At 44.7% G+C, this 129052-nt stretch overlaps 2 protein-coding genes across 7 annotated transcripts; both read right to left on the minus strand.

Moving 5' to 3' along the window:
* Positions 1–12514: 12514 nt before the first annotated feature.
* On the minus strand, positions 12515–63321 carry LOC142487968 (UDP-glucuronosyltransferase 3A1-like). Of its 5 annotated transcripts, none has more exons than XM_075588212.1 (8): positions 63186–63314; positions 50016–50064; positions 36699–36800; positions 35072–35186; positions 30416–30950; positions 21778–22009; positions 16641–16860; positions 12515–14008 (listed from the first exon to the last, which is right to left on the minus strand). In XM_075588212.1, the coding sequence occupies exons 3-8, from the start codon at positions 36778–36780 to the stop codon at positions 13732–13734; spliced, it is 1461 nt and encodes a 486-aa protein (XP_075444327.1). In that variant the 5' UTR covers positions 36781–36800; positions 50016–50064; positions 63186–63314; the 3' UTR covers positions 12515–13731. The 5 variants fall into 5 exon arrangements, with proteins under 5 accessions (XP_075444327.1, XP_075444317.1, XP_075444336.1 ...); XM_075588202.1 differs by lacking the exon at positions 63186–63314 and adding an exon at positions 48461–48537 and having other exon boundaries at positions 50016–50127; XM_075588221.1 differs by lacking the exon at positions 50016–50064 and having other exon boundaries at positions 63186–63321.
* Positions 61902–99833, minus strand: LMBRD2 (LMBR1 domain containing 2). Of its 2 annotated transcripts, XM_075588176.1 has the most exons (20): positions 99663–99833; positions 98860–98925; positions 98017–98069; positions 93121–93352; positions 89004–89128; positions 88231–88344; positions 87173–87340; positions 85232–85442; positions 83260–83334; positions 81796–81909; positions 77868–78051; positions 75912–76093; positions 75081–75214; positions 74437–74542; positions 74210–74307; positions 72237–72340; positions 71754–71800; positions 68990–69095; positions 67701–67830; positions 61902–65820 (listed from the first exon to the last, which is right to left on the minus strand). In XM_075588176.1, exons 4-20 carry the CDS (start codon positions 93292–93294, stop codon positions 65754–65756), a joined length of 2139 nt encoding a protein of 712 aa, XP_075444291.1. In that variant the 5' UTR covers positions 93295–93352; positions 98017–98069; positions 98860–98925; positions 99663–99833; the 3' UTR covers positions 61902–65753. The 2 variants fall into 2 exon arrangements, with proteins under 2 accessions (XP_075444291.1, XP_075444280.1); XM_075588165.1 differs by lacking the exon at positions 98860–98925.
* Between the last annotated feature and the right edge of the window lie 29219 nt (positions 99834–129052).

The following is a 129052-nucleotide window of genomic DNA, read 5'->3' on the forward strand; positions in this document are numbered from 1 at the left end:
TTCATCTCCATTGCCCGTTTAACCTGGAATCTTGTGAGTAGGGTCCCAATTTTACTCCATCTGCATCTGGCGATCTTATAGTCTTCATTTTATGTTGTTTATTAAACTAGCTTTTATTCATATTAGCCTTGCTATTGTTTGTCTTGTTTGTTTGTCTTGTTTTGTTCGTTTTGTCATCATTCGTTTTGGGCTCATATGTCAACTTACATGTTTTGGCATACTGCCCCATAATTTTGTTTGTTCTTTCTCCACATATTCCACGTATGCACGGTGGGAGCTGCACATCAATTCCTTCACTACCCTTATCAAAGAGGACATTGTTGGGACCCTTCACGTATCATTTGGACATTCCATTTATTCATTTGGACTTGTAAGGCGCCGGTTTTTCTTTTTTCTTGTGACATTATGGTACTTTGATTCTTCTTAACCTTGCACATAGCTTATTGGACAATTTATCTTTAGTGCATTGTTAACTATGTGGATGACTAGTCAGATGTGTGCACATCTTCATCATTTGAAAACCTCGAACTTGAAGTAATTTACAGGCAGTAGTGGATTTAAAATTACCTTGGGGCCACCTCCTTCTTCGTGCCACCCTCCTTCTTCTTCAGCAATTTGATGTTGCAGGGTCATTTGAGAGATGTGAGGTGTGACTCATTTAAATATACTTAGTATATACAGTACATTAGCATATCTCCCAGGGTATCTCAGGCATGTTACTTTTCTCAGCATAGACATCTCTCCCTAATTTATTTTAAGGGAGGTTTGACAGGACTTATATACAACTGGAGATACTATAAAGTTTGGAAGTTGTCCTCATCCTACACCATGCAAAAGCCCTATTTCAGACCTTGGGGAGAAATTGCCATTTCTATCTTCCCTGGTTGGAGGTAGTGAAAAACCTATGTGAGTTTTTTAAAAGCGATTTAGCTTTTGCACTTTTGGAAGCTACTAGAATACAACTTTGCAAAAAAATGCGAGTTCAGTCATTCCGCCCGGATTTGCACAGCCAGAATAAAAACGCTTCTAAAAATGCCTTTTTCACACCGTTTGCACATGTGAAAAGGGCTTAGAGAATAGCAAAACATGCAAATTTGCTTCTAAAATGCACTTTAGAAACAATTTGTCACAATTTGGAGCTACTAAAATAGGCCCCCTAGACTTCAATGAAAAACAAAAAAACAGTGTTTTCAATCGAAAATACATTGCTTTGATCTAGGATTCTCAAATCTCAACAATTGTGACTGTACTTTGAGGTTGACAACTCATTAACTAATTATCTATTCTTCTGTAAAGTAGACTAGTTACATACAGAATAGCTGCAAACAAGTGGCTGGGCAAATCAAGCAGTGTACAATATTTAGCAATATTGCAATAGCTTGCACGTTTTATTGTTTCATATATTATGATCTACTAAAACATACCAAAGGAAGGGAAGTGTAATTCTGGAGTATTCATATGATACACATACAAATGTAATATAATAACATAGCATTATCAGCCACTGAGGAAAGCAGCATTATTTCCTGCTGTAGTATAAAAATGATTTATGTCAATATAAAGTGGTAAGAGGACTCGTCATGTACAGTATGCATATTTATTTTATATTGTGAAGCAGAGATAGGCTGTTCTATCCTTAGCTTGGGAGCAGCGGATATGCCAACTCTCACTGATTTGGAGTACATTTTACTGATTTGTAGTATCCAAAGGAGTTTCACTGATGAATATCAGTAAGTTTTCATTCATATGTACTTTTCGGTCCCTTGAAGATGACATCTCCGCTCAGCCCCTCTCATTTCCAAAGATATTTTTTCATGAAAGCTTTCTTACTTTTCTGGGAAATCAATATGGCAGCCAGGCCAGCCTAACTCTACAGAGCCAGCAGCACGCCCCATCACTGGAGCCATGGCACCAACACTTTCTATTGGTTGACCTCTTATGTCCATTGACTCAAAATAGCATGGTTGAGCCCTGCTTCTCCATTACAGAGAGAGGATAGAGAGGAGAGAGTTAAAGAAAAATATATTTATAAAGAAACGCCGCTTAGAATACCTAGGCCTCTCAATATGATGCAAAGCCTTTTGCCAGTGCTGAAAAACAGTTAACTACATTTTTATGTAAAGCTTATACAATATTCCATGTCTTGAACATTAACAGTCATCTCACAATATGTTCCTGTAGATATTTGCTAAGTATTTGTATGATTGACTTGACTTACACATGTTATGCCTTTGCCAAAGTGCTCTTTGATTTCTGTTATTACAAAGAAAATTTGAAAAACCTTAGGGGTGAAAAATGTATAGACTCGTGTTTTAGATACATTTCTATTTATTTTGGGAACAGTGGAGAATACAACATTTCAGGTCCAACATGCACCTACCATCACCTGATGAAAGGTCCATGTTGGACCTGAAACGTTGTATTCTCTACTGTTCCCTAAAGAAATGGAAATTTATATAAAAGACTGGTGGAAATAGATCTCTACTTTATAAAAAATAAAATTGGGGAGGGGGGGAAGGGGTTCCCTGTTTTCTTCTTTGTATTTTAACTTATACTTTTGGCATGTGAATTTAAAAAATGTATTTTGTTTCCGTGACTGTGCTAACATCCCAGCACACAAGGTGGCAATGTGGTGGTTTTCTTGACACACGAGCAAAGGTAGAGTTTGCTTGCTTTATATATTCCATAACTTGATACAGTTTATATATTTGACTCTGAAGATTAAAAATTAGTATCCTGGGGTGCAAAAAATCTCAGTGAATTATTTTGGGTCCATACATACAAAACATATGCTTTGTTTATAGCCATTTACTTAAACGAGTGATAGAGCATTATACAGTAACTACTATTACACCTTGTGGGCTAATATTTTGTACTGTATTGATCTAGTTGTGCATTACAGATGCAGCCACCAATATCCGCTGCCTTGCCTGGGAAAATACTGTAGCTATCTCACAGTAAATGCTGCAACATTTCTGTGAGATTCTGCAGCCACACTAATGGCCCATCGGATTAACACAGTGGGGGTCCCTGCAGTCCCATTCAGTTGTAATGGGACCTTCAGGGACCCTCACTGTGTTAATCCGATGGGCCATTAGTCTGGGTGCAGAAATCTTACAAAAATGTTGCAGTTTACTGGGAGTTTGCCCCAGATTTTCCAGGGCAAGTAATCGGATACTGGTGGCGCCATCTCTATATCTCTGAAGCCCTATGTCTTTACTCTATGTATTTCTACTTTCAATGCAGATAAAATAAAGACCAATTTCACAGAAAAAAATACTAAAGGGGTGAGATCCATAATGGGTTACTATAGTGGTTATAGAAAATCATAAGATAAATATTTTTAAACCCCAGCCTACTCTCTGATTGGTTAAAATTATACGTTGTGATAAACAAAAAGGACTGAGAAGAGCTCTACTACCAATTAATAAAATTAACCCTTAAACCATATATATAAATGTAGCCCATGTGTCCCCCCCCCCCAGACACAGATTGTGCCTCTAAGGTGTATTGAGGGCTGGCTACATGTGTATGGTGGTGCATACCTGCTTGGAACAGGAGGGCCTGAGTCTCCCACGTTGGTGTGGGGGATAACAGGGCCAGGCTTCTGGGGTATATGCCTCCATCTTCTTTAGCAATGATGCAGCGCCTCCATCTTCTGACGAGACCTATAGGGATAGGTTAAGATCCTCCCAGAAGAAGCCCTGGTCCCAGGGCGAGTGATCTTAGACTCACACACAGTCTCTTTAATAAAATAGCAGCAATGTCTTTATTGTCCTTTAGCTATGATACAATGCACTTATGCACAGTGGCACACAGCAGTTCATATAGCAGCAGTGCCCTTCAACTGTATATAGGGGTCTTCCCTCCTCTCCTCTCCTCCAAGTTGTACCCTAGCAGGATGGGCTGTAGGAGGCGTCAAGACCCCCCCCTTGCATCCACCCCAAGAGTACAGCCTCTGGGTGATGCTAGATGTCTTTCCCCTCACCCCCTGAACAGAGTGAGGGGCATTGGTCCACCTCTATAGTTCTGTCCACTCTACTCAGATGGGCTCTGAGTATCTCTTCCAAGCACCTTTCTCACTCTAAGCATGGCTTCTCCAGTCAGACATTTCGCTCTGCTAGGTCTTACTCCAATTCAGACCAGCACTTCACTCCTCAGCTCTCAGGACATAACTCCACACTGACTCCCTCCAGACTTTCCACAGACTGACAAGCTGAACGCTCAGCTCTCACAGGATCATCTCTCTCTCTCTCTGCTCCAACCGAACTCTCAGGCTGACTTCTTCTCTCACATACAGAACTGACTAGCTCCACGGACACTCCAGACTCTGACTCTGACACAGACACAAGACAGCCCACTAAATAGACACAGCCCTGCCCCTTATGATGTCAGCAGGACCTCCCCTCTGTCTCAGGCCTGCCACAGAGTCAGGGGCCTACCTCTATCATTCAAGGCAGGGCTTGGTGAGGGGGGAAACCCCATGATTACTACTGGTGCCTGCCCTTACCAGGGCTTACTCCAGTAGGAGAAGGATAAGTAGCCCGCTATTTCTTACAGGGGCTACATAAATATAATTAGGTGGTGCACGCATGAGCAAAAATAGATGCAAAAAACAAAGAAATACAGCACCAAAAGACGGATGCTATGGAAGCTCAAAGAAGAGGCACTCAACGGGTAAATGACTTGACTGATAATGGTTTATTGTGTGGTCAAATAATCAGGAAGTGAACAAACACTTAAATCAATTAAAATACATATAATACTTCTGCATAGGATCGGTGTAAGTATTAAACTAATGTACTTGAGCAAGTGTGTAGGAAACCGTAAGTGAATATGTCCATGAACGCCAGAATTTATATACACCTTTTAGCAGATGGCAACCTGGACCAAGGTATAATGATCACAGCAATCCCTGAACACAAAACGAGGGGTTAAGAATAAACCATTTGCAAGTGCAGGGATGGCTGTCCAGCTGGGAATAAGTGAACAATTACTCTGAGTGTAACATGATGGACAAAAACACAAATAATTAACCTACCAAAGAAAGAAAAGAACAGCCATAACAAGAGTAAATTACATGTAGATCAAAATATATCTGAGTCATGGAATACATTAGTAGATACACTTTTTATTAATTACCAAATTCAACCCAAATATAATGGATGGAATACCACAGATGAATATAGCTGCCAATAGTTCAGTATATACACAAATTCTTGATGAGTAGAGCAAAGAATAAGTGATTATATGTCCAGCCAGGAGATGCAATATTTCAAATAGAAGCTGTATGCACAGTATCACTAGCACACTTGATATCTCCAGGCAGCTGCTGTCACAAGCCCTGTATGGGCAAAGGAAAAAGCAACTCATAGTGCAGCCTTTAATCTAAGGGCTACAGACAAACTACACACGGTTGGTCTGCAAATACATAGACCTGTGATACTTACGTTGCGTTACTGGTAGCATGGTGAACCATGCAACACAATTGGCCTATTTCTTTGTGGTAATCCAGCCACAGTGGTGACAGTGATGTCAGCGCCTCACATCAGCTTAGCTTGCTCACTACTCCCTGTTAGACGTAAGCGGCAGAGAGGCACACCGGGTCCCACACAGCAAATCACAGCTCCTCACATCCGCTCGGCTTGTTCGCAGACTAACACCTCCACAGCAGACATAAGCAGCAGAGGGAGGCACACCGGGTCCCACACAGCAAGTCATGATCAGCACAGCAGACGCAGGAAAACCCAATGTGGCATTTCGCTAGGAGCTTCGTCAGGGGCGTGCCTATACTTCACACCGGGGAGGACTTTAATACCCTGAATTGATGATGCAGCACATCTCCAAGTAGCAAATTCAGCTGAACACTGATGCTCGCGTCATCAATCCAGAGTATTAAAGCTATGATTTTATATATATATATATATATATATATATATATATATATATATATATATATATATAGTGATACCATCACTGTCCTGTAGGGGCTGGAACATTGTAGTAAGTGAGCTTTCCAGTTCACATAGAGTTAATTCCTCAAAGAGAAGACAGCAGCAGCTGCTAACTAATGGAGTTAATCAGCCTGTCTAAGTGAACAAGGAAGTGGTTTAAAAGGCAGATTGAATGCTGCTATGCTGAGAGACTGTTTTCCCCAGAGAAGGGGGAGATATGAAGTGCTCCCCAACCGTGGATGCTGGGATAGAGGACCCACAGAGGAGTTTCTCTGGGCTCAATGTGGGGCTGAGTTCCCCTAGAAAGGAAGAACGACAAGGTCGTGCTAAAGGAGGGACATCTGCTCCAAAGGACTTAAAAGCAGATAAGCAAAAACCCTTTATTATTGCCATGTGCAAAGACTGTGTAGATTGTTGCATATGCCAGGGCGTGCTTTAGGGATGGGAACAAGCTTAGCTGGCCATCCAACTAGTGAGGGCGAAAGGGAATAGGTGTTTATTTTATTATTTGTTTTTTTTAAAGTGACGGTGGGCCTGTTGTATGATTGAATCCCTGTAAATAAAATCCCTGCAGTTAAACTTTATACAGTGTTTCCGGCCTTAAATTGGAACAAAAGAGACTGCAACGTGGTTTGGGCATCACAATATAAACAGCAATGATGAGTTCCAAAGTGCCGAACTTCAGATACGTTACGGTGTGATTCGTTTATAATAACCGTGCAGCTCAATTCTCTCCCGCGATCAACGGGACAAGTTGAACATGTCAGGGTTCACTGTCACGGCTGTTCCCCTTTAGCACCAACACATCCCTGAATTCCTTTCCTCCACCAAAATGGCTGACATCTGAGGTCATTTTGCCCTCACTCAAGATGGCCAAAGTGGCTCCTTTTTACCCTCAACATACATAAAGTTGTAATCAGCTTCAGCTGTTCCTGGCCTTTTTAAGGAAGACATTCCCAGTCAGCCAGTGTCCGAGCAGGGTGTCTGATCCTTATGCTCTTGAACCCCATCTGATATCCAGTTTGTGCTTTGCTTGTCCTGAACATTTGCCTGTATTTGGACCCTGTTTGCCTCTCTTCTGCCTTGACCTTGAAACCATGAACCAGACTACGCTGCTGCACCTTGCCCTAACTTGCTTGTGACTCGGATATTCTCTTCGATCAGAACTCAGTCCCAAGGCCTGTGGTCAGTACCCATAGCCTGCCTCAGCCATGTGGTTCGGCCACCAGGTTAGAGTGGAGCACTGGCACAGAACAGTAATAAATAGCAGAAAGTGTAACAGAAAACCTGTAAAAGTATTTGCTCTTTTTCTATAAATATTTACATATAAAGAGTTACATATAAAATAGGATAAATCCCTCGCGTGCATTCTTTGTCCAGATGCTGGTGCCTAAAGTTGTCCACAAAGGATCGAAAGCAATTTATGCAAGTCCCGGAGCAATTTTTCCACTATACCTTAGCAATACTTTGCACATCATTACAGTTCGTCAACTGAAGTTTAATGGAGCAAAACGCGTTGGCTGGTCCTTCAAGGTTTTTTTCACATTATTTTGTCCTGTATTCCTGAAGGCTGTGTTTACATCTTTTGCATTATGAGACCCAACAGACATGCAGCCTTTGATAATGTACTACCTGCTTTTCTGTCTTTTTGTGTACACTGAGCTTTGCAAATGTGATGGCAACTTAGTTTACATACCACACATTTTCCTATCACTGCATGGACTTTCACATGAATTACTGCTGTTTAGTAAATCTGGCCCTTAGTGAGTATTAATGTGGGGTTTGATCAAATATGGCAATATTAATTTGTCTGTCTTGCTTCATAACATTTATTTATGATGTTTGGAAAATCCTTTTAATACAAAGGTCTTGAAAGCGATTAGCATTGAGTACATAGTTTTCCTCCCTATTTAGAAACAGATGCTATCGTTTGTTTTAATACTATATGATCAGTGGTTTCATGTATACTTAATATTTGCTTTATTAGGGGAAAATATACAGTTAGGTCCGGAAATAATTGAACACTGACACAATTTTCATAATTTGGGCTCTGTAAGCCACCACAATGGATTTAAAATGAAACAACCGAGATGCGATAGAAGTGCAGACTTTCAGCTTTAATTCAAGGTGTTGAACAAAAATATCGTATGAAACGTTTATGAATTGCAACCATTTTCCTGCACAGTCCCCTTATTTCACGGGCTCAAATGTAATTGGACAAATGAACACAATCATAAATAAAATGTTCATTTGTAATACTTTGTCGAGAATCATTTGCAGGCAATGACTGCTTGAAGTCTGGAACGCATGGACATCACAAAACACTGGGTTTCCTCGTATGTGATGCTTTGCCAGGCCTTTACTGCAGCTGTCTTCAGTTGTTGTTTGTTCGTGGGTCTTTCTGCCTTAAGTTTTGTCTTCAGCAAGTGAAATGCATGCTCGATCGGGTTGAGATCAGGGGATTGACTTTGCCATTGCAGAATATTCCACTTCTTTGCTTTAAAAAATCTCCTGGGTTGCTTTCGCAGTATGTTTTGGGTCATTGTCCATCTGTAAAGTGAAGCGCCGTCCAATCAACTTCGCTGAGTTTGGCTGAATCTGAGCAGACAATATATCCCTATACACTTCAGAATTAATCCGGCTGCTTCTGTCTTCTGTCACATCATCAATAAACACTAGTGACCCAGTGCCATTGTAAGCCATGCATGCCCATGCCATCACACTGCCTCCACCGTGTTTTACAGATGATGTGGTATGCTTCGGATCATGAGCCGTTCCAAGCTTTCTCCATACTTTTTTCTTCCCATCATTCTGGTACAGGTTGATCTTAGTTTCATCTGTCCAAAGAATGCTGTTCCAGAACTGGGTTGGCTTTTTTAGATATTGTTTAGCAAAGTCTAATCTGACCTATTCTTGAGGCTTATGAATGGTTTGCACCTTGTGGTGAACCCTCTGTATTTGCTCTCGTGAAGTCTTCTCTTTATGGTAGACTTGGATAATGATATACCTACCTCCTGGAGAGTGTTCTTCACTTGGCTGGATGTTGTGAAGGGGTTTTCCTTTACCATGTGCATGATCCTACAATCATGCACCACTGTTGTCTTCCGTGGACGTCCAGGCCTTTTTATGTTGCAGAGCTCACCAGTGCATTCTTTTTTTCTCAGAATGGACCAAACTGTTGATTTGGCCACACCTAATGTTCCTGCTATCTCTCTGATGGATTTTCTTTTTTTTTGCAGCCTAAGGATGCCCTGTTTCACTTGCATTGAGAGCACCTTTGACCGCATGTTGTGGGTTCACAGCAACAGCTTCCAAATGCGAATGCCACACCTGGAATTAACTCCAGACCTTTTACCTGCTTAATTGATGATGAAATAACGAAGGAATAGCCCACACCTGTCCATCAAACAGCTTTTGAGTCAATTGTCAAAATACTTTTGGTCCCTTGAAAAAGAGGGGGCTACATATTAAAGAGATGTCATTCCTAAACCCTTCCTCCAATTTGGATGTGAATCCCCTCAAGTTAAATCTGTTAGACTGCACTTTAAGCAGATAGTCATTATTTAACTGTAACTTGAATTTATTTTGGTACATAGCCGAAATAACAAAACTTGTATCAGTGCCCAATTATTTCCAGACCTAACTGTATTAAAGGCAAACATTTTGTCCCTTCGCCACTAAATAAGATTTCTTCATTATCAGATGAAGTGAGTTTTTCAGACCATGGCTGAACAGTCTGACCTACCTGACCCCAGTTATTGCTACTACATGCTTCTAAGGAATTGTTCAGCAGAGAAACAAATATTTCAGTGTCCCAGACTAGAACTGCTGTCTAAAACGAATGCTTCCTTGAATGCAGCCAAAAGAATCAAATATTTAAAATTTTATCGAAAATGATTGATAGAAAAAGAAAATAGTATTAACCAGGATCTTAGTCCTGACGCGTTCCACACTAAAAAAAATATTTATTTGACCCTGCACTGTGACGTCACTATATTGGAATATGTAAGAGAGACGTGTGCAGAGGTACATATAATGGAGACCGATTTGGGTTTTATTGAGCCTGTTCCTTTATCCAGGCAAAACATACAAAAACAACAAAATAACAAACCCCTATCCCTTTGTCAGGGCTAACTTACTTCCCCAGACCCTATCTGCAGGACTGTAGGGATATTCCCACTCCCAGAAAATCACCCCGAAGACTCAGGAGGTATCTTAAGCAGGTGGCCCTCCATGTCAGTCTCTGGCAGGTTCCTGGGTCCTCTATGTCCAGGAAATATAGGTCTCTGGGTGTCTGGATCTCAGCATAGCCTTTGTGCTCAAGACAGTGTCTGTGTGCAGGCTTCTCTGCTCTCCTTCTGTCAGCCCAAATGTGAGCTAAGGAAATCTCTCTCCTGTTTCTCAGATCAGGCTTTTCTTAGAGTCCTAATCAGCCAAGTGGAGTCTGTTTGATTGCCTTGTGCAATTAACCAGTTTGCTGCTGGATTTAGAGGCAGTTTCTCCCTAACAGTGATAAATCCCATGTTACAGACTATGTAAGGGACATGGACATTTCATGTTAACATCCCCCCTGAGGAAGTTTCACATGAACGAAACGAGTTGGGCACTTTGCCAGGAGAGCAGCGGACCTACCACCTATAGGAATGATCTACTTTTTAAGTCTTGTAGTTTCGTCGTGCCGAGTGATCTGTGTTGACGGCCATTTCTGGAAGTGACGTCGCTCGCATGCATGCGGGAGGAGAGGTAAGAGAAGGGATGGACGGCACGAAATCCAGGGTGGCTTTGAATACTTACCTGGACCCTGGGTAGTCCTACTGCCTGTATTTCTCTTCCATTTTGTAAGTGCATTCTATATTACCTTTCATTAGTACAAATATATACAGTAGTGCGCTTTTTTTCTTCTCTCTTTTATTATAATAAGGATTTCTCAAGTGTTCTGCTAGTTGCTGTTGGTAAGCAGAGAGGTCTTTCTTATGAAATGCTCGTTTGAACTGCACACCACGTGAGTGGGAATAACTTGAGTCACATAGTTACATAGTTAAATAGACTTCCGTCCATCAAGTTCAACCTATACTAAAGTTAGACAACAGATATTTTATCATATATCTATACTTATTGATCCAGAGGAAGGCAAACAAAACCCCAGAGTCACATCATCCAATGATATCTCATAAGGGGAAAAATAAATTCCTTCCTGACTCCAAGAATTGGCAATCGGATTAATCCCTGGATCAACATCCTTCCCATGTATACTTATTTAGTATATCCCTGTATACCTTTCCTATCTAAAAAGATGTCCAACCTTTATTTGAACAAATCTATTGTATCTGCCATCACAGTCTCCATGGGTAATGAATTCCACATTTTAACGGCCCTTACTGTAAAGAACGCTTTCCTTTGTTGCTGGTGAAATCTCCTTTCCTCCAACCTTAAGGGATGGCCCCGAGTAATTTTTACTGCCCGTGGGATGAATAGTTCTTTTGAAAGCTCCTTGTATTGTCCCCGAATATATTTATATATAGTTATCATATCCCCTCTTAGACGCATCCTTTTCTAATGTAAATAAATCTAATCTAGCTAGCCCCTCCTCATAAGTTAGATTGTCCATCCCCTTTATTAATTTGGTGGCTCTTCTCTGCACTCTCTCTAGTTCCATAATGTCTTACTGTATATGTTGTTCCATAATGTCTATATGTTGTTATCTTTCATTTGAGATTGAATGTGTCCATACCCAGCTAATTTAGAAGACAGGCTGAAGAAAGACACCATCAAGAAAAAAACAATAGCTACCTACTCAAACACACATGTGCTTGATATATGGGTAATATTTGTGTCTTTTTCTGCCTGATCATCATGTTATCTGGGATCCACACACATTCCTTTCACTGAAATCTGTTTTTTGTTTGTTTGTTTCCACTTGATTCACGGAGCTTGTGCTCCCGTACTTTTGTGTTAATGTATTGTTTTGGAAAATTTGAACACATTTTCTTTAGGCTTTTGAGCTGCACTTGTGTATTTCTGTTTCACATAATTATGTGATTCAGGCGTTTGTTTTTCAGCTATTTTTCACTTATCACGATTATTTCTGTGTTTACAGGCATACCCCGCATTAACATACGCAATGGGACCGGAGCATGTATGTAAAGTGAAAATGTACTTAAAGTGAAGCAGTACCTTTTTTCCACTTATCGATGCATGTACTGTACTGCAATCATCATATACGTGCATAACTGATGTAAATAACGCATTTGTAACATGCTCTATAGTCTCCCCGCTTGTGCACAGCTTCGGTACAGGTAGGGAGCCGGTATTGCTGTTCAGGACGTGCTGACAGGCGCATGCGTGAGCTGCCATTTGCCTATTGGGCGACATGTACTTACTCGCGAGTGTACTTAAAGTGAGTGTCCTTAAAGCGGGGTATGCCTGTATTATCATTTTAGCTATTTAATCCGCTGTCACTTTTAGGAGCATCTTCTCACGGTTTTGTTTAATATTCTTCACCAAGAATCCAGAAAAATCAAATGCACGACAAAAACACTTTTAACTTTTTTTATTTCCTCTTGTTAATTTCAGTTAGCATAAAAAGAACTTATGAAGTGTGTAAAGATCCCAGTAAATAACTTGGGCCTCTATCTATATACATCTATCAAGGAAGGCACTTTAAGAAAACATGCACCTTACCTTAAAGCCTAAATAGGTGTAGGGCCATATTATTTAAAGCTGCAGTTCAGTCTTTTTTTTTTTTTTTAAATTTATTTATTTACTTCAATAGTTTAATGTGTGCAATCTCTAATTACCTAAAGAACTGCATAGCTGCAGGTTAATTCATTCTCCATGTATTGATAGGTCGAAATTTGGTGACATAATTAGTGAAGGGATCTGTTTATATTCTGCTTGTATGTCAGTGGAAGCTCATGAATATTCTTGAGCACTCCTGCACTGACATGTGCTAGAGGGAGGGCAGGGCTGACAAAGGGGTGTGCCAGAGCTTGTGACAGGACATGAAGGGGCAGTGCCTTAGCAAATGGCTGTTAAAATAGAATACAAGAAAATTGGTTTTTAAAAGTTGTTTTTTTAAAAACAGAAAATGCTAAAAGTATTTTTTCTTACTACAGAACTGATTTATTAAAAAAAACACACATGCAGGATATTGACTGAACTGCAGCTTTAAGTAGTGCTACTACACAGCCCACATTTCAGCACGGCACAGTAAATATGACTATTTAAAGTCTATTCAAGTTAATGGGCTGTAAGATGTCTTCCGGTATGGAAGGCATCTTATGGAGCAACACTGCTTGGCAAATACAGTATGACCCTATATTGCCTACAGTATGCATTTAAATTGAGTCTGAAGGTGTCTTCCAGCATGAAATGGGTTTGTTCTTTTAAATCCGACAACCAATACAGTATTACTTTAGTCACAGAGAAAACAACGCTCCAGCAGGATTTAGGATCCCAACACAATACTTTGATATAGTATTTGCCTCTATTACCACTGCTGGGAAGCACTGATGAGAAGTGTTTTGCATATCGCTCCTGTTGCCTCATAACATGGTTAATCACAGTATTTTCCCATTTTCTATTCACATTCTTGTGGTCTTTGTCACGTCCTTCTTTCTTCTAGGGTACATACGTCAGATCCTTAAAGGCAGACTACACCCTGCAACCTCACAAAATATAGCAAGGGCAACTTGCCAGAATAACAAACTTTACAGCAAATCCTATTAAAAACAATTGGGTTGCTCTTACTCCCATATTTGTTTTAACCTGTATTGCATTAGTTTTGTTTTTGCTTCCCACTAGAACATAGATTTCCAACGACAAACCTCAGTACTTTCAGAATGGAGTAACCGGTCACAATGAGGCACACAGAGAGGAACAAAATCACATCCAGCAAATACTGCTGATACCAAGGCTGTTGTAAAGAGTAGGGATGCAGATGGTGACCTCCACCTGCCTGGATGATGTGCTCTACCCATCTCACGAATTGCCGGCCCGGTGGAAATGGGCGTGACCGCTGAATCACACGCAGATTCATTGCTGAGATCTTGTAGCTGTGGATAAATATAGAGAGAGAGTCTGACATTAAAAAACATTAAATTCAGGGTAACCATTATCATTTCAAAATGAAGGCCCTAGCAGCATTTAGCTCTAATGAACTTCAGATCATGAAGGGGTGATAAAAACAGCAGAATACAAAGGCACAGGCTTAACACTAATTTTATTTCTTCATATAGTTCTTTTCTCCTAATGGGACTCAAAGCACTTTACAATTACAATGTACAATTTTTACCATATATTAGAAAGTATACAGTATTTATGCTTAGAAAATAGAAATAGAGAGAGGCTTCCTAAAATGAATCTATTATTATTTAAAATATAATTGAACTATAACAACTGATTTGCAGCAAAGGCGACCCCCAAATGAGAGTTTTCCAACAATTCTTTCCCTTCACTGCTCCTGTCCACTAAGCCAGCGTGGCAGGGTTAACGTCATGAGGAAAAGAAACAAAACAACTTCAAAGACCTGGAGTCCGTCAGCACCTAACCCTCTGCATCTCTGCTATGGGCGTCTATTTGCTGTGCAGCTGATATCACTTTACCTCAAACTCTCTTGAAGATGATAACAATCGATTCGCAGTCAAGGCTACAGCCAAAGGCTGTAAGCTGAAGGGCAGCCACAGGGTGTCAGCCAAATGGTAGCCAAAGGGTGTCAGACGAAGGGCAGCCAAAGGGTGTCAGCCGAAGGGCAGCCAAAGGGGGTCAGGTGTAGGGCAGTCAAAGGGGGTCAGCCGTTTGCTGCAATTCGTGGATGTTACAGCTGCCTGTACACACCATCCTTCTTATCACTCTGTAACAGAATGTTTCCACTTACCCTTTCTTATAGAGTGCAAGCTCCTTGGGGCAAGGCCCTTCTTACCTACTGTAACAATGTATGCTAATGCTTGTTATTTCATTGTTTTTTGTCCCCCGACCCTATTGTACTGCGCTACGGAATATGTTGGTGCGTTATAAATAAATGATAATAATAGCTATAAATTTGTCATTGGAAAAAAAGGGTGTGTGTGCCGAGCATGCACATTTTAAGTGAAACTTCTTTGTCTTTTGTCACAGAAATTGCATTTTTGATGGTGATGTTTTAAATGAAAAATCAAAACACAATTTCTGTGACAAAATGCAAAGATGTTTGACTTAGAACGTGCGTGCTCGGCACACACCCCCTTTGTAGCTATTTGCATTTCTATATTCCTCGTGTGTTTGTGTGACTCTCTGTGTGTGTGACTGTGTGTGTGTGTCACTGAGTGTGCGTGTGTGTCACTGAGTGTGCATGTGTGTGTGTGTGTGTGTGTGATTGTGTGTGTCACTCTGTGTGTGTATCACTCTGTGTGTGTCACTCTGTGTGTGTGTCACTCTGTGTGTGTGTGTCACTCTGTGTGTCACTCTGTGTGTGTGTGTGTCACTCTGTGTGTGTGTCACTCTGTGTGTGTGTCACTGTGTGTGTGTGTCACTGTGTGTGTGTCACTCTGTGTGTGTGTCACTCTGTGTGTGTGGTAGGGCGGGGGTCCCTACCCCATCTCCCCTTTTACCTGAAATCTTTCTGAGTTCTACTTCTTCTGGAATAGCACAAACTTTACATGGGAAATTACAGATGGTACTGTAAGCTCCCAACTCATTAGGACAAAATAAGAATTGGGAAATAAAAAAATATTGGGAAGTCACTAACTGAATCCACGATGTAATCGGTCTGTTCGTGTCTCTAATTATACATTTTACAGTGTTTACCTTTAAGGTACTAGATGAGTTTCGAAACCATCAAGAAATCCTTATACTAACTATCTATAAGTGACGTACTGTATGAGAGTAATCTAAATGCTGTTGTACATGTAACGGGGTACCCCCTGGTTACTAAATCTACCCTATGGGCTGGCAGTAAACCCTGGTATTCACAGGTCTGCACTTGAGTGACGGCAGGGGATGGCATATCCTGTTGTGGCTGGGACAACGGGATGCACGCCCCCTGGCTGTACTTGGGCAGGACCGCCCTAATGTTGGGGCTGTTGTTCCTTCCCCCTGAGGAAGGCAGGTCACGACTTGGAGCCTGAGATTGGGGCCTTCCCATGTGCTCTTCCCTCCGTGGTGGAGTAGAGCGACTATACCTCTGTCTCCGCAAGGGAGGTGGGGAAGAGCTAGACCGGCTGCGGGTGCCCTAGGCCCGTAGTGACGGTCCAGGGACTAACTCTGGTGATACCCGAGAGCTGATATATGAGACTGTGATCCGGCAGGTGACTGCTAAGTACCTGTACCTTACTGCACTAAAGTAGTAATAAACCCGTTCCTCTTTTGCAATATACCTCCTGCCTGGTGTGTGATCTAACTGGGGGGAGAGTTATGATTCTACCGTGGGAGATCGCCTCCATATCCCTGGAGCCTACGTCAGATGGAGGCGCTGCACTGCTAAGTATATCGTGGGGTATGGACCCCATAAGCCTTTTCCTGAAGTCCCAAAGTTTCCGCGGACGACTCGGCCCTCCTGTTGCCAGCAGGTATGCACCACACACACTCAGTAATGGCCCCGATCTGCGATTGGGGTGGGGGGGTTGGGGGGAACACCGTTACATACACAAAGCTAAATTACTACTGTACATGGATAATAATATTCCCACTATGTTCAACATTTACACGTACCTTTTATCATCTGTTATTTTCCTAATAGTAGTTGCTAATATTTCAGCCTTAAGTTGCTCAGGTGGAATAAAAGTTCCCATCTTTTTTGCTTTGATTCGAACCATGTTGTCAAATTGATCTCCAAAAAGTGGAATTGCCACAACAGGGACCCCGTGATATATCGCTTCCATCAAACTATTCATTCCTCCATGGGTCACCAGTAGGCGGACCTTGGGGTGTCCTGTGATAAAACATTAATACAAATCAGAAATCAACATGTTGTTTGGTGAACAGTACAAGCTCGTATGCCATTTACCAAACAGCAAGCCAAGGGGTCAATCCAATGTTCATTCAACCTTGGCTTCTAAGAGTTTTGGTGCCAAGAGCCTTCGAGCCTTCCAATGCACATCAGTTCTCTCCCAAAAGAGGTCTTTGAGAAATCGCATTTCTTGTTGGCATAAAACACACCTCATGTTGAATTCTAAATTCATATCCCAAATTCGTGTTTTTTTTATCCTTAATGTCCCTTCATTGAGAACAGAATAAGCCCACCTTCTGGGGCATGTACTTAATTCATCCTCATCACACTCTAATTACATTTGTATTGCTTATGGAGAACAAAAAGGTTTTTTAAAGGAAAATATAATATCCAGATCACTTAAGGAATTTCTTTTAAGCGACATAAAGATGCTCTGATTATTTCCACTGTTACCAAGAGTTGTGGATCTATGTTTTTAATCACCCCACAATCCCAGTCCAGGTGGCTCCCCACTTTTCGACAAACACAGAGATCAGGTCTGACCCCTATAAAATAATTCTATGTATTTTTACAATGTAACTTGTAACTCAAATTAACCTTCTGTGTGCTGAAGTGTTAGACTACTGTGATCCGACTGAGAAAGATTGTTCATGGTCCCAAGAGTCAACAAAGAATCCGTCGCTCCTCCTCTTATCGTGCACCTCGCAACTGGAACAATCTACCAGAGACTCTCAAAGCCACCACCAGTCTAGGTTCTTTCAAGACTTCAGCGGTGCACATTTTAATCTTATCTGTAACTTTTAAATACGCCCATAACATATATTGTCCCCAACTGTCCATTAAAGTCTGTAAATATAACATGTAATGATGTATTGTCATTACAAGACTGTGCCCAGGACATACTTGAAAACGAGAGGTACTCTCAATGTATTGTGTCCAGGTAAAACATTTTATAAATGAATAAAGATCGGGTCTATCGTCACACCCCCCAATTCTTCCATTCCAAAGTCCTAGATGAGATCTGAGTAGTAACACGTCGGTACCGATGGAAGGAGCCCACCCATGCAGTGATTACGGAAGTTGGCAAACTTCCGGTGGGGCTGCCTCCGCTCTCTCGTCACCGCTGCTCTTGCAGCTGAATCAATTAAATTGGACATTTTATTCATAATAAATGTATATGCCTCCAAGCCATGTAGTAGTGTTTCTCAAATGATGCAGTTTCCCTCTTTGTGATCTTATAAATTGTGTAAGTATATTTTATTGCACTAAATGTACAGTAACGCAGATTGGAATATATTTGTGTCAAAAGTGATAAAAGTAACACAAGCTTTAGTACTTCTGAGTATAATAATATTGTGTATATTGTCTTTCTGATAATGATTCTTTTTTATGACAGTTCTTCGCAGTCTATGTATCAACAGATAGTTTTGAGATGATAATTTATGTTTAAAAATTGTCTACAACACTACGAAGCGGCTAGATTAAGCCCACTAATCTATTGGTCCGCAGCTCCAGGGAAAAAAACGTGGGTGGACATAGAGAGGGCGGAAGCGTAGGCCAAGGAGTTGGAGTCTCTTCTATGGGTAAAAAAGGCGAACAGGCAAACAGTCTATAGAGATCACTTAGTCTTACTGCACTCCCTAAACATCTGGGACAAAAATTGTAAACACAAGCAGATCTCTTCCATCTCTTCGCCCCTAACACTTATCGGATCCAACCCCGAATTCACACCAGCTCACAACTCAAATATCTTTAAGCAATGGGATGAGAAAGGGCTTTCCAAGCTAGGAGACATGCAGAAGGGCGGAAGAGTTAAGTCATTCATGGGGATAAGAGAGGAATACAACATTCCAACCACACAAATATTCCAATATATACAGCTGGCCCACTATGTCTCCTCAATACAACCAAGCGACACTTGGAACAGACCACTCACCAACTTTGAGGGCCTGTTCCAAAGAGGTCAATATAATAAAGGGACGATTGCCCAATTCTACCAGACATTACTGAAACAATACGAAGGCCAAACAAACAAACATATCCTAGAATGGGAATACGACATAGGAAACCCCCTAGAGGAAGAGGACTGGGCAGAAATCCACGAAAGGATAGCTAAAGCCTTCCGCTGCTCACTGATTAGAAAAACAAACCTGAAAGTCCTACACAGGTGGTACTACACAGCAGCTCGCCTCCATTCTTTTTTCCCGCTAACCTCCCCTATGTGCTGGCGCAACTGTGGTCAAATAGGCACATTCAAACATATATGGTGGTCCTGCCCCAAGATAATCTTATTTTGGGGAAGAATCAGACGTCTAATAGAAGGGGTAACAGGGGTGGAGCTACCATGGGATATAGAAACAGTGCTTCTACTAAAACCGAACGAGGGGCTAGAGAGAAAATTGGACTTCTTGATAACACAGATCCTGTCCGCAGCTAAAACTCTAATCGCAAAACACTGGAAACAGAACAACCCTCCCCCTATCACAGAGGTAATGCACAAGATAAATTATATAATGACTATGGAGAGACTTACAAGCCTAATGCATGAGAGACACAACACCTTCCTGACAACATGGGACCCCTGGGAGACTTTTATATGGAAGAACGCAATAGGAACTATAAAATAAAAAGGAAAATAGAAACTACTGCTAACGGTTAAGTAAACTTAGACCTAGCGAAGGATGTAACAAGTATTATTGAATGTTCGCTCCCTGCGTGGAGCCAATGATGGATGTCACGCTACTGCCCTGCCCCTCCCCACCCCACAACCTTTTTATTTTCTGTACCCCCCCCCCTCCATTTCTTTCCCCCTTTTTATGTTATCATGTTTCCTGAAAAATAAAAAAAATATATGTTGAAAAAAAAAAAAAAAATTGTCTACAACACAATATATTTATTTATTGAGACTATCTCCAGTGCTGTAGAATATGGCGCAAGAATTTTATGTCAAAAGAACTTTAACAGGAATGATAAATCCAACATAGAAACACAGGCTGCATAATTCTTCATACATATACTCAAAGCAATATGTGAATCTAACCCCTCATCGCGTTGTGGTCGTGTCGTTGTCGATCAATGCAGACATACCAGAAAATAACGCAAATAAGATTAAGTTATAGATACAGCTTATCACCAGAGCTGGAAGTTTGGCCTGCCCAAAAGACAGGCCTCTAGGGCCTCTCTGCATGCCAGGGGGGGCCCAGTTCTCCTTTGCTGCGGGGCCATCCTCTAGCCACCCTACCAGGTCCTTCCAGCAGGCCAATGCCAGAAGTCAGGCCCAACTTCCATATCAGGCCATGGAACCCCAGATCCCCTTTGCTGTTGAGGCCTTCCTGCCCGGAGGTCTCTCCCCCAACCCCCCTCCCCCCAGGTAAATTTTTTAGAGAGGGGAAAGAGTGAGAAGTGAGTGAAAAGGCATGGGAGGAGTACACAGGGGGGGGGGGGAGTGGGAAGACAGAGAGAAATGCCGGGGAGTTGGAGAGAGGGTGTGGTGGTGGGAGGAGAGAGAGGGAGTGGGGGTGAATACAGGGGGGAAGAAATACAAGGGAGGAGTGAAGGAGGGAGTGTGGGAGAATAAATACAGGTTGAGGGGAGAGAGATGGAGTTGTGGGTGGAGAAATATAGATGGGGAGTGACAGTGAGTGGTGGAGAAATAGAGGGGAAGTGGAGAGAGGGAGTAGGGATAGAAAAACAGAAAGGAGAGAGAGAGTGGTGGGGGAGTGAGAGAGGGAGTAAGGAGGAGAAATACAAGGGGTGGGAGAGAGAGGGGACAAATACAGGGGAGAGAGGGGGAGTTGTGGGGGTGGAAATACAGGGGAGAGAGGGGGAGTGGTGGGGGTGGAAATACTGGGGAGGCGAGAAAGAGGGAGTAGGGGGTAGTGAGAGAGAGGGAGTGTGAGTGTGAAGGGGAGAGATAGGGGGAGGGATAGGGAGTGAGAAATAGAGGTGGACAGTGAGAAAGAGGGGGGTGAGAGAGAGAGGGCAAAGTGAGAAATGGGGGAGTGATAAAGGAGGGTGAGAGAGGGAGAGAGAGTGGGGGAGGAGTGTGAGAGAGGGGAGGATCAAGAGAAGATCGACGGCAGGAGTGAATCCCAGTGGCTGGAACAGCAGGCAGTGAGCAAAGGCATAGTCAGGATCAAAGGCAGGGGTCGAGGGAGGCAGCAAAGTATCATAGTCAGGTCACGGGCAGAGATCAGAGGCAGGCAGCAAGGTATCATTTTTGGTCACGTACAGAGGTCGGCAGCGAGGAAGCAGGAACAGGATGGGAACAGATGGAGAGAAACAGGAACAGGACTGGGACAAGGGAACGGCAACAGCATGGAGCAAGCAGGTGCTGGCGGAACCAGTATAAACAGGCAGCTGGCTGCAGGAACAGGAAGCTTATAAATGCAGCAAGAGAGGATCAGATTACAGAGTGAGAGGAACCACAGAAGGGGATCTCAACAAGGACAGGATTTAGCAGCACTCCTGGTGGAGGTGCATGGGTACTGCAGACCAGGACGTCAGGAAGAACCTGACAAGGAGTTAGAGAAAGGTGAGAGAGAGATGGGAGAAAGTGAGAGAGAGAGAGAGAGAGAGCAGAAAGAGTGAGAGAGAGGGGAGAGCGTGAGAGAGAGGGGAAGAGACAGAGAGGGTGAGGGAGAGGGGGAGACCGAGGGAGAGGGGGGAGAGTGAGAGAGAGGGGAGTGAGTGAGAGGAGAGTGAGATAGAGAGGGGGAGAGTAAGAAAGAGAGGGGGAGAAAGAGGGAGTGAGAATACGAGGAGAGGGTTGATTAAAAGAAAAAGTGGGGGGGCATGCAGGTCCTGCCTACCGCAAATATAATACAGCACGAGTTGTCACAAAAAATTTACTTTGCGCTTACATTTTACCACTAATACACCGAGCCCATTATTTCTTACCTAACAGATCATTCTGAGAGAGCCAATCCATGATTTTAACATTAGGTGCCAATTCCAGCTCTCTGGGCCACTGTGATATCTGGTATCTCCAGATCACTTTCTGTGGGACTTTAGCAAAGCCAGCATTCATCTCCTTCAAAACTTCAATGAGAGTGAGGGAGGGTATCATGGAACCCAGCGTCACAACAATAAAACCAGCTTCTCCCGATTGGGATATAAAGTCTTCCAATTCCTGTGAAAGACATATCGGTATATTTCACATGTGATGCAACATGAGGCTGAAGAAGAAGTTCTGTGGTAATGTCACTGCCTTCCAAACCGATTAATCCCAGTATCGGCTCTACAGGTTACTTTATCTCTCTGTGTTTCCGGCACCAGAAACATGGATTGTAAGCGGTACGGGGCAGAGACCCCTTGTGCCTCCACAATCCTCTCTGTACAGCGCTATTTACACAATCAGAAGAAATAAACATTATTATGCGGCTCATGCATTTCATTCTCATAATGCACATTTCTTTATAAAATTATGGCTACTTTACTCCTCGTCCTATGAATGAAACAGATATTATTGACACTTGTCTGCAGCAGAAGTTCTACTTTTTATTATTTTTTGATCGGCAGCTCCCTGAGTGGAGAAAAAGTATAACCAGTTCCGCTGACCAGAGTTCTTAAGGAAGCAGGATGTGAGAGCTCAGGAGGTCAGAGCTGCGGAGGGGAAACAGTGAAGGGTTCTGTGTCCCGAGCGCAGACAGACCAGCATGGGATCCAACCCATCCCATTTCCAGCTCCAGAAGGACCCATACAGATGCAGCCACCATTATCCGACCACTTGCTTTGGAAAATGCTGCCGTTTGAATGGGACTGCAGGGACCCACGCTGTGTTAATCCAATGGGCCATTAGTCGTCTGGCTACAGAAATGTTGCAGCGTTAGTGTGAGATAGCCCCAGATTTTCCAAGGCAAGTGGTCGGATACTAGTGGCTGCATCTGTAGGTGTCCTCAAAGGGAGTATATGCATAACTTGTGAAATACCGCTCATCGCAATAAAGAAGAGGTAATAAGCAATATAATTACAGTCGGTGCAAAAGGGATAGGGATGACAGACATAAACATATAAGGAGACAGAGGTTCTCCTAAAAAAGATCCCAGTTTACTGGACAACAAGACTGAAAATAATTAGGGTTCAAATACCCAACCAAGATAAGGTAGAATAGGCTCTAAAGGGTACCATTAAGTAACCGCTCCCAGCACTGTAGGAGGACAATTACCACTAAAAATGCCCATAGGCAAAAAACAATAAATACTTTAATGTTAAGCAAAATTCGGCGCAGTAACACATACTCAAAACTATTATAAAAACACTTAAAACACATATATCGGGTGGTGAAGGGCTCAGGGATATCTAGGGTTAAATCCAGAATAATAAAGTATGTATCCCCTAGCCAAATTAGGGTTGTTCATATGAGACAATATTGGGAAAACAGGGGTAAATAAGCATAAGGCAATAGTCTTTCTTGTCTCAAGATAGGGTGCTGGTATGGGTAGCGCTAATAGGATGCGTGCTGTAAATACCTCAATGCAGATATAGCAATCAGAGTGAACAGTATATAAGCAGCATAGGGTGCAGTGCATCAAATGGTAGTATATCAATCAATACTAAGTCCCGTGTGTAATATATCACAACCCAGCCCACAATAGGCGTCCAGTGGGAACAAGCACGTACGTTTCGCGCATAAGGGGCTGGCGCTTTCTCCCACCTTGAGAAAGCGCCAGCCCCTTATGCGTGAAACGTACGTCGGCATGACGTCATCGCGTTGACGTCATGTAGGAGGAATCACGGGTGAGGTTGTTCCTAATCATAGCTGGTAGGGCGGGAAGAGCTGGGTTTGAATGGTGCAGGTTTATTGTGCTTATTAAATGCATACAAGCGTTCGATTTGAGCTGATTTAACAGTGTTTTGCTTGTTCCCACTGGACGCCTATTGTGGGCTGGGTTGTGATATATTACACACGGGACTTAGTATTGATTGATATACTACCATTTGATGCACTGCACCCTATGCTGCTTATATACTGTTCACTCTGATTGCTATATCTGCATTGAGGTATTTACAGCACGCATCCTATTAGCTCTACCCATACCAGCACCCTATCTTGAGACAAGAAAGACTATTGCCTTATGCTTATTTACCCCTGTTTTCCCAATATTGTCTCATATGAACAACCCTAATTTGGCTAGGGGATACATACTTTATTATTCGGGATTTAACCCTAGATATCCCTGAGCCCTTCACCACCCGATATATGTGTTTTAAATGTTTTTATAATAGTTTTGAGTATGTGTTACTGCGCCGAATTTTGCTTAACATTAAAGTATTTATTGTTTTTTGCCTATGGGCATTTTTAGTGGTAATTGTCCTCCTACAGTGCTGGGAGCGGTTACTTAATGGTACCCTTTAGAGTCCTCAAAGGGAGTCCAGCTTGGCTATCTTGCCTAGCAAAAGGACAGGTCCTCTGAGGGGTCTGGAAGGATAGATGTCCAGGGGGATCGCCCCACCACCCTACAGTATCCCTTTTATGTGTACCCCACACACATCATATATACCTTTGTGAAGTACAGGCCTGCAACTATAACTCTCTCTCTGACATCAATTATCTTCATCGCCATCCTGGCACTAGGATTGTATGTATACCATTCTGGGACACTCGTGCAGCATTAGCTAAAAGCGTCAGGATACTATGGAGCCTATTAAGGTAGCTTCGATAAGCTCGCTGCCATATTAATTGGGTTGGCATGTTCCTACCTCACGGTATTACATTTGTGTTATCACGGTATTCAGAAAGATTTATCGCAAGCCAGATACCATCCGGTAGGAAAATGCCAATACAACTCGACTTAGCAATGTCTTTTTCTAAGATCTGCGATATCCCTGCAGTCTGTAAGACTGCATCTCCTTGTACAGCTCTTACAACGATTGCACTGTCTTCATTTTTATTAACATAGTATTGAAGCAGGGGGTCTCTGGACCTGACCCGCATTGATATCAGAGACCCCCTCCTTCAGTAATATGTTATTAAAATGTAAATAAAAACAGAGCTTCCTTACCTTAGCGGCTAACTCCTCCTGCTACCCTCCCAGTAGTCCTAACCGCCCACCCTGGGGCAACCCCAAGCGTCACCCACCCCCTGTACCCTCAACAAACCAGGCACAGGTATTTAACCCCTTCCTTAACTTAGCGGTTATGCACTAAGGTAATGAAGCTGCCTGTAAATGTATTTATTACATAACAATGAGGTAGGGGGTCTCCGGAGATCATATTAATGTGGGTCAGCTCCGGAGACCCCGGTTTCAATCCGATGTAGTAACAATGCATTTTTCTCCTTCATATGCACATCACGGATTCCATCTCACCCCCCTTCAGGTGGCGAGATCAGAACCTGCGAGTGGCGGTTGCGATGTGAATCTCGGAGCTACCGGAATAGCTTGATTTTTTTTGAAAAATGTGAGTTTGAGCATTTTGGGAGCTGCCGCTCGGTTTGTCATTGCGAGAACGCTACCGATCAGGAAGAAGCAGTTTTCTAACGGGTTTGGAATGTTATCGGTGCTCACTGAATAGCTACAAATGCAAACTCACTCCAAAAGTGCTCAAGACTGTCGATAAGTCACTTATCGTGCTACCTGAATAGGTGTACAGATTGTGCATGTCATCTGGTTTCAGAAGAGCAGAGGGTCACTGTAATGAATACAGACTGATTTGATAACGTACACCAATAAAATATTGCTACCCCAGAACACGTGTCGCTCTGTGTTGTCTGACCTCAGCCAGTCCTACAGCAGCCAGGAACCATTTAATTTCTAATACCGGGGACTCAGGCCCCCTCCTGGGCAACTGCATGTACCAGCAAATAAAGAGGGGTTACAACATGTTAAGTCTAATTAGCAGATATAAAACTTATATCTTAGGCACCCCTTTGAACTTATGTTTTAACACTGTTTTAATACTAATGTTTCAATACTAGCAATTAAAGCAGCAGTGTCGTCTAATTTGTAACTTCATGGGTATTACTGTAGTAAAACTATGGCAAAGTACTCTGATCACATTGATGTTTGTATTCCTTCTCTCGTGTCTCTTCCTCTTAACTCTCTCTTTCTGTTGGGGCCCCACAAGCAACCTCTTCTCTTGGTGAACTAATACTATATTTTGGCTTTCAGTATCTTCTTTATGCTGGTGACACCCACATTTACCTCTCCTCCCCTGACCTCTCCTGACTCCACTCTAGCCCTGCTCTCCACATGTTGTTTAAAGATGTGTCTGGGATGGTATATACAGTTAGGTCCGGAAATAATTGGACACTGACACAATTTTCATAATTTGGGCTCTGTACGCCACCACAATGGATTTGAAATGAAACAACCGAGATGCAATAGAAGTGCAGACTTTCAGCTTTAATTCAAGGGGTTGATCAAAAATATCGTATGAAACATTTAGGAATTGCAACCATTTTCATACACAGTCCCCTTATTTCAGGTGCTTAAATGTAATTGGACAAATTAACACAATCATAAATAAAATGTTATTTTTTAATACTTTGTCGAGAATCCTTTGCAGGCAATGACTGCTTGAAGTCTGGAACGCATGGACATCACCAAACGCTGGGTTTCCTCCTTTGTGATGCTCTGCCAGGCCTTTACTGCAGCTGTCTTCAGTTGTTGTTTGTTTGTGGGTCTTTCTGCCTTAAGTTTTGTCTTCAGCAAGTGAAATGCATGCTCGATCTGGTTGAGATCAGGTGATTGACTCGGCCATTGCAGAATATTCCACTTCTTTGCCTTAAAAAACTCATGGGTTGCGTTCGCAGTATGTTTTGGGTCATTGTCCATCTGTAAAGTGAAGCACCGTCCAATCAACTTCGCTGAATTTGGCTGAATCTGAGCAGACAATATATCCCTATACACTTCAGAATTAATCCGGCTGCTTCTGTCTTCTGTCACATCATCAATAAACACTAGTGACCCAGTGCCATTGTAAGCCATTCATGCCCATGCCATCACACTGCCTCCACCGTGTTTTACAGATGATGTGGTATGCTTTGGATCATGAGCCGTTCCAAGCCTTCGCCATACTTTTTTCTTCCCATCGTTCTGGTACAGGTTGATCTTGGTTTCATCTGTCCAAAGAATGCTGTTCCAGAACTGGGCTTGCTTTTTTAGATATTGTTTAGCAAAGTCTAATCTGGCATTTCTATTCTTGAGGCTTATGAATGGTTTGCACCCTGTGGTGAAACCTCTGTATTTGCTCTCGTGAAGTCTTCTCTTTATGGTAGACTTGGATAATGATATGCCTACCTCCTGGAGAGTGTTCTTCACTTGGCTAAATGTTGTAAAGGTGTTTTTCTTTACCATGGAAGGATCCTGCGATCATCCACCCCTGTTGTCTTACGTGGACGCCCAGGCCTTTTTGTGTTGCAGAGCTCACCAGTGCGTTCTTTTTTTCTCAGAATGTACTAAACTGTTGATTTGGCCACTCCTAATGTTCCTGCTATCTCTCTGATGGATTTTCTTTTTTTTGCAGCCTAAGGATGCCCTGTTTCACTTGCATTGAGAGCTCCTTTGACCGCATGTTGTGGGTTCACAGCAACAGCTTCCAAATGCGAATGCCACACCTGGAATCAACTCCAGACCTTTAAGCTGCTTAATTGATGATGAAATAACGCAGGAATAGCCCACACCTGTCCATGAAACAGCTTTTGAGTCAATTGTCCAATTACTTTTGGTCCCTTGAAAAAGAGGGGGCTACATATTAAAGAGATGTAATTCCTAAACCCTTTCTCCAATTTGGATGTGAATCCCCTCAAATTAAAGCTGATAGACTGCACTTTAAGCCCATATTCATTATTTAACTGTAACTTGAATTTATTTTGGTACACAGCCAAAATAACAAAACTTGTATCAGTGTCCAATTATTTCCGGACCTAACTGTATATATACAGTATATCTATTGTATATCTACAGTACAGGCATACCCCGCTTTAACATACGCAATGGGACCGGAGCATATATGTAAAGTGAAAATGTACTTAAAGTGCAGTACTACCTTTTCTCCACTTTACAATGCATGTACTGTACTGCAAACATCATATATGTGTATAACTGATGTTAATAATGCATTTGTAACCAAAATAAATACAGTAGGCTTTATTCAAATAAAATGAATGGGAGCAAGCAAGGAGGTGAGAGGCGCGCACGCAGGTCAGTGCTGTATAGCAGCTCTCTCTCTCCCTCTCTCTCTCTCCTTCTCGCAGTCTCTCTCTCACTCAGTCAGTCTCTCTGTCTCTCTCTCTCACTCAGTCTCTCTCTCTCTGTCAGTCTCTCTCACTCACTCAGTCTCTCTCTCTCACTCACTCAGTCAGTCTCTCTCTCTCACTCACTCAGTCAGTCTCTCTCTCACTCACTCAGTCTCTCTCTCACTCACTCAGTCTCTCTCTCACTCTCTCTCTCACTCAGTCAGTCATGCACTCAGTCACACACACACACGCACTCAGTCACACACACACGCACAGTCACACACACACACGCACACAGTCACTCAGTCACACACAGTCACTCAGTCACACACAGTCACTCAGTCACACACAGTCACTCAGTCACACACTGTCACTAAGTCACACACTGTCACACACAGTCACTCAGTCACACACAGTCACACAGTCACACACAGTCACACACAGTCACTCAGTCACACACAGTCACTCAGTCACACACAGTTACTCAGTCACACACAGTCACTCAGTCACACACTCAGTCACACACTGTCACTAAGTCACACACTGTCACACACAGTCACTCAGTCACACACAGTCACTCAGTCACACACAGTCACTCAGTCACACACAGTCACTCAGTCACTCAGTCACACACAGTCACTCAGTCACTCAGTCACACACAGTCACTCAGTCACACACTCAGTCACTCAGTCACACACAGTCACTCAGTCACACACAGTCACTCAGTCACACACTGTCACTCAGTCACACACTGTCACTCAGTCACACACAGTCACTCAGTCACACACAGTCACTCAGTCACACACACTCAGTCACACACAGTCATTCAGTCACACACAGTCACTCAGTCACACACAGTTACTCAGTCACACACAGTCACTCAGTCACACACAGTTACTCAGTCACACACAGTCACTCAGTCACACACTGTCACTCAGTCACACACAGTCACTCAGTCACACACAGTCACTCAGTCACACACAGTCACTCAGTCACACACTGTCACTAAGTCACACACAGTCACTCAGTCACACACAGTCACTCAGTCACACACTCAGTCACACACTGTCACTCAGTCACACACACACACTGTCACTCAGTCACACACACACACACACACACAAGCAAAGATTGCAGCAGAAGATCTTCTCCTTCCCCTCACTGTTGCTCCGTAATTCACATCACATGCAAAGCTTCGCAGAGCTCTGAGGAGGGAGGGAGGAGGGAGGGGTGAGGGAGGGAGGAGGGAGGGGTGAGGGAGGGAGGAGGGGGGATAAGGAGGAGAGCGGAGGAAGCAGAGTCACGGGCGGAATCACTGGTTTAGCTACTGCTTTATGGAGTGTGAGTGCAGGGGGAACGGAGACAGATGGGAGGGGGAACGGAGACAGATGGGAGGGGGAACGGAGACAGATGGGAGGGGGAACGGAGACAGATGGGAGGGGGAACGGAGACAGATGGGAGGGGGAACGGAGACAGATGGGAGGGCAGAGGGAACAGGGAGATCGAGCGCACCATAATGAAGACAAGCATGAAGGAGGTTGCAGGAGTGTTGAGGTGCGCACGCCGCCCCCTGGTGTCCGTACTCGCGAAGCACGCGTACGAACACAGGGGTATGGTGCCACTAAAAATAAATGTACGTACTTGTGAGTGTACGTAAAGCGGGTGTACGTAAAACGGGGTATGCCTGTATATATCACTTGGCACTCTAGAGCATGGGGTGCGCAAACTTTTGGTGCTGCGTCCCCCTGCCTGCTCTCCCCCGGTGCTCGCGGCCCCATCCCTTACCTTAGTGCGGCCATGTGACGTCACGTCACATGACCCGGCAGCATCATTTGATGCTGCATTGCCATTGAGATGCGTCCCGAAGCCGGCTGAATCTCGGTATGTTGAGTTGCAGAGGCCTTGCGCGGTCCCTCAGCATTTCATTTAAATGCCTTGGGGAAAAAAGCAGGGCCTCTGCAACCGCCGTGCCCCCCCCAGAAAAATCTCGCATCCCCCAGTTTGTGCACCCCTGCTCTAGAGTTCAGTCTCTCTCTCCTCCCCTGCCCAACCCTTCCCCCTCCACCCCCCCCACACTCTGAAGATAGACGAACCAAACTTTTTCGGACAAATTTTCAAAAGTTTGTCCATGCGCAATTTTTGCAGCGGATTCTGACTTTGATGAAAAGTTTGTCTCGTTACTACCATCAAATTTCCCTACTAAGACGGACAGTAACCCTCCCACATTAAAAAGTGACAAATAAGCATCACTGCGGCTGTGATTCAGTATAAGTTATCCTATCGTCTTGATGACAACACAAAGTTACCGATTTTATAGCTTCATGCAAGATGCCTTAGATATAAGAGATAAATACTCACTTGTGATACTGGCTTCGCAGGCTTGGCTAATAAACCTCCAATATATTGAACGTGAGGCAGGAGTGGACGTGCAAAATCGAAGGCAAAATCTGTATTGTAAATCCAGAGCTCTGCTTTAAGGTAGAGATCTGACAGGCACGGTCTGGATCCAACAGGAAAATGTTCTTTAATGACATCTTCAAATGTTGCTTGAACTTTTCTCTCCACTATGTGTGAAGCAAAATACATGAAAGTGTTCTTCACACGTCCCCAGAAATCCATGTGGTCTGTGAGCTGGGACTGGAATACTGGCACATAGGACAGCGGACTTGGTATTCCAATCTGTGCTGCATTGGCAAACATTCCAGGAAAGAAAGCAATGAAAGGTATCCCTAGCTTCTCCATGGCTAGAAAAGAGCAAGGATTAAAAGCATCTATCACCGCAATGTCATATTTTTCATCCCTTAATGAATTGAAGATGTCCGATTTGTGTAATGTGATGTTGCATTGGTGCGACAGCTGGCCCATGAATGCTAAATAAGCACCCAGTCCATTCCTGCAAGAAAGAACAACAAAAAACGGAATTATTCTTACAGATAGTATTCTTTCTTCGAGGCTTCTGTGACAGTCAGAGACGAATGTGTTAAGGCCCTCTCCTGGCTGAGGTGGACAGGTACAGTAAAATAATTCTTGCTCCTCTATAAAAGACTACTCCTCCTTCTCCTTGATGTCTTACGGTTTTCCCCAAGCTGAAATGATACTGTACACCATACTCCCGGCACCAATAGAAAAGACACACAAGGGAGGGAAGTAGAACTGCCATAGAGGGTTCGAGGAAAGAAATAATCAGTAAGAATAATTCTTCAGGTTTCCTCCTTGCCCTCCATGGCAGTCAGAGACGAAATGGAAGTACCATAGGAATTTCCTGGGATGGGTAAAGTAGACAAAAAAATTATATATATATATAATTTTTTTGTCTACTTTATATATATATATATATAGGGTAACAATACGATACTATATTTGGATCCACGAAATCAGGAGACAGCACTCTAGGGTTTGAGGAATAAAGCTGTATTTTCAAAGCATGGCACAGTACATCCAACGTTTCAATCCCTGGAATGGGACCTTCCTCAGGGTTACCACCCGTTCGGTAGACCGAAACATTGGATGTACTGTGCCATGCTTTGAAAATACAGCTTTATTCCTCAAACACTAGAGTGCTGTCTCCTGATTTCGTGGATCCAAACACGGTATCGTTATCCTATCTTTCTGTATGTGACTTGCACCTACAAATATCAATTGCTATTGGAGTGCTGACTGACTTTTATTACAATATATATATATACACACACATATACCACCATTACCTTAAAGAACAACCAACTACAGACTTCTGTATACCGCAAACCTACAGATAGATCCAGCTATATGAGGGACAACAGCTTCCACCCGACACACTAAGCATGCAACCATCTACAGTCAAGCCATACGATACATATGCTTCGACACAACAGACAGAGGCCAGCGGATTACAGCCTTGAGATTGGATTTCATAAACCGTGGCTATAACCATTTTAAATCCCTGCATTTATTTTCAAACCCACAGTTTCCACTGCTCAGTGCCGTTTGGACTGCGTGCATTCTGCATAAATTGTGATGCCCACAGCACGTTGCAGCATCTTTTAGTCCCAGATTAAGGCAGGAAATTTTGTATTGCTCTATACAGGGTTTATTTACAGGGTTAAATTATACACTAACAGGGCCACCGTCCCTTTAAGTCAAAACAAATCATAAAATAAATGCCTACTCCTCTTAGGAGACTAACTATACATGCAGCTTCAGCCCTTACTAACTAGATGGACAGATAAGCTGGTTACCACCCCAAAACAAGTACTATTACAGTATATCTAAACATACCCAGTCTCTGCCACCGCAATATAGTGTTTCTCTTATCTGTTTCTGTTGGGGCTCCATGTAGTTCCCTCTGGACCCTGCGGGAGTTCAGAGAATCCCTCCTCTGTAGATCCAATGCTAAGGACAGGACAGCCCTTGTGGATTCTTTCTAGAAGGAGAAATGCTTCTCCTGCAGCTGTATCGATAACAACCTCCAGAAAGTGTAGTTGCTGTACCGGTATTAGTTAACTTTTTTCCCAACTGTTGACTAACAATCCGTGTTTTGACAACTCCTATTTTCATAACTGTCTCAGTGGTATAAACTATGCTTTTGTAAGTGAGTAAGGCAGTCACTGTATCATTTCTTTACACACCTATCTAATGACAGACTTCAACCACCAACCCAACTCATCTCACCCCACTCCACATGTCTTACCATTTTCATTCAAGCTTCCTCCCAAGGGTTACCAGAAACACAATACAGATGTGGGGGGAAACTTGCTCTGCTACTTTGTTACTGCTCCATCTCTTACATTATCCACCCCTTTCGGTCTAGGAAATGTGGTCGTGGCCGTTTTGTCGTGATCAAATCGCCACTGGCGCTCAGCCGCCACTGGCGCTCAGCCGCCACTCACCCCGCCGCCGGGACATCTCTCTGCCGGCCGCTTCGCCACCAAGGTAAGCCACTAACCTTACCCCAAAAACCCCAAATCTTAACCTCTAATACTAATGCTACCCCCTATCCTAAAAACCTTTACCTCTTACCTTAAAACCCCTTACCTGAAAAACCTTAACCCCTTACCCTAATCTCTACCCTAAAAACCTAACCTCTTACCCTAAAACTCCTAACCGGTAAACCCCCTGAAATTAACTTGCTTTATTGGAGAAACGACCGGCGGCTAAGTATCCCGTGGTGGAGCATATGCAGTGAAGAGTCCCTCGGTGGCCAAATGCTGGCACTGACGTGGTCGTGGCAAAACGGCCATGACCAAATGTCCGATTCCACACCCCTTTAACTTAAATCAACCCCAAGGCATTATAACATGCACGTTATTGTGTGTACGAAATGACCAAATATAATCCATCAACTCTCCATATCTCCAGAAGGACATTAATAAATTAGAGATTGGGTAAGAAAGGTCTACTAAAACAGTGCAAGTTGTACATCATAAAATGTCATCAGTAAAGAACTAAAAAACCTCAACATGTGCAGCTTGGTATAGAGAAAGGAGAGGGAGTTATGGTTGAAACTTTTAAATATATAAAGGGTTTCAATGAGGTGCAGTATGGACGGGTATTTCAGAGACAGAGAAATGCTAGAACAAGAGGTCATGCTCGGAAACTGTTGGTGGGCAGGCTCAGGGGAAATGTGAGAAAGTACTTCTTCATGGAAAGGGTTTTGAATCAGTAACATAGTCTCCTAATAGAGGTGGTAGAGGCTAATACAGTAATTACATTAAAAAACACCAATGATAAAATAGTGTCTGAGGTTTTAAAACACATAATGGGCAGACTGGGGGGTCATGTGGTTCTTACCTGCTGTCAAATTCTATTTTTCGATAAAACTTATATAACCATCCCTGCCCGGCTTCTAGGGAGATTACATTGGTGTATACTGTTTGGCTACTCAGCATGGGTTACCTTGAGTCAGAGTGCTGGGTTCAGGCAGCTGGCCAATGAGGCAGCAAGGATGGAAAATAATGGGCACCAGGAACTTTTGTAGTACATCTTTATTCATATCCCCAGGCACAGGGACACATCATTCACATCCAACAATATTGTACTGTATTACTGTCTTTATTCATCCCTAACATAACAAATAAATGGGGGCCTGGTCTGTTCTATTACTTTATGAATACACCCTCTAACTTCTCCCCGAGGCTCCTCTCCTCTTGTCCTCCAAGAACTTAACCTTTCTCGAACCTTCCTCCTATCCTAAATAGTCTCCCGTGATGTCAAAATCCCTATGGTAACACAGAGTGGGACATGTGTAAACCCATTATAAACACAACTGAAATATTTAGCCTGTTGCATTGATAAAGTTGCATAGCTAAGTTTGGCTTATGGAAATACAAAGCTAAAAATCAGTTCACAGGTAAATTTGGTTCTGGTTTAAATGTTGTCTTTGTACTATGGACGAATCGATCCTTCAGGTTATTGAGTTTGTACTTTCATAATCTACATTTCGCAGGAAATGGGAGGAAACAAAAAAAAGACACATTGTATGTGCTCATTTATATGTCCCCACCCAAAATCTAGAGATATGCATTTCAAGCACTCTATGATGCGATCAAGGACTTTTAGCCGTGGCCTTTTACAACACCAAATTGCAGTGGCTGTTTAGTTGCTGCACACTTTGCCGCCTGGACAATTCTCCCGGAGGACAATTCATCACCACCATTTTCCTGTGTCATGCAGCCACACTAACCTTAATATTAAGTTAATGCAGGAAAATGGGGGGTAATGCAGGTGGATTGTGGGATCACGAGTTTCTTGCAAAGGGCTAGTGGCATCGAAATGGTGACGACAAAACAGCAGTGGTGAACTGTTCGACAGTGGCTAAATAGCCAAAGCTATCTGACGGTGATGAAACTGCCCCTGTGAATTGTCCGATACCAGTATGATGCTCGTGATACTGGAACAGGGTTTTGGTACTTATATAGGATATAAGGATGGATCCTTGCATGCATTTTTTTTTTTACTGAAATAGAGCAAATATTTTACAGGGGACAACTGCAAATTTATAGCACAATATGCTTTTAAATGCTCTGTATCCCATACCTGCCCATGAAAAAGTCTTTCTGATGCTGTAAGAAGACCTCTCTGAATTCTTGAAGATAACCCTCATCAAGAGACCATGTGGTAATCTGATATGGACTGGGCCGCATTTTGTAGCCTAAAATAAATAATTTAACCGTTAGTAAAGAATAACATAGTGAAGTTATCGTGCAAATATAGTGAATTCATCAAGTGTTGGTTTTACTGCCACCTACATGTGATTGTATGTGTATGTTCATGAATTCTGAATCTGATACTACAGTATTGAGCAGCACTTTTTAATACAACTTCAATTACAACCGAGTCCATATTTCCGCCAATAGGAAACGTACAATTCAATCACACTAGAATGGTGCGTCTCTGTGTATACACATTAAACCTGAGTATTTCTCCGCTCTTGACTTGTTGCAACGAATTACAGCTTGTTGAAATAATATTGCTGATCACGTAAAGCAGTGGTTCCCAACTCCAGTCCTCAAGGACCACTAACAGTGCAGGTTTTAAGGCAATCCTCTCATTAGCACAGGTGGCCCAATCATTGTGACTGAACCACCTGTGCTCAAGCCGGGGTATCCTTAAAACCTGCACTGTTACTGGTCCTTGAGGACTGGGGTTGGGAACCACTGACGTAAAGTAAACAATATGCCGACAAGTATATCCACAAACTACAGCTGACCCCTTCTAGAAGTGGGGAGGGAAACCCGGGCAATTAATATTGCAACATCACCATTCCAAACCTCTCAACAAAGACTAAGTGAAGTGTTGGATAATTTTCAATTGGGCCTCAGAGGGAACCATTTTTTCTTGAGCAAGGTGTCCACACAATTTTTGTTGAGCCGGGTAGGGGAGTTTGTTATGTGGAGCTTGCTGCCGTCAACTGTGACCTTGGAAGATTGGGGACAGGACAACACCCAATGGATACGGCCAGCTAGGCTCCTCCTGTCGGCAACTTTGGGAGCATGACATGGCCCCTCCAGAAAACGCAACCTATCCTGATATAATTCAAGTGTATCACAGAGTTTCCGTAGATTAAATTGTAATATTGGTGCTGTATATCGCAATATCGCTCAACATATCACACAAGAGACAACAATAAAGCCAGCTAGATCTGTACATATAACCTACTCTGGAGAAGCCTCAATGCTTTGTTCATCTCACCAGTGAGGGCCACACAGAGAATATTACACAAGGCAATGGCTGGGAATGGTGACCTTAAACTATAAGCCCTAAAGTACCCACGTGCACTTCATTAACCTTTCTCTCTCTTCAACAGGTAGTTAACTAGTTTACAAGCTCATTTGCTGCAACAACAAACATTGCACAAACCTTTATATGTATTATACGCTAATTTTCCAACGAGCACATCACTGGGCACTGCAAACATATATTATATTGCCATATGAATAAAATACAGTATGTACAAAAAAAAAAGAAGTTGAGGCATAAATATTTAAAGCAACTCTGTCTTTGCATTAGTAATTCTTCATCAAATGACCAGTTCTGATGTGAAGAACATTATGTATTTTAGACCTAAAAATAGTTTCTTCCTGTGTGTCAGAACATACACAGCAATGTGCACCAGCTCAGTCGGGAGCACTAACAATACATGGAAATGCTTTTTGCTACATACCTGGAAGCATCCCATCCCCAAACTGAAGTAACATTCTCACTTCATGGCCACTGTCATGAAGAAGGCGTGACATCTCGTCCATCAGGAGGTAATGACTTCCACCTAATAATCACAGTATTAATGTGTACATTGAAATTGTCCATACGAAAAGCAAAGTTTGGATATAAAGAAGAGCATTTCTAGTATCATTACAACAAACATTTTCTCTTTTACACGTTAGAGAATATTTGGAGACGATTCAATACCTCAATACAAATGTTGTTGCGAGTGTAACTTTGTATGAAGACATGCAGGGCAGCTGTGTGTGTGTAGGGGGGTGGGGGTATTGTGTGTGTGCAGGGGAGTTTGGTGGAGGTATTGAATGTTTGTGTATGTGTAGTTGGGTTTGGTGGGGGGTAATGTGTGTGTGCAGGGAGTTTTGGTAGCGCTATAATGTGTGTGTAGGGTTTATGGGGGTATTTTGTGTTTGGTGGGAATATTGTGTAAGCGTAGAGTTTTTTGTGTGTATAGGGCGGTTTTGTGGTCATATTGTGTGTATCTGTAGGGGGTTTTGTGGGGGTATTGTGTGTGTGTGTGTGGGGGGGAAGTATTTGTGCATGCGTGCATGCATGGGGGGGTTTGTGAGAATATTGTGTGACCAGTGGAGGGGGGGCAATTGAGTTGGGTATTGAGTTAGAGGAGGTGGGGAGGGTGTGAGGGAGAAAGGAATAGTGTAAGATGTGGAGAGAGATGGGAGGGAAGAATGAGAGGTGGGGAGATAAATATATGGGGGAAGGGAGGAGGGAGTGGCGGGGGTATGAGCGAGAGTGTGTATAAGATTTCTCCCTGGATCAACATCCTTCCCATGTTTAATTATTTGGTATATCCCTGTATACCTTTCCTTTCTAAAAATATGTTCACATTTTTTTTAAGTTATCTATTGTATCTGCCATCACAGTCTCCATAGGTAACGAATTCCACATATTAACTGCCCTTACTGTAAAAACCCTTTCCTTTGTTACTGGTGAAATCTCCTTTCCTCCAACTTTAAGGGATGACCCTGTCTTGTTTGTACTGTCTGTGGCATGAATAATTATTTTGAAAGCTCATATATTTGTATATAGTTATCATATCCCCTCTTAGAGACCTCTGTTCTAATGTAAATATCACTTGTGAACACATTCATACGTCTCAGACAGGTCTGCAACCATGCTTTTCACCATTATCTCCTAGCATACAGTGCATCCACTACCACACTGGATTCTTGGAAATCACAAGCAAATTAGCACACTTTTGCTTCAAATCCATTTTGACACGGACCCCTTGTAAGAATTCCAGTTCAATGACATTATTATATTGTAATTAGGTTTGAATCCGGTGTATAAAAACAAAATGCAACGCATACAGTATGATTTTGTCTGATTTGCAACTATTCTTTCTATAATATATATTATATTGCATATGATATTAATCTAGTGGTGAATAAACATGTTCTGTAGATTTCAGTTGCAAGATAAGTATTTTAATCCATGGCTAGATAGGAAAGTCATACAGCTGTCTTGAGATGTCTGGGGAAAGGCAAGCAAGAGGCAGACAGTTACTAGTGATATGCAGAAGTAATCAAAACTAATAAGGAGTGCTAAGATTTTTCCAGAAGACATGTCATATTTGGTAATAAACTTATATGGAGGGTGGGCAGTTCCTTATAAGATATTACATAAGTTTTAAGCTGTAGGACTTTATCTGATAATTGAGCTTAGTGGTGGCAACGGCTGACTAAGGGATATTATCTGAATAAATACTGATAGATGTAGCTGGTAGAAAAGACAGAAGGATTACACCCAGAACGATGTGGGAGGGTTAACACCAGGAGAGAGAAGTAACAAGGTTTAACATCATGATAAAAGCTTTAACAGAAGGATTCCACACAGGAACAGAATAATATGTAACCATCTTTGAAGATATCGTAATTTATTTGAACGTCACCGAAATGATGTACTATTTCTGTATGCGAGTATTTATCTTCAGAATAAACATTTATTTTTATGTACTAAAACCAGAATGCCGAGTACTGTTATGCTGGAGTAATCTTTAGAAAGAGATGCAAAGGACATTTTATACACCTATAAACTTATGCATGCCTCATTAAACAGCTTTTCAGCACAGCCAGGGTTAAAGTTCATAGCCAGTAAACCTACTCACAGATAGCTGTTTTGACCTTTTGGGTCTCATCAGTGTGATGATGTTGGTTATACTGGCTTTGCAATTTGAAGCTAGGATAAGTTAAACAAATCTAATTTAGCTTACCTCATCTAATAAGTCAGATTTTCCATCCCCTTTATTAATTTGGTAGCACTTCTCTGCACTTCTTATAGTACCATAATGTATTTTTTATGGAGTGATGCCCTAAACTGTACTCCATATTCAAGGTGTGGTCTCAATAATGCTTTATACAGTTGCATCGGTAATTATTGAGCATTCAAAAAGATTTTTTTGTGGATTTAGTAGAAACTTTAAATATTTACAAGTATATGATCCGTATCAGTATTCACAAAGCAGTATTTTCCCAAATATTAAACACTAATTTTCTTAATTCGGATACTAGAACATTCGTTTTCTCAGACTCAAGGAATCAACAGCACATCGGGCAATGAAAAACGATTCTCATGATAATATCATGAGATATTAAGTTGTTTAATCAATCTGGTGGTTCAGGGGTTAATGTGGTTACCGTTTGTTTTACAAATTCAATATACTGGGTTTATGAAAGGTCAATACTTTTACTGGGTCTGTGCAGATCTTTAAAGAGTGCCTATTTGGTGGGTTATCACTTATGGCCCACTAAAAATACAAGATGTGTTGTATGGGGCTGATTGAATCTAGAGATAAGGGCATTTGTTTTGCCAGAGATGGGATTAAATTATGGCTCTCTTTACATCTTTATAAACAGGACCCTTTTAAAGTTACTTTCAAAGCATTCTCTGGAGGGTTCTGTAAGTACAGGGGGCAAGGCTAAGAAAGTATTCCACAAGAGAGTAAATTTATTAAAAATAAGGCTAAAGTATAACGTGCAGATATCTGTAATCGTTGCAAGGAGACGCAGGCAGTGAGGCCTGACACTTAAGGTCTGGAAGGTAGCCAGGGACAAATATCCATTTGTCACTCAAATTTAGGAGCAAGTCGTCATAATTAGTCTTGTTACGTCCGTCATAATCACCTGAATCTATTACTATGACTCACGTCTGTCTAAGTATTAGAGAAAGGAAGTTATGAGTGTGTTAATATATTGAGGTAAGAATGTAAACGTCTCTTTAGGAGGTTTTTTTCCTCTGCCTTAAAACCATCAACCTAGCAGCTGATTTACGACAGGGGTGGGCTTATGTGGTTTTCAATGGGAGAAAAATGGTATATGGGGTTTGCTCTGGAGTTATGAAATCAGAATTCAACAGAGGTGTGTTTGGGATCAAACGTGAATTCTCATATTTCTACGCCAGTGACCTCTCTGAGGGAAAACCTATGACATGTGGTAAAGTACTGTACATGGATTTCTGTTTTATGTTTTATCACGTTATTTTAAGAAGCTGTTCTGCATTTATTGTAACTACAGTATATGTTTTTGTAATCCCTTTCTGTAATCTAAGCACTGTCATTTTGTATATATTAAACAATTCTTAAAGTATTGCTTAGTGGCTCTGAATGAACTGTTGCACGCTTTGTAGAGTATTTACATGTTCTGACACATTTTGCTACAACAGATTTTTGTTTGTTAATACGTGCATAGTTTTTTCTATAATAAAAAGGGACCTGAGACCCTGGCAGATATATATTAATTACATATCTTGCATACTTCTCGGGTGGTGGACGCGACAGATATGATTGCAATTGAGGAAGGGGTTAATATTAACTCATTGAAAGTACCTTGCAGAGGAGAAATGTGAGTTGGCTAGAGTAGCCATGTATATTAACCCTGGCTGTATATCTAAGTCACGTGCTCACTTGTCTGCTGTTCGTGACAGATGATATATGGCGACAGATCGAGGGGAGATATTGTTCATTTGAGGGACATTTGCGAAGGTGAAAAGTGGGCCAGCTTCAGCGCTGTGTATTAACTCTTGTTCCGTATGCAGGCTACGTGCTCACAGGTGTGCCGTGCGTGACAACCATGAATTGAGAAAATATAATAAATGCACAAATGAAATTGCAGAACATTTTTGCTAAACAGCAAAAAGATACAGTAAATCCCTCACAGTTTTTCTATTGACAATGGAACCCAGACAGGAGGATGGGAGTTGGAGAGATTCTGCACTAGTTTGCAGTCTGTGTGCTTTCTAAGCTTTTATTTCCTGGAACTCTTCCCATTCCATTAAAATTCTAAAACAAACACTGTGCTGCCATGATTGGCTCTAATTAATGTTTCGTAATTAGTGATGTGTCCATGAACAGCAGGGGATTGAACAAACGCCTACTGTGCCAAACAATTTTTTTTAAAATATATTTCCTTTGATTCTTTCAAGCTATGGCTATGTGAAGTTTATTTTAGAAAAAAAATACTTTTTGGGGAAAAGTTATATTTTTTTTTTCATCCAATGTACGGTCATGCTAACATTTTTTAATTAATGAATGTTACGCAGTTAGATGTCCATAGTTTCACAAACTCAGCACAGGTCAATAACGGTAGCTGTTCATACTGTTAAATATGGAAGAAAATTATTCTGGAAATGACGCAGATCCGATGAGAAAAGTCAGACACTTCAAGGTGTGGTCTTACTAATGCTTAATTATGGTTACTTCCCTTCCATCCATTCCCCATTTAATAGATAAGATATTGTTTGCCTTTTTTAATTTGTAAATTGCCTGTTTATTCTTCTTTCCCAAACACATAACCTTACATTTGTAGCCATGCCTGGCTTAGCTAACAATCTACCCTGCCTGACATGTAAATCTTGGTACAGTGCAGGAAGTGTTAGGCCCAAACCAGGGTTTTCTCCACCAGCAAGCAGCTCCCTTGAGTGACAAGGGGGAGGCGGCCTAAGGCCTGTGTTCTGCCCAATAAGGGGCTGACCATGGACCCTCCCCCTCGGTACTTAAGGGGCTGCATCACCAAATTGTTTCAGTTTGTCTCTCCCTTGAGAGAGACTAGTCTCACAAGAAAGGTGTGCAGGGCTCTGCCATCTTCTATCCCCTTCTCTTGGGGAGTGGGGGTGAGAACTATACCCCCTGCTCCACCAAAGAGTAGGGGAAGATCTAGGACCGCCCTCTGTGCCCATGGCTCGGGGGGGGGGTGAGTCCAGGGACCATCCAGAGGCTGGAGACCAGTTTAAAGTATGCAGTACTGCCTGTAAGCTGTACTCTTTATTGAGAAGAATAAAGACTGTTCCTGTTTCAAATATACTCCTGCCTGGGTCTACAGTCTATGGGAGTATGAGAGAGTTCTTCCGCAGGGAGTGCCTGGACTCCTGGAGCCTGCGGCAGATGGAGGCGCTGACACCAAAGTGAGAAAGAACCCGCAGTCACCCCTAAAGCCTGTCCTGTTTCCCCAACAACATCGGCGGGATCTCAAATCTTCTGTGAGCCAACAGGTATGCAGCCTCATCACACACCTGGTAGTCAGGGAAATCTCCCAGAGGGTGGGGGAAACACCGCTACACATTTATCTGTTGTAAACCTCATCTGCCATTTACCTGCCCAAGTTTCCAGTCTCTCCAAGTCCTTCGGTAGAGATATTACATCCTGCTCCGATTTTACTACCTTACACAATTTAGTATCATCAGCAAAGATGGAGACTGCTCTCTATGCCAACCTCAAGGTCATTAATAAACAGGTTAAAAAGCAGGGGTCCCAGGACCAATCCTTGAGGTACTCCACTCACGACTTTAGCCCATGTGATAATTTATTAATTTGCCTGGGAAAATACTGGGACAATCTCACATTAAATGATGCAACATTTCTGTGAGATTCTGCAGCCAGACTAATGGCCCATTGGATTAACAGAGCGGTGGTCCCTGCAGTACCTTTCAGTTTCAATGGGACATTCAGGGACCCCCACTGTGTTAATCCGATGGGCCATTAGTCTAGCTGCATAAATCTCACAGAAATGTTGCAGTTTACTGGGAGATTGCCCCAGATTTTCCAAGGCAAGAGGTCGGGTACTGGTGGCTGCATCTGTAGATGTTTCATGATGAGTATTTTCTATATTAACATAACAGAGTCTCTAAAAATGAAAAATACATTAATAAACAGAGTATAAAAGGAAAGCAGGGGACTGAAAGAATTTAGGAGCCTGGTCAAGATTTGTCTCTCTGCAGGCGGAAGTGGTCTTTGAGTCACTGTACACAGTGTAGTGTAAGAGTACAGGCATACCCCGCTTTAAGTACACTCACTTTAAGTACACTCGCGAGTAAGTACATATCGCCCAATAGGCAAACGGCAGCTCACGCATGCGCCTGTCAGCACGTCCTGAACAGCAATACCGGCTCCCTACCTGTACCGAAGCTGTGCACAAGCGGGGAGACTATAGAGCCTGTTACACATGTGTTATTTACATCAGTTATGCACGTATATAACGATTGAAGTGCAGTACATGCATCGATAAGTGGGAAAAGGGAGTGCTTCACTTTACGTACATTTTCGCTTTACATACACACTCCGGTCCCATTGCGTACGTTAATGCGGGGTATGCCTGTACTATTCACTTTTAAGCAGAGGCTAGTATTTCCACCAAACATAAACGCTGATTTTCCCCAATACACAAGTTGGAGAAATAACATTCATTAATTGGAGATCGGTTTCTTAGGCTTCGAGGACTATGACACATCCAAGCCATGAAAGACCAAATATTGATAGGGGTGCTATTTTGTCAATGTGTTTATATCCTGATTTTTACGCACACAAATTATTTGAAGAAAAAAAAGCCAAACTATAAGCAGCAATTTACCTCAGAAACCTATGCTAGTTTAACTCATACAATGCTAGACTCTTGCCCCCTGAACATGTCCTTCTGTGTTTCTTTAATGTTTTTCAATGGTATGTAGCACCCCCCACCCCCCAAGGGAGATTTGTCTTGCTACCTGGTGTAATGCTGCTCACCTGTAGGTTCTCAGGAGCTCTGAGCATCCGCTGATGGTATTGGGGATCAACAGGTCAGGCTTTTGGGTTTATCTTCTTTCTCTTTGGTGCAGCACCACCATCCTCCAAGGCCTATCATAGAAAGGAGCAGTCCCTGCAGGAAAACTCTCTTCCCTCCCCCTGAATAACTGCATCCTCAGGCAGGAGTAAAACAACAGGTGGTCTTTATTTGTCTCGCAGCATACATATCTCTCTTGGTCCCTGGAGCAAACCCAAGGAGCTTGAGGCCCCAATAGTCTCTCCTTAGCGCCCTTACCCCCTGATAAGGGGAAATAGCTCCCACTCCCCTGAGGGAGGGGACAGACACGAACCAGATCCCTGGCTCCACAGTAGGTGGGCAGCACCTTGGCCATTAGCCCACCCACCCTGTAACTATCGCTCGGGTGGGGTTGCCTCAGATGTCGTCACGGACAGTTGGCGAAGCTCCCTCTCGCACCGGAAGCCGTACTCACCACTCCGGGGATGATGTGGCGACACTCCAGCAGGAGTACCGCGATGGAGCCTCCAGCCTCGATTTCAGCCAGCACAGAGTCCGATACTTGGGTCAGCAACTTCCGACAGGACGCCACACTCATCACCGGAGACACAGGTGATGATGGTTTAGTCGGCAAACTGGAAGAAGAGGACCGCTGGGACTTCACCATATAACCGGCGTTGGCTTGTAAGTAGAGAGCCCGCTTTTAAAAAGGTCCATCTACTCCGATCACCTCGGCAGGTAATTCCCACTCATATTCGCAGGTAAAGTCCGAATTGGGGACAAACAGTTCCCTCCTGGCTTCAGCTTCCAGAGAGCTCGCTCCCAATTCATCAATTCATAGGCCATAGTCCCGGCAGTAGCCCCAGTCCAGGCAATGCCGGTCTACATGACACATGTCATAGAGAGCCATCGGGCATGCTCTATGAACTTCTGTAGCCCACAGATGAGATCATAGAAGCCCCGTACGTCCTTCTGGCTAGGCGCAAGTTGAGGCGACATCTGTGGTATGGTACACCACACCTCTTGCAGGACTTCTAATTCCCCGCCTGGGCAGTCGCATCGCGAGCAAACGTATTGGAGGAAGTCCTTCCCATTTATTTGCACCGCCAGGAGTCCTCCTGGTAGCACATAGTGGGTAGCGACTTTCTCAGCCATAATATTCACTGGAACAGGGAGCAAGGCTAATGTAGGACTTACTCCTTCAGTCACCATCTGCAAGGTGCATTCGGCTACGCCCCTCGTGGTGTCACTCCGATCAGTGCCTCATCCCTCTGGTGGATGCAGGAGTCCAGGCACTAAGATGGGTGCGGCTTCAGTTTTCTCGCCAAGCCAGGCACAATTTTGCAAAAGAAAAAGCTTGCATCTAGCACAGCTTACCACACGGTTCTCCCATTTTGTGGGAAACGCTATTGCACGCGCTGCAACCTCCCTTCGTGGGGGTGTCCGGTCCCTTGGATCCCGAGAGCCCCCTGAGATGCTACACATGCTCCCTCAGCAGCTGGCCCTGATACAGTGGTTTTCAAGCACCTCTCAGCTCGGCATAGTGGAGATCAATTCTCTTTCTTCTGCAAAAGCCTGCCTACTCACATGTCAGCAGCGCCTCCAAATGTAGCACTCCCCCCCCCCACCTACGGGAGATCTGTCCGCTACCTGGTGTTTGTGGTGCTCACCTGTAGGTTCTCAGGAGCTCTGAGCAATGGTATTTTGGATCAACAGGTCAGGCTTTTGGGTTTATCTTCCCATCTCTTTGGTGCTGTGCCTCCATCCTCCAGGGCCTATCATAGATAAGAGCAGTCCCTGCAGGAAAACTCTCTTCCTTCCCCCTGAATAACTGCATCCTCAGGCAGGAAGTAAAACAATAGGTGGTCTTTATTTGTCTCGCAACATACAGATCTCTCTTGGTCCCTGGAGCAAACCCAAGGAGCTTGAGGCCCCAAGAGTCTCTCCTTAGCTCCCTTACCCCCTGATGGGATAAGGGGTATCAGCTCCCACTCACCTGAGGGGACGTGAACCAGATCCCTGGCTCCACAACATCCACAACCACAAACTCCTATACTTTGAGCTGCAATCCCTTTTTATTACAAGGGGAGGGTCCCAGGTCTTAGACCCGGTGGGTGGGCAGCACCTCGGCCTTGGGCCCACCCCTCCTGTAACTACTGGGGAGTTACTTACCACAGCAAGAAATGAACCCTAACACTGCCTGCACTGATACCAGGACTTAAAGTTGTGTGAAAAAGAAAGTACACCCTCTTTGAATTCTAATTGTAAGCTCTTCGGGGCAGGGACTCCTTTTCCTATTATTACTTTCATGTCCGAAACGCTTATTCCCATTATGTGTTATATTAATATGTCACGTGTGTCACTGCTGTGAAGCGCTATGTACATAAATGGCACTATATAAATAAAGATATACATATACATACATACAGCATATTAAATAAGGGGCTAAGGTTGCGGCCACAGTACCTGCGCTGCACGCGCTTCAGCGAGGCTGGCGGCGTGTGCAGCCGATTCCCCTGGTCTGCAGGGAGCTGAAGACCAAAAGACAGGGGGCGGCGTGACGGGGGAGGGACGGGGGCGCGGCCGTGACATCACCCGGCAGGTTCGCCCTCATTGGCTGAACCGCCGGGGCATGGCTTAGCGCTCCGTCGCGACTCCTGCTCACAATTCTCTTGCGAGCTGGAGTCACTGTCGGCGCCGCGCAGCGCCCCCTCCTCGCAGCGGGCCCGGTCCCATTGTGCAGCGGCTATTGTCCCTGCAGCGTCCCCCACAGCGGGCGCTGCAGTAGCCAGCGGAGACCTGGCCTAAATTGGAGAAGGATAAAGCAATAGAAAATAGTGACTAGTTTACAAGCATGTGCCACTGATATGTTTTGTACTTTGATTTCATGACAAGGGAAATGACCTGTATCCCATAATGAATCCAAGTTCCTAGTTTAAAAAGTAATATATATATATGTCAGGAACTCCTCTCAGGTTACACCCTGTGTTCACAATCACTGAAGTTCCCTTGGTTGAAAGTGAACTACACAGTCCCAATAGCCTTGAATAAGGCTTTGCAGCACAGGCAGGAGAATAACATGTCCTTACTTTAGACAGACAGGGAGATCTATTCAGAGACCCTACCGGTTTCACCCCAGATGAAGTTTTTCACAGACGAAACTGGTAGGGTGAGGGTCGCTGAACAGATCTCCCTGTCTGTCTAAAGTAAGGACATGTTATTCTCCTGCCTGTGCTGCAAAGCCTTATTCAAGGCTATTGGGACTGTGTAGTTCACTTTCAACCAAGGGAACTTCAGTGATTGTGAACACAGTGTGTAACCTGAGAGGAGTTCCTGACATCACCAGCCCCTCTGCTGCAGTCACAGACAGGATGTTATCCTTACATGCCTGTTTATTTCAGCTACATTGTAAGTAGCCACTTTTCTTGCGCTTTATTTATATGATAAAACGTACTTCACCATATTGGCATTTTTCTCTTTTATAGATCATATCTTGTCTTGGATTCTTATAAGGATATTCTACGTATTTATCCCACAGGTGTTAGACATTTAAACGCCTGTTGTCTCTGATTTGCGCCTTTTGTATTATATATATATATATATATGTACACACACACATTATATATATATATACACACACACAAACACATACACACACACAAGAAACGCATAGGGAAAAACATACCTGAAGAAGGAACCCATGTGGTGCTGAAATCTAGCACTCTTTTTAACCACAAGTTAGCTATTAAAATATTGCTTCTACCTCATTTTTGTTTTGCCTGAGGGTAGGAAAAACACCAGTATTTGCTTTCTCTGCTCACAGGATCTTAGGCTGGGGCCATGGTACCGCAGACCGTGCGGAGGCGTCCTCACGCTGAGCGATCAGATTACCTTAATGCTGCGTTCGCGTCCATGTGGTGTGCGGGCGGAAGCGGGAGGGGGTGCGCGTTGCACAAGAAATCAGTTCAAACTGATTTCTTGGTGCGTCCGGCCGGTCACGTGAGCGGTTCGCCCAATGAGGACGAACCAGCTCCGTCACGCCCCTAGGAACGCCCCCCACGGCCCATCCACCATGGCCAGGGAAAGCACCTGCTTACCTCACAGTCTCCGCTCGGGAGAAGGCACCATGGCCCCAGCCTTACAGACTACACCAGCGGTTCCAAACATTTTTTTTACATTGTTCACCCCCTGCCAGATAATATTTGTTTGACGAAACCCTAATTAATAAATGTTCGATAACTTACTCAGCAGACAATCGATAACAAAACTGTGTGACCAATCCCCGGCAGTATAGTGTCCTGAGCTCGTGGGGGAAACATGCGCTTAATAAGAACCAAACTGACCCTCAGTGTGTGTAGACAGCATGAGTGGTATAGCTGTCAGTCACTGTCGGAGCTTCCAAAGTCACGTCCCACAATGCCTTGGTGCTGTGGATGCAAAGCATTGTGGGGAGCAACTTCAAAGCTCCACGCTGAGGTGCAGTTTGAGGTCTTAAGTGCACAGTCCCCACACAGGATCCCTATAAAGTTAATCTGTTAGCTCAATTTCTTTCTGGGTGTGGTGATGCAAAGTGTGTATGTGACTCTCACGCACACGAATAAGAGATGATCCAGGCACACGGACTTTGCAAAATAAGAAATTTAATACAGCTTAAGAGAGCAACGTTTCGAGTGCTACTCACAGTGAGTGCACCGCGTGTTGCGCATACGTGGACCTCCGTCGCGTCATGGTGGGACCCGATTCTGCGCCGGTATACACCTGCAGCATATTTTGGATGGTAAGTCATGGGGTATACAATTGTGCAGTCCCCTATACATGCCAGCCCTCACCTTGACAAAGAGTGCGTAGCACTCGAAACGTTGGTCTCTTAAGCTGTATTAAATTTCTTATTTTGCAAAGTCCGTGTGCCTGGATCATCTCTTATTCCTGTGAAAACCTTGGGATCTACAGGACAGTCCCAGATACCAGAGCACCGGCAGTTGATATTGAGTGCAGAAGTGAGATGTGTGCCAGAAAAACCTCTTTGGATCACTCTCACGCACACAACACTTCAAAGGAGCATTTCTTAATGCTATGATGTAATGTCACGTTTATGACAAAAGTATTAAATACCTGCCACTCTAATGGACAAAATGATCTATAGCTGGTTCACAGGAGAACTTATAGAATAAGAGTTGAAGGATATGCTATCACACTTAACCTGCTAATTGCATGAAGGAGTTCAGTGATTTAACATTCTAACAGTTATCATCTACTAAATGTATACATTTAAAAAATAAACTCTAAAATATAGGTTTGTTGCTATACAGTCTGTGTATTATTTGATGTAAAAAAACAACTGGCAAAACTGATATATTCCATAATAACATTTCCAAATGATACACTGGTGAATACAGAGCAAAGTATAGTGAAGTACTTTAACACATTGTCGGCTTTGGAGGTCTATACATAAACACCTTTAGCTTTAGGACCAAACAGCAATATTAGAAAATGCATCCACTGCAGGTCTATGTATAATTCCACTAAAGTGTGTCGAAATGCGCATTGAACATTTATTTATTCTCGTGACTCTGCCAAATGTAAGAAACATGTTAATGAAATGCCAGTCTGCATGTGACTTTCACAGCAGCGTTACAACTTCTAAATTGCAGCAACACAGCTACAGCAATAAAGAAACATGCACTGTGGGTAAACCTATGATGTACTCCATGTGGCACAGGACCTGCTTGATCTGGAGATGACGAGATCTATTTTGTGTCTGCTCGGATCAACTGGTCGAAGTGCTCTGGCCTTTTGGTGGATCCCTTGCACTGCCTGGACAATTTACCTGAGTCCCTCAAATCCGCTTCCTGACTAAGTTCATTCGAGACTTCGGCTTTTTCCTACTTTAAACATGTCTAACTGTAACTTGTAATGTCGTCAAGGTACATGCACTAGGCACAACGTTGGCAACGAGAGCTAACTCTCAATGTATTTGTTTCCTGGTAAAATATTTAATAAATAAAATAATAAAATAATAATAATAAATAATATACACAAGACAGCCCTATTTCAGCATGGGAAGGGTTAAGGCCATAAGGAAGTGTTTGTCCAGGAAAAGGCTGTCAGTCAGTGTTCAACCTTCTGGTGAAGCTTGGCTGGCAAGGAAAGCAAAACGTGCTCAGCTTCAGCAAACAGCATTAATGAAAATAAAAGGCAAAGCTTCCTTGGCAAGGACTTGGCTTAGAGTGACTCACCTACGAAGCATAGTGTCAGGATCTTGGCTCCATGTGGCAGGAGAAACGGCTGCATGAAGAAGAGAAGAATCATGTGTTTTCTATCTGCAGCCATTCTTCAACTTAACACAGCAATGAAGCTGCAGTAATATTTGCAGTGTGTGTGCGATGGGAGAAGTTACAGAGTTCAGCCTGGGCGGAGCTCAGTCTTAGTAACACCCTTTCTGGCAACACAGCAACTAAATAAAGCGTGATTTCTCCTAGTCTATTACTGGAGAAACATTTAAAGGGATTAAAGCAGCAGTCCAAGCTGCCGTATTTTTTTTAATATATATATATATATATATATATATTTTCCCCCTTTCATATGTGCATCAATACAATCCACACAATGATAAGTAATTAGCTCCTGTGATCGATTGGCAAAGATTCGGCTCGGGGGTTCATTAAATGGCTGTCAGTGCAGCAGAAGAGGACCAAAGATGCAAAGTTCTGTGGGAAGATCATGTGACCAGGCAGTCACTACTCTAGATACAATTTTGGTGCGCTGCTAGAGAGAGGGCAGGGCTCAAAAAGGGGGTATGCCAGAGCCTGTTTCAGAAGAGGAAGGGGATGTGACTTTGTAAATGGTTGCTATAGAAACAAAAAATGCTTGTTACATTCTAATTCATTAAAAGTGTCATTTAGAGTTGTTGTTGTTTTTTGTTTTTAAATGCTACAAGTATTTTCTCATAGTACAGAACTGATTTATGCAAAAAAAAAATACACATGTAGGATATTGCTTGGTCTGCAGCATTAAAACTCAGGAAAATATATTTCATAATTTCACAAAGGCTTAAAGCAGCAATTCCCCAGATGCCAATGTGGATTTAACTCATATATTGTTAGTATTTAGGAGCAATCCCAGCAATATTCTACATGTGTGTCTTTCTTCAATAAATCAGTTCTGTAGTATTAGATAATACATACTACTTTTTTTTTTTTAATTCAACGTAATGCCATTTGTAATGAGTTTTAATTTAATGAGTAGTGTTGTACCGAGTCCTGAGGATTGCCGGGTACCGGGTATGTGGGGCAATTTGCAGGCCAGGTAGCATTGGCTTACCTGCATTGGCTTACCTGAGCAGGAGCGTTCCTATTGGACAGCTAGCTCCTCCCCGGCTGTCCAATAGGAACGCTCCTGCTCCAGTGTCACGGGAGACCAGGCCAAATACACCTTTATATTTAAGGGATCAGTCACAGGGCAAAACAGGCAGTAAAATAAATTGCGGTTTATTCGGATAATACCTCGGAAACACACAGAAATACAAGATACAGAGAATATACACACTTACTGGGGTTAAAAATAGGCTTTCCTAGGTGCAAGGCGCCTGCTTCAGCAAAAGCTTACCGTGATAGGACCCTTGTCCTGGACTCCTGGACCGAAATCCAGCCTGCTGGCTAGGCCTCTCCATGCTTCCCTGTGTGACTAGCTCTTTCACTCAGAAGCACCTTTGAGAGGCCCGCCAGCAGCTGCTGGTCTTCCAATCTCCAACAGGAAAAAGAGAGCTATCTCTGCAACACTGCACTCCCTTATATAGGGCTTGCCCCCTATCTAATACACGGAGGGGGGCTGGGGTCTAGGGGGAAACAAAGACTTTCTAATCTAGATATCCTGTTCACAGCCCTTCCCCCCCCCCTTGCCATGTGCTACAACATATACCTGAGCTGCTGGCATTGAAATGCTAATTCACATGTGGCTGCCTTTTGTCACCAAACTGTTTTTTCCTCACAGGACAAACACAAAATGCATTGTAGTTTTAAAACACAGAAAAACTAACATTTGGACCCAAGAGCTTGCACTCCACCATTTGCACCTATAATGTGGGGGTTCTAAAACTTTCTCTAAGACACCAGCTCTAATAACTTGCTGGCAGGCAATACAGGTTAAAATATCCCCCTCATGTTCCAGAAGTCTCTGCCCTGCAGCTATTTCTCATAAGAGGCCACCCACTTGTAAGCTTGCACAGGCAGTTACGGGCCCATGAGTCAATGGGGAATACACAGAGAATGCATTAACTAGCCCACTGGGCTTACACAGTTAACCACACACAAACGGTTCCTAGCTTATAACCCTATGGGGGATAGTATAAGGGGAACAACATTACAGGGCAGCACAGTAAGGTACAATATTAGACCCAGACACTCTCAGCCCTTGCCATACGGTTTCAGGGTCAGCAAGCCGGGCTCCACCTTTATTACTGAAGGCCGACTACGCCCTACCGTCACATCCGGTCACATGGTCCCCCGGCTCACACCAGCATCAGCTGTGTGCTGTGTTCCGCTGCTCCCGCTGGCTGAACAAAGACTTCTGCTGTTGTCACCGCCACCAGGACGTCTGCTGCTGCTCCAACTATGGCGCCGCAGTACTCCTCACCCTCCGTTGCCGGCTGCAGGTAAGTGTTGAAGTCTTTTTCAGCTGATCTGAAATTACCCGGCGCCGGTTCCGACCTGGTGCCGATCCCAGCCCCCTGCTGCCGGGTCCGGGTAAGTTACGGGTAGCTGAAAAAGCGCTGGGTAAGCCGGGTACTGGGTAATTTCCGGGTGCTCGGTACATCACTAATAATGAGCATCCTTTGATTTCTATAGCAGGTTTTAGCCCACCTCCCCAGCAGTGCAAAATGTTTGCAACACTTTCCTGTTTGTGATAATTTGTTGCCAATATTCCCAGCAGTTTGAGCTGCAAACTGTAACAATAGCTAGTGATATAAGAATACATTGTTGCTGCTGCGTTACACGGACTGAAGGATTGATTTGAAACTGATAGGCGGCCATTTAGTGAACCCGGTGAAGCAGGATTTTGCCGATCGATCACGGGAGAACTAATTGATTGTCATTTGTTTTCAATAAAGGTAATCTGAGGCTGCATATATTAAAACAAAATATATATATATATATATTATTTTTTTTAACCACTTAGATTGCCTCTTTAACACTCTAGCATGTCCTGCTCTTTGAAAAGTGTTAGAAAACATGATTTTCTTAATCTCTAACTTCTGGGGTCACCATGGTCAGTCTGCACTGTGCTCTAAGGAAATCTTCATTTTAATTCCCTGATCCTTGATGCGTGAAACGCTTCTATCTCCTGAACAGAGCAGCAGATTTAACAAATAAAAACTACGTTGGAAAGGGCAGGAAGAGATCTTTTTATGAGAACATGTTGCAATTAGTGCGAACTGCTGCATTAAAAATATTATTTATTATTATTTATCAAATATTTTACCAGGAAGTAATACATTGAGAGTTACCTCTCGTTTTCAAGTATGTCCTGGGCACAGAGTAAAACAAATAATACATGCAGAAAAATGAAAAGCATTTTTTAAGCCTCAGCTTTAATTGTAAACAAAATAAATAAATAAATAAATGTATATATGCGTCATGGCAAAAACAATGAAAGGACACGATTATAATATTTACTTTTATCTAAATAGTACGTTTCCCTTGCAAAGGAGAAAGTACTTTAAAATGTACAAACATTGGTGTCAACGTACAATTTAAAATGAAGCTATATAACAAGCAGATATGGGACACAACACTGCTGCAGATGTCTTTTCAGACACTGATCTATTTAGCTTATCTTTTTTACAACTCCATATTTGAAATTATCAGCAGGATAGGCATCAAAACAGAAAATAGACATCAAAGTAAGTGCTGTAAATGTCTTAGAAGTCAGGACAGCAGTAGTGTAGAGATGAATATGTATATCCAATTCCACCAGCCAGTAGTGGCCACAGCTCACAGATGTGCGGGACAGCAGTGTCTGCATTGTCACAGATATCGCCTTACGGCTCCACTTTTCGGACCATCATACAGACAGGCGTCACAAAGCAGATCAAAAGCACTGCAGAGACTATCAATCCCTCAGAGATCAGCAGGGCAATGATGTTAGTGTGCATGGTAGAGTATATATGTATCTAAATTAATAGCCATTAAAAAAACACAAAAGGACAGATGGTTAAAAAATTTAAATGAGGGGGGCTCGCACGCACCGTCGGAGCAGATGAGAGCAGCCTGAGGCAGCTCCAGGGACTCCGCCGAGATTGCGGCCTAATTAGCTTCTGAAACCACCGCAAACTCCGCGAAAACATCCTCCCCCGGTGTCGGAATCTGCAGGGACGCTTCCCCCCACGAAGGATCGCAAGCCAGCCACCCTGTCACGGATGCCCACTACAACCTGGACAGGACCGCGGGGCTGATGTGGGGAAGATATAACACCACCGTCCTAAGCCACAGGGGTGGGTCCGGATTGCAGAGTCGTGGACGTGTAGCCGGGTCAGGGTAGGAGAGTGGAGAGCGTATCGGGTACTTGCCTATGGTCCGGGGTTGGAGAGTGTAGAATGGTCGAGGTCCGTAAGCCATGGTCATGGAGTAGAGAGAGTAGAAGTCCGTTAAACAAGTCGTGGTCCAGAGGAGCAAGAAGAGACAGGTCAGGCACAAGCAGGGACACAACAGGGATAGGTATACCGAGAGAGACAGGTACTCAGGCTGCAAATGAGCATGGGGCATAGAAGGGTCTATGCTCAGCAACAAGACAGAGGGCTGGGTGGATATAAATAGAGCGATGGACCAATGGAGAGAATGCAGGGGGGAGTAACTAGCAATAGGTAGTGAACTGATAGGCTGTAGTTACCTTGGAGGTATGTGCAGCACAGCTGATAGTAATCCCGGCATTAACTGCTGCACGTGCGGGAGATGCGCGATTTGCACGCGCGGGAGGCGTGCAACATGCATGCGCAGGAGGTGCACGACGTGCAGCGGGCACGTTGCTGCCTGGAGCAGGCGAAGTGACGCCATCATGGGCGCGCGTCTGCCTGTTGCGGTGGTGGGCGCGCACTGGCGGGAGTCCACGTGCATCCCCGAGTGACCGGCATGAGGTGTCGGGAGGCCGGGGCTTCGGTGCGACCCTTACACACCCCCTCTGTCGCCCGTTACCTCCAGAAAGCTGCATCTCCTCTGCCCGAAATCCAAGATGGCGCCCGTGCTGGCACGCGCATCCACAGGCGCAGGAGCTTTCACAACAATGAGGTAACTTTACAGACAGTGAACAAGAACAAGAAACAGATGAAAACACTCAAATCACCACAAAAGTTTTAAAAGATTTATTTAAAGAGATGCATGGTATGTTTCAACTGTCTCTTGATAAGACTGTGGCTGAATTTAAGGCATGACTGAATTCGCTGACCGAATGAACAATCCAAGTGGAAAATAAACTTGAAGAATCCCTGCAGAATCAAGGTTCAATGGAAGACGAAATATTCAGACTGAACAACGAAGTCAAGAACCTGAACGACACCATCGATGACTTGGAGAATCGGGAAAGGAGACAGAATCTCAGAATAAGAAATATCCCAGAAACAGTCGTCCCGGAGGAGCTGCAAACTTACCTAACAAACCTATTTACTCAGATAGTCCCGTCGCTCCAAACAAGTGACCTTCACATGGACAGAGCCCGTTGTGCCTTGGGTCCAAGATTTGCAGACCCTCGGAAATGCAGGGATGTAGTAGTCAAATTACACTATTATACCACCAAGGAGAAAATAATGAGAGGCTGCAGGAACCAAGATTTCGTGGACTTCGAAGTTCCAGGATCCAGATCTTCCAGATCCACAATTTCAAAGCAAAGAGGTCTCTGCCAAGTTACATCGGTTCTTAGAGACAATGATATCCGCTACAGATGGGCCTTCCCGTTCCGCCTGGTCGTAAACAGAGATGGGAAGCAATTTTCGTTAAGATACCCGGAGGAGGCGGAGAATTTCCTAGGAGCCCTTGAGTACACGGCCAGCAACCCGCAAAACGCAATGCTCTACAAGACCTAAGCGACTACCGGAAGCCCCAGTGCGAAGCGAAGGAGAGGACCGTCAAGAATTACTGGATTCCGCAAACCCAACTTGACCGATCCAAGGGTCCTGTTTTCACGTTTGAAGTCAGTCTAGCTGATGGAGGAGGTTGGTGGTCCAGTATTTATGGCCCACGGCGATCTTTCCTCCTCGGTGGGTTTCGTTTTTTTCCTGCCCTTGCCGGGTATTTCAGTCCCGGACGGGGAACAGAAAATTTAAGACTAAGATGACTTGCCTTCAATCTCAAAGATATTTTTTGGTGTCTACGAATTTTCTAAGGTTTATACTATATCCCCACTTGTGTGTGTTATAAGCTGTGCTTTGTTTCTTTTCTCTGTTTTACTAAAGAGCGGTAAGGTCTAAGGTAAAAGGTTTAAGATGCAATGTACTCCAAAGGTATTCTTTTGTTTTTTTTTCTTCTTAATTCTGTCTTTATAAAAAGGCATGGAGTTTGGAGACAATAGAGGTTTAAAGATAATAAGATGGTGGAGTCCTTCGGCGGGGTTTGGGGTGCCCCAGACTCTTCGAGGCTCATGCCCTCCTCCCTATTTGGGTTTTTGGTAGCCCTTTATTTTGGTCTATATAAAGACCAACAGTAAAAAAGTGTTAGAATGGATAAAAGGTCCACCCCCCCCATACCTGTATGTTCCTCACTGTTGTGGTCTGTGTTTGTTTTCCTAATTTTTATCCTCAACCCAAGGTGTTCCCCATTTAGTACCACCTCAGACTATCGAGAAGAACACATTCTTCTTCCTTCAATGCGGATCGTCCTGGAAAATGTTAATCTTGCACCAGGTTCACTTACCTGTGTTTATCCTTTTGACTTTCTGTCTGCAGCAGCCAGCTATGATCGCCGCTCACCAGTGATTCCAATCATATGGACATTAGTCAAAATATTGATTTTATTACAACATTTGTTGTTTATTGTTCATTTTGTGTTTTCTATTCATTATAAAGTTGTCAATTTGCCATCACCCGTTTTTACTGCGCTTCCTTATAATTTTTTTCTTTTCTTTGTTCAATAGAATTAAATGGGATTTTTTTGATAGAACTATGCTGGGGTTCGGCTTCTCCGGACCATTTTTAAAGGGGTCCAAGCCCTATATGATACTCCTACAGCCACGCTGCAAATGCCAGGGGGGGGGAGGGGGCTAAATCAACTTAAGATCAGTAATGTTACCAGGCAGGGTTGCCCACTCTCCCCTCTACTTTTTGTGTTGACAATCGAGCCAAGTTCTTATTTCTTGGGATTATAAGGCCCCCCACACACACCGTTATATGGACAAATGGCTCAGGATTTTCAGGTAGAGATTCCCTGGGAAGACTGGCAAGCTATATGGGTTAATGCAACGAACACATCACTATGCACAATCTCTAAAGAGAATACAGTATTTACAAGGTTATGTTCAGGTGATATTTGACACCCCAGATGTTGAAGCAGATCTACCCCGAGTCAGTAAATCTTTGTTGGAGGGGCTGTGGCGGTATCTGAGACATGGCCCATATTTGCTGGGTTTGCCCCAAAATACAGAGATTTTGGAGAATAGTGCAAAATTTGGTGCGAGAAATTTTTGGGATAAGAATCCCTCTAGACCCAATGACGATGGTTTTTGGTAAACCACTAGATAATTTAAACTAAAATAAATCTAAATTATTGGTGCATATTCTGACTGCGGCAAGACGCGCAATCGCAGGTGCCTGGAAAAAGCTCCAGCCCCCCTCCAGGGAATGGGTGAGTTTGAGGTTGATGGTCGGGTGGAACTTATTGAAGTTGTCATAGAACTGTAGGAGGTCCTGTTCGTCAGAGGTCCAAATCAGGAGGATGTCATCGATGTAGCGAAGGTATATAAGGGGTTTCAAGTGACAGGTGGAAAGAAAGTCATTTTCCAGTTTTGCGCAGAACAGATTGGCATACTGTGGCGCCATCTGAGTACCCATAGCGGTCCCGGTTGTCTGGAGGTGTGTGTCATTTCCAAATGTGAAGTAGTTATGGGTCAGATTATATATATATATATATATATATATATATATATATATATATATATATATAATGCCATTAATGTACACCGCGCTTCATAGCAGTAATACATTTGACATAATATAAATAATGGGAGAAGAGCTTCAGACATAAAAGTAACATTTAGAAAAAGGAGTTCCTGTCCCAAGGAGCTTACAATCTAACATTCAGAGGATACCTGGGAATTGAGGGGTTGACATGTGCTGCTGGCAGTTCTAGTGGCAAAAAGGATTAACACCGTGCCTTTGCAATTGTACAGTCGGCAGAATCTGTACATATGTTGGATTAGAACATGAGAATCCCTTACTAGTGTGCAAATCATAATTTATAATAGGGATCATTGCCAAAATCAAAATAATTAAAGGCAATTCAACCAGCTTACATTTTGTAATCTTACTGATTTGCTTTTAACTTGTGGAACTGCACTGTGAGGTCCAAGTTCATGAGAGTTCATTACTAGGACTCACTAAACTTGTTCTGCATCGCGTGATAGCTCCTGGGCTGGGTATGAATGGGGAGAGGGAAAAAAGAAAAAGTATAATGGACCTTAATCTTCTGGTTTGCCCAGCCTCGTCTGCATGCAAAGAGTTAATGTGGTGAATCCACTTCTCATAAAAATTAGTTATGAAAAGAAATGGGTGAGAATGGTGTGAATTCTACATTTTACCACCTAATGATCTATGCCCCATCTTGATTAAACATTACAAAGGTAATCTACATACCAGGGTTATTAAATAGATTAATAAATATTCACTGAAGCACACATTTGAAACAAAACAGTAAACCACATTTTTCTAAACTCACAGACCATTCAGTTTTGTAGACTTTGTAATGGGGGGAGAGGGCGGGGGGCAAAAGTCCATTGCTAAGCTCCATGAGTTATTTTAGATTGATAACCTGCCCAGGAAGCTGCACGTTTACCGTGCAATGTGCCCCTCATAAAATATATTATAAGAGACCACCCAGGGTCTCCGGAAAGGCTTCTATATCTAAATGTGTTCTTATAGGTGTGAGACGAAATAGCATCTATTTATATTTTGTCCACGTACTACGTGCGGTGATCATAACTCAAACTAATAAAAATTGTGCCAAAGCCACGGTTATCACTTTGCAAGCTCCGGTACAGTATTAAGAAAACTTTCCAACAATTCTATTCATAAAGTGTTCAAGATTATCAGAGACAGGCATTATCCACAGGGGAAAAAAAAATCACATTCAGATTATTGAAAAGGCTATATCATGAATAAATACCATAATTTAATTGACTTTATTTTTCAGTTTTGGAAATAATCACCCACAAATGTTAATGGTTTATGTCTAATGAACAGTGTCCTTCCTTGTGTTTAATGTCACATACAGTACACAATTGTTGTCTTTTGACATACTAATTCCAGAAAAATACTAACAAGACAGGAGCAAATATACAAAGTATAGTAATATTTATATAGGGAGGACAACTTACACAACCATGTCGATAGGCACATTCAGTTACTGCCCCAAAAAGCTTACAATCTACTTGTTCTTCTATATTGTAAAAGAATATCCTGGAGGGTACCCAAAAAATAGTATGATGCAGCAGAACTGAGCAGTTCAGTATAATTCAGCTCACTGAATTTATTACGTGCCTTATGCTATACTTCTGGAACTTCTTGTATCTTCCCGCATTCTCTTTTCTCAGCTCCAATGCTCTCCTGGACCCTCTACAATCAGGTTCCCACTGCTCACTACTGAAAGAGCACTCAAAGTAGCAAATTACCTTCACATTGTAAATCCTGGAGTACATTACCCCCATTCTACTGTCTAGACTAGAGCCTTTGATACTATTAATCACCTTCACTGCTTTAGGGTTTTGGACAAAACCCTCTCCTGGCTTTCTTCTCTCTCTCTTGTTGTTTATTTAGTGGATCTATCAACTCTTCCACTGTTGGTCTGTTTTTGTACCTCAGGGCTCATTTTTAGGTCTTCCCTTTATGCTCTATACACTTGGAAACCTTATTAATTTAGCCTACTGTATACAGCTGATAACTGTATCACACCACACCTCATATCTGCAGTACGGTTCCAGGTCTCCAAGTGGCCTTGCGCTCAATATGTGAAAGACTACATCAAGTCCCATTATGCCCATTTCCATCAGTCAGTAACATTGCAACCCATCCAGTTTCCTTAGATCGTATGTATTAATATAGTTGTATTGTACATGTATACTGTAAGTTAGGCAGACAAATAGAGGGGCAGTCTTACGTAGCAGGGGGAAAAAAAACTTTATTAATATAAAATCGGCTTTGATAAGATTTACACATCCTTAGTGAAACTTTTACATGTCTGTTTACTGTGAATTATGAATACATATTTACTTTTTCCGGGTCTTCACTTTTATTAGACAATTAGATTGCATTAAACAAGGGTAGCAAAGAAAAAAGAAAAAAAGGTTTAATTGTAGATATGCAAATGGAAACAAAAACGGTCAGCAAGATTGCAGCCTTCAAAATTATTTAGTAGTTATGGAAAAATTGCACAATTATTTTTAAATACTTATACATATATTTTTCAAAAGTGCCACTAATATTTGTTGTTTGTTTATAAACATAGTGCATAAAGAGAAAGGTTTACTTGACGCCAAGTAGGATACAGGAGTTATAAAAGTTACAAAATAAATTAAAGCACTCTACAGAAATAGTTCAGGATTCTGCACACCAACGTTTACACCAAGGCCTCGTCCATGCTGATGGTGCGTGTGTAAGCGATGGAGAGCCATGGCATGGCGCTCTCATGCAGCAGGGGCGCTGCCTGTCCTGTAGCTAGGCACGAGCTGAAGGGTTCGGGGGAGTGGGGGGTTGGTACTTTCTCACTCTTTACAAAAAAATATACACAAAATAATAAAATATAAAAGAATTCAAAAGTGCTTTACCACAACAAATGTAATCAATGTGTCAGGTCTTCAAGAACTCTTTATTTGGTCACAAAACATTCAGTGTGGGGGTCTTCACTTCTTTCAAGAAAGACATGTGTTGGGGCTCTGTTCCCAATGTGTTTGGCAAGCTTGAGGGAGTGCATCGTATGCCTGCTATGCAATGGCAATAAGTGCATTATTTCATGGGAACCAAACTCCTGCAGAGAACAATGTATAACATCTAAGAATGGATCGGATAAGATTTTGAAAATCAGACAATTTTTTTTTTTTCAAATTATGGGCAGACAAACTACCCACCCTAGAGCTAATTAGTAGCAATGTGTGCCCTCTGAAAACGCTTCTGCCGAGTGGGCAGCACAAGCTGGCGCTTAACAGGCGTGAATAATTTAGAATTCAACAAGGAAACACAAAAATGAGCCAGCGGCTTCAGTGTCACCTACCAATTCATAGGCAATAGAAACAAGCGAAAACAAAAGTGCACCTTTGTGCAAGGCCCAATAGTGTCTCTCATACATTTTTTATGGTGAGAGACAAATAAGTAATTGTTCTGAATGTGATGAAGGCTCAGAGAACAAACTGCAAAGATCATATTAGCATATTCTATAAACCTTCAAACTGCAACAGTGGTTAAGTGGTTGTTTCTCTATCATAAATGTTACAAGGCTGCAAGTAGCCATTCAGAAGCTGAATCTATGCTGGTAGAAGCAATAATAACTCTGTTTACTAAAGTCTCGCAAAGAAAAGAAAGTTTGGTGTGTTGGCCCCTTAAATAGGCATTATTCCTTATAAAGCAATTTGCCACAAAAGCTAGGCATCAGTAACCCGCACTAATGTACCTTTTTTCCAGCCTAGTCAAAGCCCTTTCACATTTTAATGCAGGAGCAAAATAATTCTATTTTATGCTTTCTTGTTTTCCTTCCTAAAAATTATCGTTTTCGGTCTTTGTTTGCAAGTCAAAGTTAAAATGCCATTGTATGGTTATAAGACTCATTTTTGAAGGTCCTCTTAAAACAAATATTACCTAAGATCAGTACACTATGTGTTTATACAACACAACAAGATTGACACGCCTCGTGATTTACAAGGATAAACAAGCCAGAACCTTAATTAAAACATTTTTTATTTTTTTTAAACAAATCAATGTATACACAAAGTAGAGATTTGATGACCTGCATATCATTTTGCAAGGTGTTGTTTAAGTAATAATCCGCGAAGAACAGGGAATTGCTGGCCAATAATGCTTTGGCTGGAAGAGTTGAAGGCCAGAGGCGAAACCGATGGACTTTAACCCAGCCAGGGCATTATTGGCCAGTAATGCCATGTTCTGAAGGGATTATGACTATTATAGGTTAAATGTAGATTTTTTTCATAAATAGACAATTTTGTATAGTTATATAGATTTTTTTTGATTAAAATAAAATGGTAAATACATGAAACCACTTCTATATACGCTTACACTGCAGATATCTATATCCACACACTGCCGCCCCCACTGTGTGTGTACACACACACACACACTGGAGCTCTCTATACACACACACACACACACTGGAGCTCTCTATACACACACACTGGAGCTCTCTATACACACACACACACTGGAACTCTACACACACACACACACACACACACACACACACACACACACACACACACACACACACACACACACACACACACACAAAAATGCAGCCAATTACTAAACTTTGCAAACTCCCCCATGCCCCCCGAATTCAACTGAATCTGCACAGAAAATCTCAGTTAGCTCGGGGGGGAGGAGTCAACCCGTGGCTGATACTTCCTGACCAATCCCCTGCCCTGTCTCAGAGCTGTTACTTTATTCTGACCAATCCCCTGCCCTGTCTCAGAGCTGTTACTTTATTCTGACCAATCTCCTGCCCTGTCTCAGCTGTTCTGAAAGCTGATTGGCTGGAAATAAACACATTGAAAATTACACCTTGCAAGCTGCTAAAAATCCAGGCATTACTTATTGGATAATGCCCGGAATTTTAACCAATCAGAGAGCCGGGTTTTCAATAATGCACGGAATTTTGCTGCTTTAGCCTATAATCATTATTAAACAGTTACTATTACAAAAAGATAGCCACAACTTGAACATGTTATTCACTTTCAACCAAGGGTGACCAATTCCAATCCTCAAGGGCTACCAACAGGTCAGGTTTTCAGGATATCCCTGTGTAACGGGTTCTCCTCCCCTCCCCCCCCCCCCAATCGCAGATAGGGTCTCCTAGGGAAATACTACTCTGGTTACACATGGCTATAGTGTGGTGCACCTGCTGGTTTACAGGACTCCTGAGTCTCCCGCTTGATGGTATTATGGGGAAGGTCAGGACAGGCTTCTGGGGACATACCCAGTACGTACTCACTCTTTCAGCGCCTCCATCTGTCGCAGGCCCCAGGATATGGGGTGGAATCCCTGGAATAGAACGTCCCACTCAGGGATGAGAGATTCCAGTCTCATAACCGCTTCTTTATAATCAGGAACACTTTATTTCCTCTGCAGCACACTGTACAGCATACACAGTCACAGCAGTACTTCTCAGGAGTTCTCCCTCAGGGTGACCCTGGCCATTCACTCCCAGACAGGGCCCTGGAAGCAGGCCTATCTCTTCCACTACCCCCTATCAGAGTAGTGGAAACAGTCTACCCTCCTCGCCCCTAAGGGAGGGCCACAGATTGGCAGAGCCCTGCACAACTGGGTTTGGTGACTGAGCTCCTCTTAAGGTAGCAGCAACTACTGAAAACAGGAAATGCAGCTCATTTAGTACAGATCCAGTAGCCCCACCCCTGTGCCCTTGACTGACAAAGCCTGAGCACTACCTTCTCTGATCAACTGAACTACAGTGAGTAGGGAGAACCCATCTTAACTCCTGGCAAACCTGCCCTTACCAGGGATTATTGCACAGGAGGAGGACAGAATAATAGCCGAAACCTACCAGGGCTATACCTGCTTCTGTACAGTGAAAATCTGATCTGTTGGTGGTGGGGATCTTGAGGATTGGAGTTGAGCACCCCTTCTGCAAAGCATTAATAAACACCTTCTTAGCTGTCAAACCACAGTGCTCTGCTGAACCTAAAATCTCCAGCACAAAGGAGGTTCACATTTGAGGGCAAAACTCTAGAAAAGGCAAGAGAGATAAGTATGTTATCCTTTTAATTCGATCATTCAACAAATCAAAAAGGGAAACTCGCACATAAAGCCACCATACAGTGCATTCACGATTTCTAAAATATTTACACTTACAGTTCCCCCTTCCATGTTGCTAGTAAGTTAAAGCGCAAAAAACATTAAATATAATGACCCGGTTTTCACACACTATCTCGAAATAACAGATCATAAAATAAATTGTATAAAAATAAAGTCCAGCACTTTGTACATTTTATTCCCCCCTCCAACCCCCGAGACAGCTTAATTGACCAGTAGAAAAGCCTTTAACGCTTGGTTAACTGCGTCCAATTTATACCACTTAGAGCAACTTAAAATTACCGCAGGAAAAACAACAAACAAAATCAGAAGACACCTGTAACAAAATCAGTTTCTTGACACAAAGTTGAATCCACATGAAACGCACAAAATTGCTTTTTCCAGTTTATTCCACTGTAGGTAGCACTATGTACTTTAGAAAACAAATATTCACCACTTTCTATTAAATGCTGACAGCACTGAACACCGAGATAATGTGCGATGTTGTAGAACTTACTTTAGTATCTGGTAACTAAATTTGGTATCGTAGTACTAAGGAATTTGCAGGTGGAATTAAAACCGTAATCATAGTGCAATCCGTCACCTCTAACCTTCACTAAGCTGAATAAATAATAAATAGACCATTCGAAAAACAAAACCCTTCATTCTTAATATATTCCCTATTAAATGCACTTCATTTTTGTTTTTTATGTTACAGTTCATAAAAAAGAAATATCCTATCTATGCTTGTGTTGCTACATAATTCATAAATCGTTTTTCTTTATTACAGCAAAATGGTTTCATTCATTTTTAAATAAAAACAAATAACTGTTTCCGGGTATAAATAAAATGCAGGCACATATCTTTTACAATGCACGGTCAGGTCTGTAAAATCAAATAATGCCTGTGCTATTTGAACATGGACATCATGCTACATGGACAGGGTGCTATGTAATTAACGCATCTGTACACAGCTTTGCGGCTTTGTTCCTGGTCCGCTTGTCCAAGCTTCTGTTTGTGTTTGATGGTATCCGGGTGACAAAGCCTTTTGACGTTATTTTGTCCTATTTTCTGGTTTACCTTCTGCCTGTAGGTCACATCGGCATTACTGACATACTACTTGACACATGCAGAGTTAACAGATACATGAAAGTACTATGTAGCTCCACTTTGCAGAAACAATTTCAAAGAAAAATTCAAAGTACTGTAAGGAAAAATAGAAAGAAAAGGCAATGTCCGATAGCCGATAATGATGCATTCGTGATAGCATTGTGCATGTACAGTTACCATGAACTATGATGATCTCTTTATATTTTTGTACGGCGATTAAGCATTAGAGTTTCCTAGTGTCCACACTAAGAGAACAGACTGTGCCAGGCGAAATATCCTTTAGCAGTAACTTCATCAGCGAAAGTAATACGCGCATGCTATTTTACTATTCTCCGTAGGGTTCAAGTCGAATATGAAAACTAAATACACGCAGATATTCCTATTACAGTATTTCCTGCACCAATGTATATAATGGCTAAGGCCATGTAGGCTGGCTTTTGTCATAGTTTGTCCAAAATAAGCATGGTTGTCAACGAAAAACCTCATAGGCCAATAATCACCGAAGATTAGAAACGTTTTCTTCTGCATGCCATTTAATACCATGCTTTTTTTTTTAATGATCCAGGATGTGTCGCATCTGGTGAGTTTTGTAAGATCACCAATTCAAAGCATCTGTGCTTATGGTCCGGCTGCTCCATGATTATACGTCGTCAAATATTCTGCTGTTTGATTGAGACATTGATAGATATCGTCCAGCAGGCTGGTATCTGTCAACATGAAAGAGGAGTGTGTTACAGGAGAAACAAAAGGAAGCTGGGGAGAGAAGCGTAACATGCCCCCTATCGTAATGGATTAATGTCAACATCTTTTTCACCAGGAAAGGTTTATTATGGTCAAGTCACTGTACAAATCATGCTACTTACAGTCCCTGATTTGTATAGGTCTGTGGACAAGCAGCATTAGGTCACCAAACCCATGTTTTCTCTGTAAAATCAGCATGATAGATTACATCTTGAGTGGTCACTACTCTTTTTCCAGTGTATTGGTGACACACACAATTTGTGTAGCTTTTTATCATGGCCATCTTATCTCTGTAGATCATTTGTGTTTATGATTAATCATAAATATTAATAAAACGACAGAAGGGGGGGAAAAAAATCTATTTTTAGTCAACTTCGCTTTAGTGGCACAAAAAAAAAAAGCAAGCAAAAAAGAGTTGCACCTGATGATCCTGTGCATTTTTATACTCAAAACGGTTTCTCCTTGGAACAAAATGTAGCTTAAAGCAGCGGTGCGTAAAGCAGGGGGCGCGGCCGTTAGAGGCCCCGCGCTTCCCCGAAGGCATTTAAAATAAATGCTGGGGATCGCGCGAGGCCTCTAACTTTTCACTTACATGGAGTTCCAGCGATGTGTCTCCATGGCAACCGGTGTCTTGGCCCATGTGACGTCACGTTGCCATGGCAACGTGTCATCACGTGACCCCCGGCCTCATATGACGCCAGAACCGTGCAGGGAGGGAGGGGGGGGGGAGGGCGCGAGATGGACGGGAGAGGCGACAGGGGGGCGCATGTTGGTAAGTTTGCGCACCCCTGGCTTAAGGTACAAACACACAAAACCTCACAATGCTAATCGTGTTAAGTGTGCGATACCCACAGCAGCTGGCCTCTGGATCACAAAGCAACCCTCGTCACAGCAGTAGTTTTTATATATGTAGCAGTCTAAAGTGGGTTAGAATGTGCCAGTGGTGGGCAGCAAGGCAGCAGCTACAGTACAATGCATGGAAGGATGTAATCATTTGCTGGCGAAGCCAAGATCTGCGGGGATGTGGCACTCCAGGGGCCCAATTACTTGGTAACTAGATCATATTGTTATTGCTTGGTTTTTTCCTACGGGAGAGGACGTTCTGCAGAACACGATCTGAAAGAAAGAAGTGGCCTCCTTCCACTGTCATTAGGAAGGTCACATGATCGCACAGTGCTGGAGAGGCTGTGGTACTCAAAGAGGGTTAAAGCAGCAACCCTGCCCATCTGATCTCTCTCAAGACCCCCCTGGTTACCAAAATTGTGTCACCGTGACCAAATGACCACCGGCACTTAGCCGTGACTCACCTCGCCGTTGGGACGCTCAGCTGCCGGCCGCTTCACTGCAAAGGTAAGTCCCTAACCTTAATCCTTGCCGTAAAAAAAACCCTGTTAAACTCAACTAATAGCCTAAAACCCCTTACCCAAAAGCCCTAATCTAATCGCTAAAACACATAAATGTAATCCCCTACTCCAAGGACCAAAAACGTACCTTCTCATACGGGGGCGGCGATTCCAGCGGCGGGTCGTCCATCTGAGGCTAAACAGCGGTGGAAATTTGGTCATGGCGGCACGGCCGCAACCAAAATGTCCCATTCCGGTTCTGCGCGATATCTCACTTTGGATACTGTTTATTGTTGGTCTGTCGTGTGCTGGCCACAGATTGAGATTTCCCCCCCCCCCCCATACATACGTTATTTATTTTTTACAAACTATTAGCCACTAGAGCAAGCCTGTAATTTTGTGTCCTGTGGGCGGTGCTGGTACCGCAGAAACCAGGAACCCACAGAGTATGGTGCACCCCCTCCCCCCCCCCCCCCACATGGCTGAACAATGAAACCACTCACCTCCCTGATTCTGACTCTGGTGGGTCATCGGCAAATGTGTCTGCATTAAAATCCAAGGGCTCGGCATCTTGCAGTAGTTCTATCCTATCCCTTTCAGTCCTGCCGTTTGGTCTGGAGTACTTTGATGCTGCTGAGAAATAAAATCAAGCGTTAAAATGTACATTAGATATTACAAACTTATGCACAGAAACCGTGTGAAACCAAATCCTGGACGCCAACCTTAAAGTAACCACAAATGAGCATATTGAAGGAATAATACCCAAAGACAGGGCGTTACTAGAGGCAATAAACCCATCATTGCCAGGGTGTTCGTAACCTCCATTACGAAATTTACATTTTGGAGTATTTGACGCCAACAGTGATTAAGCCCCAATAATGATCTTGCAAACAACCCAAACGATATATTTTTTGCAATTTATTGTTTAAATTTACACGTAGGATGGGTTTGATTTCCTCTGGCACTCCCTTGTGTGTGATGTCTCTGTGTGATCAGGAAGTGCTTGTACAGCCAGATTCCCTCCTCCCCATATCCCCTTATCCTTATTGGGCTCTCTGATAAGGGCAGAGTGGGATAAGGGCAAAGAAAACCCGATTGATTTCTTAGGGAATAGGGAAGGGTTTGTCAAACTGGCCGACTATGTGAGATTGCACCTTTGAGAACCCACATGATGCAAGGCCCCACCTGTGATCTCCCCTGGAAGCCAAAGGGTCTGAGCCTGCAGTGTATTATCTCGTCTGTACGTACACATTTTCTACTAGTAGCATACTGTAGTGCGGTTATTCTAAAACAAACCAGTGGCAATTACCAAAAAGACCCAGGTACATGCTGCAACCTTTCAGTGACATTTCTTCAGAGACAAATGGCCCATCGGATTAACAGCTGGGGTCCCTGGCAGTCCCATTCAAACGGAATGGGACTGCCAGGGACCCCTGCTGTGTTAATCCGATGGGCCATTAGTCTCTGCAGAAATGTCCCTGAAAATGTACCCAGCATGTACCCGGCTAGTTTAAGGCAAGCTTTAGAATACTCGTTGGCTCGTCGGTATTACAAATGTGTGGGATCCTTCTCCGCTGGAGGACCTGGGTCCTTCTGTCAAACATGGTTGAGAAGTGACTGCAAGATGCATGTCAAAATACATATTTAGATGCCCTTTCAATCCATAAAATGTGTGATAAAAACCTATGTACATTTTAAAATGGAATCCAAGCATTGTAGGGTATATAATGCTAATATTACAAGATCCCTAGTTTCCTATACCAATATTAAAAAGTAAATGCAAGGTATTTACTTCTGTTCGTGGTCATTTCTGTGTAACTAGATTCTTTTGGCTCTGAATTAACATTTCTGTTTCGACTGGTGTCTTCTCTATTATTTCCGTACCGCTCTTTCCAGTCCTGCAAAGAGTAGATTATAAATTACACGGGTATGAAAACAAACACCTATTGGAATGAATTTACATGGCAAATTGGAATCTCCTTCCCAGTGGCCTTCTAGAAACAAATTATTAATGCCTGCATTAAGTCCTACAAAGGAAGAGTCACGGTAAAGGGTGCTGAAGTAGCACCCTGTGACTATGGCTTGTCAGTCATGTGTGATCTTAGATTAGGGGTGCGCAAACTTTCTTGGCTGTGCCCCCCAATACCTTTTCTCCGGCATCAGCAGATGCCACTGCTTCATGTGATGTCGCATTGCCATATGACCTGCGGCGTCATTTGACTCCGCTTTGCCATGGCGATGGGTCACCAAAACCCACCGGAGACAAGGTAATTTCAATGTTGTGGGGAAGGGATGAGCACGGGCCTCTGTATGCACCACGCAACCCCCTTCCCCCGCAGAAAATGTTGTGTCCCCATGCCTAAGATGACCTATCAGGATCGGACATGTGCGAAAGATGAGCCAATGTTCATTAACCAGGTGATATTTACCTTTTTGTCCCTGGGGAAAATTGCAGGAAAACAATTTAAAAAAAAGGTCAAATATAATAATATATGACTTATGCCTTAACCAGAAAGAAACCTTCGATAAGACCATTTGTGGAACCTACTCTTCAATAAGTGACGCCTCCTCTTAGGAAGTAATTATGAGGCCATCGTTGGCCCAGCAGCTATTCATGGAGAACTATAAGTGATTGAAGAGATAATTAGTGTGTTTCTGTTGGTACGTTTTTAATGATTGTTTTTGTCTGCCACATTATCTCTTTAATTATGTTTGAAACATACAGGGTTGTCCTCAGAGAACTTTTGAAGACAGAAATGTTAGTTTACTTCAACATTACACTACCACAGACAGCTAATCTTGTCGAAAGATCTATTTGCTTTCTCTCCATCTTTCTTCTCCCACTCAAATGTGGCAGCAAGGTTCAAAGAGGGATGCATGTGTCAGGCACACATGCTGCAGCCGTTATTGCTCCGCCGGGCGGGACACAATGCAGCACAAGCAGTCACCATTTAACAAATGCGGCAAAAAAGGGGGCGAGCTACCGTGCTATTGCAGCCACTGGCGCAAGAACTTGTGCTACATCTCAGACGAAGCGCTGATTCTAGCGTGAAACGCGTTGAGGGGGAGACTGTGGTGTAGCTGTGTGTTCGTGAGGTCCAATAAAGTTTTTGTTCTAACCCGGAAGTGCCCTAGAGTTTATTACATGCTGTAGCGCCGGATTCCTTTCTTCCTATACATCTGTAAATACACTGCAGTATATTTGGGTGGTAAAAAGATTAACGATAAATAGAAGGCCGACAGCGGTACCACGTAATTTATTTATTTTTTTAAAGAAATAAAAACACACACACACACACACCTCCAACCACTCTGGCAAAACATTCCCTCTGCGTGGTGTCACCTTGTAAAGTATCCTCCGGCAACACACAGCTCTGAGAAGGGTCACGTGTTCACTGTGAGCAGTTGCAGTGAGCAGTTGTTTGTAAGCTGAAAGACGCCGGAGTGCATTGCAGCTGCATGCAGAGAGAACCAGGAAACCCCTCTACACAGGATCTTGAGATCAGAGCTGTGTGTTGCCGGAGGACACTTTACTAGGTGACACCATGCAGTGGAAAAGTTTTGCCAGAATGGTGCGAGTGGACCCGCGTCCCAGAGGAGCGGCGTCCCAGAGGAGCACGTTGGGGCATGAGATTGTTCTCATACAACGCGCAATTTAATCGGATGTTTGTGAGTGTTCAATTGTAAATGTCCACGGTGTATTAAATCTTTTTATGTTATCACACTAGGATCGGCACTTTTTCTTCTTTTTAGGTCACGTGGAGGGAGTTTGTTCTACCCAAGGAGAAGGCTGCCAAGATCCAGAGATTATATCGCCAGGTTGACTTTAATAGGTCACTGTGACTGGACTTTATTGTGTGGCTTGGACATTTTTTCTTTTATCATAATTTTAATGTATTTTTACTTATTTTATATTGCATGTTTATCTCACTAGATTACGCTTCAGCTCAACAATAGAACACAATTTACCATAGAGAGCTAGCATTCATCTGTCTTATATGTTATTTATTAGGATTTTGTTATTTTATTTAAACATTGTTTGGTTTAATCGGTTAGATTGCATTGCACCCTAGGGCGCTGTGTATTTAAAATCATATCCATCTATATAAAATTGTACGAGTCTGGGTTTGGAGCTTACTTAGATTGCGTATGTCCAATTTAAAAATAAAGGCTTTCGTTTCTAAATATATTTTACTTTAGTAAAAGGAAAAATAAGTGTAGGAGGTGTTGCTATGTATCAAAGTCTACCTGCTGCAAAACTGGTTGAAAACATCAATCCCAATCAAATTGCTGGTTGACTTGGGAACGATGAATGCAACCTTAAATTGGCAGTGCCTGTGAACATGCGTTACAACACAATAATGTTACCCTCATTCTGAAAACCTTATAAATAAAGAAGTGTGAAGTGGTGATCCATTGGAAATGCTGCTTAAAGGCTTCCAATGTATTGCATTACCGTGGCTAGTTTTGTCCAAGTTATCAAACTGGTAAGGAACAAAACGCGAGGCTGAACAATACAAACCAAAGCAGCAACAGGATTTCCAAATTGATCTTACCCTCCTGCGAGTTTCACCGTCTTCTTGTCTTTGGCGTTTTCTTTTCTCTAAAATATAACAAATAAGAAGCGTATTGTATCCATTATTTGACAGCAGACAGAGGGTTGCCCTGGAGAAAATGCCAAGGAATTCTGACAAAATGCCCAAATTTCATTCTTTCACCTGCTGGTTTTGCCCCAAATTACGTTTTAACTCCAGCCAATAAATTAAGGGGAACTAGGGCAGTTATGGCAAACATGAATGTTTGCAGGCTTGGGACAAAGGCTCTGATCTTTATCTAGCAGGAACTATTATAGATACTTTTATTTGATATTTGTACCCCCACCCCCACAAAAAAACAAAATTGGAGGCCAAAAGCCTAAAATATCCACAATCACAAATTTTATTTCGCAGAACGCCTGGCTACCTGCAAGGGAACCGCAGGGCCCACAGATAACAGGTTAAACCCCCTCCTTTCCGCTACAACTGAAAAGAAAAACGTACCTCTTCTAATTAACTCTTTCCCTTCGTCGGTTAAGTCTGAGGTCATGTCGTTGTCTCCTATAAACTGCTGAAACCCCAGCAAGTTCAAGCAGCGAGTGCCCAGGCTAAATGGGAAAAAGGGCAATCAGTTGACAGCGATTCTTGCGTTTAACCAGCACCCAGCAATCCCTTTTAATCACTTCCTTCCCTCCACAATAGGAATCAGGGGGTCATGTGGAGCTGAACCGTGCTATTTTACGTTCCGGGAAACTCCCAGGAAATCTATCTTTCAACATTTCGGCTTTTTTCTGGAAGGCAAAATGTTCACCAAGCAGCTCACTCCTGCGAGCCAAGAGGAAGTCGCAAAATCAAGGGGGAATTACATTGCAGTTTCCTATTGGATGCACCCGGCACCAGCACATTAAAAAATTGGGGGGAATGCTGCTTTAACTGGAAAATGGGGTAGCAAAAGCCTTGCCGATTAGTACACAGACAGCAGCTTAAATATAGATGTCGCCAGACTAAGATTTTCCCCCCATTGCATGCCGCATAAACCAGTGTAACACCCGTTCCCGCCTCCTCGGGAGATATACGTGTTACGGTTGTGTTATGGTGCTACCTATTAGGCTCACAAGAGGCCTAAGCCTCCACGCTTGGGGGAGCCTGGGGTGGCTGGTGCAGCGCCTCAGCCCGCGAGGATCCCTGTGTTGGCGGGATAGCCCCTCACGGGAACCAGTATACCTCCAATAACAACAAAGTATATACAACCTATTTACTATGGTCCCAGAGTCTCAGCAATATAGTATACACAATCACAATAACCGTCCCCCAAAATACTGAGGGTGCCCATAGCACCTAAAACCCAATGGTCCGTCCAGTCGCACCCAGACATATGTGAGGGCAGCGCTACCTTCCTGGTGTGGTGCTGGTGCACGTGGTGGTACCATCCTAGCTACGTGAGTACACCAGGGGATTTGTAGACAGACGCCAAGCGTGGTCCCACGATGCAGGGCGTCCAACACCATCCCATTCTCGCCTTACGTCCGGTAGCACAGCGCAAGCATTTCTGCCAGGCTCCGAGACGTCGGTATACTAAGGAGGCAAGTCCCTTACTATGGCCGGCCCTACAATACTCCACTACAGGGTAAAGTAAGCTAGCTGGGGCCTATGGGGAACGGGTCTGGCCTAGTCCAGGGGTCTGACTTGCTCCCTGGACACTACCCCTCCCTTCGCCGGCTTCGCCAGGACTGACCATGCCGTCTCCAGTCCGCGGAGGAAATCCTGAACGACAGGACCTCCCTTTCCAACCTCAAGATGGCCGCTGCCTTACACACAGTCCATATGTATGTGGCTGCGCCAACCACAACATGGCCGACAGCTCACCAAACCCTTCCACGCAATGGGCCACTATCAGGGAGGAGGCAAGGGAGGGTACCCTGCTACACCCGATAGCAGAATTCCGCAGCTATGGGCAGCTGCTGCTGCTCACTGGTTCCACCTTCCCCAGAGCAGAGTACAAACAGATTTCTCCCCGGGTCCGGGTAATATTAGTGTGGCACATCTGTACCACCATTTATCAAACACATAGTAAAAGGCAAACGGTTATGTCACCCAATATAACCTTTTCAAATGCATTGTTGGAAAGAAAGGGTGAAGAAATAATATAATTTCTGAGCTACTCCACAGTCCATGGGGGGTAAGTCTATGAATGCAACACTTCTGTTTCACAAACTAAATAAAAAGCGTGGATCCCTACAAAAATGCGGTGTATATCGCTGCGAGGACTGTATATTGCGTGGCTATGGTAATATAGAGGTGTTTATCTGACGTGGGAAGCTTTGCTTTTAAGACTCGCTTATGACAATAACCTCCTTTTGATAACATATGCTCATAATACACAGGCGCCTTCCTAATGTAAAAGGACATCACCCTGAATCCCAGGAGCCCGTCTTAATCAAAAAACAAGTTATTCCAATATCGGGTGCATCTCTTACCTGAAGTAAGTGGCAATACATAGAATAACTACCAGCATGGGGTAGTATATATAAAATCCATCAGCAATAAGAGGCAGGACTTTTAAAGAACCCATGATCTAAAAAAACAAAATAGATGAAAAAGATGTGCAACATTTCACAGGGACTACAATGCTAAAACAAATGGTTTAATTAACATTGGCCTCTTATGGGGAACTGGGAATTGCGGTAAAATGACGCGTGCTTACTGATGTGTATGCGGTTGGCTCACTTTTCTGATGAGAGATTGATGCATCCATGTGAGTCAGTCCCAAAAAGTTCAGACATAATGGAGGAGTCAAGCGACAGAACAACCTGTTGGAACGAGACGGTGATCGTTACCCCCCAAAATATAGCATCAGCAAATGTACACGTTCCCAGTGTAACTAGGATAAAAGTTACAATCCTTACTGCTTATAGCAAAGTGACAGAGCTGAGAGGGCTATGTGCTTACTGCTGCACTCGTTTGTTCAATACCAAAACAGGAACACCACTAAATAGATCAATAACCACAAGAACTATAACCTCTACCATGGGGCATGTTTAAAACACAACAGGTGAGAACATTTCTGTTTTGAATCTGTAAAAGAATGGGGTATTAATATGCCATGCACCATATTGGAGTTAAAAGGTATTGCAACCTACGGGGGGAAAAAATATCAATATCATTTGAAAATTATATGGACTACAATTTAAAGCACAAACAATGTGTGCAATTGTTAAACAAAAAAATATGGCACGAGTATGCAAAGAGATTTGGACCTACATGTAGTTTAAGAAAGACACAAAATAGTGTTTGCAAAGGGACAGGTGTACAAAGTACTGTAGTTTGTGAATAACATGGTCTACTTACATGCCACTGAACAGAAGACTGTATGCATCAGTTTGGTGATGGGAAGCTAAATAGTAATAGTTAAATACCCGGATTCTGAACACCGTCGAATAAACGCAGATACTCAAGAAGAAGATGGTCAGGAAACAAGCCACCTAGATAACAAATTCACAATATACTGTATTACCATGAGCAAAGTGGAATATTTAATGCACAGTTTTGCAAACAGAATCTCAAGTGCTATGTAAAGCAGAAGTTGCGTACATTGATCTTACAAAGTGACGCAAGCTCCTCTCTTATATATTACATTTTACCAAAACTATGTTTCACGTTATACCCGATTAAAAAAAATGCTGTGGCAAACTTGTTTGTTAATAAAAAAGGGTGAGTTTCGCGAAAGATTCCATTTTCTTTTACGCTCTTTGGGGGGGGGAAAAATAAAACAAAAATTCTAAAATGATTTAAAAAAAAAGTCCTCAACTCGAAAGTTCTGTACAAATTGAAGAATATTTTTACAATGTATTTGTAATAATTGTTGTAACTGATGGCAAACTATGTATCTAGCGGTGTGTTTATGCTGAATTATCAAACTGGGTTTACAATGCCTGGCTGGATGACAAATCAATGGTGGAAAGCCAAAACAATGTTAAATTAACAGAATTATTCTCTGCTACAATAAGTTAAATATCGACATGCACCTATATGACAATTTACAGCTATCATTTCCGAACATTACAGCTATCATTTCCGAACATTCATTAAGTGTTGCCGACTGTGGTTTTCCCAGCGTCAGTTTGCAAAGTATTGCAAGCCTCTACATCAGAGATTAAGTAGGATTCCCCCCTTACTTACCTCAATATAAATATAGTTGTAGGTTTTTTCGGCTTGCTGTATAAACACTGCAAAGAGGGACAGGACAGGCCTAGTGCTGAAGAAAGTGCACTCTGACCACACGACCACTGCAGAGAATAAGGCTAAGACCACAGCCAGGATTCTAGAACACCAAGGTCGTAGGAGGCACTCCCAGTACCATTCTGCCGCAAGCAGTAAGAGAAGACAGATTAGCAACCATGCATTAACTCATGGATCCTTATTCTATAAAAGCGGCAGCCATCTCCTGCCCTCAAGAGCTGCCGAGAGGTACGTTTTGCAGGATAACCCTGCTTCAGCACAGGTGTGTCAATCAGTGGCTCCCTGCTTCAGCACTGAGCCACCTGTGCTGAAGCAGGGGTATCCTGAAAACCTGACCTGTTGGCAGCTCTTGAGAACTGGAGTTGGCCACCCCTATTCTATAAAGCTTATAGAACAAGGGCCATGGAATACAAAAATCAAATTACACTATCATCCTTGCAGCCTTTTCCAAATGCCCTAGTGCCTAAAAGGGATATGGAGCTCAAGCGTTTATAGTCGTTAAAACATGAGCTGCGGTTTCACAATTGCAGAGTACGTTTTCTATTTAAACTCGCATGCTCCATTGTTGGATTTTGCCATTTAGAATGTTACATGTGTTTGTAATGTTCTGTGCATACTCCAAGTTATATGTATACAGAACAACAAACCAACAGAGAAACACTTTCTGGAATAGTGAGAGGCCCAGTTATTGGTCTACAAGTGGCCCGTAACCCTGTCCTACAATAGAGAAGTACAGATGCAGCGGCCGTTATTCGAACAAATCTCGAAATGGAATTTCGGGATATGCCCGAGATTCTCACGAGCTGCGCCGTGGCAGACTAATGGCCCGCCGGAGTAACAGCAGGGGACCCTGCTGTGTGAGTCCTACCGGGGTCTGCCTTTATGTAATAGACGAGCAGTAAGAGGCTGAATCAGTCACTAACTGCGCGCCTCTCACAGGCCATCGTGGGGGTTTTATTAAAATGTTAACATTACAGTAAAGTAGCAGGGGGTCTCCGGAGCTGAACAGCATTGGTTTCAGGTCCAGGGACCCCCTGCTTCCCGAGATACAGGCCCCGGTATGGGGTGCCGGTATCCCTCTGCTTTGTTTACATCCCACGTGGATTTTAACATGGAGGAGATACCGGCACCCCATACTGGGCGGGGCCTGTAACTCGGGAAGTAGGGGGTCCCCCAAGGCTGAAATCAACTTTGTTAAGCTCAGGAGACCCCCTGCTCACGCACACGATGAATAAAAATAAAATTTAAGCAGCTTCATTACCTTAGCAGCTATCCGCTAAGGTAATGATTTTTTATTTGGGGGGGGGGGCGGGTGTTTGATACTAGTGTGAGTGAGCAGGGGGTCTCCTGAGTTGAACAAAGTTGATTTCAGCCTCGGGACCCCCTACTTCCCGAGATACAGGCCATGTTATGGGGTGCCAGTATCCCTCTGCTTTGTTTAGATCCCACGGTCACGTGACTCACAGGATTTTAACATAGGGATACCAGCACCCCATGTATCTCGGGAAGTAGAGGGTCCCCGGACCTGAAACAAATGCGGCTCCACTGCGGAGACCCCCTGCTACATTACTGTAATGTTAGAATTTTAATAAAACTACCGCGATCGCCTGCGAGAGGCGCGCAGTTAGAGAGACCGATTCAGCCTCTCTCTTACTACGCTTCTATTACAGAAAGGCAGACACCGGTAGGACTCAACGCAGGGAACCTTGCTGTGTTACTCCGGCGGGCCATTCGTCTGCAACTGACCATCTCGGGTCCACCACGCGGCGTGACGCGGGATGTACCCAGGTATATGTTCGAATAATGGCCGCTGCATCTGTATGCACACTATATAAATTATGCAAATGAGAAAAGTATACATATAGAGAAAAGCATTTTCTTATGTGCAGCTCATACCAACAGTGGGATTGTAGACATGACGGGTGATCCAGTTTTCGGGCTCCTGAGGGGGGAACGTATGAACAAACTGTTTTGTTGCACTAGTTTCATTTTTGGTCACATCCTCTAGGTAAAAGGCTTGTTCCAGGAGAATCCGCCACTGCACCTGTGTCCGACGATGTCGCTGAACAGAATATATGACCTATAGCAAGATAAAAAGCACATGATGCAGGCATGTTCTGAGCCAACAACAATACTAGTATATATACCAACAAACGAGTATTCAGTTCTAATAAAAAAGTAACAAAAAAATTAAATCATGTTCCTCCTCCACCATAATGTACCAAAAGTCTTTATCTATGCCCCAAAATCCCCTTGCCCTGTATATCTTCTTTAAAACGTTCTCCTTTCTTTGTGCCCCCACAGCAGATGATTTAATGTAGTAAATGTGAGTTACAGAGCCACTTGGCACACGCAAATCATTCTCAGCACAGCTCTTTGCTTCTCCCTTCTACCATCACAACTGGGAGATGCAGAGCCACGTTACGTAGGAACTCCACGGCATGATACCACCAGAAGCCAAGGATCACTCCTACAAACTTCCCTGCAAGAAACCAGGCATGCCGTCCATTTTTGAGGTCCACAGTAGGACACTGTGGGGGCCACAATCAGAGAGCTTATGAACGACAACTAGGTAAAATCATATGCTCTTCAAATAAGGCAAAATAAGCCAAGAGGCCAGGTGACCTCCAGTGCAAACAATGTCTGCTCAAGCACAAGATTGTGTGGGAGATTACAGCTAGAGAACTTTAATGGGAATAGTTCAAAACAAAAACTGCAGACATGCTCACCTATAATTCTTACCTCTCACAAGGAGGTCATTGTAAGGATTCACCAATACTGAGGATCACAAGACATCTGTTGCATGCAATCCTTTTTAACCTTTTGTCTCATACCGCACTTCTTAGATTGTGAATTTTGATAAGCAGTTCAACTTTAAGTGTGAAGAACAATACAACTGTGAGCCTAAAATCACCAGTGCAACATGAAATAGTAAGAAACTGTTTAAAAAAAAAAAAAACGTCCACAGATCAATCAAATAATCAAGGAACAGGACTAACAGGCCATCCTGGATTGGCGACAATGTCTGAAATGACAGGGTGTGGTGTTCTACACGTCTCCTCTCCCTGGAGATTTGTGTAATCAGACTATGTTGGACACCGCCTATAAACCAGCATTGCATTTCCCCGGTGTTAAGGGAGAACGGGCTAGCTCTTTCTTTTAGCTTCGTTATGATCCCACTTCCCGCTCCTTTAATCAATTGACTGAAAGCAACATTGTATTACAAGTAGCTTTGAGGAAATGAAAAAGGTCATAAAGTGTGTGTATTGTATGATATGTCTTAATTTATATAGCGCCATAAATGTACATAGCGCTTCACGGTAGTAGATAATCAGTAGCTAGAGTCACGATAATATCATGAGATGTTATGTATTTTAATCCATCCGGTGCTTCAGGGGTTAATGTGATTGGAGTTTTATTTTAAAAATACTATCTGTTGGGTTTGTAACAGGTCAGGACTTTTTCTGGGTTTGTGCTTGTCTACAAAGAGAACTTAATTGGGGGTGGGGGAGCTGTCATGGATAGCCCACTAAAAGTGTCACACGTGGAGTTTAGGGAGGGTCGTAAACTCTAATCAGATAGTAGTCTGTCAGCATCAAAGCTTGTGAATAATCGCTGGTGCATTCCAGAGAAAGGTGACCCGCAGGGTAAGCTCCAGTGAAGTTCTTTATTAAAAATGAGAATATCATGTGATGTCATCTCCTCTGCATAAGAGTTACAAATCTGGGGACCAGATATTCATTTGTTGCTCAGTTTAGTGGTAACACGGTCACGCTTAGTCTCGTCGCCATGAGCGCCTGAACGTATTGATGTGACTCACGTGTGTGTATTAGTGAAGGGAAGTATGAGTACATTTAGATATTAAAGAGAAGTTTAAAGTTGTTTGTAAAAGTTTTTTTTTTTTTTACGTCGTGATAAAACTATCAATCTAACAGCCGATTTACGACTTGGTGGGCTTATGTGGTATCCACGGGGAAAAAATATTTAAGTCTGGGCAATGTATTAGATTTAGAGATTTCAGCAGAGGTGTGTCTGGACCAAACACACGAGTCACTTTCATGCAAGTGACCTCACTGGGAGAAAACACATGGTGATGTACAGTATAGGGTTTTCTTTTATGGTTTATTCTTTTTATTTTGTGAAACTGTTCTGCATTTATTGTAATTGTATGTTCTTGTAATCCTTTTTTTCTGTCATCTAATGACTGTATTTTTATATATTAAAACATTTAATAAGTAATGCTGTTGGCTCTGAATGAACTGTTGCACGCTCTGGAGAGAATATTTACATTTGTGGACACATTTGGCTACAACGGGTGTGTGTGTGTGTGTGTGTGTGTGTGTGTGTGTGTGTGTGTGTGTGTGTGTGTGTGTGTGTGTGTGTTAAAGTGCATAGTTTTTCTATAATAAACAGGGACCTGTGACCCTGGAAAATATCAATTTTACATCTTATTTGCATTTCCCGGGTGGCTGAAGCGTATAGATATGATTGCAATTAAGAGGTTAAAATGTACTCATCGGAGGTACCTTGCGCAGGTGAAAGGTGAGTTGGCTAGAGTAGCCATGTGTATTAACCCTGATTGCATATCTAACTCACGTGCTCACTTGTGTGCTGTTCGTGACAGTGCGTATATGGGGACAGATTTAGGGGAGATATTACTCATTTGAGGGACCTTGGCGGAGGTAAAAAGTGGGACCTCTTGCGAGTGGAGTATTAACCCTTGTCCCGTATGCAGGTCACATGCTCACAGGGGTGACGCACGTTACAGCTTATACTGTCAATGTGTTGCAAAGCTTGCATTGGCAATTACAGCACAGCCAGAAAACGTTTCTTCTTGGTCATTTGTTTGGAATCGCAGGTTGGTGTCAGAGCAAAGCTGATAAGAGCCTCTTTGTACATTTCTGGATCTTCACCCATCAATATGAATAGAAGTTCATAAGCCTTGTGCTTACCATAGTACAGTGCCGAGGCCTTCACAATACAGGTTATATTAGGAACAAGTTGTACTTCACGTCTAAGTTGCATCAACTCATCTGTTCCCAGAGGTGCTCGCATTAAATTACGTTGCAATTAGCCCACAGGTGCATCCCTCAAATACCTGCGCTGCGTTGTATTGCAGCCACTTCTGGCATTGAATGGGTTGGCACTTGCAATGTGTTGCTAACCTCACAGGTAGCAAAGGTTTTAATGCAATTATGGATGACCATATTTTTGCTCTTAGGCCCCATTCAATATGCTGGGGAAATGTTTTTTCCCTTGCTAGAGCATTTTAGGTTCATCTATGAAATTGAACTCATCTCTTCTCAAGCATGGAGGAAGGCATCTTCACAGGTCACCAAGTAGGGGCCGTAGACTCTTATTCACTATGCAGTGAAGACATATTACTCATGCCAGAGAATGCTTTAGCTTCATTCATATTAATGAGACTAAAATCCTCCCAGGCATGGAAAAGATGCCCCTTCAGCTTACTGAAACCTGGAGATAGGGGCAAAACCATCATCCCCAATGAAAAAAAAAAAAAAAGAGTGGTTAACCTTTGTCCTTGAAGAGACTTACATCATCTGAGCTCATCTGAGATAACAAGCAGCAAATTATAAAGGTCTACTAATTAGCATGACTTCTAGTTACACCTTAAATCTAACCTAAATTGAACGCACCGGCTAGCTAGTAATCAGAAGCAGCCAATTCGGGGTTTTTTTGGTCTGCTTCTTTCTACTGAAAAAGACTAGGCTTGCCACCTTAGTGATTAGGCGACAATAAGTTGGTTCTAGTAATAAAACAAGTATTGTTTCTTTTCCTGGTGTTTTGAAACAGACGTGGTTACCTGTTTATGCAATTTCACTAATGTTTTCTCACTGGGATAGTTGGTATTCTTTTCTTCAAAATCTTCATAATCATCCATGTTCCTCCCCATTTTCTCTTGATACTCAGTAGGGCACTAGAAGTAATGTACATGTCGGTGACAATAGTGTAAAAAAAATAAAAATAAAAGGTACAGTATACAGCGATCAATAAGGAAAGGAAATTTCACCAGCAACAAAGGAAAGGGGTCTTTACAGTAAGGGCAGTTAAAATGTGGAATTCATTACCCATGGAGACTGTGATGGCAGATACAATCGATTTGTTCAAAAAAAGGTTGGACATCTTTTTAGATGGGAAAGGTATACAGGGATATACCAAATAAGTATACATGGGAAGGATGTTGATCCAGGGATTAATCCGATTGCCAATTCTTGGAGTCAGGAAGGAATTCATTATTCCCCTTAATGGGGGTTTTTTTTTTGCCTTCCTCTGGATCAATAAGTAAGTACAGGCATACCCCGCATTAACGTACGCAATGGGACCGGAGCATGTATGTAAAGTGAAAATGTACTTAAAGTGAAGCACTGCCTTTTACCCGCTTATCGATGCATGAACTGTACTGCAATCATCGTATACGTGCATAACTGAAGTAAATAACAAATGTGTAACAGGCTCTATAGTCTCCCCGCTTGCTCACAGCTTTGGTACAGGTAGGGAGACAGTATTGCTGTTCAGGACGTGCTGATAGGCGCATGTGTGAGCTGCCGTTTGCCTATTGAGCGAGATGTACTTACTCGCGAGTGTACTTAAAGTGAGTGTCCTTAAACCGGGGTATACCTGTATAGATATACTGTAGGATAAAGTATCTGTTGTCTAAATTTAGCATAGGTTGAACTTGATGGACCTATATCTTTTTTCAACCTCATCTACTATGTAACTATGTAATAGATATTTAGCAGTCATATGATTCATTCATGTATCCCTCCAACTGGCCAACTCCAGGCCTCAAGAGCCACAACAGGTCAGGTTTTCAGGATATCCCAGCTTCAGCACAAGTGGGAATTCAGTTTTTGACTGAGCCACTTGCGCTGAAGCAGAGATATCCAAAAACCTGACCTGTTGGTGGCTCTTGACTGGAGTTGACCACCCCTGTGTTAGGGGTATTGTCTCACTATGCCTGCAAAGTCTTAAAAGTACTACATACACTATCAAAATTGCTCATCCAATCAGAACATACGATTGAATGTATTATCATCATTCCACAATATCAGCCTATAACCTTAACCATTCAATGCAAGGAGGTACCAGCCATGAAATGTACCACTGATTTTTCTTACAGCACCATGTGAATAAGTAATGAACAAAAAGAAAGACAAAAACTGTCGTTTTGGGACAGAATATGGTTTTATAACATGACATTCAGATGACTACGTTTTTGTGATCTGTTGAAACGCTAAGTGAACAAAATTTAGTGTAGTGGTCTCACCTTTTTTAAAATTGTATCAGCACATTTCCGCAAAGGGTGGTTATATTTAATACTTTCGCTCACTTTACGGACTTCCTGCAATACAAATTCAACATGCAATTACAGATCAATTTTTACTTCAGATATTAGATAAACATATTTATTCATCGGAAAGGCAACTATACACACACACGAAAGAGAGAGCGCACAACCACTCAGTGTAGTAGATAACTTTTTATAGTGCCAATATAATTTGGATAAGTATTGAACTTACAATTATTATACGCACATAACAGTAGCACTCAGCCTGTCTGCAGGTTCACTGATCTGCAGTTTGCACCTGAATCAGCTGTTCGGTTTGGAGAATCAGGCATAACAACCGTCAGGGAAGTTTCTTCCATTCATCAAAGTTCCATGGGTAGCCGTTGGGGAAACAATACTTGCTGCTAGCGGACCTGAGTGACGTCAGTTTTACCCTATGGATAAATCCATGTGATACTCACCAGCTGAATAAGTCCTCAGCAGAGTAATCACAGTGGGTATACATTTCCAGGATACTCACACTGTCACAGGACAAGCATAGCCAGTGTGTACTTACAAACGCTAAAACAGCGAGGCAGAAAGATAATTCCTATGCATTTCGGGTGAAGCCTCATGCCACTTCATCAGGGATAAACAAATACCTCAACACTCCCATCAGCTCCATATGATTGGTCTCTGGTAATTACTGATAACGCCAATCAGCTGTGTCTTAAATTCATAGGCAGGTGAAGGGAGACAGGGTGGTGTGCTCTAAAAGCAAACAAATCAAATCTGTTTAATACAAATCTAAATAACAAATCCAAGTTGTGTGTAAAAATTATTTCATGAACTTTTAAAATAGACAACACAATAACAAATTAATAACATTAGTAGCTATATGTGTGGTCATGTATACGAGTGGTTGAACACACCAGCCTGTCTCCCTTCAGCAGCCTATCAATTTGTAAGACATACAGCTGATTGGCGTAATCAGCAGTGACCAATCATATGGTGCTGATGGGATATAGGATGGGGGTGTTGAGGTATTTGTTTATCCCTGATGAAGTGGCATGAGGCTTCGCCACGAAATGCGTAGGAATTCTTCCTCACTGTTTTAGCGTTTGTAAGTACACACTGACTATGCTCGTCCTACGGCAGCATGAGTTTCCTGGGCATTTATATTCACAGTGATTACTCAGCCGAGGACTTATTCAGCCATTGAGTCGATCACAGGAAGTTATCCACAGGGTAAAACTGACATCACTCAGGTGCGCTAGCAGCAAGTACTGTGTTTCCAACGGCTACCCATGGAACTTTGATGAACGGAAGAAACTTCCCTGACGGTTGTTACGCCTGATTCTCCAAACCGAACAGATGCAAACAGCACGTCAGTGAACCGTGGAGCACACAGCAGACAGGCCGAGTGCTATTGTTATATGCGTATAATCATTGTATTATTTGTACATGCAATACTTACCTTTTTATAGTGCCAATATATTTTGTATAACAACTACACTGAGTGCTGTGCGCTCTCTTTTTCTCTTCTCCATAGATTTGTGTTATGGAGCCAACAATTTTGAGAAGCTTCAAACCAGGAGTGGACTATTTGCACATTCAGTAACATATTTGAGGAATTAACCTATTTATGTTCACTTTGTGATCACTCATCTAGCTTTAGTTCATGTTATATTTTGGTTGTTTGTCACATTGAACACCCACATGTATAGGTAGTTATACACATAAAGCTTGTCGATTTAGCAAGTTTGTATAGTCATTTCCAAATGAGCACCACTTTATTGAGACATACACACAATTATTCTCAAATACACACTTTCAAATACTTAGAGAAGTTGTAAAACTAGTAATTTTCTACAATGCTTATCCGTCATTGCAACCCTTTATTAAGTAAGCAGACATTGTAAGCAGCCCATTCGTAGACATGTGCCTCCGAGTTTGACATTAGCTGCCTTACCTCCATCACATCCTCCAAGTTTTCTTCTGCATCTGCTTTTTCAGTCATTAATTTGGCTGCTTTAAAGTAGGTTTTCATGAGGAGGTAACCTTTTTTTGCTCCATTCCAGTGGGAGCGAGGAATTTCTACCAAACCATAACCCAACAACAAAACGAGGAGGAAGAGACCCCAGGTGTTGGCTGCAGCAATCCCAATAGTTTGCAGTTGGTACCTCAGAGAAAATAAAACGTAAAACTTATAACTTCATTCTTATTCGAGGCAGTATTTCCAGCCTTTTTACATGGCAACAACATCTGTAATCCTGTTACGCCTTGGTTTTCCATGTAAGGGCTGCTATAATTCCTATTTTTAGTTTATTTGATTACAAACTATTTATTATTCTTATTTTCTATTTTTCAGTTGTATATAAGTGTATTCCTCTAAAAAAAAAAAAAAATGTTTAAATGAAAACATTTTCATGACATTGGTCTGCAGGCTCTGATACACCAGGATGTCAGGACACCCTCGTTGAGGACCACTGAATAATGGTACAGTATATCTAATACTACCACCCAACAATTCTGGGATTTGCAAGTTCCCCGGCATCATCATTATAAGCACTGGTGATCTCCTATAAATAGCTAGGAAAGTATAGGACTGCATAAGCCAAAAATCCAAGGAACATTTCTCCCACAAGTAGACTGGAGAGACTCGGCACCTGAATTCTGTATACATGAATACATCAATAAGTATAGGAAAGAAATGCTGGTGCACCAGTGGTTTCCCTAAAGAAACAGCAGTGTTTATTCACTACCATAACAGTATGCCAACATATTGCCGTCTGTTTAATGATTTTGAATGTAGCGGAGGAAGGGAGAAACAACTGATCGGAACCCCCACAAAATCAAGTGAGAGACTGGAGTGTTCAACCTCTAAGCTCCGCAAGCCCCACTACTCCTGCTAACACACACAGGCTCCGGAACAGAAGAATAAGTACTTAGCTGCTCAGCTGGACACTGAGGTAACGGAAAACAGCTAGGATCCCGGTTTGTGCAAAAGGCGTGCTCCAGCCAAGGTAGCATGCAGACGTCAAGGGAGGAAGGCGATGCACAGCTCACCAGTGAACACATACCCAGCAAGCTCTAAGAATAGAGCTTGCTGGGTATCTGTGTGTTTTTTTAACTTTGTCCGGCTGGTCTCAGCTGTTTTGGAGGCTCCTCCCTTCCAGGGTTTAAGCTCGCCCCTCCCCATTTTCCAAGTAAGCAGTTCTCCTTCAAGCATATGGTTGTGACAGATCCAATGTGATCATTCTTCCTCTAACTATAGCGGTAAATAAGTATTTTAATCAGTTAGTGTTAGGACCTGCAATATTTGGTCATGCCTAGAAGTGGCTTGCAGGCTTAAAATGCTTTGGCCAAAGGGTTTAACCAAATTACCCTTTTTTCAAGAGATATATAGGTATTTCACTGTATATTTTTGTCATATTGGATGTAGCTTTGGGCTTCTTTATTTTTTTGTTGTATACAGCTCACCGGTAACAGGAACCAAAAACGCAAATCAATGAAAAACGAACTTTATTGAGCAAAAAATGGATGTCTACGGCACCTCATTGATTGCGTTTTTGGTTCCCGTTACCGATCGCCTTCCTCCTTTCACGTCTACAGAACAAAGTAGGATTATTACATTGCCGCTGACTGCTTCCCTTACTACATTATAGATGACATTTGATTTTGATGCAGAATTATTAGACTGCCACTTCATTCACACTTGTCACATCATAAGGTAACACTACAGATGACCTGGAAGATTTCTCTCCCCCCTCCCCCCCCAAAAAAACCCATACCAGAGATTGTTAGAACGTAGCCGTACAAAAGGCAACATTACTATCAAGTCAATTAATATAGATCTAAAAGGTAGATAGAAAAAAAAATGAAAGCCCTGATCCAAACAATGAATACTTACCATTCCAGTTGCAATTTAGGGCTCACAGCAACGTATATTAACAGTGCTCCAAAAATTAACAAATATGTGCCATAGTAAATTGCATTCTCAATCAGAGCAGTTTTAATTTTGCCGGTAATGGAGAACCCTCCTGAGCGAGCGTAGGACTGCATGAAAGGCAGAAGGATCCTACAGACAAGAGAGGTTAAATATGAGCCCTGACAACCACCATCAAACGTGAAGCATGAAATGAGAGGAATAAAAACGGTGCACAGCGGGAACTATTTTACTGGACTAGTATACAGTATAGCTTCTAGTGCACATGCTTCATAACACACACACACACACACACACACACACACACACACACACACACACACACACACACACACACACACACACTTTATTCCGTGATATTCATTATTGTGCTTTATGCAGTTAGACTTTCAGGATTAAAATGGTCAAGTTCTAATACAGGTTGGAGACCAGTCATTAAAACAAACTCTTTCACCCATGACCCCAGAATTATTTGTTTACCCTATATCTGCGTTGCAATAGTGACAGCTCCCGATCACCCCGCATAGGAAATGCAGAGAGTAACATCTCAAATGGAAGTTATGGGGAATCTCGGTGGTAAGATGCCATGGTACCGTTAAGTTAAAGAAAGGAAAAATTGAGCAAGGCTTTAATATGTTCAGAATAGTATAAATGGCGGAGTGCTTTTACTTTTACCCTGTCTGTGGCTGTGCCACACAAGTCCAGGGGCGATCAATGCTTGCCCGGCTTGTCAGAGTTAATTGTGGTGTTCACCAACTGGTCAGTCACCGCCTCAACCAGCGAAAGCATAACCCATCATACTTCGTGCTCATGCTAGCAAAGCATGCTGGAACTACTTTTTAGGTTGCTGCGGCGACTGCCAGGTTAGTCCGAAGTATGCCAGCAGCATATATAGCATCGGGTCAAACGCCTAGTACCAGAAGCTACTTTTTAGGCAGCCAGTATTTTAATGAACAGTAGGCCAGAAAAACCTCAACAGTATAACTTTAATGAATTCTTCCTAGGATGCTCATGTCACTTACCATGTAAGGAACTGTGATGTCCAATAGACAACACGCCAGAAGATTGGCATGATGCCTTTGGGGATGTAGCTCCATGGCTTGAAACATTCCTGGGGTACGGTGTCATCATCCCCCCTACAGAACAAATTAAAAATCCAATAAAAGATGCGTCCTGGAAGCTCGAGGCAAAGTATCCCCCTACAATCACTCCCCAACACCATCTTAATGCATCCAAAACTCCTCTGAAGATGGACTCTGAATGTTGGTCATCACTCTGGGCTGGGTGGGTTTAGAAGGAATGTAGTACACCGAGAGCATGAGGTGTAGGCACTTTTGGAGCAGTGCCAATAGTTTCACCGGAATTCTATTAAATGGTGCAGCACATTTTATTTTGGGAGATGAATGAACGGTTGGCCTCTGAACATGAAATGCTGCTTTGAATAGATTACACTTAACAGCTATAGTACTGGAAACTCGTGCAACATAGAATAAAAATATGATGCAGGACTCTCCATAGGTATAGGGATTAATCTAAACAGCAATAGAACTGTATGCATTGACCACTGGAGTTAAAGGTCCATAATTACTAAGCAATCTTCTGCCATAAGACCACTTCTGCCGCTAAAAAGACATCTTTCAACCCTTTGACTTCAATGGTACGTAAAGTATCTAATAGAGCCAGGAGGAGTCTTACGGCAGAAGACTGCTTAGAAAAGGTGTCCCTACATCTCTTCTAAGTCCAGTGCATTGCATCTCCCTGTGGCACTGAACACATCCATACAGATATAGAATACCTTAGTGTGGTGGCAAGGGTAGGTCTGGAGATATTGGTAATAACTGCTGCTGTAGTGGTAAGGTGGCTCACGTTGATGGTCGCAGGCGTGACTGCATTTCTAGCGATGCATCGATTGTATATCGTCTAGAAAAGATTCCATAAGAAATTAGATGATGTACCATTCAATAAATATCCCTTATTTAACTTCTTCGTTGCTTAAAGCAGCAATCAAGTTAGGAACTTGTGGGGGTTTTTTTTAGCTTACATTATGAACTGGTGGTTCCTTCAAGACATGGCCTCTGGGTCACTTAAAGAGAGATGCAATACCACTTGCTATTGTATTGGCTGCAGGAAAGTGCAATGCCCACATGGTCATTTTGGATCTGCCAGTTTTCATGGTGGACCCCGGATGTCATGGAACCACCAATCTGTTGTGTGGGACCCCCCCGAAACAGGCAAGAATAAAAAAAAGAATATGTTGTAGGCAGGATTGCTCCTTTATACCCATGCAACATATCTTTTTTAACAGGTCCAATAACTGCTACCAGACTAAGAAGAAAATATATTATGCTAATTTGTATTGCCAATTTTATTCAGAAGAAAAAAAAAAAAGATAAAACAAATCAGGTGTCGTCTTGGCTGAAAGTTTTTATTAATAACGTGCATTGTCCATGTATCGTGGACTGGAAAATCAGATCTCACACATAATAATTCAAAAATGCTGTATTGGAATAAAATGTTGACTAAACAACACAATGATCTATCGATTAAGGAGGCAAGGCACCGCACATTTCAATCAAGCTATTTATTGCCAAAGAGTTGACGTTTCGACCTCAGAGGGCCTTTTTATTTTGCCATTCATTTTGAAAAAGGCCCTCTGATGTTGAAACGGCAACTCTTTGGCAATAAATAGCGTGATAGAAATCCGCAGCGCCTTGCCTCCATCGATTCCTCTGTGGCTAGAACACACTACCATTAGCTCCAGGGACCTGCCGGCTCCCGAGACTCTTACCGGTGTAGTTACCGGTATTTCAGCCGGGTATTTAAACGCCATCCGATAGGAAGCGTGCAGCTACCTATTAGCCCGCAGGACCTGTGAGATTTGGCAGCCTTAACTGAGCTGAAAGACTGGTAACTACACCAAGTATCTCAGGGACCTGGGAGACCCCGGAGATAAAAATAACAAACACTGTTTCACACCAGAGGGCTCGCTGGTTCCAATTCCAAAATTATAAAAGGGGAAACAAGCTAAAAAAATAAACAGGCAGGATTGCCACAATGATTGGATCAATTGTTTGCGTGCTGAGCCTTTGTGACTCCAATACTAGGTTTAACCTGTATAAGATAGTGTAGTATATTATTGAGCGAATAGATAGGAAATACCACTGACATTAGCTTCCTAAATGGACAAGGCAAACATTGAAAACCTGCAATGTAATCCGCCATAAGCAGCGCTTCTCAGAATGTGACGTGGTTTGTAAACTTGTCGCTGCTGCTCAGCAACACACTTCTGTGAAATGAAATCCAACAACACAATACTGAAATAAAAACGGGGTGTACTCTTAATAAACTTTATTATTCTTTCAACAGTAACTTCCCGTTTGGTTTTGGTTTTGTTTGCTGTTCCACAAAAAAATAGATCTTTTAGTATTTGTGACAAGCTAGGGCCAGTGGTTTCCAACTTGTTTTTGTTTTGTTTTTTTTAAAGCAATCCCAAGTAAAATTCTGAGGAACCCCCAACCATCTCTAAAAGCACGTCTGTGATCAGATGTATTGTAAATTCTTCTGTATTTGATACAATTTTCAAATGACCAGAACATTGTATGGAGAATTTAGACATGCCCGGGGAACCCAAGGGTTCCTAGGGACCCTGGTTGCAAAACACCGAGATAGGCTTTTAAAGGGCAGTCCTCCTCATGGAAATGTATCGTAATTTTCCTCAGCCCATTCGAAATGATACTTCAGAGGCAATAATACAGCCGCACCCTGCGTGCACTCATAATATAAACCCATGCTATATCATTAATTTTATGTCCTGCTCTTCCATGTAAGTATTCTGATAATTACATAGTCTCAGGTTTTTTTTTTTTTTTTAAATCGGACCATAAACCCCATTGTAATGTTCTACTGTTTAAGCTTTAGAGTTGTATTTTTGTATAACCCTCTAGGTTTTCACGACACTTGGCAGAGAGTTGGAATATCCCTGGCTGAGAATCACAGCCCTATTGGCTTATCACTAGATCTTTGGTCTGCATGGCAGTCTCCGGAGAGGAGGTAATAATCATATTATTCATAATAATACAAGATACTTTATCTAAATACATTTGGACAATAGTCTATGCTCACTTTAAATGTACAACTCATTTTCTTCACGTAATTTTTATTTATACTTTGAAATTCCAGAGCAAGTATTTATCATCAGGAACCCTAATACCTTATAAAAGAAAATAGCAGCACTTCTATACCTACACAAACATGTGATGTACAGTATGTATGCAACTACTGCTAACGCACTGCAGCATTAAAAAGAGAGTGGTAAGACTTACTGTATACAACACAAAAAAGCCTCAACATTAGCACAGGTCTATATTGTAACTATATTATCAGGGTGGCCTTCAAGGTACATTGAAGGGTGGTCTTTACCATCATAAACAAACTCCATCTCCTCATTGTTGCATGCCTGTGTGTGCATCTCTGATCTATGTGCATCTGTATGATTCTATCGTCCATTACTGTACACTGGGGCTCAACAACGGGCCGGGGGCAACATCAGGTCAGCGAATGGCCTTGGGAGTCGCCCTTGCACAAAGGGGTTGACGGTGCCCTCAACACAATCATGTTCATAGGACAGCAATGCATTGCTGGTGTCCCCAGCAGAAAAAATCCAACTGTGTGTTAATAATGACAGGCATGTTCAAATACACTACTGCAGGAAGCTGCAGGGCTATCCACTAGCAAATGAGATAATGGTACAGATGCAGCGGCCGTTATTCGAACAAATCACGGCACCGTTTTCGTTTATCGCGGTTGCTTTGTTTGAATTTCATGGATTGTGTGCAATTAGATGCAATGAAATGAATGAACTGTAATGTGTACAACACTGTGCTACTGTGTCAATTTCACGTGTTTAAAAACCAGAAGACAAAAATTCCATTTTCTGCACACGCGTCTAAAGGCGGTACGGTTGGAAGAAATTGCGCGCCATCACATGGGTTTTCCGAGGTATACACAGCGTGAAGTGTTCGAATAACGGCCGCTGCATCTGTATGTTAAAATGCTCTGGTTTTCTATTTTTTGCGCTAATGGACTATACAGCAACAAATAGAAAACACCATCAGCAAACTATAGAAAGAAAAAATATGAACCATATGTTAACTATTATGTTCATCTAAAGCACTGCAACCCTAGCATCTCTGGCAGTGAACCGTTTGGTGGTGGGGAAAAGTTTAGGGGGCAATGTGTAGCTGGTTCTTTCAACAGCAGATGGGTTAATTGTTTGTCAAATACTCATTTGCTCTTAGAAAACAAGCCACATTGGTCTGACTATCATATACAGCAGGGGACAGATCAGTGGCTTATTAAACATTGTTTTGTTCCTGTAGACTAGCGTTGGAGAAGACACGCCAACCCCAGCCTAGGTACCCAAAATGGGAGCACTCTATCACACAAAGATTGTCAATAAAAAGACACCTGCTTTTATATCTAGTTTGTCTGTTATGCCCCAATATATTTGTGGGGGCTTTTGAGGTCTTTTAGCCATTCTGGAGTTTATTATACCACTCTTTCTTGTGGTATAATAGATGTGAAATTGTAACTGTATTAATAAATGATATATTTGTATCAATGATCTGTGTGCGATCCTCAATGTTCCCATTTTTGGAACTTGAGCCATTCTTGGCCTCTCTGCTCTCACTTCATAAAGTGTTTACACCTGGCTATGCACCACCCCCCATTACCATGTCTTATGTATTCTTATTGCATGACGTTATTGAAACGCGGGTCAATGTTCTGTGCCCAGCAAACTAACAGGGGAACTTTCTCCTAGCACTCAAGTTCTTTGCAGGCAACTCCAGAAGTGCAGTTGGTCAGAAACATGCATTTTATTTGTTCAGGCCAAGAGCCGAAGTCTTTCTTACCGTACTAACGTCCAGAGGTAGGATAAAGACTATCAGGAAACAGAGGTACCAAGCTAGAAGTGTTCCAATTATTACAAGTTTGTGCTGTTTTTTAAAGTCTCCATATCGATGGAGAAGGAAGAAAGCCAGAAAGAAAACAAATACAATTTCAATTCCGAGTGCCGCTCCGCTCATTGTAACGAGCTCTCTTCAGACACCTCACAGGACAAAGATAGGCAATGGAGGGTCAAATCTGTAAAATATAGAAATAAAATCAATGGTGAGAGGACTCAGCATATACATTAAAAAAAACATGGTCCTAAAAGTCTGGTAGTCAAAATTAAATGAATTGCGGTAATCATGATATAGTTACAGAATCCATTTTGTGTGTCTATGTTGTCATTGTTTCGCAATGACTGTTTTATGTTTAAATGTGCACCTTCAGAGTTAATTCTGAAACACTATTAAATGCATGCACACACAGAATTTAAACAGAAATATCTCCTTTAAGACAGCACTATATATACACGCACTATACATAACACCACATAAATGAAGCCATTGCCAAGACAGGCTTTTAAATAATGCACAGATCTCTTAGAAGAGCAATGTCTGGAATAGATCAATATACTGTATCCACCAACTCTTGAGCCTCAAAGATGTAAAAAGATAATGTATGGGAGGAGGCGAGAAAGCAATAGACATCAAACGAATGAATGCAGGGAGCTGGTAAAGTAGCATTATGAAATCTTTACTTACTGGTTCCCTTGCCTAGCAGTCTGTACGCAGTGTTAACTAGGAATAACGCTCAATGTTGCATGGAAAGAGGGATGCGCATCTCTGTTTATTTCTGTGAAAACTACAATCCTCAGCAATATGAAACAATTAAAGGAGGACTGGCTTATTCAAGTGGCTCTTCTACTTCCCGGAACTCCCTTGGATTGTAAGCTCTCCGGGCAGGGATGCACTTCCCTATTGTTTAGTGCACTTATTGTATTATACTGTAATTGCCAGTATTCTCTCGTCGTCCTTTTTTCTAATATGCTGCCCACTTTAACACACACACACACACACACACACACAAACTCTGCTGCTACACACACATGCTACACCCATAAACACTGCTGCTGACACTGACACACACGCACATCTCAAAGGGCGATATGTATGAACGGTCACAAATAGGCAGATATTAAAGCAACAATCCCCCTTTGTTAACCACCCTTGAAACTGGGGGTTCCTAAAGATCTGAACTACACTATTTTCTGCTCTAGGGGCCCCCCCAGTTCCAGATATATTTAATGGGTGACGTTGGGGTTATTGCTTCATGTTTTTTTAAAAAGGGGATTTAAATTGCTGTCCATAAGGAAGCCACAAATGATGTTGCAGCTTCCGATTGGCAGCCATTTTTGTTTCCCCTGGGAGGGAGATTTAAACCCGGTAACTTGACCTATAATTATCTCGGATTTAGCACACCACTGTTCAGCTCCGGGTAAGGAAGATAGGACGATTTCAAGCTGAACAACGGAGACGCCATATTGTCTGTTTTCACACTAACTGTGTAGCTAGTACCTAAATAACTGAAGAAATAACAGTGAATTTATGTAAGAAAGGCAGACTTCCTTATCTCCCGGCAGAGAACGTAGAAGGTCATACTGGACAACAGGGCCTTAAGAATAATGAGGCATATTTGTGATCTACAAGAACAGTGTTGTGGGAGGGCCAAGAATAAAGGCTGCACTGTCGTTATGTTTAAGGAACCATGGGTGCTAGATAACATACCTCGTTATTCACATTGCTTACACATGTTATCTGTGAAATGAAACATATTGAAGTGGCAGCTTCAAATGAGAATAACAAGTACTGTACATATATAGACATGTCCGATTGTGAGGTATAAATGTTTTATCGGTGTATATTGAATTCAGAACTGCTGAATGCTTAAAAGTGATATCAACATATATCATAACATAACGGAGAATGCCTGTAAAGACCGACATTATATGATGCACAATGCTTTCTATTGTCTCTGAACAAACTATTGGAACAAGACCCGATCTGTTGAATTGTTGACTGAGATGAAGAACCTATCTTCATTGACGAACCAGCCAATTCGCCCAGTTCCCACGTTGCTTAAATTATTGGGGGGTAAATAAAAAAAAAAAAGAAAAAAAAAAAAAAAAAAAAGGAGAGATGGGGTATTATTGGCCTTAAATTGATGCTGAGAGAATATTTGTAGCGCCCGTTTGAATCAATGTTTCGAGGCATTTTGGACCACATTTGTTCCACTTGCGTCAGTGAGAAATTTGAGTTGTCCGGGGGAATATTATAACAGCATATATCAACATTAGATCTAATAAATGGTGATTTTTACTTTTCTCAGGATTGAGGTGTATTTAAACTTAAATAACAAGCTTCATGCATTTGCTACTTGCGCAAACTAAAACATGGCACCTGCATTCCTCTCTCTCAAAATATCCCTCTATGTATAGTGCAAGATGAGTGCTACCTGCCAATTAGAACAAGAAGCCACAGTATAAAGCTAGATGTGAATATTCCCAAAAAAGGAGTAACACATCCATAGGGCGGCCTGAAAGGCTGAAACAGACACAAAATAGTGGACAACAACCACATGCCCTATCAATTTATATATCATTGTAGACCACTGTAAAAGAAGGTAAACCATTACAATTCACTGGCTAGATGCATGCAACCCCACTTTAAACATTAAGAGAGACAAAACATGAAAACTTCCATCTTCCTCAAACAGCTATACCCGAGTGGGGTTACAGCACCACACTCCACACCTAATGCTGCCTCCACAGGGAGGTCATGTCTCATTCATTTGCCGTGAGAATCACTTATTGGAAGACAGTGAGTGTCTTAAATGCAGCATCAACAACCCATAATGGGCTTAAGCAGAATCTCACTCATTATAATCATAAATGCATAAAGCAAAGCAGCAATACCATCTATATCTATATACAGCATTGGAACCAGGGAGTCCCTGCGCTGTACCAGACACTTATCAGTGAAGGTGCCAGTGTTTCACTTGCCTCAAGGGGGAACAAAATGTCTGTTCAAATCTCCCATGTCACACGGGCCAATAGAAAGCGGCAAGCACCCTACTGGACGGCCATTTAAATCCCAGCACAAAACCAGTCATAATGGTACTTTTACCAGTAAGTATCCCTTGGGACCCTCTGTAACCACATGCTTCCATTCAAGTGAATGGGTCTTGGAGGGCTCTATTTACTAAGCGACGTTACTCCACAAGAAATCTTTGGTCGGGAAGATGCCCGATTCTGTTGAATGAGCTATAAGGTGCCATATTTACCAAGCGTGCTTGAAAGTGTCTTATGAAGTAGTCCTGCTTAGCAAATATGGCCCAATATCTCCGTTTCACTACTGTGATGAAAAAAAGTATAAGAAAGCAGTCAACATATCAAACCCTCTGCTGCCCGGGCAGGAACATTTGGTGGTGGCCGTTTTGCCGCGACCAAATGGCTGCCGGCGCTTCACCGCAACACACCCTGCTGGCACAGCCGATCCGCCGCTGGAATCCCCGCTGCCGGCCACTTCCAAGGCAAGTTTTATTACTGTTTAGCGTAGGGGGTTAATTTAAGGGGGTTTAGTGGTTAGGGTAGGGGGTTAATTTAAGGGGTTTTAGAGTAAGGGCTTGTAGTAGGGGGGGGTTTACGGGTAAGGCACTTACCTTAGCGGCCACGACCAAATGTGCTAGATCGCTGCTGCGAAAGGGATCTGTAACTCAACGCCTCTCTCAGAGAGCCAAAACACTAAAGAAGGTTCTAAAAAGCAAATGACTTCTAAATCTAGCAAAACGAATAAAGTTGTGCATGTGCAATCGGATGAGACTCATTTATTTAAAACAAAAGTCTGAGTTAGTCAGAAAGGGAAAACAAAACTTCACAAGGCTCAGGTGTAAAACTATGGGGAAAATTCACTAACCTCTGATAAGAGCCCTCAGAGCTCGATCCAACATTAACTTACATAATGTCTTAAGAATTTCACAATAAGGGAAGGGGGGGGAGGGTCATCAAGTCATAATTAAAAAGGGACAGAAACAAGAATGCAGTATTTAATGCTCCCGGACACACCATGAAAATGCTGCACTATGAAGCTAAACAATAACCAGCAGGATTAGCACAAACTGCAGTGTATTACTTGCTAGAGGAGACTATCTATTTTTGATCACAAAATCATGAGCTATTTGGAGGGAAAAAAGCTTCCGACAAAGAAGCCCAAGGGCTCTCATCATTCAATCGGGTTTCATTTGTTAATGTAAAAAAGGTTTGTTAATGGACCTTCATTTGGGAAGAAACAATACTCAGTAGGTCAATGAAAAAAAAAAAAAAAAAAATCGCCGCTGCCCGTTTGAGACAGCTTACAGAACAGTGACCCAAAACACCTCATTGAAGAAACACCCATTAACTACAGCTGCCGTGTCCAATACAGAGTAGCCTACTACACTTACAAGAAATAAAACTTTTACAGATTAAGGAATATCCCAGTCTTTTGCTTCTGTGTGTATGTGGGCTCTCTTTTGCCCATGACAAAGGACTTTAAAGGGGACAAGAAGTGCCCAGTCATATTGAATAATATTAGAGTGAAAAGTGTTAACTTCAGCAGTCCGCTGCTAGATTTTTATTTTTTGTCATAAATAGAAGCTGGGGAAAGGTATTAAGCGGAAACTAGAAATAAACACCGGTGCTGAACACCGTATATTATCGAGCACTTTGCATTCTTGTGGTTTTTGGAAGGATTGCACTTTTAACAACATGCACTTGTTGCCGTCAAACTGGATTCATCCGACGCCATTTTATAAGTATTTGTAGTTTGCAGAATAAATAACTCCCACCGACGATGTGAAAGAAATGCACGTCTTGCCTTACTCACTTGTACAGTAGCAGACCGATCACGTCGATGCATCACTCCCAACGAAATGAAGTCTGTAAAGGACAAAAGTTCAGAAGAAATGTGGGCAGAGCAGGATGACTACTGCAAGACAGTTAATTACAGTGTGTTTCATAACTCTAGCAACAATACATGGATTAAAGGATAAATGCAGGCAGTGGAACAACCATGTGCGAGACTACCGTAAAGGATTAACAGCCATTATCACTTATGGTTCAGGTGTTAGATTAGTGTAAATTACTTATCTCATACATTATATATTGTATGTATTGCATATTGGCCCTAAAGTTTAAAACCTTCAGTGCCAAAAATGTCATATTTATCCCCGGGACTTACAGGGTTACAAACCCGCAAGAATATCCAACACGTGATGTTTGTGCATTCTGTACCTTTCGTAAATGGGCAAAGTCTTGGCTAGAAGATGGTTATGTTAGACAAGACTGCAGGAGCAAGTTACAAGTAATTTAGGGAGTGAATAGGTCACTGGGACCTACCGTTAGCAGTCACTCTGTATTATAACTCTGTCACTTTTAATAAAGTAATTTATGATACAATCCAAAACCAAAAGTCAAATGACTTATTACTTTGACATATTAAGCCCTCTGCTACCAAAAAGGGCCTGCCTCAATTAGCAAAGGAGCTGACACAGAATCTCCCCCCCCCCCCCCCCCCCGGAGGGGACACAAAAGTCTACCCTGAAGGTCCTAAACACATCTCACTATAATATGTTTATCTCTCAATCTCTTGTCAACAGGGTGAAGGAGGTTAAGGCCTGGGACATAGTCCCACAGACCCCGCTGAGCCGCACTGAGCAGATGAACTTACCCCCTTCATCTGTGATCAGCGCGGCTTTAGCAGCTGCTTCCGCATGCGTGCGGAGGCTGAGAAATTCTGAGGAGACAGGCAAGTTTAAAATTTGTCGCTCAGGGGAGCGGAGGAGCGGTCACGTGACCGCTCACATCCAATGGGAGCGAGGGACTAGCCCCGCCTCCACCACACCCCCAAAGCGCGCTCACTTCCTCGCCTGCCAGGACACAAAAAAGCTCCAGTTTGAGCAGGCGAGGCAGAGCAGGAGCACGGTTCAGCGCGGCCCAGCAAGTACACAACAATACATTATGGGCCATAGGACACATTATGTATATACAGTTCACTGCAACAATATCATGTATGATTATATATCTAATAAATAAGTATAAAATAATGTATATACAGAAGTCACCAGTATCTGTGTGTGTGTATATATATATATATATATATATATATATATATATATATATATATATATTAATTAAACATTATGTAGAGAGGTCTCCAGTATAGTGTGTTAGAGTGAATATATATGTATATATACACACACACACATACAGACAGACATAGGCACACACCATGCACACCATGTAAATATTATGTATTAAATAATGTATATACAGAAGGGTTGCCCGTATCAGTATATATGTATAAGGTAATGTATATAGAGGGGTTTCCTGTATCAGTATATATATATATATAAGATACTGTATATACAGAGGGGTAGGCTATATATCATGCAAGTATGATTCATACAATAATGTACACACACAGGGGGTCGCCTGTACTACAGTATATACACTGCTCTGTGTGCCCCTCACCTGAGCCTGTGAGTGGGGTCCCCGCACCCTTATTCGCTCGGGGGCATTACCGGACGTGTCCCTGTCCGTGGGCTTCGCTCAGCCCTGTCTCTCTTCCCTGGGAAGTGCCGGGATCCGCGGCCTGTACAGACACACAGCTGACAAAGCAAGCCGTGACCTGTCTGTGGCGTCACTTCCGGACAACTTCCGCTCTCTCACACAAGACAGCCGAGGGCTGGAACATTGGCCGCCGGTGACCCGGATAAGATGGCTCTGAAGAACGGGCGGTCATGATTGATAAGGGCAGAATTACTTGATGACTGAAAGATAGCAGATACATTTAGTTCCTGTAGCTTGTGCAGATTGTTAAAATGTGCAGTTTAAAATAGATACACAAAAACAGCTTTATCAACAAAGTATATAGATTTGTTTTATATGTTTTGTCATAAATACAATAGGAGTGCTAATAAATTGAATGTTTTCGTTTATATACGAGATCATTACATTGATAAAGGTCTCTCATGAAGATCGAAACGTTTATCTGCTAATAAATATAATTTTTATTCATATAATAATCCCCTCAAGTGATTTTCATATATGTGTGTGTGTGTTAGGGTTGCCAGGTGGCTTGTCCAAAAATACAGGACACCCCCTCCCCCCCAAAATCAGGGATAAATTTACACAAAACAGTGTAAAAAACATAGGGACAGACCAGTTCGTGTTATTCCGCTGCCTTCTCCGGTCTCTGCGACATCCACCGCCGATCCAGTCAGTGTTCTACGTCACTTCCGGTTTCTGGTGCTGCAACGAAACTGGCCCTCCCAGTAACCCTACGCGTTTCAAAGGTAGTCCTTCGTCAGGGCCCAGACCCCTGACGAAGAAGGACTACCTTTGAAACGCGTAGGGTTGCTGGGAGGGCCAGTTTTGTTGCAGCACCAGAAAACGGAATTGACGTAGAACGCCGACTGTATCGGCGGTGGATGTCGCAGAGACCGGAGAAGGCAGCGGAATAACACGAACTGGTCTGTCCCTATGTTTTTCACACTGTTTTGTGTAAATTTATCCCTGATTTTATACATAAAGCTGAGCTTCTAAAAGAAGTCCCTCTTGAATCTTTTACGGCTTTACGGAGGTGAAAACATCAAAGATACCTTTATATGCCTGGTATAGGCACTAGAATGTAAGTGCATATCTTACCATTCTTACATGTAAATTACATGTTGTGAACCTGCTTCACTATTGTGCTTTTTCTTTCTTTCTCTTATCTTCTCTTTCAACGAGGAGCGCTGAATATTTTGAACATTTTATTGTGCCCTCTGGGTGGAGCATTGCGCAGGTTTTGCATCTTGCGTCCTGGCATGGTCTTGTCCTGCATTCAGTTGTATTGTTGAATACTTTACTCCTCACCATCATTTTCTTGCGATTATGAGGTTGTCTGTATGACAGGTACCCTGTCACTTGTCTCTTTCTGTTTGTATTCAAGGAGATCACTTATTGGTATTCTGGTGGCTTTGTGAATTTGCTGGTCTACAATTCTGTGGTTATATCCACGGTTTATAAAATCTGATCTCAAGGCTTTAATCCGCTGGTCTCTGTCTGCTGTGTTGGAGCATATCCGGTTGTAGCGTATGGCTTGACTGTAGATGGTTTCATTCTTAGTGTGTGTCGGGTGGAAGTTGTTGTCCCTCAAATAGCTGACTCTGTCTATAGGTTTGCGGTATACAGAAGTCTGTAGTTGGTTGTTCTTTATAGTAATGGTGGTGTCTAGGAAATATACTTCGTCCGGGGAATGGGTGAGTTTGAGGTTGATGGTCGGGTGGAATGTATTGAAGTTCTCATGGAACTGTATGAGTCCCTGTTCACCAGAGTTCCAAATCAGGAGGATGTCATCTATGTACTGAAGGTATGTAAGGGGTTTCAAGTGACAGGTGGAAAGAAAGTTACTTTCCAGTTTTGCGCAGAACAGATTGGCATACTGTGGCGCCATTCGATTGCCCATAGCAGTGCCAGTTGTCTGGAGGTATGTGTCATTTCCAAATGTGAAATAGTTATGGGTCAGAATAAATTCGATGCATTTAGTCACTGTCTCTGTGAGTGGCTCCTGCGGTCCCAGAAAGTATCTACAGGCTGAAATCTTTGTGGGGGATGTTTGTGTAAAGTGACAGGGTACCTTTGGTGGTCACATATAACCCACACCTAGAAGCCCTATGCAAGATCACCAGGGAACTACAACCCATTCTCCAGGAAGATACAAGACTGCAACAGGTCTTCCCTGAAACACACTTATTATCATACAGACAACCTCATAATCTCAAGAAAATGTGTAACGCTTGCGCTGCCCACGAGCAAGACAGGACCCCGGTACTGAGGTGAGGAAGTATTGAACCATGCACCCACATCAGCGGAGGCGTGCCTGGCAGGCGGATTGTCAACGTAGCTGGGTCTGGGTTGGAGAGAGTGGGTTAGTCCTGATACTTGCCAAGGTCTTGGGATGGAGAGATCAGAATGGTCAAAGTCCGTATAGCCGTGGTCTGGGGTTGGAGAGGCCAGAATTGTGGTAGTCCGTATAGCCGTGGTCGGGGTTGGAGAGGTCAGCAGAGTCGAGTGTAAGCCGGGGTCAATATCCACAGGAGTTTCCAAGAACAAGCCGGGTTGGTACACGTAGGGTTAAACTGCAGAGAGAAAGCCCAAGACGGAGCAAGGTACAACAGACGTGGAAGCACAAGGCTACAACTAGTTATGCTCAGCAACGACTCTGAGCATGAGTATGGTATATATGTGTAGCAGGAACCAATACAACAGGAGGTGGAGCGAGGCGCGGCCCAAGTGGGAGCCGCAATAGGCTGCAGGAGACAAGTGGCTTAATGGTAGCTTGCCACGAAGCTGGGGAGCGGTGCACGACGTCACGTGCGCGCGCCGCGTACGAGAGAAGCGCGATGTGTCCGAGGGGGCAGAGCTAAGCTCCATGGCACATTAGAAGAGCTGTGCGTGCGCGCGCTCTGTAAGCACAGAGGGGGGCACACATGCGCTGGTGCCAGAGTGGAGGTCTGAGAGACAACAGGTAAAGAGGGAACACGTCGCAGAGGACGTGTTCCCCGATTCCTTACAGTACCCCCCCCTTGAGGATCGGCCTCAGGACGATTCCCATAAGGCTTGTGCGGGAACCTGGCGTGGAACCGCCTAACAAGCCGGGAGCATTGATCTGACAAAGAGGTACCCATGAGCGTTCCTCCGGTTCGAAGTCTTTCCATTGTATGAGGAATTGAATTCCTCCTCTGGAGTATCTGGAATCGATTTGGATTGAATTTCAAATGCTTCTTGACCCTTTACAATGACAGGTGGAGGTTTAGGCGAGATATCAGGAAACTGAGAACTTTGAACAACCGGTTTTAACAATGAGACATGGAAGACTGCCGGGATTCTCATAGATTGAGGCAATTGCAAGCGGTATGCCACAGGATTGACCTGTTTGAGAACGGTGAAAGGGCCATGTTGGGATTGGCGAGACACTACTCCGTTGCTCAGGAGGATCGGGTTGAAGTTGCGGCAGCCATTTTGGGATTGGCACCGTATGTAAGTCTATGGGACTCTGTGTTGCGGCGGCCATGTTGGGATTAGCGATGATGCAAGGGGGGGGGGCTTAGGGGGATTTTCTCTGCGGACTAGGAGCCCGCGAGGCAGCCGTCATGGAGCCAGCAAAGAGGACGGACGTGTCCAGGGAGCGAGTAAGCCCCTGGACTAGGCCAGACTTTGCCCTTAGGCCCCGATTCCTACTGAGACGAGTATTGTAGGGCAGGCCATAAATAGGGACCCTCCCTAGTAGAGACTGATGACCCACACCACTGCACAGTCGGATAGACGTCCGCGCAGCGACCTGCGGCCTTCGGATGAGACCGCACGTGGCAACCAGCAGTAAGGCGTGAGGGGAGTTTTGCAGACCCCGCATCGTGGGACCACTGATGCGACTCCGCTAACTGAGGATCCCCTCTAATTCCCTGGTGTTAGCCAGGAAGGTACCCACCGTGCAGCTCCACACTTCAGGGAGGGTAGCGCTATCTTCACACACTTTGGGGTGGGCTTTGCTCCTGGGACTGGAGGAGGGACACTGGGTTACCACACTGGTACTATTGCTATTGTATGTTCATTGTTATTGTGTTTATGAGCAGGGACCTGCTGTTAAAATATATTGTTATTACTATTGATGTGTGTGTTGTGGTAATTGCTTTGTATTGGTTCCTATGAGGACTCATCCTGCTCACGCTGGGATCCTCATAGGTGGAGGCACTGCACCGCGAGATATAGTACCCCAGGCTCCCCAGAAGCGGAGGCTTTGACCTCCTGTGAGCCTCCCAGGTAACAGCAGCACGCGGAATCGCCTGCGGTTTCCCTTAGGCATAGAGAAAGGGGGTTACATGTATATCTTGGTTAAGGTAACAATAAATAAGGCACGATGGACAGTCACACACTGGCTACGGGAGCATAGTGGTTGAGTTCTGCAGTTGCTGCGCCGTTTTCCCAGGCGAACTCGGTGCATGACAGATGTAAAGAAAAAAACAAGGAGCACTGCAGCAAAGAGAACTGGAGGCAGGTGAAGGTTTGAAAAATAAAAAAGGTTTATTCAATGAATCATGCCCATGAAAGAGCTAAAAACCACACTCTGACGCATTTCCCGCCGTGCTGGCGCTTTATCAGAGTGCTGTACAGAAATACACCAGATCCTTACGTCGTGAGTCACCCTGATCGAAACCGGAAGCTCTCGGTGCATGAGTTTGGGGGCTGTCAAACAACACAGAGCCCTGTACCCCAGAATTCATTGCATGTTCCCTTATCAGGATCTTAAAGCAGCAATTCCCCCTACCTAACCCTCCTTTTTTTTAGTTTTTTTTTTAAACAAGACGGGACACAAGAAGTCCCCTCAAGCTGAACCACAATAATTCCAGCTCCACCAAATCTTCCTGTCCCAGAGATACCAAACGGTGATATCGTTATCAATTCCAGGTTGCCATATGGGGTTTAAAAGGCCTTAGAATAGGAAGCCACAACAGGTGACGTTGCGGCTTCCTATTGGCCTGCTTGACGTGGGAATTTATTCCCGTTTGGGAGAGGCAAAGACGCAGGTAACTTCACTGGCAAGTATCTCGGAAACCAGCGGGAGGGGGTCAACAGAGCTGAAATTAACATGGTTCAGCTCCGGGGGAATCCCTGGATCCCATGCTGTAAAAAAAGGGGGATTCAAGAAAAAAAGTGCAAGGGGAAAATGCCACGTTAATGACCATGAACATGAGGGGATTTTTTTTAAAATCTTCCTCTGACTTAAACCGAGTTAAATTGTGCTTTTTTTTCAGGGAGGAAATAGAAAATGAAACTTTTCTTTTTTTTTTTAACTGCATTCGTTGGAGGCTCCTATGGGGGTTTGGGAATGAAAAAAAATGGACATTTGGACTAACTGAAAATCAATGTGGCTCACAAAAAATAAGTCAGTTGGCAGGTCTAGCTGTATGGTTTTGAGGCCCCCAACTTCCGCATTGCTGCAATTAAAATAAAAAAAGATTGCAAAATCAGAATGCACAAACATTGACATCTCTGCCTTGTGTGGATAGTCGGCTTTACAAAGAGTAAAGAGCACCATCAAGTATTACTAAGGGACTCTACTGTATTAGGCTCAATCAGGGTCAGACTAGAAGGTGAATACAGTATTTATTACAAAATACGTATATTCAGCCAAATTGTATTTATTTACACTCTCAGTGGAATTATAGCTATTATACCGAGCGAAGTTCATTTATTTATAAAATGTTTGACCAGGAAGTAATACATTGAGAGTAACCTCTAGTTTTCAGGCCGCCTAACTAAAGTTTCTGAGAAAGTGGCACAGTGATTTAAGCATTCGCTGCTGGAGAGGCGTAAGGGCTTTTAGTCATCGCAAAAGAAACAAGGAAAGTTTATTAAGGGCTTATACTGGGATGGATGGAGAGAAAGCTTGATCTTTCTGCACACGCACACAGCGCAGAAGAATGGAGGGAAATTCAGATGCTATATATCAACCTTTTCACTTACAACTTCACACTGATTAGAAGTATTGCATGCAAATACGCTTCATGCATACCTGTCAGATCACACACACCAGAGGTTCGTGTTAACTTCGGAGGAATCAGAAATCTCACTCATAAGTGAATCAATAATTTTGATGACCAAGTACGTATGTATTGTGTTTGCTAAATTGCAGAGTGTGTGGGACTTCCTGTACAAACGTAAATCACAGACATCCCCTGCCTGAATCCACCAGAGATCCAGAGTAAAATACATCTAAAGTTGAGTCCAGGAATATGTGACCTATTGCTATAGACAGGTACTGTCGTTCTTATGACTGCTGCCACTATCAGTCTCTCTGGTGGGTGTCAGTTTTGCTCTACAGTATTATTTGAAAAAGGTATTTTATTACACTGTATACAGCACACAGGGTTACACACTGCTCGGACACACACAGGGTTACACACTGCTCGGACACACACAGGGTTACACACTGCTCGGACACACGCAGGGTTACACACTGCTCGGACACACACAGGGTTACACACTGCTCGGACACACACAGGGTTACACACTGCTCTGACACACACAGGGTTACACACTGCTCTGACACACACAGGATTACACACTGCTCTGACACACACAGGGTTACACACTGCTCGGACACACACAGGGTTACACACTGCTCTGACACACTCAGAGTTACACACTGCTCGGACACACACAGGGTTACACACTGCTCGGACACACATAGGGCTACACACTGCTCGGACACACACAGGGTTACACACTGCTCGGACACACACAGGGTTACACACTGCTCGGACACACACAGGGTTACACACTGCTCGGACACACACAGGGTTACACACTGCTCTAACACACACAGGGTTACACACTGCTCTGACACACACAGGGTTACACACTGCTCGGACACACACAGGATTACACACTGCTCGGACACACACAGGGTTACACACTGCTCTAACAGACACAGGGTTACACACTGCTCTGACACACACAGGGTTACACACTGATCTGACACACACAGGGTTACACAATGCTCTAACACACACAGGGTTACACACTGCTCCGACACAAACAGGGTTACACACTGCTCTGACACACACAGGGTTACACACTGCTCCGACACACTCAGAGTTACACACTGCTCCAGCACACTGCTCCAGCACACACAGGGTTACACACTGCACTGCTCTGACACACACAGGGTTACACACTGCTCGGACACACACAGGGTTACACACTGCTCGGACACACACAGGGTTACACACTGCTCGAACACACACAGGGTTACACACTGCTCGGACACACACAGGGTTACACACTGCTCTGACACACACAGGGTTACACACTGCTCGGACACACACAGGGTTACACACTGCTCTGACACACACAGGGTTACACACTGCTCGGACACACAGGGTTACACACAGCTCCGACACACACAGGGTTACACACTGCTCGGACACACACAGGGTTACACACTGCTCCAGCACACACAGGGTTACACACTGCTCTGACACACACAGGGTTACACACTGCTCTGACACACACAGGGTTACACACTGCTCTGACACACACAGGGTTACACACTGCTCTGACACACACAGGGTTACACACAGCTCCAGCGCACACACAGGGTTACACACTGCTCTGACACACACAGGGTTACACACTGCTCTAACACACACAGGGTTACACACTGCTCGGACACACACAGGGTTACACACTGCTCTGACACACACAGGATTACACACTGCTCTGACACAATCAGAGTTACACACTGCTCTGACACAATCAGAGTTACACACTGCTCGGACACACACAGGGTTACACACTGCTCGGACACACACAGGGCTACACACTGCTCGGACACACACAGGGTTACACACTGCTTGGACACACACAGGGTTACACACTGCTCGGACACACACAGGGTTACACACTGCTCCGACACACTCAGAGTTACACACTGCTCTGACACACTCAGAGTTACACACTGCTTTGACACACACAGGGTTACACACTGCTCCGACACACTCAGAGTTACACACTGCTCTGACACACTCAGAGTTACACACTGCTCTGACACACACAGGGTTACACACTGCTCCGACACACTCAGAGTTACACACTGCTCTGACACACACAGGGTTACACACTGCTCGGACACACACAGGGTTACACACTGCTCGGAGACACACAGGGTTACACACTGCTCGGACACACACAGGGTTAAACACTGCTCTAACACACACAGGGTTACACACTGCTCTGACACACACAGGGTTACACACTGCTCGGACACACACAGGATTACACACTGCTCGGACACACACAGGGTTACACACTGCTCTAACACACACAGGGTTACACACTGCTCTGACACACAGGGTTACACACTGCTCTGACACACACAGGGTTACACAATGCTCTAACACACAGGGTTACACACTGCTCCGACACAAACAGGGTTACACACTGCTCTGACACACACAGGGTTACACACTGCTCCGACACACTCAGAGTTACACACTGCTCCAGCACACTGCTCCAGCACACACAGGGTTACACACTGCACTGCTCTGACACACACAGGGTTACACACTGCTCGGACACACACAGGGTTACACACTGCTCGGACACACACAGGGTTACACAGTGCTCGAACACACACAGGGTTACACACTGCTCGGACACACACAGGGTTACACACTGCTCTGACACACACAGGGTTACACACTGCTCGGACACACACAGGGTTACACACTGCTCTGACACACACAGGGTTACACACTGCTCGGACACACACAGGGTTACACACAGCTCCGACACACACAGGGTTACACACTGCTCGGACACACACAGGGTTACACACTGCTCCAGCACACACAGGGTTACACACTGCTCTGACACACACAGGGTTACACACTGCTCTGACACACACAGGGTTACACACAGCTCCAGCGCACACACAGGGTTACACACTGCTCTGACACACACAGGGTTACACACTGCTCTAACACACACAGGGTTACACACTGCTCGGACACACACAGGGTTACACACTGCTCGGACACACACAGGGTTACACACTGCTCTGCCACACACACGGTTACACACTGCTCTGACACACACAGTGTTACACACTGCTCGGACACACACAGGGTTACACACTGCTCGGACACATACAGGGTTACACACAGCTCCAGCACACACAGGGCTACACACTGCTCGGACACACACAGGGTTACACACTGCTCGGACACACACAGGGTTACACACTGCTCGGACACACACAGGGTTACACACTGCTCTGACACACACAGGGTTACACACTGCTCTGACACACACAGGGTTACACACTGCTCCGACACACTCAGAGTTACACACTGCTCTGACACACTCAGAGTTACACACTGCTCTGACACACACAGGGTTACACACTGCTCCGACACACTCAGAGTTACACACTGCTCTGACACACACAGGGTTACACACTGCTCGGACACACACAGGGTTACACACTGCTCGGACACACACAGGGTTACACACTGCTCGGACACACACAGGGTTAAACACTGCTCTAACACACACAGGGTTACACACTGCTCTGACACACACAGGGTTACACACTGCTCGGACACACACAGGATTACACACTGCTCGGACACACACAGGGTTACACACTGCTCTAACACACACAGGGTTACACACTGCTCTGACACACACAGGGTTACACACTGCTCTGACACACACAGGGTTACACAATGCTCTAACACACAGGGTTACACACTGCTCCGACACAAACAGGGTTACACACTGCTCTGACACACACAGGGTTACACACTGCTCCGACACACTCAGAGTTACACACTGCTCCAGCACACTGCTCCAGCACACACAGGGTTACACACTGCACTGCTCTGACACACACAGGGTTACACACTGCTCGGACACACACAGGGTTACACACTGCTCGGACACACACAGGGTTACACACTGCTCGAACACACACAGGGTTACACACTGCTCGGACACACACAGGGTTACACACTGCTCTGACACACACAGGGTTACACACTGCTCGGACACACACAGGGTTACACACTGCTCTAACACACACAGGGTTACACACTGCTCTGACACACACAGGGTTACACACTGCTCTGACACACACAGGGTTACACAATGCTCTAACACACAGGGTTACACACTGCTCCGACACAAACAGGGTTACACACTGCTCTGACACACACAGGGTTACACACTGCTCCGACACACTCAGAGTTACACACTGCTCCAGCACACTGCTCCAGCACACACAGGGTTACACACTGCACTGCTCTGACACACACAGGGTTACACACTGCTCGGACACACACAGGGTTACACACTGCTCGGACACACACAGGGTTACACACTGCTCGAACACACACAGGGTTACACACTGCTCGGACACACACAGGGTTACACACTGCTCTGACACACACAGGGTTACACACTGCTCGGACACACACAGGGTTACACACTGCTCTGACACACACAGGGTTACACACTGCTCGGACACACACAGGGTTACACACAGCTCCGACACACACAGGGTTACACACTGCTCGGACACACACAGGGTTACACACTGCTCCAGCACACACAGGGTTACACACTGATCTGACACACACAGGGTTACACACTGCTCTGACACACACAGGGTTACACACAGCTCCAGCGCACACACAGGGTTACACACTGCTCTGACACACACAGGGTTACACACTGCTCTAACACACACAGGGTTACACACTGCTCGGACACACACAGGGTTACACACTGCTCGGACACACACAGGGTTACACACTGCTCTGCCACACACACGGTTACACACTGCTCTGACACACACAGTGTTACACACTGCTCGGACACACACAGGGTTACACACTGCTCGGACACATACAGGGTTACACACAGCTCCAGCACACACAGGGCTACACACTGCTCGGACACACACAGGGTTACACACTGCTCGGACACACACAGGGTTACACACTGCTCGGACACACACAGGGTTACACACTGCTCAGACACACACAGGGTTACACACTGCTCCGACACACTCAGAGTTACACACTGCTCCGACACACTCAGAGTTACACACTGCTCTGACACACACAGGGTTACACACTGCTCCGACACACTCAGAGTTACACACTGCTCTGACACACTCAGAGTTACACACTGCTCTGACACACACAGGGTTACACACTGCTCGGACACACACAGGGTTACACACTGCTCGGACACACACAGGGTTACACACTGCTTGGACACACACATGGTTACACACTGCTCGGACACACACAGGGTTACACACTGCTCGGACACACACAGGGTTACACACTGCTCTGACACACACAGGGTTACACACTGCTCTGACACACACAGGGTTACACTGCTCTGACACACACAGGGTTACACACTGCTCGGACACACACAGGGTTACACACTGCTCGGGGACACACAGGGTTACACACTGCTCGGACACACACAGGGTTACACACTGCTCGGACACACAGGGTTACACACTGCTCGGACACACACAGGGTTACACACTGCTCGGACACACACAGGGTTACACACTGCTCGGACACACACAGGGTTACACACTGCTCGGACACACACAGGGTTACACACTGCTCGGACACACACAGGGTTACACACTGCTCGGACACACACAGGGTTACACACTGCTCGGACACACACAGGGTTACACAATGCTCTAACACACACAGGGTTACACACTGCTCTGACACAAACAGAGTTACACACTGCTCTGACACACACAGGGTTACACACTGCTCCGACACACTCAGAGTTACACACTGCTCCAGCACACTGCTCCAGCACACACAGGGTTACACACTGCACTGCTCGGACACACACAGGGTTACACACTGCTCGGACACACACAGGGTTACACACTGCTCCGACACACACAGGGTTACACACTGCTCTGACACACACAGGGTTACACACTGCTCGGACACACACATGGTTACACACAGCTCGGACACACACAGGGTTACACACTGCTCGGACACACACAGGGTTACATACTGCTCGGACACACACAGGGTTACACACTGCTCCGACACACTCAGAGTTACACACAGCTCTGACACACTCAGGGTTACACACTGCTCTGACACACACGGGGTTATATTGTATACGCACTGCTCTGACACACACAGGGTTATATTGTATACACACTGCTCTGACACACACACGGTTACACACTGCTCTGACACACACAGGGTTATATTGTATACACACTGCTCTGACACACACACGGTTACACACTGCTCTGACACACACGGGGTTATATTGTATACACACTGCTCTGACACACACAGGGTTACACACTGCTCTGACACACACAGGGTTATATTGCATACACACTGCTCTGACACACACAGGGTTATATTGCATACACACTGCCCTGACACACACAGGGTTATATTGTATACACACTGCTCTGACACACACAGGGTTACACACTGCTCTGATACACACAGGGTTATATTGTATACACACTGTTCTGACACACACAGGGTTATATTGTATACACACTGCTCTGACACACACAGGGTTATATTGTATACACACTGCCCTGACACACACAGGGTTATATTGTATACACACTGCTCTGACACACACAGGGTTATATTGTATACACACTGCTCTGACACACACAGGGTTGTATTGTATACACACTGCTCTGACACACACAGGGTTATATTGTATACACACTGCTCTGACACACACAGGGTTATATTGTATACACACTGCTCTGACACACACAGGGTTATATTGTATACACACTGCTCTGACACACACAGGGTTATATTGTATACACACTGCTCTGACACACACAGGGTTATATTGTATACACACTGCTCTGACACACACACGGTTATATTGTATACACACTGCTCTGACACACACAGGGTTATATTGTATACGCGCAGCTCTGACACACACAGGGTTATATTGTATACACACTGCTCTGACACACACAGGGTTATACGGTATACACACTGCTCTGACACCCACAGGGTTATATTGTATACACACTGCCCTGACACACACAGGGTTATATTGTATACGCGCAGCTCCGGCACACACAGGGTTACACTGTATATGCACGCGCTGCTCCGGCACACACATGGTTACACTGTATATGCACACACTGCTCCGGCACACACAGGGTTACACTGTATATGCACACGCTGCTCCGGCACACACATGGTTACACTGTATATGCACACACTGCTCCGGCACACACAGGGTTACACTGTATATGCACACGCTGCTCCGGAACACACAGGGTTACACTGTATATGCACGCGCTGCTCCGGCACACACAGGGTTACACTGTATATGCACGCGCTGCTCCGGCACACACAGGGTTACACTGTATATGCACGCGCTGCTCCGGCACACACAGGGTTACACTGTATATGCACGCGCTGCTCCGGCACACACAGGGTTACACTGTATATGCACGCGCTGCTCCGGCACACACAGGGTTACACTGTATATGCACGCGCTGCTCCGGCACACACAGGGTTACACTGTAAATGCACGCGCTGCTCTGGCACACACAGGGTTACACTGTATATGCACACGCTGCTCCGGCACACACAGGGTTACACTGTATATGCACACACTGCTCCGGCACACACAGGGTTACACTGTATATACACACACTGCTCCGGCACACACAGGGTTACACTGTATATGCACATGCTGCTCCGGCACACACAAAGTTACACTGTATATGCACGCGCTGCTCCGGCACACACAGGGTTACACTGTATATGCACACGCTGCTCCGGCACACACAGGGTTACACTGTATATGCACACGCTGCTCCGGCACACACAGGGTTACACTGTTAATGCACACGCTGCTCCGGCACACACAGGGTTACACTGTATATGCACACGCTGCTCCGGCACACACAGGGTTACACTGTATATGCACACACTGCTCCGGCACACACAGGGTTACACTGTATATGCACACGCTGCTCCGGCACACACAGGGTTACACTGTATATGCACACACTGCTCCAGCACACACAGGGTTACACTGTATATGCACACACTGCTCCGGCACACACAGGGTTACACTGTATATGCACACACTGCTCCGGCACACACAGAGTTACACTGTATATGCACACACTGCTCCGGCACACACAGGGTTACACTGTATATGCACACACTGCTCCGGCACACAGAGTTACACTGTATATGCACACGCTGCTCCGGCACACACAGGGTTACACTGTATATGCACCCACTGCTCCGGCACACACAGGGTTACACTGTATATGCACACACTGCTCCGGCACACACAGAGTTACACTGTATATGCACACACTGCTCCGGCACACACAGGGTTACACTGTATATGCACATGCTGCTCCGGCACACACAGAGTTACACTGTATATGCACACACTGCTCCGGCACACACAGAGTTACATTGTATATGCACACACTGCTCCGGCACACACAGGGTTACACTGTATATGCACACACTGCTCCGGCACACAGTTACACTGTATATGCACACGCTGCTCCGGCACACACAGGGTTACACTGTATATGCACACACTGCTCCGGCACACAGAGTTACACTGTATATGCACACGCTGCTCCGGCACACACAGGGTTACACTGTATATGCACACACTGCTCCGGCACACACAGGGTTACACTGTATATGCACGCGCTGCTCCGGCACACACAGGGTTACACTGTATATGCACACGCTGCTCCGGCACACACAGGGTTACACTGTATATGCACACGCTGCTCCGGCACACACAGGGTTACACTGTATATGCACGCGCTGCTCCGGCACACACAGGGTTACACTGTATATGCACACGCTGCTCCGGCACACACAAAGTTACACTGTATATGCACGCGCTGCTCCGGCACACACAGGGTTACACTGTATATGCACACGCTGCTCCGGCACACACAGGGTTACACTGTACATGCACACGCTGCTCCGGCACACACAGGGTTACACTGTATATGCACACGCTGCTCCGGCACACACAGGGTTACACTGTATATGCACGCGCTGCTCCAGCACACACAGGGTTACACTGTATATGCACACGCTTCTCCGGCACACACAGGGTTACACTGTATATGCACACACTGCGTTACACTGTATATGCACACACTGCTCCGGCACACACAGGGTTATACTGTATATGCACACGCTGCTCCGGCACACACAGGGTTACACTGTATATGCACACGCTGCTCCGGCACACACAGGGTTACACTGTATATGCACACGCTGCTCCGGCACACACAGAGTTACACTGTATATGCACACGCTGCTCCGGCACACACAGTTACACTGTATATGCACACACTGCTCCGGCACACACAGGGTTACACTGTATATGCACACACTGCTCCGGCACACACAGGGTTACACTGTTAATGCACACGCTGCTCCGGCACACACAGGGTTACACTGTATATGCACACGCTGCTCCGGCACACACAGGGTTACACTGTATATGCACACACTGCTCCGGCACACACAGGGTTACACTGTATATGCACACACTGCTCCAGCACACACAGGGTTACACTGTATATGCACACGCTGCTCCGGCACACACAGGGTTACACTGTATATGCACACGCTGCTCTGGCACACAGAGGGTTACACTGTATATGCACACGCTGCTCCGGCACACACAGGGTTACACTGTATATGCACACGCTGCTCCGGCACACACAGGGTTACACTGTATATGCACGCGCTGCTCCGGCACACACAGGGTTACACTGTATATGCACACGCTGCTCCGGCACACACAGGGTTACACTGTATATGCACACGCTGCTCCGGCACACACAGGGTTACACTGTATATGCACACGCTGCTCCGGCACACAGAGTTACACTGTATAAGCACACGCTGCTCCGGCACACACAGGGTTACACTGTATATGCACACACTGCTCCGGCACACACAGGGTTACACTGTATATGCACACACTGCTCCGGCACACACAGGGTTACACTGTATATGCACACACTGCTCCGGCACACACAGGGTTACACTGTATATGCACATGCTGCTCCGGCACACACAAAGTTACACTGTATATGCACGCGCTGCTCCGGCACACACAGGGTTACACTGTATATGCACACGCTGCTCCGGCACACACAGGGTTACACTGTATATGCACACGCTGCTCCGGCACACACAGGGTTACACTGTTAATGCACACGCTGCTCCGGCACACACAGGGTTACACTGTATATGCACACGCTGCTCCGGCACACACAGGGTTACACTGTATATGCACACACTGCTCCGGCACACACAGGGTTACACTGTATATGCACACGCTGCTCCGGCACACACAGGGTTACACTGTATATGCACACACTGCTCCAGCACACACAGGGTTACACTGTATATGCACACACTGCTCCGGCACACACAGGGTTACACTGTATATGCACACACTGCTCCGGCACACACAGAGTTACACTGTATATGCACACACTGCTCCGGCACACACAGGGTTACACTGTATATGCACACACTGCTCCGGCATACAGAGTTACACTGTATATGCACACGCTGCTCCGGCACACACAGGGTTACACTGTATATGCACACACTGCTCCGGCACACACAGAGTTACACTGTATATGCACACACTGCTCCGGCACACACAGGGTTACACTGTATATGCACACGCTGCTCCGGCACACACAGAGTTACACTGTATATGCACACACTGCTCCGGCACACACAGAGTTACATTGTATATGCACACACTGCTCCGGCACACACAGGGTTACACTGTATATGCACACACTGCTCCGGCACACAGTTACACTGTATATGCACACGCTGCTCCGGCACACACAGGGTTACACTGTATATGCACACACTGCTCCGGCACACAGAGTTACACTGTATATGCACACGCTGCTCCGGCACACACAGGGTTACACTGTATATGCACACACTGCTCCGGCACACACAGGGTTACACTGTATATGCACGCGCTGCTCCGGCACACACAGGGTTACACTGTATATGCACACGCTGCTCCGGCACACACAGGGTTACACTGTATATGCACACGCTGCTCCGGCACACACAGGGTTACACTGTATATGCACGCGCTGCTCCGGCACACACAGGGTTACACTGTATATGCACACGCTGCTCCGGCACACACAGGGTTACACTGTATATGCACGCGCTGCTCCGGCACACACAGGGTTACACTGTATATGCACGCGCTGCTCCGGCACACACAGGGTTACACTGTATATGCACACGCTGCTCCGGCACACAGAGGGTTACACTGTATATGCACACGCTGCTCCGGCACACACAGGGTTACACTGTATATGCACACGCTGCTCCGGCACACACAGGGTTACACTGTATATGCACGCGCTGCTCCGGCACACACAGGGTTACACTGTATATGCACACGCTGCTCCGGCACACACAGGGTTACACTGTATATGCACACGCTGCTCCGGCACACACAGGGTTACACTGTATATGCACACGCTGCTCCGGCACACAGGGTTACACTGTATAAGCACACGCTGCTCCGGCACACACAGGGTTACACTGTATATGCACACGCTGCTCCGGCACACAGGGTTACACTGTATAAGCACACGCTGCTCCGGCACACACAAAGTTACACTGTATATGCACGCGCTGCTCCGGCACACACAGGGTTACACTGTATATGCACACGCTGCTCCGGCACACACAGGGTTACACTGTATATGCACACGCTGCTCCGGCACACACAGGGTTACACTGTTAATGCACACGCTGCTCCGGCACACACAGGGTTACACTGTATATGCACACGCTGCTCCGGCACACACAGGGTTACACTGTATATGCACACACTGCTCCGGCACACACAGGGTTACACTGTATATGCACACGCTGCTCCGGCACACACAGGGTTACACTGTATATGCACACACTGCTCCAGCACACACAGGGTTACACTGTATATGCACACACTGCTCCGGCACACACAGGGTTACACTGTATATGCACACACTGCTCCGGCACACACAGAGTTACACTGTATATGCACACACTGCTCCGGCACACACAGGGTTACACTGTATATGCACACACTGCTCCGGCACACAGAGTTACACTGTATATGCACACGCTGCTCCGGCACACACAGGGTTACACTGTATATGCACACACTGCTCCGGCACACACAGAGTTACACTGTATATGCACACACTGCTCCGGCACACACAGGGTTACACTGTATATGCACACGCTGCTCCGGCACACACAGAGTTACACTGTATATGCACACACTGCTCCGGCACACACAGAGTTATATTGTATATGCACACACTGCTCCGGCACACACAGGGTTACACTGTATATGCACACGCTGCTCCGGCACACACAGGGTTACACTGTATATGCACGCGCTGCTCCGGCACACACAGGGTTACACTGTATATGCACACGCTGCTCCGGCACACACAGGGTTACACTGTATATGCACGCGCTGCTCCGGCACACACAGGGTTACACTGTATATGCACGCGCTGCTCCGGCACACACAGGGTTACACTGTATATGCACACGCTGCTCCGGCACACAGAGGGTTACACTGTATATGCACACGCTGCTCCGGCACACACAGGGTTACACTGTATATGCACACGCTGCTCCGGCACACACAGGGTTACACTGTATATGCACGCGCTGCTCCGGCACACACAGGGTTACACTGTATATGCACACGCTGCTCCGGCACACACAGGGTTACACTGTATATGCACACGCTGCTCCGGCACACACAGGGTTACACTGTATATGCACACGCTGCTCCGGCACACAGGGTTACACTGTATAAGCACACGCTGCTCCGGCACACACAGGGTTACACTGTATATGCACACGCTGCTCCGGCACACAGGGTTACACTGTATAAGCACACGCTGCTCCGGCACACACAAAGTTACACTGTATATGCACGCGCTGCTCCGGCACACACAGGGTTACACTGTATATGCACACGCTGCTCCGGCACACACAGGGTTACACTGTATATGCACACGCTGCTCCGGCACACACAGGGTTACACTGTTAATGCACACGCTGCTCCGGCACACACAGGGTTACACTGTATATGCACACGCTGCTCCGGCACACACAGGGTTACACTGTATATGCACACACTGCTCCGGCACACACAGGGTTACACTGTATATGCACACGCTGCTCCGGCACACACAGGGTTACACTGTATATGCACACACTGCTCCAGCACACACAGGGTTACACTGTATATGCACACACTGCTCCGGCACACACAGGGTTACACTGTATATGCACACACTGCTCCGGCACACACAGAGTTACACTGTATATGCACACACTGCTCCGGCACACACAGGGTTACACTGTATATGCACACACTGCTCCGGCACACAGAGTTACACTGTATATGCACACGCTGCTCCGGCACACACAGGGTTACACTGTATATGCACACACTGCTCCGGCACACACAGAGTTACACTGTATATGCACACACTGCTCCGGCACACACAGGGTTACACTGTATATGCACACGCTGCTCCGGCACACACAGAGTTACACTGTATATGCACACACTGCTCCGGCACACACAGAGTTATATTGTATATGCACACACTGCTCCGGCACACACAGGGTTACACTGTATATGCACACACTGCTCCGGCACACAGTTACACTGTATATGCACACACTGCTCCGGCACACACAGGGTTACACTGTATATGCACACACTGCTCCGGCACACAGAGTTACACTGTATATGCACACGCTGCTCCGGCACACACAGGGTTACACTGTATATGCACACACTGCTCCGGCACACACAGGGTTACACTGTATATGCACGCGCTGCTCCGGCACACACAGGGTTACACTGTATATGCACACGCTGCTCCGGCACACACAGGGTTACACTGTATATGCACACGCTGCTCCGGCACACACAGGGTTACACTGTATATGCACGCGCTGCTCCGGCACACACAGGGTTACACTGTATATGCACACGCTGCTCCGGCACACACAGGGTTACACTGTATATGCACGCGCTGCTCCGGCACACACAGGGTTACACTGTATATGCACGCGCTGCTCCGGCACACACAGGGTTACACTGTATATGCACACGCTGCTCCGGCACACACAGGGTTACACTGTATATGCACACGCTGCTCCGGCACACAGAGGGTTACACTGTATATGCACACGCTGCTCCGGCACACACAGGGTTACACTGTATATGCACGCGCTGCTCCGGCACACACAGGGTTACACTGTATATGCACGCGCTGCTCCGGCACACACAGGGTTACACTGTATATGCACACGCTGCTCCGGCACACACAGGGTTACACTGTATATGCACACGCTGCTCCGGCACACACAGGGTTACACTGTATATGCACACGCTGCTCCGGCACACACAGGGTTACACTGTATAAGCACACGCTGCTCCGGCACACACAGGGTTACACTGTATATGCACACACTGCTCCGGCACACAGAGTTACACTGTATATGCACACACTGCTCCGGCACACACAGGGTTACACTGTATATGCACACGCTGCTCCGGCACACACAGAGTTACACTGTATATGCACGCGCTGCTCCGGCACACACAGGGTTACACTGTATATGCACACGCTGCTCCGGCACACACAGGGTTACACTGTATATGCACACGCTGCTCCGGCACACACAGGGTTACACTGTTAATGCACACGCTGCTCCGGCACACACAGGGTTACACTGTATATGCACACGCTGCTCCGGCACACACAGGGTTACACTGTATATGCACACACTGCTCCGGCACACACAGGGTTACACTGTATATGCACACACTGCTCCAGCACACACAGGGTTACACTGTATATGCACACACTGCTCCGGCACACACAGGGTTACACTGTATATGCACACACTGCTCCGGCACACACAGAGTTACACTGTATATGCACACACTGCTCCGGCACACACAGGGTTACACTGTATATGCACACACTGCTCCGGCACACAGAGTTACACTGTATATGCACACGCTGCTCCGGCACACACAGGGTTACACTGTATATGCACACACTGCTTCGGCACACACAGGGTTACACTGTATATGCACACACTGCTCCGGCACACACAGAGTTACACTGTATATGCACACACTGCTCCGGCACACACAGGGTTACACTGTATATGCACACGCTGCTCCGGCACACACAGAGTTACACTGTATATGCACACACTGCTCCGGCACACACAGAGTTACACTGTATATGCACACACTGCTCCGGCACACACAGGGTTACACTGTATATGCACACACTGCTCCGGCACACACAGGGTTACACTGTATATGCACACGCTGCTCCGGCACACACAGGGTTACACTGTATATGCACACACTGCTCCGGCACACAGAGTTACACTGTATATGCACACGCTGCTCCGGCACACACAGGGTTACACTGTATATGCACACACTGCTCCGGCACACACAGGGTTACACTGTATATGCACACACTGCTCCGGCACACACAGGGTTACACTGTATATGCACACACTGCTCCGGCACACACAGGGTTACACTGTATATGCACACACTGCTCCGGCACACACAGATTTACACTGTATATGCACACACTGCTCCGGCACACACAGGGTTACACTGTATATGCACACGCAGCTCCGGCACACACAGGGTTACACTGTATATGCACACGCTGCTCCGGCACACACAGGGTTACACTGTATATGCACGCGCTGCTCCGGCACACACAGGGTTACACTGTATATGCACGCGCTGCTCCGGCACACACAGGGTTACACTGTACATGCACGCGCTGCTCCGGCACACACAGGGTTACACTGTATATACACGCGCTGCTCTGGCACACACAGGGTTACACTGTATATGCACGCGCTGCTCCGGCACACACAGGGTTACACTGTATATGCACGCGCTGCTCCGGCACACACAGGGTTACACTGTATATGCACACGCTGCTCCGGCACACACAGGGTTACACTGTATATGCACACGCTGCTCCGGCACACACAGGGTTATACTGTATATGCACTCGCTGCTCCGGCACACACAGGGTTACACTGTATATGCACACGCTGCTCCGGCACACACAGGGTTACACTGTATATGCACACGCTGCTCCGGCACACACAGGGTTACACTGTATATGCACACGCTGCTTCGGCACACACAGGGTTACACTGTATATGCACACGCTGCTCCGGCACACACAGGGTTACACTGTATATGCACACGCTGCTCCGGCACACACAGGGTTACACTGTATATGCACACGCTGCTCCGGCACACACAGGGTTACACTGTATATGCACACACTGCTCCGGCACACACAGGGTTACACTGTATATGCACACACTGGGTTACACTGTATATGCACACACTGCTCCGGCACACACAGGGTTACACTGTATATGCACACACTGCTCCGGCACACACAGGGTTACACTGTATATGCACACACAGGGTTACACTGTATATGCACACGCTGCTCCGGCACACACAGGGTTACACTGTATATGCACACGCTGCTCCGGCACACACAGGGTTACACTGTATATGCACACGCTGCTCCGGCACACACAGGGTTACACTGTATATGCACACGCTGCTCCGGCACACACAGGGTTACACTGTATATGCACACACTGCTCCGGCACACACAGGGTTACACTGTATATGCACGCGCTGCTCCGGCACACACAGGGTTACACTGTATATGCACACGCTGCTCCGGCACACACAGGGTTACACTGTATATGCACGCGCTGCTCCGGCACACACAGGGTTACACTGTTAATGCACACGCTGCTCCGGCACACACAGGGTTACACTGTATATGCACACACTGCTCCGGCACACACAGGGTTACACTGTATATGCACACACTGCTCCGGCACACACAGGGTTACACTGTATATGCACACGCTGCTCCGGCACACACAGGGTTACACTGTATATGCACACACTGCTCCGGCACACACAGAGTTACACTGTATATGCACACGCTGCTCCGGCACACACAGGCTTACACTGTATATGCACACGCTGCTCCGGCACACACAGGGTTACACTGTATATGCACACACTGCTCCGGCACACACAGGGTTACACTGTATATGCACACGCTGCTCCGGCACACACAGGGTTACACTGTATATGCACACACTGCTCCGGCACACACAGAGTTACACTGTATATGCACACGCTGCTCCGGCACACACAGGGTTACACTGTATATGCACACGCTGCTCCGGCACACACAGGGTTACACTGTATATGCACACGCTGCTCCGGCACACACAGGGTTACACTGTATATGCACACGCTGCTCCGGCACACAGAGGGTTACACTGTATATGCACACACTGCTCCGGCACACACAGGGTTACACTGTATATGCACGCGCTGCTCCGGCACACACAGGGTTACACTGTATATGCACACGCTGCTCCGGCACACACAGAGTTACACTGTATATGCACACGCTGCTCCGGCACACACAGGGTTACACTGTATATGCACACGCTGCTCCGGCACACACAGGGTTACACTGTATATGCACACGCTGCTCCGGCACACACACAGTTACACTGTATATGCACGCGCTGCTCCGGCACACACAGGGTTACACTGTATATGCACGCGCTGCTCCGGCACACACAGGGTTACACTGTATATGCACACACTGCTCCAGCACACACAGAGTTACACTGTATATGCACGCGCTGCTCCGGCACACACAGGGTTACACTGTATATGCACACACTGCTCCGGCACACACAGGGTTACACTGTATATGCACGCGCTGCTCCGGCACACACAGGGTTACACTGTATATGCACGCGCTGCTCCGGCACACACAGGGTTACACTGTATATGCACACACTGCTCCGGCACACACAGAGTTACACTGTATATGCACACACTGCTCCGGCACACACAGGGTTACACTGTATATGCACACACTGCTCCGGCACACAGAGTTACACTGTATATGCACACGCTGCTCCGGCACACACAGGGTTACACTGTATATGCACACACTGCTCCGGCACACACAGAGTTACACTGTATATGCACACACTGCTCCGGCACACACAGGGTTACACTGTATATGCACACGCTGCTCCGGCACACACAGAGTTACACTGTATATGCACACACTGCTCCGGCACACACAGAGTTATATTGTATATGCACACACTGCTCCGGCACACACAGGGTTACACTGTATATGCACACACTGCTCCGGCACACAGTTACACTGTATATGCACACGCTGCTCCGGCACACACAGGGTTACACTGTATATGCACACACTGCTCCGGCACACAGAGTTACACTGTATATGCACACGCTGCTCCGGCACACACAGGGTTACACTGTATATGCACACACTGCTCCGGCACACACAGGGTTACACTGTATATGCACGCGCTGCTCCGGCACACACAGGGTTACACTGTATATGCACACGCTGCTCCGGCACACACAGGGTTACACTGTATATGCACACGCTGCTCCGGCACACACAGGGTTACACTGTATATGCACGCGCTGCTCCGGCACACACAGGGTTACACTGTATATGCACACGCTGCTCCGGCACACACAGGGTTACACTGTATATGCACGCGCTGCTCCGGCACACACAGGGTTACACTGTATATGCACGCGCTGCTCCGGCACACACAGGGTTACACTGTATATGCACACGCTGCTCCGGCACACACAGGGTTACACTGTATATGCACACGCTGCTCCGGCACACAGAGGGTTACACTGTATATGCACACGCTGCTCCGGCACACACAGGGTTACACTGTATATGCACGCGCTGCTCCGGCACACACAGGGTTACACTGTATATGCACGCGCTGCTCCGGCACACACAGGGTTACACTGTATATGCACACGCTGCTCCGGCACACACAGGGTTACACTGTATATGCACACGCTGCTCCGGCACACACAGGGTTACACTGTATATGCACACGCTGCTCCGGCACACACAGGGTTACACTGTATAAGCACACGCTGCTCCGGCACACACAGGGTTACACTGTATATGCACACACTGCTCCGGCACACAGAGTTACACTGTATATGCACACACTGCTCCGGCACACACAGGGTTACACTGTATATGCACACGCTGCTCCGGCACACACAGAGTTACACTGTATATGCACACACTGCTCCGGCACACACAGGGTTACACTGTATATGCACACACTGCTCCAGCACACACAGGGTTACACTGTATATGCACACACTGCTCCGGCACACACAGGGTTACACTGTATATGCACACACTGCTCCGGCACACACAGAGTTACACTGTATATGCACACACTGCTCCGGCACACACAGGGTTACACTGTATATGCACACACTGCTCCGGCACACAGAGTTACACTGTATATGCACACGCTGCTCCGGCACACACAGGGTTACACTGTATATGCACACACTGCTTCGGCACACACAGGGTTACACTGTATATGCACACACTGCTCCGGCACACACAGAGTTACACTGTATATGCACACACTGCTCCGGCACACACAGGGTTACACTGTATATGCACACGCTGCTCCGGCACACACAGAGTTACACTGTATATGCACACACTGCTCCGGCACACACAGAGTTACACTGTATATGCACACACTGCTCCGGCACACACAGGGTTACACTGTATATGCACACACTGCTCCGGCACACACAGGGTTACACTGTATATGCACACGCTGCTCCGGCACACACAGGGTTACACTGTATATGCACACACTGCTCCGGCACACAGAGTTACACTGTATATGCACACGCTGCTCCGGCACACACAGGGTTACACTGTATATGCACACACTGCTCCGGCACACACAGGGTTACACTGTATATGCACACACTGCTCCGGCACACACAGGGTTACACTGTATATGCACACACTGCTCCGGCACACACAGGGTTACACTGTATATGCACACACTGCTCCGGCACACACAGATTTACACTGTATATGCACACACTGCTCCGGCACACACAGGGTTACACTGTATATGCACACGCAGCTCCGGCACACACAGGGTTACACTGTATATGCACACGCTGCTCCGGCACACACAGGGTTACACTGTATATGCACGCGCTGCTCCGGCACACACAGGGTTACACTGTATATGCACGCGCTGCTCCGGCACACACAGGGTTACACTGTACATGCACGCGCTGCTCCGGCACACACAGGGTTACACTGTATATACACGCGCTGCTCTGGCACACACAGGGTTACACTGTATATGCACGCGCTGCTCCGGCACACACAGGGTTACACTGTATATGCACGCGCTGCTCCGGCACACACAGGGTTACACTGTATATGCACACGCTGCTCCGGCACACACAGGGTTACACTGTATATGCACACGCTGCTCCGGCACACACAGGGTTATACTGTATATGCACTCGCTGCTCCGGCACACACAGGGTTACACTGTATATGCACACGCTGCTCCGGCACACACAGGGTTACACTGTATATGCACACGCTGCTCCGGCACACACAGGGTTACACTGTATATGCACACGCTGCTTCGGCACACACAGGGTTACACTGTATATGCACACGCTGCTCCGGCACACACAGGGTTACACTGTATATGCACACGCTGCTCCGGCACACACAGGGTTACACTGTATATGCACACGCTGCTCCGGCACACACAGGGTTACACTGTATATGCACACACTGCTCCGGCACACACAGGGTTACACTGTATATGCACACACTGGGTTACACTGTATATGCACACACTGCTCCGGCACACACAGGGTTACACTGTATATGCACACACTGCTCCGGCACACACAGGGTTACACTGTATATGCACACACAGGGTTACACTGTATATGCACACGCTGCTCCGGCACACACAGGGTTACACTGTATATGCACACGCTGCTCCGGCACACACAGGGTTACACTGTATATGCACACGCTGCTCCGGCACACACAGGGTTACACTGTATATGCACACGCTGCTCCGGCACACACAGGGTTACACTGTATATGCACACACTGCTCCGGCACACACAGGGTTACACTGTATATGCACGCGCTGCTCCGGCACACACAGGGTTACACTGTATATGCACACGCTGCTCCGGCACACACAGGGTTACACTGTATATGCACGCGCTGCTCCGGCACACACAGGGTTACACTGTTAATGCACACGCTGCTCCGGCACACACAGGGTTACACTGTATATGCACACACTGCTCCGGCACACACAGGGTTACACTGTATATGCACACACTGCTCCGGCACACACAGGGTTACACTGTATATGCACACGCTGCTCCGGCACACACAGGGTTACACTGTATATGCACACACTGCTCCGGCACACACAGAGTTACACTGTATATGCACACGCTGCTCCGGCACACACAGGCTTACACTGTATATGCACACGCTGCTCCGGCACACACAGGGTTACACTGTATATGCACACACTGCTCCGGCACACACAGGGTTACACTGTATATGCACACGCTGCTCCGGCACACACAGGGTTACACTGTATATGCACACACTGCTCCGGCACACACAGAGTTACACTGTATATGCACACGCTGCTCCGGCACACACAGGGTTACACTGTATATGCACACGCTGCTCCGGCACACACAGGGTTACACTGTATATGCACACGCTGCTCCGGCACACACAGGGTTACACTGTATATGCACACGCTGCTCCGGCACACAGAGGGTTACACTGTATATGCACACGCTGCTCCGGCACACACAGGGTTACACTGTATATGCACGCGCTGCTCCGGCACACACAGGGTTACACTGTATATGCACACGCTGCTCCGGCACACACAGAGTTACACTGTATATGCACACGCTGCTCCGGCACACACAGGGTTACACTGTATATGCACACGCTGCTCCGGCACACACAGGGTTACACTGTATATGCACACGCTGCTCCGGCACACACACAGTTACACTGTATATGCACGCGCTGCTCCGGCACACACAGGGTTACACTGTATATGCACGCGCTGCTCCGGCACACACAGGGTTACACTGTATATGCACACACTGCTCCAGCACACACAGAGTTACACTGTATATGCACGCGCTGCTCCGGCACACACAGGGTTACACTGTATATGCACACACTGCTCCGGCACACACAGGGTTACACTGTATATGCACGCGCTGCTCCGGCACACACAGGGTTACACTGTATATGCACGCGCTGCTCCGGCACACACAGGGTTACACTGTATATGCACACGCTGCTCCGGCACACACAGGGTTACACTGTATATGCACACGCTGCTCCGGCACACACAGTTACACTGTATATGCACACACTGCTCCGGCACACACAGGGTTACACTGTATATGCACACGCTGCTCCGGCACACACAGGGTTACACTGTATATGCACACGCTGCTCCGGCACACACAGTTACACTGTATATGCACACACAGGGTTACACTGTATATGCACACGCTGCTCCGGCACACACAGGGTTACACTGTATATGCACACACTGCTCCGGCACACACAGGGTTACACTGTATATGCACACACTGCTCCGGCACACACAGGGTTACACTGTATATGCACACGCTGCTCCGGCACACACAGGGTTACACTGTATATGCACACGCTGCTCCGGCACACACAGGGTTACACTGTATATGCACACACTGCTCCGGCACACACAGGGTTACACTGTATATGCACACGCTGCTCCGGAACACACAGGGTTACACTGTATATGCACACGCTGCTCCGGCACACACAGGGTTACACTGTATATGCACACGCTGCTCCGGCACACACAGGGTTACACTGTATATGCACACGCAGCTCCGGCACACACAGGGTTACACTGTATATGCACACGCTGCTCCGGCACACACAGGGTTACACTGTATATGCACACGCTGCTCCGGCACACACAGGGTTACACTGTATATGCACACGCTGCTCCGGCACACACAGGGTTACACTGTATATGCACGCGCTGCTCCGGCACACACAGGGTTACACTGTATATGCACACACTGCTCCGGCACACACAGGGTTA

Source organism: Ascaphus truei, chromosome 1 (assembly GCF_040206685.1).
Source record: "Ascaphus truei isolate aAscTru1 chromosome 1, aAscTru1.hap1, whole genome shotgun sequence".
Classification (NCBI taxonomy): domain Eukaryota; kingdom Metazoa; phylum Chordata; class Amphibia; order Anura; family Ascaphidae; genus Ascaphus; species Ascaphus truei.

Bases quoted from the DNA above. Each gene is read 5' to 3' on its own strand.
- LMBRD2 (XM_075588165.1), bottom strand. From the start codon at position 93,294: ATGAGCGGAGCGGCACTCGGAATTGAAATTGTATTTGTTTTCTTTCTG. The intron at 74,308-74,436 runs GTAAGCACGCGT...TTGTTTTTTTAG, and splicing joins AGCCAACCGCATACACATCA to ATCATGGGTTCTTTAAAAGT. The intron at 71,801-72,236 runs GTACGTTTTTCT...GTTATATTTTAG, and splicing joins GAAAGAGTTAATTAGAAGAG to AGAAAAGAAAACGCCAAAGA.
- LOC142487968 (XM_075588192.1), bottom strand. From the start codon at position 50,109: ATGGCTGCAGATAGAAAACACATGATTCTTCTCTTCTTCATGCAGCCG. The intron at 30,951-35,071 runs GTATGGGATACA...TCTTTCTTGCAG, and splicing joins AAAGACTTTTTCATGGGCAG to GAATGGACTGGGTGCTTATT. The intron at 14,009-16,640 runs GTACGTGTAAAT...ATTTATCCACAG, and splicing joins AAAATAACAGATGATAAAAG to CTACAAGATCTCAGCAATGA.